This window comes from Peromyscus californicus, unplaced genomic scaffold (assembly GCF_007827085.1).
Source record: "Peromyscus californicus insignis strain IS unplaced genomic scaffold, ASM782708v3 Scaffold_2__1_contigs__length_46816999, whole genome shotgun sequence".
Taxonomy (NCBI): domain Eukaryota; kingdom Metazoa; phylum Chordata; class Mammalia; order Rodentia; family Cricetidae; genus Peromyscus; species Peromyscus californicus.
This window is the reverse complement of record NW_026294540.1, coordinates 3866781-4008440: the sequence shown is the minus strand read 5'-3', so window position 1 is coordinate 4008440 and position 141660 is coordinate 3866781. Positions and strand designations below refer to the sequence as shown.

At 50.2% G+C, this 141660-nt stretch overlaps 3 protein-coding genes across 5 annotated transcripts in view; all 3 read left to right on the top strand.

Annotated features, from left to right (window-relative positions):
• The first annotated feature begins 22165 nt into the window (after window positions 1-22165).
• Window positions 22166-96681, top strand: Coro1c (coronin 1C). Of its 3 annotated transcripts, none has more exons than XM_052755054.1 (11): window positions 22166-22300; window positions 50059-50258; window positions 72977-73099; window positions 87030-87159; window positions 87458-87639; window positions 88699-88818; window positions 89712-89816; window positions 90705-90850; window positions 92688-92745; window positions 93564-93809; window positions 94571-96681. In XM_052755054.1, the coding sequence occupies exons 2-11, from the start codon at window positions 50064-50066 to the stop codon at window positions 94688-94690; spliced, it is 1425 nt and encodes a 474-aa protein (XP_052611014.1). In that variant the 5' UTR covers window positions 22166-22300; window positions 50059-50063; the 3' UTR covers window positions 94691-96681. The 3 variants fall into 3 exon arrangements, with proteins under 3 accessions (XP_052611014.1, XP_052611010.1, XP_052611011.1); XM_052755050.1 differs by lacking the exon at window positions 22166-22300 and adding an exon at window positions 48268-49868; XM_052755051.1 differs by lacking the exons at window positions 22166-22300; window positions 93564-93809.
• A 13000-nt stretch (window positions 96682-109681) lies between these two features.
• On the top strand, window positions 109682-121071 carry Selplg (selectin P ligand). The gene is made up of 2 exons (XM_052755049.1): window positions 109682-109791; window positions 118706-121071. The coding sequence occupies exon 2, from the start codon at window positions 118711-118713 to the stop codon at window positions 119929-119931; it is 1221 nt and encodes a 406-aa protein (XP_052611009.1). The 5' UTR covers window positions 109682-109791; window positions 118706-118710; the 3' UTR covers window positions 119932-121071.
• Window positions 121072-138645: 17574 nt separating this feature from the next.
• Window positions 138646-141660, top strand: part of Tmem119 (transmembrane protein 119) — a 6937-nt gene continuing 3922 nt past the window's right edge. The window contains exon 1 of the mRNA XM_052755048.1: window positions 138646-138813. The gene's annotated coding sequence lies outside the window, so the exon portion shown is untranslated. The remainder of the gene's footprint in view (window positions 138814-141660) is intronic.

The window sequence follows — 141660 nt, the reverse complement described above, 5'->3', positions numbered from 1 at the left end:
TTTTTTTCTTTAATGCTTCCTCTGGGTTTGGTTTGGTTTTGTGTTTTGAGAGGTCTCCTGTAGCTAGGCTGGCCTAGAATTGCTCTGAAGCTGAGGTGACCTTGAACTCCTCATCCTCCTGCCTCTACCTCCCCAGGGCTGGAATTGCTGGCCTGTGCCACCATGCCTGGCCACCCTTCTTTCTGTTTATTACTATTATTAATTATTATTTTATGTGTTTGGGTGTTTTGCCTGTGTGTGTGTCTTTGTGTACCTAGATCCCTTAGAGGCTGGAAGCCAGCCCCACATCCCCTGGAACTAGAGTTACAGTCATGAGCCTCCATGTGGATGCTGGGAATCCAACTCAGGGCCTCTGGAAGAGCAGCTTATATCTTAACAGCTGAGCCATCTCTCCGGCCCCCTGGCTACCTTTTTTGATTATTTTGGTTTTGTTATTGTTTGGGACACAGTCTCACCCCGTTAAAATTCAGGCCGGCTTTAAGCCTGTAGTAATTATCCTGCCTCAGCCTTCCTCCTGTTGGCATTACAGATGCCACCACACCCAGTCCTGATTCTCTGTTTTCTTCTTGGAAACCCTGAGAGGAGATCCTGAGTACCCAGCCTGCCCGATGATGACTTCCTGCCTGGTCCAGCTCCCAGCCAGGCCCACAGAATTTCCCTAGCCCCATCCTTCTTCCCAGATGGAACTCACCGCCCTTGTTGTCAAAGTAGCTGCTGATGTTTTTCCCGAATCGCCTTTAAAATACAGGCTTGGTGACAGGCAATCACAGGGTGTAGAGGAGGCGTGAGCCTGAGCCAGGAGGACCACAGGTCTCCGATGAGCTTTACGCACCTGCAAAGTAAACGGGACATCCCCGGATGGAAGGGGCTCTGTGCAACCCTGTCAGACTAGGTGGTGGGCTAAGTGACTTGATCCCTTGTGATGAGCTGGGGTCTCAAGTATTAGTGACACACTTTCGAAGAGAGAAACTGAGGGTCAGGGTAACTGGCTATGGTTATATGGACTCTGCCAAATGGATTTTATTTGGAGGTGGGGAGGAGGCAGTTTTGTGCATTGAACCTAGGGCTTCCCTCAGGCTAGGTGACCTCTCACTTTTTCTAAGACCTGGTCTTACTGAAACTGCAACCACCCAGCCTTAGCCTCTCCATTAGGTTGGGATACAGGCCTGTGCCACTGAGCTGGGGTCCAGAATGCCCCTGCCCCATCCCTTTGTGGTTTTCCTAGGTGCCAGAAGTCCTTCGTGGCTCCCTCAAGCCACACACCATCCTGGACCTCACCAGAGAAGCCATAGGTGACCTGGGGTGGTGGCTACCCTCTGCTCACCGAGTCCACACGCTGTCTCTTGGGCTCTGTTTCTGGGCTCAGAGGATCTCATGCCCCATGTACTTCTCCTCTTGATAAGCCTGTGAAGTGTGTGCTGGCCGGTTTTAGGTCAACTTGACACAAGCTAGAGTCATCTGAAAGGAGGGAACCTCCACTGAGAAAAATGTCTCCATCAGATCCAGATACAGGGCATTTTCTTAATTAGTGATTGATAGGGGAGGGCCCAGCCCACGGTGGGTGGTGCCATCCCTGGGCTGGTGGTCCTGGGTCCAATAAGAAAGCAAGCTGAGGTTGGGCCATAGTGGTGCATGCCTTTAATCCCAGCGGAGTTCTCTAGCAGGGTTCCTTTGGTTGGAGGGTGGCAGAGACGTGGGGAGGACCTGAGGGAGAGTAGAGACCCTCCGAGGTTGGCTCGAGGGGTCTTAGTTACTTAGGAGAGTGGGAATTGGGCCTCTCAGCATGAGCTCAGTCATGTGACTGTGGCCAAGTCTCTCTACCATTCCTAGCGCTGCTTCCTGTGCGGTCAGGGATGTTGGCAACACTAACGACGGTATGGAGAGTGAGTGACGTGTGAGGCATACAGTAGGTGCTCCATAAGTGCACGGGTCTCTGCTGCACCTCCTGTCATTATAGTGTAGCATCTGTCTTGCACCCGTGGGAGACAGAACCAGAGAGATCCTGTCTCTCTAGGCATCCAGCCGGACCTTAGCCATTCTTCCAGCCCAACTGCAGCCTGACTAAGCTTAGGGTGGACCGATCAGCGGTCTCCCTGGGCTGAGGGTGGGCTGCACACAGGTGGCTACAAGTGCTTTGCTGGTTCACACCACCCATCCTGAAATCGAATCCAGAGCAGTAGCCCTGTCGTCCCCCTCCACGGTATACCTAAGGAAACTGAGCCCTCCCACCCCCCACCCCCGCCCCCAGGGGTGAAGTCAGTCACCCAAGTGCAAGGGAGGGGGCCAGCTCTGCCCCCACCCAGGATCTGTGTCCAGAAAAGGATACACAGTGCACCCTGGTGTAGCTAGAGTTGTCCTGCCTGGCCCACAGTCAGGACAAATCTCTCTCACCTGCCAGTCCCACAGCCGCTCAGACCCGACCAAGTAAACACAGAGACTTATATTGCTTACAAACTGTATGGCCGTGGCAGGCTTCTTGCTAACTGTTCTTACAGCTTAAATTAATCCATTTCTATAAATCTATACCTTGCCACGTGGCTCGTGGCTTACCGGCATCTTCACATGCTGTTTGTCATCGTGGCGGCTGGCAGTGTCTCTCTGACTCAGCCTTCCACTTCCCAGCTTTATTCTCCTCCTTGTCCCGCCTACACTTCCTGCCTAGCCACTGGCCAATCAGTGTTTTATTTATTGACCAATCAGCAACACATTTACCATACAGAACATCCCACAGCACCCTGGGGTTGAAAAGACCAGTTGTCCTCTGGGACCCCCAAACGGAAGGGAAGAAGGGAGACAGTGCCAGCAGCATCAGGACTTGTGATGCCATTAGCAGCTGACACACAGGACAGGATGGAGAGAGTCCTGGTGCCCTCAAACCCACTGCACACCCTTCTAGGCCACGCCTACTGACCTCCTGGCCTTGTCCGAGGGATTCCAGGTGAACCTCCCTGTCCCACCCATGGAGCTCAGCTCAGTGCCCCTCAGACCCCGCCTTACTTTGATCCACAGAGGATTCGGGCACTGAGGTCCTCAGGACCATCTCTAGCGCCCCCCCCAGCTCAGCTTCCTCCCCTCCTAGGAGGACCCCCCAACACTGGAATCACAGGAGGGCTCCACCTGCGGGCCTGGGATGACTGTGTCGGGTCCACACAGACACACAGACAGATACACACACACACCCGCCACGTGACAGCCACAGCTCCTTCTGCTGCCACAGTGTCTCCTTCTCTTTCAGTGTGTGTTTTGAGACAGGGTCCCACTCTGCATCCCAGGCTGACATGAAACTCGAAGAGATTCTCCTGCCTCTGCCTCCCCAGTGCTAGGGGATTAAAGTTGGGGCCCAATGTCCAGTTCTTCTTACAAGAGCCCTCCTGCGGGGTGCCACACTGTATTCACAGAAGATCTGAGTGGATGAGAGCTGGGGATGTGCAGCCTGCCCCGACCAGCTGCCTCTATGTCCCTGCCAGGCCTGTGGGACTTCCAAGCCCCATGCCATCTCCTCAAAGTCTAGTCACCATTTCCCTAACCTTTCGTGCAATGGCTGAGTCTTAAAGGAAATGGGCACATGCCCCGCCCTTCCTGCTGGCCACCATCCCTCTTCCCTGTAAAGTCCCTTCCTGTATTACCGTGGGGGGAATCTCTGGGGAACATCTCTGGTGGACTGGCAGCCAGTAAGGGCAGCCTGGCGCTGGTGCAGCCCCCGAACAATGACACGGAGTTTCCACACCGTGACGTGTAAGTTCCACTCACAGAAGCCAGAAGGGAACCCTGGTTTGGGAATCAAAGAGTGAGATTAAAAAAGAAAAGTGGGGGTTATGTGGGGAAGAATGTTCTAGGTGGAGGGGAAGCTGGTGTCCTGGTTTCCAGAGATGCTAAGCAAACGGGTGTGACAGGCAGAGGCCAGGGCGGGTGATGGGAGGGAGGGGCCACGGCCGTGCTGAGTGCTGGGGGTCGTCATCAGGAAGCACTTGGACTTGAGCTTCAGGGCGCTGGAGTATGGAGGGGCTGGAAACTGCACGGGGTGAGGTCAGCAGGTTCCCCCAGACCTAAAACATCACAACATTGCATGTAAGCGCTATAGTTCAGTTCCTCAGTCATCCAAGCCTCGTTTCAAATGTTTATTAGCTACACGTGCGTCTGCCGTAGAGGACAGTAGACACAGGCCACTGGCACACGCGGGCCACTGGCACCGATGCAGAATGTGTCGCAGACACACTGTGCTACAGACAGCACTCAAGGTTTGGGCGGAAAGCGTTCTGGAGAGAGAGGAGGAAGCCAGTGGGGATGGGCTGTAGTGACTCGGGGAGCTTGCTGGTGGCCGGTGCCAGCATGGCACTTGGTACTCAGCCAGTGCCCAGTGAAAGACCACTGAGTGGATACCTGACCACCTGTGTGTGAGGGGGATGAGAAGATGGGGACAAGAGGTGGTTGTGAGCTCACTTGAGGCACACTGGAGAAGTCACAAGGGCCTGTAGAGGAAGCAGAAGTGTGTCATAGTTTGGGCCTAGGCAGCTGGGTGGGAGGCTTGTTCCCTGAGGTGACTTGGTCTGTCTGTTTTCTGTCGCTATCATAGAACACCCAAGACTAGATCGTTTATTAAGCCAAGTTCATTTACTCACGGATGGGAGTCTAAGATGTCTGGCAACCACCTCACGTTGCATCAGAACTTGGCAGAAAGTGGAACAGCAGGCAAGCGTGTGTGGATGTGAGAGTCCACTCAGGGGACTGTGGTGGTTTGAAAGGAAATGGCCCCGGAAGGGACTGGCACTATTAGGAGGTGTGGCCTTGTTGGAGTGGGTGTGGCCTTGTTGGAGTGGGTGTGGCCTTGTTGGAGGAAGTGTGTCACTGTGGGGGCGGGCTTTGAGGTCTCTTTTCTCAAGCTTCACTCAGTGTCGGTCAGTGGACTTCCTGCTGCCTTCTGGTCAAGACGTAGCCAGCACCATGCCTGCCTGTGTGCCGCCATGCTTCCCGTCATGATGATAACGGACGGAACCTCTGAAACTGTAAGCTGTTGCCTCAATTAAATGTTTTCTTCCTAAGAGTTGCCGAGGTCATGGTGTCTCTTCACAGCAATAAAACAAACAAACAAACAAACAAAGACAGTGACCTTACTTTAAACAGCTGCTCTGAGGTCTTGAGACTGCTGCTCTCAGATCGGTGAACACAGCATTCTTCCCTCAACAAGCCAGTTGTCGCCTCTTACGATTCCAGCAACTTGCAGTATTGTCATTAAGGCACATGTTTCAGTGTCGTTTCAGGGTGAGGCAAAACCATCTTTAAACCCTGATAGGAGCTGGGTGGTGGTGGTGCACGCCTTTAATCCCAGCACTCGGGAGGCAGAGGCAGGTGGATCTCTGTGAGTTCGAGGCCAGCCTGGGCTACAGATCAAAATCCAGGGAAGGCGCAAAGCTACACAGAGAAACCCCGTCTCAAAAAAACCCAAAACCAAAACCAAAAAGCCTGATAGGTAGGATCCCTGGGAGGGAGGAGGCGGGGAGGGAGGAGGGAGGTGGGAGGAGGGGGAGGAGGGATGGGAGGGAGATCGGAGGAGAACTGGTTGAACTCACAGCTAGAGCTGTAAGCCTAGAGCTGTGGGCCTTTCAAGGTAGCCATGGCGGGCTGGCTCACCCAGGCAAGGTTAGAAGAAAGGGAGCAGGGACAGAGAGAAAGGGCTAGAAGGGAAGAGGTGGAGCCAGGACAGGGCAGTACATAAGTGTCAGAGTTCAGGGCAGTGCACAGGTAGGACCCTGCATCCAGACCTGGAACCCCATGACACTGGAAAGGGAGATTCGGATGAAAAAAAGAAGTCTACACTTTTTTCTTCTTTGAGATGAAAAAGATTTGTTCACAGGTTAGCAGGCAATATTTTGTGTGTGTGTGTGTGTGTGTGTGTGTGTGTGTGTGTGTGTGTGTGTGTGTGTGTGTACGTGTACCACTGCTGAGTAAAACAGTGTTTGTTTGTTTGGTTGGTTGGTTTTGGTTTTCCGAAACAGGGTTTCTATGTATAACAGTCCTGGCTGTCCTGGAATTCGCTTTGTAGACCAGGCTGGTCTCTAACTCACAGAGATCCTCCTGCCTCTGTCTCCCAAGTGCTGGGATTAAAGGCGTGCGCCACCACTGCCCTTTGTTATGTGTTTAAAACATGTCCCAGTCTCATAGCTGACCCTCTGAACATCACCTGTGAGATGCAGCTCATTATTGCAGAGATGAAGACACTTATATTTGGAGTGCCTCAGTTTCCCCACAGACATGCAACCCTTTCTCTCAGAAAAAAGGGCCAGCTCCCCGAGTCTGCCCCAGACTGTCTCTTGCACTTCTCCTTTCTGGATAAAGAAGCCACAACACTATTTTTAAAAAGCACCCCAAATTACCGAGTGGGACTAGCTTATCGAGAAGTGCAAGGGCTTATGGGATGGTGGGTACGCACAAATTTACAGCAGGTACGTTTTCCTGTTCCCTTCCCCTTCGACAGCACAATAAAATAATTGTGGCAGTCATTTTTTTTTAATGCTCTTAATGTGTCCTACGCTTGGCTTAGAATTTAAATGCTTTCTCATTAAATGAGAGGCAGGCCCTGTTTTTCTCAAGGACAGGAAATGGACCCACAGAGGTGAAGTCCCAAGACACATCACTCCCAGAGATGTGCATTCTGGCATCAGAGCTGGTCTCGTCCACCAGCTGCTTCCATGGGTGCTACAACCATAACAGAAAAGCATAGCCTTTGTCTCTGCCACATCTAGCTTGCTGACTGACTGGGGTTGGCCCGGGTAGGTCACAGCTGACCCTCTCACTTGAGCAGCCTTGGCTCCAGTCAGACATTGGTTAAGGTTGCAGCATTTTTCCTGGAAGAAACCTGTGTTTGTAGCCACAAAAAGCTTTCTGAGGCCTGGGAGCCTGAGGGGATATGGAACCAGATGGGGCTGCAGATTTCTCCCAGAAAGGGCTCATTTTCTTTGCGCTCCCTGGATAATTAACGTGTTAGGGGTCAAGGACATGGCTGGTATCTCCCACTGGCCTGTCGGGAGGATGGGGATAGAAGATGACCGTCTGCTAATAACCCAGGGACAAGGGGGACCCCTGGCCTTTCCCAGCCCTGGGTGCTCAGGGTCCTCATGGGTGTGGGTGACAGAGAGAATTAGAGAGGTGAATGAAAGATCATCCCTGGAACCAGATGGCCAGTCTACCGCGTGGGGGCAAACCCGGCAGGTGGCTGCCGAGCCTCCAGTTAGAAAAGAGAGCCTGAGCTGGGTGGTGGTGGCGCATGCCTTTAATCCCAGCACTCAGGAGGCAGGGCCGGGCGGATCTCTGTGAGTTCGAGGCCAGCCTGGGCTACGGAGTGAGTTCCAGGACAGGCACCAAAACTACACAGAGAAACCTTGTCTCCAAAAAAAAAAAAAAAGAAGAGGGCCTCAACAAGCTCTGCCCACTAACGTTCACTTCTACAATATACTGAATGCTGTGTCTCCTGAAAATCCACCAGGTTAAAGTTCCAACCTCAGTGTGGTGGATTTGGAGACGGGACTTTTGCAAAATGGTTTGGACAGGGTTCTGATGGTTAACACCCTGTGATGGGATTATTGCCCCTGTAAGAAAATGAAGAGACCAGAGCACTCTCTGGTCTGAATCCTCTGTGTGAGGATTCAGAGGGAAGGCAAATGTGTAAGCCAGGGGGTGTGCCCTCAGCAGAACCTGACTCTGGCGGCATCTGGCAGAATCTGGTCTCGCGGTGTTCAAGCCACCCTCCTATGGTATTCCCTTCAGCAGTTCCAGCTGACTGAGACACGTCCCTTGTGACGCCTTCCATGTTGATCAAGGCTGGTCTGAGCACACCGCAGAGCTGACAGGACACTGCTGATGTTAGGTCATAAAAGGTAGTGCAGCCTCCAGGTGCCACCATTACAGGCATTCCCAGTTCCGCCCATCTCCCTTGGTCTCCTGAACCTCTCAACCAGCCTGGATGAGTGAGCCACTTGGGAGAAGCCATGGGACCCCATCAAGCCTTCAGCTGTCTACAGCCCCAGATCTTAGCGGATTACAACCTCAGGAAAGACGTTACCAGAGCCAAACCCATGAAGTAGAAACCTCCCGATTCCCAACCACAGAAGTAGATAATCGGCGTGCTGGTTTTCTGCCTACATGGTTCTGGTGGCGTCTTTTACAGCAATAGATAATGGATCAAAGACTGGAGGGCCTTTAAGATTTACGACCCAGCATTTCCATAGTCACCAGATTGCTGCTTCCTGTTTTGTCCCGGTACTGGCCTATTTGTGACCTCGCATGACCTTCTGATAGGAGTTCCTGTGTCACGGGGTGTGTTTGGACGCCACATCTGCAGGCACTTGCCCTTTCTCCCTCTGCTCCCTCTCGGAGACTGGGTTTTGATTTGCGGCCGTGAGCGTGTCCACAATAAGATGTTCGCAGCTTGTTCCTCATGCCCAGCTAAACCATCTAATAGACCATGCTGGGCAGCGAGCGAGCGAGCCCAGCCTGTTGTAAGTTAATGCTGCTTTTCTCTGCATCCTCTAGAGCAGAGTAAGCAAAAACATCTGGCTTCAGCAGCGGCCGCATCGCTGGAATAAGCGTTACAGAAAGGAAATAGATTTCCATTTCTCATGTTTGAGAGCTGCCCCTGTACGATGCACAGACCCAGGGCATTCGAAGACGTCCGGGGCCTCGATTTGTCTTATCAGTGTGTTCCATGAATACTTATTCGGCATCCCAGGCACTGGAGGATTTGGAATATTTTAAAGGATTGGAACTCATGTTGGTGTCTGACTTAAACTTGCTTACAGAAGCAAGATGGACTAAAACGCCCACAGACACTGCACTGGGAACCGGGTTCAAATTCTAGCCACACTACCTACAAGCTGTGTGACCTTGGGTCGGTTTTTGGACCTCTCTGACCCTTAAGTTTCTTTGTCTAAAAGGAGACACTAATTGTAATTTTGTTTAAGATTTTTTTGTTGTTGTTGTTGTTTTTTCAAGACAGGATTTCTCTGTTTAGCTTTGTGTGTCCTGGAACTCACTCTGTAGATCAGGCTGGCCTTCAACTCACAGAGATCCGCCTGCCTCTGCCTCCTGAGTGCTGGGATTAAAGGCATGCACCACCACCATCCGGCTTTGTTTAAGATATCTTAGGTGGGATGCGCATGTTAGTTCCCAGCCTACATACAGTGTGTTAACACCTGCCCAGTTACTAGACAATTATTTGCTACTAGACAATCCCGTGGTAACTTGATGAGGCTATGTCACAAAATAAGACAGGCTCAATCTTTGAATCCATCTGTGTGGTGTGAGTTAAAGGCCCTTCACCCCTCAGAGCCTCAGTTTCTTGATCTGTAGAATAGGCCCGCTGTAAGGTACTCTGTTGAATCATGACACAGATTAATGAAGCAATGGATACAGGTAGGTGCTGAGCACTCAGGAGGTCCACAGTGCACACGATTTCTCTTTGTAGGGGAGGGCATCCAGGGATCATTTGCAGCCTAGTGTGATGCTTCCGCCCTGGCGAAGGCTTTGTGAGCTCTGAGTATTGATTCCGAACAGGGCAGGCAGCCATCCCCGGGGGCACATGGGACCTTCAACAGCACATCCTCAACTTGACTTCAGAGCAGGAACCCCCATTGGTCTGCAAGAAGTGTCCCTGGGTGGGAGGAAGATCATCCTGGAACTTCCAGAAGGGATGAAGCTGTGGTTGTCTGTTAGAGAAGCTTCCAGAGTTCCACCTCAGCACTGACTAAGGAAACCAGTGGCTGAAGAAGTCACCTCCCGCATGCTCAGACCCCTGGTGCGCATGACAGTGTTCACGGTGGGGACCAGCTGGCCCTTTTCTCAATTTCTTTCTCTTTTTAAAGGGTTTTATTTATTTATGGTCTCACGATGTAGCCTTGGATGGCCTGGAACTTGCTGTGTAGATCAGGCTGCCTTGGACTCATAGAGATTCACCTGCAGGGGCTTAAAGAGGCCAGAGGCTTTGGATCTCCCCGGACTGGGGTCACAGTTGTGAGCCACCTGACATGGGGTTTGGTAACTGATTTCACCCCTTCTGGAAGAGCAGACTACTCTCTTTCATTGTTGTTTTTTCGAGACAGGGTTTCTCTGTGTAGTTTTGGGGCCTGTCCTGGATCTCGCTCTGTAGACCAGGCTGGCCTTGAACTCACAGAGATCCACCTGCCTCTGCTCTCGAGTGCTGGGACTAAAGGCGTGCGTGCGCCATCACCGCCCGGCATAGAATATTATTTTAAGGTGTGTTATTTTGTTTATGTTGTGTTTGTTTGACTCTGTGAAGCTGTGTTACTGTGCCTGTGTAAAACACCTGATGGTCTAATAGAGAACTGAATGACCAATAGCGAGGCAGGAGGAAGGAGAGGTGGGGCTGGCAGGCAGAGAGACAATATAGAAGGAGAAATCTGGGAGGAAGGGAAGAAAGAACAAGAAGAGAAAGAGGGGAACTCCAGGGACCAGCTACCCAGCTACACAGCCGGGACCGCACAGGGAAACCCTGTCTGGAATAACAAAATAAAGAACAATAGCCAGAATTGGGGGTGTTGTTCAGCGGCAGAGCATTGCCTAACTAACATGAGACCCTGGGGTCGATCCTCTACAACACAAACTACACACACACACACACACACACACACACACACACACACACACACACACACACCATAGTATAAAAGCAGTAAACATATCGGTTCCTAATAAAGTCTGAAACTTGCTACATGATCAAACAGTGTGCCCAGGATCTCGCAGATCATTTGTGGGAGAGCTGGGACTTGGCAGCCAGAGCAGCCTGATGGATTCCAGCAAGCCACACCCACGGCTAGCCCTTCTATGGCTTCCCAGTCCTTGTTGAAGTTCATGAGTAGGGGGCAGGAGAACCTCTGTCTGGGTCGCAAGCCCGGGGTGGGGGTCTCCTCATCCACCAGGAAAGCGTGGCATTGTATGAAAGGAGCCAGCCCACTGGTTTTAGTTGTTTGTTTTGTCGTTTATAATGTGGGCTTGGGCTCAGTGGGGCTTGGCATAGGTGCAGAGGAGAGACCATTTGTGTGAATGAAAGATAGCATTACTTCCTCGAAAGGGGATTTGTGCCCTGGTAGACAGGGTGAGACAGCAAGTCGCCTCTTCCTACAAACACTGTTGGTGACAAGGCAATCTGTGATTCCAAGCGTGTGTGCTCCCCCAGCGGCTTCCCTTGGGAAAACCCTTTGCTCACCTCTCACAAAGGGAAGCGACACTTCACTTGAGTAGGAAACAGATAATCTCACATCTCAGTCTTTTGGGGGGCTAGAAGCCAGCCCTGACCAAAGAGGGAGCCATTTTAAACCACCTGTCTGGAGAGCCCAGAACCGTTAGGATCATCTTTTTGCTCCGGGACCCTCAGCTGCTGTTCTCACTCTCACCCAGCAGCCAAGAGCAGCCAAGAGCAGCCCAGAGCAGCCGTGACCATGGCACCCTTGGTCACTGGTTTCTTTCGTTTTATTTGTGCTGAAAAGTTTTCACAAAAATAACAATGTAGCAACAAATCAGCAACTAGGCACTGGGGGTGGGGGGTTGGGCTCTAATGTCAGAGATATAATTTGTGTGTGTGTGTGTGTGTGTGTGTGTGTGTGTGTGTGTGTGTGTGTGTGTGTGTGTGTTGTGGTGGTGGTGGTGGTGGTGTTTTTCTTTTGAGACAGGGTTTCTCTGTGTAGCCCTAGCTATCCTGGAACTCATTCTGTAGACCAGGCTGGCCTTTAATTCAGAAATCAGCCTGCCTGTGCCTCCCAAGTGCTGGGATTAAGGGTGTGAGACACCACGGTCCTGCTTCCATACTCACATTTTAAGATAGTCTCACTACATAGCCCTACTTGACCTGGTACTCTTTATGTAGTTCAGGCTAGCCCTGAACTCAGAGTTCTACCTGTGTTAAAGGATATTTGATCATACTGAACCCTGAGATTGTGTTATTTACTGGAAAAAAAACCTGTTTCTAGTTGTGGTGTGGTTTAGCCCTGGCACACACTTTTAATCCAAGAGCTTTCTGCTTGAATATTGTAAGCAGGATTAAATAAAGTCAGCCATAGGTCAAGAGACCAGTTGACAGGAAAAACCATAGAGAGTAAGAGGGAGTCAGGAGGATGGAGAGAGACACACAGGAAGCAGAAGAGAGGGACATTGAGTTTGAGGAGTTTTATTTGAGGTGGCATAGGAGAAGAGAGAGGCTTCTGGGAGGTCGGCTGAGGAGGAAGGTCAGCAGGGTGCTTTCTCTGCCTCTCTGAGCTAGCAGGCTTTCCCCCCAGCATCTGGTTCCCAAGTCTTTATTGGTAACATCGAATGATTGAGATTTTGTTAAAAACAACATCCTGCTTCCCAGGTGCTAGTGTTAAAGTCATGTACCACCATGCCTGGCAACACTTTCTTTTTTTAATTAATTATTTACTTTTGCTTGTATGTAAGTACAGGCTCATCCATGCCACAGAGCATCGGTGGAATTCGGTTCTCTCTTGCTACCTTGGAGATCCGGGGATCAAACTCAGGTCTTCAGGCCTGTGTGCAAGCACCTCTGTGTGCTAAGCCATCTTGCCGGCTCTGCCATGTGATCCTTGATTGCACAAGAAATACCAACTATATATTCTCAAGTCCTTTCCACGCTGGAAGCCTCTGTTTTCTTTTTCTTTTTTCCCCTGGAGCTGAGGACCGAACCCAGGGCCTTGCGCTTGCTAGGCAAGCGCTCTACCACTGAGCTAAATCCCCAACCCCTATTCTGTTTTCTATACTGTAGGGTAGACATAACAGACCCCATCCTTAAGCATGGCTGGTGGGGGGAGGGGGCTAAAAATCTTTTCCTCAAAGTCTCTTACCCTATAAGACTCAGTAAGGTTCCATACGTCTGAATGGACAGGGTTCCTCGATGTTTGGGGCCCAACACTTCTTTGTGGGGCAGTCCTTCACACTGTAGATTGTTGAAGAGCATTCCCGACTCTGCCCTCCAGAATCCAGGTCCACTTTTCTGCCTGCTGCAACCCAAAATGTCTCTAAATATCACGGGCTGTCCCTTGGGGGAAGCCGGGAGCAAGGCACCTGCAGTTGAGAGCCATGGGTGCAGGCTGGATTTGCTGGATTCATTAGCATTAATTCCCGGGTTCGAGGTGCCAGAGGCTTCCTATTGGAGTGGCGCTAGCCTGGCTGGGCTTTGGATGTGCCGCCGGCGGGCACTTTGACACAAATCATGGCCGTCTCAAGCTTTATTGTTGCCATAATGAGACTCTTGTGGTAAGCAAGCAATTTGGGTGACAAGACTCACATTGAAGTTCTTGGAAAATCTGGGGTACTGCCTTATCTGGAAATCCTTCCATCTGGCGCTCTGCTGGGGACTGACAAATGGCGACACTGGGCTTAGGGACCATGAATTTATGGAATTCTTTTCCTGTAGGATGGCCAGCCACTCACTGAACACGCTTGCAGGAAAATGAGAAAATACAGACCAGGAAGTAGGGACAGGAAGTTTACCCACCATCATGGCTGATTGTGCGTGTCTATTTGAAGACACAGTAGATGTCCAGGTAGCTGATTAAATATGATTTCTGGGTGTGTCTGGGAGTATGAGAGGGGGTTTCCAGAGGCAATGGGTGGGTTCAGGCTGCCCTGAAACTTATGAGCCAGCTGCCTCCAGCTTCCTCCCTAGTGTTGGGTGAAGAGTGTGAGCCACCAGCAAAAGATTAGCATTAGAAGGTTAAATTTCTTCTCCATCTGCTTGTTTTTTGTTTGTTTGTGAGATAGGGTCTTACATAGGCCAGGTTGACCTTATTATGTAGTAAAGACACCCTCGGGTCTTTACCTCCCTTGTACTGGGATTATAGATCTGGGCCACCATGCTTGACTTCCTTCTGCTTCTTTGAGCTAGGATGCCTGTGCCTTTGACACTTCTGATTCTCAGGACTTATCACTTGAACTTGAATCTGCTCCATTGACTGTCTGGTTCTCAGGGGTTTGAGCTACATCTCTTGCTTCCCTGAGTCTCCAAGGAGGGTGGCAGAGTGTAGGGCTTCTCAAGTTCCAAGATCAGGTGAGACAAACTTCATAAAAATATCTGTCCTGTCTGTCATCTGTCTATCTATCTATCTATCTATATCTATCTATCTATCTATCTATCTATCTATCTATCTATCTATCTATCGTCTACCTGTCTGTCTAGCTCATTGTTTCGCCCCTAAGTGGAATACTGGCTAATATGCCCAAAATTCTATCACTCAGAAATAATTCCCATTTTTTTTTTCCAAGACAGGGTTTGTCTGTGTAGCTTTTGGAGCCTGTTCTGGAACTTGCTCCGTAGACCAGGCTGGCCTCGAACTCAAGAGATCCATATGTGCTGGGATTAAAGGTGTGCCCCACCAACACCCGTCTTATTTTGTGTTTTATAAAACAAGACTCACTCTTTCCTGACCCCCCTTTTTACCTAGCACATCTGGAAGGTCTTTGTACATCATTAAGTAACAAATATTCCTCTACAAAATTATTTTGTTTCCTGCTTAAGAAACTTCCATAGCTTCTGGTAGCCCGGGACTATTCTCCCTCACAAAGAGAGTAGCCTGAGACCACACTCCATGTTCCTACTGAGCCACAAGCCTTTCCAGGAGTTATGGACACTGGAAGGCCAGAGATAATGACTTCAAGAGGGGCTGAGCAGAGATTGGGTCCTGGGTGTTGTCTTTTGCCTCCAGGGTGAGGTGCAGGTTGCCTGCAGCACCCAGCCACACCCTGTTCCTCTGATGACATCTCTAGTTGAGAGCACTGAGATATATTTACCTGTTTCCTCCTGTTGCACAGGAAAGGTGGTTCCATGGCAAAAAGGAGTTTAATATATGTCCTCACACACATATGATTGATCCTCACTGTTCATGGACTCCACATCTGTGAATTCACATGCTAAGGTTCATGGAACAGTTGTGTAGGGGCTCAGTATAACTTTAAAAGGCAGGAGAGGTCTTAAGCCAGGTAATTAGGTCACGGAGGCATTGCCTATGGAGGAGTTAACACTGGTCTCTCTGAGTGAATTAGTTCACGTGAGTGTGAGAGGGGCCGGTCTTAGCTACATGGTGAGGCTAGCCCAGGCTGTGTGAGATCTTGTCTCAAAAATGCAACAAAACAGGGCTTCAGAGATTGCTCAGTGGTTTAGGGCAAAGGACTTGAGTTCAGTTCCCAGGACCTACATCAGGTGGCTCAGAGGACCGCTGCACATATGTGCACATACTCACACACACACACATGCACACATACACATAATTTAAAAAAATGAATATATTTCTTAAAAAACAGGCCAGAGAGATGACTTAGAGGTTAAGAGTATTGGCTGTTCTTCCAAAGGACCCAGGTGGCTCAAAACCATCTTTAACTCCGAGTTCCAGGAGATCTGATACCCTCTGATTCCTACAAATACCAGGCATACAAGTGGTACACAGACATATATGTTTTCTTGAGACAGGGTTTTATGTAGCCCAGGTTGGCCTCAAAATTATTATGTAGTAAAGGCTGACCTTGAACCCCAAGTACTGGGATTACAGGCTTGAGCCACCATGCATAGTTTATTTATTTCTGGGACAGGATTTTTTTTTTTTTTCTTTCCGGAGCTGAAGACTGAACCCAAGGCCTTGTGCTTGCTAGGAAAGTGCTCTACCACTGAGCTAAATCCCCAACCCCCTGAGACAGGATCTTGACAGGATGTAGCCCTAGTGGTCTGGAACTCCTAGGTAGACCAGGGTAGCCTCAAACTCACAGGGATCCTCCAGCCTCTGCCTCTCATGTGTTGATATTATGTATGTGTCATCAACAGGCCGGCTCCAATCTGTGGTGATCAGAAGCCGACCTTGGATGTCTTCCTCATTCTCCATTTTTTTTTTTATTGTTGTTGGTTATTTATTTATTTATTTACTTACTTACTTACATACAAGATCTCTCTATATAACACTGGATGTTCTGGAACTTTCTCTGTAGACCAGGCTAACCTCAAACTCACAGAGATCCACCTGCCTCTGCCCCCCAAGTGCTGGGATTAAAGGCACGTGCCACCATGCCCAGCTTTTTTTTTTTTTTTTTTTTTTCTGAGACAAGGTCTCTCACTGTGAACTGTTTTATTCCTGACTTCATAAATGGCAAGAACGAACCTCAGAGAGTTTAGGTAACTGGAATTAGAGATGGTTGTGAGCCACCCTGTGTGTGTTGGGAGTCAAACCTGGGTCCTCTGGAAGAGCAGCCAGTGTTCTCAATAGCTGAGTCAGCTCTCCAGCCCCAGACTTAAATATATGTTTTTAACGTGCATGAGTGTTTTGCCTGTGTGTATGTGTGTGCACCATTCGTGTGCTTAATGCCCGTGGAGGGCATCAGATCTCCCGGAATTAGAGTTACAGGTGGTTGTGAGCTGCCATGTGGGTGCTGGGAACTGAACCCTGGTCCTCTGCAAGAGCAGTCAGTGCTCTTAACCACTGAGTCACTTCTCCAGCCCTCAAAACTAGAATGTTTTTAATATTTACACATTGAAATACATATTATATACAGCAGAACACTACTCAACACTAAGAAGGGACACACTATTCATACGTGCAAAGACTCATGTGTGCCTACGGAGATCTGTCCTGGGTGTAAAGGACCGGTACCTAGGGGTTATGGATTATATGATTCCATTTCTATGATAGTGTTGGAAAGCCAAAATTCTAGAAATGTAGACCCAATGAGTGGTGGCCAGTGGTGAAGGGGGTGGGATGTAGGATGGATATGGTTAAATGTGACAAAGGAGACCCCTTTGGGGATGAGAGTATTTTCTATCTTAATTATGCGGATATCAATGACAGATTCCTAATACTGTATTACAGTTTTGCCAGAAAACATCTGAAGGCTCCATGTGATTTGTTCATTTCATATTGGTTCTTACATCTACAAGTGACTCTATAATGCTCTAAAAACTAATGAAAGAAAAGGATCTAGGGCTGAGTGTATAGCTTACTGGTAGAATACAGAAGAATGAATATTTAACATGGGGTTCAATCCCCAGCATTGGGGGTGGGGGAAGAAAGAAAAAGCATCCTATGTTACTCATTCAGTGCTTTTTTTTTTTTTTTTTTTTTTTTTTTGGTTTTTGGTTTTTGCAGACAGGGTTTCTCTATGTAGTTTTGGTGCCTGTCCTGGATCTGGCTCTGTAGACCAGGCTGGCCTCCAACTCACAGAGATCTGCCTGGCTCTGCCTCCTGAGTGCTAGGATAAAAGGTGTGCACCACTGCCCCCCAGCTTCTTTTCTTGTTTTGCAGAGCAAAATACCCAAAGCAGAGATTTGCTCAATGTAGGGTGAATTTTAATAGACTGTAAGATCTTCTACTGATCAATTAGAAAACATGAGCTCTGGGATTACTCAAACCTCTTGTCTTTCTGTTTGTCTGTCTATCTGTCTGTCTATCATTATCATTATCATTATTATTATTTGGAAATGCTACCTGGGGCTAACTCATTAGCTTCCAGTTGCCCTGGCAACTTAAGACTCATGTCCCTATTTGGTAGAGAAAAATTATTTGCTAAGTCTCTGTATGCAGGCCCTGTGATTCTCCTTGGCCCATGGGCTGGGACCTGTCTATTCGTGGTTTGGGACTCACTCCTATCTTTTGTCATTTAAATATCTCTCAATTCGAGGTACCACCAGCTTTCAAGGGCAGCATCCTTCCCTGGACCCAAGTCCCTTCGCACAGGGCCAGTAGGCACAGACTGAAGGTTTCTTCCAGGTCCACGCAGGGCTTTCCTTTCAACTGAACCTCAGCGAGGTGGAAGAGGTTCTCTCACAGCAAAGGGTTACACAGTTTTCTTTCTGTTCCTGATGGAGCAGCTAGTTGGCCACATGTGGGGCAGATGTGGAGGACGGTGAGGTGGCACTGCATCTGGATTTCCATGTTTCCATATGACAGCCTCCTCCCCACCAATCCAGGGATAAAACCAGGGACAGAAAATGGGCAGCGGAAGTGAAGTCCTCAAGACTGGTGCTGTGGTGGTATCACCCGCAGGGATTTGCTGTTATCACATATCTTACTTCTAATTTCATCATTCAAAGAATAGTGGGGAGTGGGGAACAGATGGATCGATAGCTCAGCAGGTAAGGTGCTTAAGCGCGAGGACCTGAGTTTGGATCCCCAACACCCACGCAAAACCCTAGGTTTGTGGTGTGCACCCAGAACCCCAGTGCTGGGGGTATGAAGACAGGTAGACCCCCAGGACTGGATGACCAGCTAGTCTAGCTGTTGTGTGACAGAACTTTTCCTGGGGAGGCACAGCACACATGTCTATGCACCCCAGATAGGGAACCCATGACATACCAAAGTACAGATACTGCCAAAGTCCAACTAGGTGAACCAATGAGTTTTATTGGGGTCACTTACAGGTGTATGGGTGAGGTATTGCTTACAGAAAAGGAAATGACTTAAACAGGTGTGTCATCGAAGCCTGCCCCAGCACGAGTGACAGCTAATAAAGCTGGGAACTGGACCACACTGCACAGCCTGCAGGCTGCTCAGCAGGTTGGAGAGTGTCCTTTCCAGGTGCCCCAGTTGGGCTAAAGTTCTTCCGGGCAGTTAGCTCGGTTTCTGTTTCTCCCAGGCAACTAGTCTACTTTCAGTCTCTCCTTTACAGCTCGGCTCCTCTGAGAAGAACTCAAAGCTTTTATTGCCTACTCTGGCAGGGCGGGGCCAAGTGAATCTGGTCAGTTTCAGGGACTTCCTGAAGCTATTTTGAGCCGTTTATCTTCTTTCTTGAGGAGCGTCCCGAAGAATGGAATGTTTCAATCTTGGGGGAAACTGTTATACAACAGAAGCCAATAGTTGCTAAATTCCAAGTCCATTCAGAGACCTTGTCTCAAAAAATAAGACCAGCCGGGTGGAGATGGTGCACACCTCTAATTCCAACACTCAGGAGGCAGAGCCAGGTGGATCTCTGTGAGTTCGAGACCAGCCTGGTCTACAGAGCGAGATCCAGGATAGGAACCAAAACTACAAAGAGAAACCCTGTCTCAAAAAACCCCCCACCAAAAAAAATCAAAAAATAAAACAAAACACCAAAAAAACAAAATAAGACCGGGTGTGATCAAGACTCTCAGTGTTGTCCCCTGGCACATACATATGAGCTCAACCCTCCCCCAACATGGGTGGGATGGGTAATTAAATTGGGAGGGCTGGGGTGAGCTCACTGTTAGAGGCCCTAGGTTAGATCCTTTGTGTCACAAACAAAACCCCAAACTCTTTTTGTTTGTTTTATTCCTGAGACAGGGTTTCTCTGTGTAGCTTTGGAGCCTGTCCTGGAACTCAGTCAATCTGTAGACCAGCCTGCCCTCAAATTCACAGAGATCCACCTGCCTCTGCCTACCAAGTGCTGGGATTAAAGGTGTGCACCACGACCCCTTGTCATTTTTTTTCTCTCAAGAAAACCCCAGACTCTTCCTTCCTCCAAATCACTTCCTGAAGTAAGCATTTGCATTTCCATATATAGTGTAGAAAAAGAAGGAAATGGGACCGTGGAAATGGCTCATCAGGTAAGAGCACTTGCTGTATAAGCGCAGGACTTGAATTCAAATCCCTAGTACCCATGTTAAATGCTGGTGACAGCTGTGGTTGCCGGTAACCCCAGCACTGTTAGAGCTGGAGGGAGAACAGCTGGGGCTTGCTCAAGGTTGCCAGCCCAGTTTCAGGTTCAGTGAGATGCCTGTCTCAAGAGGATAAGGTGGAAATCGGTACTAGAGCGGTATACATGGTGTGTTCTTTTGACTTCCCCATGCACACACACCCTGCACACATAGGTGTGTATATACCACACACACTCACAGCAATAAATAAGATGAGGGTAAGTGATCTAATATCTGTCAGTGACTAAGTTCAGTCTGAATTCAACCTGTCTGTCAAAATCCAAAGTCCATATTTTTTTTCTCCAGTTTTGTCCGCTGCCCCTGAGGCAGTTTGGGGTAATGACTAACCAGCTCCTAAGAGTGCAGAGGGTGTAGTTAGATTCATGTGGGTTTCACCTGGTCTGGGCTGGGTAACCTTAGGCAAGTTCATGTCTCTGATTCTCTGTTTCTTCACCTTTATAGCTGGATTTTGAGAATTCTTCCTATGGCCACAGGGTTGTTGGAAGAATTTCTAACAATTCTGCACTGTCAGGCACCCAGTGCCTGCTGTTGGAAGGGATGGGTAAGTGTTGGCTAAACGTCCGTTTCCAAAGGCGTGGTCAGTGTCCTGGGTACTTCTCAGTTCTGTTTCAAGAAGTCTGCTGCTCTTCATTCTCCCCGACCCACTCAGCCCCCAGAATCTATGCCCTCGTTTAACTAAATAAAGGATCATAACAAGAGCAACTGGTTTTTCCACATCACCATACATACTCCAGCGACTATGACAGGAGTTTTACCACCTCTATCTCACTTAAGCAGGGTGGCAAAGCTTGCTGGGTGTGGAATACTGAGTCCCTCCTGTTAGCACCGGCTGCTTAGAGCCAAAACCCATTCTCCATACTATCAATGTCACCGCACAGGTACCACCTGTGTGTCCCAAGTCAGAAACTAAGCACTGACCTGGAGGGGCCGCCATCATTTCCATGTCACAGATAAAGAAATCAAGCTTTGGGGCTGGAGAAGTGTTCAAGAGTGTTTCTCAGAGGACTCCAATTTGGTTTCCAGCACCCACCATGGTTCTCCCACGACCCCCTGTAACTCCAGTTCCGGGCTACTTGTCAGCCTCCTCTGACCTACTAGGTAATTACACACACGCACACAGGTGCACACGTCTAAAATAAATGAACGTCTTTAAAAGTAGAGCGTTGAAGGGAGTAAAAAACTTGCTGAGAAAGCTGTTTGGTTCTGGTAGACCTTGATTTACACAAGACACACACACACAGAGCTTTTTTTTTTTTTTTAAATTTTGATATTTTGGTTTTCTGAGACAGGGTTTTTCTACATAGCCCTGGCTGTCCTGGAACTCACTATGTAGACCAGGCTGGCCTCAAACTCAGAGAGATCCACCTGCCTCTGCCTCCCGAGTGCTGACTCTCAAGGCGTGCTCCACCACACCGGGTCCCATTGCTTACTGTTTTGAGCTGGCAGTTTAACGCAGGTCCTGCAACATGGAATTCAGGGTCTCTACCACTGAGCACCGACCCTAGCTAGATTCCTGGACATTTCTGAGGCTGAAACAAAGTGAAAATTCGTCCCCCTGTGAATTGTAAAGATGCCTCGCTTTGGGAAAGAAACAACCCAGCCCCTCGGCTGGCCCAGTTCCCTAGCCCCAGTTTCCTTAGACCTTGATATTTCTAAAAGGCGTTGGCTAGGAATGGGATAACCTCACACTCAAGATTAGAAAATTGAGACCCAAGGAAGTGAGGAAACTGTCCCCTGGGCCGCTCCGTCCGATAGTAACAGGGCTGGGACTGGAATCCGCGTACTCTTGACTTACGGAGGGACTTTAGCAGGGAGTCTCCACTGCCTCACCTGAGGAAAGGAGTCATTAGCTCTCTCGGGTAAGGTGTGGCCGAGCCCAAGGGCGGCCACCGGGTCCTGGGCTGTGATTCAGGGCAGTAGTGGGTGGAGTGGGGCGTGGGTGAGAAGCGGGAGCCGGCCCTGACGGGGGCGGGGCTTCTAAGAATTTGGGGGCGGGGCTTGCAGTTTAAGTACCAGCAGGGCTGTGGGCGGGGCCTGGGGGTGCAGCAAATAGGATGATGACGGGTTCCGGGACGGGGCTTTTGGATCTCCGAGCGGGGGATTTGTGGTGCTGAGCCTGGGGAAGTTAGGTTTGCGGGGACCGGGCCTGGGTCGCGGGCTCGATGGGCAGTTAGCGGCGCCCAAAGACCAAGTCCATAGGGAGGCGCCCCAGGGCCGGTGGGCGGGGCTTAGGTACGCCCACTCAGGTTCTAAAGAACTGGGTGGGGCTCGAAGGAGCCCATGGGCGTGGCCGCCCGGCCATTCAAATACCCAGGAAAGCGGGCGTGTGCTCGGAGCCTCCCTGCGCTGCCCCACGCTACCAGAGGGGGCGCGCTAACGAGCGCGGGGCCTCTTAACCCGGACCTTCCGGAAGTGGGCGTGGCGAGGCGCGTCTCGGCGGCGCTGATTGGGCGTGGCGCGGGGCTGGGGGGCGGGGCCTGCGCGAGGAGGCCTGGGCAGCGGCGGGCGGCCGCGCCCCTCCCCCGCGCGGCGCTCAGTGCCAGGCGGGAGGCGGCAGCGGTTGGAGGCTTCGCGGGGCTTTGCAGCTGGGACTTCGGCGGCGGCGGCGGCGGCAGCGGCGGCGGCGGCGGCGCCTCAGGCACCCGGGCTCTGGTAAGCGGCGCGCGCTCAGGCGAGGCGGCTCGGGAGCGAGCCGGGGCGGGCGGGCGGGCCTTCGGGGCCCCGCGTGTGAAGCTCCAGGGCTGACAGGAGCCGGCGGCGCTGCGTGTGCGGGGCGCACGCGCGTGCCCGGGTGCTGCGGCCGGGGAATGGCCGTCTGCGGGCGGGCGGGCAGCGGGCAGCGGGCAGCGGGCGGGCGGCGGGCAGGCGGGCAGGCGGGCAGGCGGGCAGCGGGCGCTCGGCCTCGGGGCCCGGCAACCGTGAGGGCGGTAGCTGAGGGCTGCGGGGAGGCCCGGGGCTGGGCGCTCACGTGGGGCCGGGTGCGCGGGGCGAGGGCGCTCGCTGGCTCTCTCGCTCGCCCGGCCGGGGCTCCGCCTGGCTCGGGGTGCATGGCCTTCCTGGACCCTGACGACCTGGGGCGGGGGCAGGCTGCAGCGGCGCGGCCCGGAGGACTAACCCCGGAGGGAGGCCGGGTCCGGAACCTAGTGACCCGCGGGGCAGGTGGGGCTCATCCGCGCCGCCGAGATGGCTAGGATGACATCAGATGGCGAGGGTGGGGACGCCCAGCCCAGCTCCGCCGCCGGTCCCCCCGCGGGTGTACGCACAGCAGCCCTGTCGTCTTCAGTGATGTGAATGCGCTGGGGGGGCGAGGGGGGGGGGAAGTGGCCGGCTGTGCAGGGCTTGCCGAGAAGAAAGGGGCTTCCTCCCGGAGGGAGGTGCCGGCCCCGACGTCCTTTTTTGGGAGTGTTCAAAGGGTTTTTGTAGGCTGGAAAAGGAAATGCAGGCTTCGCTCCATCGTGGTTTAGAATCACATCCTATATTTGGCCTTCATGTGGGCTGCCCTTGTTTTGTGGTGTCGGAACGGCTTGCTCTACACATTTCGGCCGTGGGATTCGGAGTGAGAAGCAAATTGCAAGTTGTTCATCCCTCCCAGGATTGCAAGATCCTAAGGCCTTCCCTTCCTGTAAGCGTTTAAAAAGAATTGACCGCAGAGTGTGTTTATACACAGTGCCACATATGTTTAGTTTTGGAAATGGTTGGCACAAAATATTGTACCCCCCTACCATGGCCCTCCTTGCCAGGATTATATTCTAAAACAGTACTTGGGAGGCTCTTAGTCACCCTATATAATAAAGCGTCTCATTGTCCTTGTCTGGCAGAACCCTGACACTAGGGCCTGCTAGTAGAGGCAGGAACACGATTAAGTACAAGCAGTTGCTTCCTGCCGCCTGTTCAGTTGTGAAGACAGATCGGTAGTTCATATTCCCTTCTGCAGCCTCAGAGGAGCTCAGAGGGTAAAGGCTGTTGAGTGTTTGGTTCTACATATGTCAGAAGACTGACCTAGGGAGACTTGGAGGTGTGTTTCACACCCGGTAATGTTTGGGTAGACAGCCTGATATTAAACATCGGATCTAAGAGGTTGCATATTGTACTGGAATCGTTTTCTGTCAACTTGACACAAGCTAGAGTCACCAGAGAGGAGGGAGCCTCAACTGAGAAAATGTCTCTATAAGATCAAGTTGTAGGCAAGCCTCTGGGGCATTTTTGTGGTGATTCATGTGAGGAGGGCCCAGTCTATTATGGGTGAGGCCACTCCTGGGCTCCTAGCCCTGGGTTCTATAAGAAAACAGGCTGAGCAAGCCATGAGGAGCAAGCCAGTAAGCAGCACCCCTCCATGGCCTTTGCATCAGCTCCTGCCTCCAGGTTCCTGCCTTGTTTGAGTTCCTGTCCTGACTTCCTTTGATAATAGACTGTGATGTGGAAGTAAGTGTAAGCTGGATTAATCCTTTCCTCCCCAAGTTACTTTGGTCATGGTGTTTCATCACAGTAATAACCCTAAGACACATACATGAATAGAAGAAAAAAAAAAAGATAAAGCAGACTTGCCTTGTACTATAGGTCTAGAAGTGCCCTGTCTTTTGGTAGTTGACAGACAGACTAATATAAAGGTCAGATGCACACTGCTTTAAGAAATCAGAACATGGGGCTGAAGAGATGGCTCAGAGGTTAAGAGCACTGACTGCTCTTCCAAAGGACCAGGGTTCAATTCCCAGCACCCACATGGCAGCTCACAACTGTCTGTAACTCCATTTCCAGGAGATCTGAAACCCTCACACAGACATACATGCAGGCAAAACAACAATGCACATAAAATAAAAATAAATAAATAGATGAATAAATGAATAAAAGAAGCCAGAACGTGGTTTCTCTGTATGTATGTGTTACCTATGTTTTAATTGTGGACAGTATATTAAAGCCTGATGAATTTAAGAGATCTTTATTATCACTTTAAGTTATGTGTGTGTGTGTGTGTGGTGGTGTGTGCATAGGAGTGCACCCTCAGAGGCCAGGGACATGTCATCCCCTGATGCTGGGGTTACAGACGGTAGTGAGCCACCGGAGTGGGTGCTGAGAACCGAACCTAGGTCCTCTGGAAGAGCAGCAAGTGCTCTTAACATCTTAGCCATATCTCCAGTCTCCCAGGGTCATGAGTTTTAACATAAATAATTATCCTGCAGAAATGTCACTGCGGGCAGCATTAAAGTTTTCATGGTTATTTGTTACTTTGACTAGATTATGTTAATCAGTATTTGTGTCTATATGTAACTTAAGATTAGATTCAGGATTGTTAAAAAGCATCTATTTATTTATTTATTTATTTATTTAATGTATATGAGTGATCTGTCTTCAGGGACACCAGAAGAGGGTGTCAGATCTCATTACAGATGGTTGTGAGCATGTAGTTGCTGGGAATTGAACTCAGGACCTCTGGAGGAGCAGCCAGTGCTCTTAACTGCTGAGCCGTCTCTGCAGCCTGTTAAATAGCATTTTTAAACATTACTTCTGGGATCCACTCCAGCTGTGTGGGGAGTCGCTCTACTGCTTATGTGATAGAATGTTTGAAGTGGTAAGGTATTAGTTTCTTAGCTAAATAAGTGGGGATGTGGAAAGCTCAGTTCTTTAGGAGAGCCACGATGTTCATTTAACATTTCGATGTCACAAACGGGTGCTTTAGAAACAGTGATTGACGTGCCTGACCTCTCCTGGGCGGTGCAGTGAGAGCCACTTTGACACTCTGCCTCCTCCTGACCCATGTGGCGAAGGCTCTGGGGCTCGTGTTCCATTGGGCGACTTCCCTGCGTCAGTGTCTCCGAGTTACCAGAACTCTTCTGGTACTTGCCTGTGTCTTTTAAACTAGAGACAGCCTTCTGTATTAAAACATGGAATTCTTCATGAATATTTCAGCATGGCCTAGTACCTAGATGTTGAGTAATGGAATCTCTTGGGTTTTCGTTGCCCTAGTTGAGGTTCTGAAGTTTACGGACAAGATTCTCTACTCTTTTAGCACCTGCCTGGTACTCTGAGAGTGCACGGTGGGTTCTTTGTGTCTCACAGTCGCTATATTGAACTGTAATTCACATGCCATGCAGTTCACCAGGGTGTTGGATTGTCACAGAGTAGTGCCACCATTTAATCACTACACTCAGTTAAAAGTATTTCGTCACCCCAGGAGAGAAACCCCGTGTGCATTCTCTCTTCCCAGTCCTAGCAACCACTGATCTACCTCCGTGTGGATTTGCCCTCCTTGGACATACTGTGTCTAGAACATTCAGTATGTGGATTTTGTTTCTCACTTTAAACATAGCTTAAGATTTATGCCCGGGCAGTGGTGGCGTACACCTTTAGTCCCAGTACTTGGGAGGCAGAGGCAGGAGGATCTCTGTGAGTTTGAGGCCAGCCTGGTCTACAGAGTGAGATCCAGGACAGCCAGGGCTACACAACACAGTAAAAGCCCGTCTCAAACAAAACAAAACACCAACCAAACAAAAATATTTATGTATTCTGTAGTATATATGGGATATTTTTTTATGCTTGAATACTATTTCATTGTATGGACATACCATATTTTGTTTATTCATTTGTAGTTGGTGGATATTTGGGTGTTTGCCTTTTGGGCTAGTTACTACAAGTAAGTCTGCTATGAGCATTCATTCATGTGTAAGTTTCTATGTGAAAATGTATTTTCTTTTCTCTTGAATATTGACCCGAGAATGGAATTGCTGGTTATCTGGTAAGCCTGTATTTAACTATTTGGAGGAATTGTCATGGTGTTTTCCAAAGCAGCTACAGTGTTTGCCACTTTTAACCCACAGTGAGTGAAGGCTACAGTTTTCTGCATCTTTACCAACACTTGTTATTCTCTGCCTTTTGAGTCTAGCCATCTTCTGAGTGTGAGTGGTACCGTGTGGGCCTGGTTTCTGTTGTAGGGCCATAGCGAGCATTGTTCCACAAGGGCCACCAGCACTTGCTTGTCTTCTTGGGAGACCTGTCTATTTATATTCTTTGTATATTTTTAAAACTGATACTATGTTTTAATTTAATTAAATTTTTTTTTTTTTTTGAGACAGGGTTTCTCTGTGTAGCCCTGGCTGTCCTGGAACTCACTCTGTAGACCAGGCTGGCCTCGAACTCATTAAGATCCACCTGTCTCTGCCTCCTGAGTGCTGGGATTAAAGGCATGTGCCACCTCTGTCCGGCATGTTTTTATTTTATTTATTTATTTATTTATTTATTTATTTTTTGGTTTTTCGAGACAGGGTTTCTCTATAGTTTTGCGCCTTTCCTGGAACTCACTCTGTAGACCAGGCTGGCCTCGAACTCACAGAGATCCTCCTGCCTCTGCCTCCCGAGTGCTGGGATTAAAGGCGTGCGCCCAGCTATGTTTTTATTTTTAAGGTTATTTTTATACACACCTTTTCAGTTACATTTGTGAGTTAGTTTTTTTTTAATGGTGCCCATTGAAGCACCAGGACTAAATTTTTAGAAGTAGTCAATTCTTACAAACTAAAAATTACTTACTTAGACCTTAAATCACATTTTTATCTGTCTGTCTGTCTGTCTGGTTTGTTGTTTTCTTTTCCTTTTTATTTTGTTTTGCAGCAGGGTTTCACTATAGCCCAGGCTAGCCTCAACCTCACACCACTTCTCCTGCCTCAGCCTCCCAAGTGCTCTGGCATTTTAGTTATGTAAGTTAAAAGCCACATGTGAGAGAGTTGAGGAAAGAATTGAATTAATTCACTTTGAAGGGGCTGTAGAGCAAAAAGTAATACTGTAGCTGTCCACCCTCCAAAGTTCAGATTTATTTCTTTTAATTTCATTTATTGTGTACTAATGATGTTTGTGTGTCTGAATGATGTGTCTGTATGAGTGGTGTACATGTATGATGTGTATGTATGAGTGAAATATGTGTGTATGAAGGGTGTGCACATGTGTCTACATGCATGTATATGTAATGGTGGGCACATCTGCCACAGAGTACCTGTGGAGGTCAGAAGACAACTTCCAGCTTTGTGGGTTCTGATGCTCCAGCTCTGATTTGCAGGCTTATTTTGTGAATGTCTTCAACCACTGAGCTGTGTTGCCAGCTTCAGACTTCTTAATGGGGCTGTGGATGGAAATCGTTCCTGATGGCATCCTGCCTTGTCCTCTCCAGGCTCCTCATTGAGTTGTCAGTTCTCAAGTCTCCTGAGGAGCTTATTACTCCACTCCCCCCGCTCTCTGGACTCTTCTTGTCTTGGGAGCGGGGGCGGGGTGGGGGTGGGGGAGTTTGACTCCCTGACGGCTTTCACACCAGCTGACATTGCTCCTGCCCTTAACTATCACAACAGATCACTGCTGTCTGTTAGCAGGGTCTGGACGTGGATTTGAGCAGGCAGTATGAAGCTGTCTTCCCGGTGGATGCAGAGGACGAGGAAGAGCCCCGTGGAAGGCAGACTGAGGCTCTGCTCTTCACAGTTTAGTCACTAATGCCCGCTGGGTATTTACTGGGTGAAGGACAATTTACAAGTTAGCTGGGATTATCCTGAAGACAGTAGGGTTCCTGATTGCTGACATCTTTATTGCCTTTATAGAAAGAGCATGAGGGACAGGTAATTCCTCTCTGCCTTTCTGGTATCAAATGCTCAGATGTCAAACTGAAGCTGGAGACCTTTCCCCGAGGCCAGGCCACACTTGTTTGTGCTCCTTCTGTCTGATGAACGTACAGGCTGGCCTTGATGGCACTGGTCAGTGCCAGAGTGTAGTGCACTTAGAGGAGTGGGTAGACCTCAAGTCCTAAGGTGACATACTTGTTTGTTTTGAGATGGGGTCTTTCTATGAAGCCCTGGCGTCCTGGAACTCACTATGTAGATAGGTTGGCCTGGAACTCACAGAGTGCTGGGATTAAAGGTGTCTGCTCATCCTCTGTTTAATGCTCTAGCGTATCTTGCAGTGGCCGGAGTGAGTATTCTCAGCTATGTTAGTTCCTGATATTCTAATTAAAAACATTTCCCTTACTATCTTTCTGCAAAAGGATAAACCATTTGGGGATACATCTTCTCTCACTCACCGAAGTGGCAGAGTGGTGAAGAAGAGGAGGGCAGTTCCGAATCTCTGCCGACGACTCAGGCTTGGTGAGCTCCAGGTCCTGTGGTAGAGCCTTGCTCTAAGACTGGGTGTAGTGGCTCCGAGGCCAGGGATAGTGCAGGGTAGGCTTTCACAGCCAGACCGCCCAGGGTTTCACTCAGCACCATAGCTGACTAGCTGTGGCTTGGCCACGTCCCTTGTCTCTCTGAGCAGTTTCCTCCACTGCAGTATTTTCACCCAGCCTTGCAGGGTTGTTATCAGCCGAAGAGGAAAGGCACATGAAGTGTATAGGACAGTGTAGACATCAACCGCTTTCCTGTTCTCTCACTGGTAAATGTCTCTCAGAGAGTGCAGCTGTGGAGGAGAGAATCTGTGAGCTAATATACTTCTGCTAAACTGTTAAGTGATGGGTCCTCAGTCCTACCTTAGCCCGTGAGCACACAGGCTTGTGTGTGTGTGTGTGTGTGTGTGTGTGTGTGTGTGTGTGTGTGTGTGTGTATGTGTGCATAATGCATGTACATGAGTGCAGGTGTTCACAGAAGCCTGAGGCATTCCATCCTGTCATGTTGTGAGCAGCCTGTCATGGGTTCTAGGAACTGAGCCATAAGAGTACATATTGGGCCGGGCGGTGGTGGCACACGCCTTTAATCCCAGCACTCGGGAGGCAGAGGCAGGAGGATCTCTGTGAGTTCCAGGCCAGCCTGGGCTAAAGAGTGAGTTCCAGGAAAGACACCAAAGCTACACAGAGAAACCCTGTCTCGACAAACAAAACAAGCAAACAAAAAGATTTGTTAAAAACTGTGAATGACATTTCTTGCATTATCAGGCAAAACAATACAAAACAAACACACAAAAAATGAGTACATATTGGGCTCATATACTGGTGTCATCTCTCCAGCCCTTGGCCTGAGCATTTTAGACATTGAGTTCAGGTTCAGTCTCTGAAGAGGGAAGAATGCTTAATTTTAGGAGGGGGAGGTGATGGATCTGAGGCTGGGGTTTGCACCTGTCTGGAGATGCCTTATGCTTGTGTTTATTTGGTCTGTTTGTCTGTCCTTCCGTCTGTTTCAAGGACACACAGACTTAGTTCCAGGTACAAGACTGGTCTCTTCAGAGTTTGGAAGGGGTTGCATTGTAACGTGGCTGACAGTGCTGTGGGAAGTGGAGTGCTCTCTGGGAGAAGAGCCTCTGTAGCCTCAAACTTTGGATTCTCCTGCTTCACCGTCCCGAGTGCTGGGATTATAGGTGTGCAATGACCGCCATGCCTGCCTTTGAACCTTTGAATTCACAGCTACAGCTGAGGCTGAATGGAGCTCCAGGGCAGTGTGCTTGAGGCCCAAGGTTTATTGTCAGTACTGGGGGAAGGAAAGGCAAGTTCTTCCTGTTTGCTGCAAAATAACACATGCAATTATCTCTTTTATAAAACCATGAATCAGAGGCTAAAGAAATGGTTCAGTGGTTAAGAGTGTGCACTGCTTTAGCCGAGATCCTGAGTTCAGTTCCCACTACCCACAGTCACAGCTCATAGCTCTGTAACTCCACCTCCAGGGGATCAGAGACCGCTGGACAGTTATACACAAACACTTCCTTTTAAGATTAAAAAAAAGGGGGGCTGGAGAGATGGCTCAGTGGTTAGGAGCACTGGCTGCTCTTCCAGAGGTCCTGAGTTCAATTCCCAGCACCCACGTGGTGGCTCACAACCATCTGTCATGAGATCTGGTGCCCTCTTCTGGCCTGCAGGTGTACATGCAGGCAGAACACTGTATACATAATAAATAAATAAATCTAAAAAAAAAAAGATTAAAAAAAAAGCTAGGCATGGTAGCACTTGCCTTTAATCCCAGCACTCAGGAGGCAGAGGCGGGCTGATCTCCTGGTTTGAGGCCAGCCTGGTCTACAGAGTGAGTTCCAGGACAGCCAGGGCTACACAGAGAAACCCTATCGCAAAATACAAAACAAGCAAACAAAAAGATTTGTTGAAAACTGTGAATGACATTCCTTGCAGTATCAGGCCGTGTTTTAAGGAGTATGTCCTTTTAGTAGAGAGAGTCCTCACTCTGGCTGCCTGGGAGGCACCACTGTTGACCTCCATGAATCCAGCTGCCTGTCTGGAGCTTCCTAGTAGCTCTATTCTTGGTCAGCGCTGGAGACGCCGGCTGCTGTGCCTCTGGCTTTTTAGATTTTGTCAGATCTGTGCTCCAGGAGCCTTCGAGACTCACCTTTCCCCCGAATTTCATGTACAGTTTGAAGGTAAGGTGGGTGTAGTACAGTGTGGGTCCTTAACTTAGAAACAGCATTTCCTTTCTGTAGTGCGACCCTGCCAGTGTCAGGGTCTGGGCCGGTGTAATGCATCCCTTCTCCTTTTTTTTTTTTTTTTTTTGTTTTTTTTTTGTTTTTTCAAGACAGGGTTTCTCTGTAGCTTTGCGCCTTTCCTGGAATTCGCTTTGTAGACTAGGCTGGCCTCGAACTCACAGAGATCCGCCTGCCTCTGCCTCCCGAGTGCTGGGATTAAAGGCGTGCGTCACTACCGCCCAGCGCATCCCTTCTCCTAACTTCTGTGGGCTTCTTTCTACCAGACCTACTGACTGAGACCAGGTACTGGGGGGCTGGTCACTGCAGTGTACTGCCACATGCTGGTCTCAGAGTCTGGTTGTGCCTGGATTAACACTGGTGAATTGGTCCATGTTTTCAGGACTATGGATGTTTGCTAGGGAAATGTGACAGTATGGCAGGCCTTGGATAAGCTTTGGTAGACTTCACTTCCTAGGTTTTTTTTGTAACAGGGTCTTAACTATGTTGCCTAGGCCGGCCAGGAACTTGTTCTGTAGTCCAGGATGGCCTTGAGCTAGAGGTCATCTCCTTTAACCTCTGGAGTGCTGGGGTGACAGGTGTGTATCACCACATCTGGCAGATGTCCTGCTTTTAATTAATGAATTTATGGCACTGGGGATAGTGGACAGTATTACTCAGTTTTGTTTTTTCAATACGATAAGCAGTGATCACAGTTTCGTTAACTGTTCTAAAGGCTAGTTAAAAGCGACTTTATCTTGCTGGAAAAGGCACCACTCTTCCTCAGCACATGAAAACCCTGAGTTATCATCGAGGGAAACAGCACTTGCAGCTATTGCTGGAGCCACAAGGATTCTGATAGGCCAAGTGAAGACCACTGCTTCCCACTGGGGTTGTCCCTGCCTCTGGGGAGCCAGGACAGCCTGTCACGTGACTAGACAGTCTAGTCACATGGTGGCTTGGCGGAGGAGCAACAGCCACATTGTGGAATTGAGTCCCCAGGTGCTAACAGCTGCTGAGGCCCCCCATCCCGGGTGAACAGAGCTGTAGCTGTTTCTGGACCAGCATGATGAGAGTGTTGAGGGAGGGGGCATTTCGGGCGCTTCCCTGCTCTTGGCATTGGGGAGTGCTTGACAGTGTTCGTAAGCAGCTCTTCTGAGGAAGAAAGTTTAATCATTATTTGCTTACTTCACACAAGACACACTGAAATGAAATTCCTTTTCATAACCGTCAGCATTCTTTCCCAGTTAAAGATTCTAATTCCTGTCATTCTTAGAGACTTAAAGAATGGAGACCGATTTATTCATAGGAAAGTGTGCATGCTGCCCAAGTGGTGCCTGCGGACCATGTGAACTTGAGCTGTCATCCCCACCAAGCAGAGAGATTTATTTTTAATTATTTGTATTTTTAAATTTTACATTGTTTCTATTTCAACATACATTTTATTGTAACGTATAGTAAGAAAAAATTAAGGCTTTATTAACATTTATAATGCTTACAAAGAAAAGGGATACTAAAAGCAGCGTAGCTCCAATTTAAGAACAAGCTGCAATTAAACACTTGTAATAAGTCTATGGCCAAATATTTATTTTAGACCAAACTTGTAATCATTTGGTAAATATTTGTGCCTGCTGTTTATGTGCGGTATTTTTATATAATCTCTAATTCTTGGACTATCAGCCCATTTTCCTAACCCAGAAGGGAAGGCATGATCAGTTAAAGGAATCGATGGAATTAGAAGTGCCCAGGGAGCAGCTGTAGATCCAGGCATTTACCTGTCCAGAGTTAAGCATTTCTTCCATAACATAGTGAATAGCTATGGTTGGAGAGAGGACTTGGTGGCTAAAAGCACTGGCTGTTCTTTAGAGAACCAGCTTTGATTCCCAGCTCCCACACGGTGGCTCACAACCATATGTAACTCTAGTTCCTGAAGCCTGGGACCTGAAGGGACCTGAAGCCTTTTTCTGACCTCCAAGGGCACGAGGCAAGCATGTAGGACACAGATAAACATGTAGACAAATACTCATACACATAAAATAAAAGTAAGTAAATCTAAAAATATTTCTAGGAATTTATTAAATAGCCAAGCTTCATAGAACTAAGACCAAGGCTACTTGAAATGAAATTTCTATATTTAAAAAATAAAGGGCATAAACACGCAGTGGTGGCAGATGCCTTTAATCTCAGCACTCGGGAGGCAGAGGCAGGCAGATCTGTGAGTTCGAGGCCAGCCTGGGCTACAGAGTGAGTTCCAGGAGAGCCAAGGCTACACAGAGAAACCCTGTCTCCAAAAAAACTAAAATAAATAAATAAAGGGCATAAAGCATTTTGGGTGATATTTGTGCATTTTCACATAACATTTTGTCTACATTAAGCAGAAGGATTTCAAATTTTATTTTCAAAATTGATATATGTATATGTGTATATATATATTGTGTGTGTTTATGTGTATATGTCTGTGTGTGACACAGGTGAGGGTGTGCATATGATGTATGTATGTATGTATGTATGTATGTCTCTTGGTGTGTGGGGGTGTACATATGATGTATGTATGTATGTATGTCTCTCGGTGTGTGGGGGTGTGCATATGATGTATGTATGTCTGTCTCTCTGTGTGGGGGGTGTGCATATGATGTATGTATGTATGTATGTCTCTTGGTGTGTGGGGGTGTGCATATGATGTATGTATGTCTGTCTCTCGGTGTGTGGGTGTGCATATGATGTATGTATGTCTGTCTCTCGGTGTGTGGGGTGTGCATATGATGTATGTATGTATGTTTCTTGGTGTGTAGGGGTGTGCATATAAATGCAGGTGCCTGAGCTGAGATCCAAACTTGGGATTTATGAGAACAGTTGCTTTAAAGTGAGCTGGTGAGCTCATTCTGTGGTTAGTAGTATCTTTAGCTTAACATTGTCATCTTAGTTTTTCTTGGCAAGCAAGAGAATGGCTGGAGCCAGCAAGGGCAGGCCGCTGCTCTTTGGATGATACTTTGTAAGATGTGTTGTCTGTTTTAAAATTTACTGTGTGTGTGAGTGCGTGTTTTGTGTGTCACGGGGTGCCCATGCCGTGGTGTGGGTGTAGAGTCAGAGGACAGTTGGTGGAATTGGTTCTCTCCTTCCTTCCACCTTTCCTTGATTCTAGAGATCGAACTCAGGACAGCAGGCTCTCGTGGCAAGTGGCTTTCCTCTCTGGGCTGTCTTGCTGGCCCGTGGTCTCTGAGGAATGGGGTAGCTGCCCTGGGTTCTCTCGTGCTGGCCACTGCTACTCTACAGCAGAGCTTTGCTGGGAAAGCTGGAAGGCTTGATTTTTTTTTTTTTTTCCTCAAGACTGCCACTTTGGGTTCATGCAGTGTGAGGGTGTCTTGAATGCCCTGGACTGAGCTACATTGTCAGGGGAACGAGCTGTGACCATGGAGTCCTGAATGACCCCGAGCCCAGATGCCATTTCTGTCTGGAGGTAGTATTTGCAGTCCCTCGTCAACTCAGGACTAGCTGTAGTCCAGAGACTGACTTGTGTATTTGGGGTGCAGATGGTTTTTGAAATATAAATTCAGCATCATAAACTGTGAGCAAGTTCCCAGCCTACATGGAGAGAATCTGTTCAATGCTCAGTAGTATTACACTGTTAAAGGCGGTGGTGGAATTCTGGATCTTGCTTGCCAAGATTCATGTGGAAGAGAAGTAGGAGCTATGCTCCAGTCCTTAACTTTTCTCTGCAGGGCATGCATCCTAAGGCCCCCTGCCTCAGTGACCAGTCCTCCATGTCTGCTCTGGTCTTCTGAGAGCTTCATCTGCCGTCATCTCCATCTTCCTCTGAAGCTCCTCTTCCCCCGGTTCAGCTGACCTCTGAATGGTGGGAGCCAAGCAGATGGCTTGAGTTAGGTCTCTTTTGTTCATTGTTATCACAGACTAACCAGTGATTGACTGCTGTGACAGCTACAGGCTGTATCATTCCACTCACAGGTGCCCTGTGATTTTGAGATCAGTCTGGCTATAGAGGGAAACCCTGTCTCAAAAAAACAAACAAACAAACAAACAACAAAAAACAAAAAAAAACACACGACAACAAACAAAACCAAAAAGTAAAGTTTAGACATGGTGCTACAAAAGTAGATGCTAGTTTGTGATGCTTGTCAGTAGCTTTTCTGCTAGCACTAATTACTTTTTAGATTAAAGTAATAGAAGTTAAATACTAAGTGAAGTTTGAGTTGGTTTCTAGTTGGAGAATGGGAACATCGGTACCATTATATTCTGTATTTCTTGAAGGTTAAGGTTGTTTAATATTTTTGTGTCTTTGTTTCTCAGCATAACTTAGCTTGCATGCAGCTGGTGCTCAATAAATATTAGTTGAGTAATTGAATAATTGTATGACACACTTGTGGGTAGAGACTTACTTGTATTTTCTTTTCTTCAAAAACTAGAAAAAAAGAAAGCTGGGTGGTGGTGGCGCACGCCTTTAATCCCAGCACTCGGAAGGCAGAGGCAGGCAGATCTCTGAGTTCGAGGCCAGCCTGGGCTACAGAGTGAGTTCCAGGACAGCAGGGCTACACAGAGAAACCCTGTCTCAAAAAAACCAAACAACAACAACAACAAAACCCCCAACAACCCATATTAATTTATTTAGCACATGGACCACTGAGTACATATGGAGGTCAGAAGACAATTTATAGAAGTTGGTTCTCTCCTACCACGTGGGTCTGGGGGATGGAATTCAGAGCTCAGGTTATCAGGCTTATCCACAAGCACCTTTACTCTTACTAAGCCATCTCGCCAGCTCACAGTTTGGTTATTGCAAATTTACTTGGTTGAGTTCTTGAATAAATTCAGAATATTTGCAGTATGTGATGGACATGAGTGTGCCAGAGTCAGAGTATTAGGAATCTTCCTCATTAGTCTCTGCATTACTGCCCTGAGACGGGGTCCTCCCTGAACCAGATGCTGCCATTTCAGCTAGGCTTGCTGGCTAGAAGTCTCTCAGAACTTGCCCGTTGCAGCTCCACAGTGCTGGGGTTCCAGGCAGGTGTAGCTACCCCTGGGTTTTTTGTTTGAGACAGGGTTTCTCTGGGTAGCCCTGGCTGTCCTGGAACTCACTCTGTAACCAGGCTGACCTTGAACTCACAGAGGTCCGCTTGTCTACCTCTTGAGTGCTGGGATTAAAGGTGTGTGCCACCACCGCCTGGCCACCCCTGGATTTTTATGTGGGTGCTGGAGATCCGGAACTCATACCCACATTCTTGCAGAGCGGGTTGCTGCATCTCCCCAGCCCCTTGTTTTGTTTTGCTCTGAGCCCAGGCTTGCCTCACACTCACTGTGTAGCCTCAGCTGGTCTTGCAGTTGATACCCTCCTGCCTCAGCCTCTGGAGTCTGAGACCAAAGGCTACTGCACCTTGCCCAGCTAGGGATTCTTTTGTAGTGAGTTTAGCTTTAAACAAGAACTAATCTCACTTCCGGGTGGAAGTTTGCGACCATCTGAAGTCATTGTCAAAGTGGATTCGGGAAAAGCCATGTGTGTATCCAGGTAAGCATTAGCGTTCCCTTCAGTGCCCCTTCCTTCAACATGCTGGCCACCTTGCAAATGTCCTCACTACCCTGGCGGAGTTGGTGCAGAGGAAGCCTTGGGGACTCCTAGTCCAGCCCCAGAGGAATTGGAGTGCAGGTTAGTGAGGTGGGGCGGAGTGTCACTGCTTCATCTGTTCCGCCCCAGTCACTAAGAACTCATTTGTACACACTGTAGTTTGAAAAATGGTGGGCCTCAGTGTTATAAATGGCAACAAAAATGAATTGTTTTGTAGTTGCATTTGTGTGTTCGTGGGTGTTTGTATGTCACTGTGGCAGTTTTTAGAGTTTACTACATTTGTGTATCTGTAGGTGTTTGTTATTTCTGGTACTTTTTAGAGATTCCTACAAACTGTAAATGCAGCTGCTTATGAGAGTGTTGCTGTCACTTGTCACTGTGCTTCATGCTCTCCTCTGTGACTAGAGAACTCTCTCTGTCTCTCTGTCTCTCGTGTGTGTGTGTTTGTATGTGTGAGATGGTTGACTGATGAACCTGGGGCTTCCCACATGCTAGGCAGATGTTTCACCTCTGAGCGATCCCTCAGCCCCCAGTCCTCTAATTTTAAAGCAGCAGGCCCTGCTGTCGTGTGAAAGGTCATTGTTTTTGTCCTGGTTTTGAGCACCTGGCTGTGATGAGAAGGGTCTTTGGAGCAGCTGCTGAGGTGGGAGGTCATTCGTCCTCGGCTCTTGCTTTGGGAGGGGTGTGCTCTCAGCCATCTGTCTGTGTGGATCAAAAGTGAGATGGTTCACTGGGTGAAAGGGCCTGCCATGCAGCCTGGCCGCTGAGTTCAGTCCTCAGAACCCACAAGGTGGGAGGAGATGTGGTTCCCACAGTTGTTCTTTGTCCTCTACACACATGCAGTAGCGTGTGTGCCTCTGCACTCATAGTGAATGACTTCCTTTTAATGCCAGGATCAATTTTGATGCCCTTCTTATCAGTTAGGTGTTTGGAACCCAGTTGGCTTTGTCCTGGTTCCACTGGAATTGCCACTTCCGGCCTGGACAGCGCTCCCACCTGCATCCATTCTCCATCTGTGTTCAGAAGGAGCTATTAAAATGCCACACTGATTACCCCATACACTGGACTTCTTAACAGTGGGGTGTGAGTGTGTCAGGGGGCAGTGCATGTGCCTCCCAATGCTTTGCAGGGAAAGATGAAATCCATAACATGGTCTAAAGCCTGGTGTGATCCAGGCATGCTGGTGTCTCACCCTCTGTTTGCTTCATCCGTTCTGCACTGCCACATCTCAGGCTTTCTGAAGCCAGCCGTGTTCAGACTGCTTGGCTCTCGTTGCAGACTCCCATGCCATTGTCTGCCTCTTGTCCAGTTCACCTCTGCCCTTGCCTAGAGTTCAGCTCAAGGGCCACTTTTGTGACAGCGGAGGCTTGTCAGTCTCCCACAGTGTCCAACATGGTCCAGGCACATGGCTAGGGCTTAAAAGTCGTTGTTGAAGAAATGAATGAAAGCTCTAAGGACCTACTCAGCATTCACATTTAAGTGTGTCGTGTGGGACCTCGTGGATGCTAGAGATGAGTTTGTTCTCGGAGGCCTACGTGTGTTTCCTAGGGAGGTGTGTATGAGTCTCAGTGATGGACAGTCTGTAGACTTGGACTTTGTATGATGATGAAGAAACAGTTCACCTCCGTTTCCTAATTTGTAGCTGAAGAAACAATAACCAGGCGACCAGAAGGACTTAGGCAGGTAGGTGGCAGTCAGGATAAACTCGTCTGTCACCAGAACCATAGTTTTTTGTGTTCACATGCAGCTTCCTATGATATACCCTCCGGAGTGTGTATTCATGTATCCCTGCTGGCATAGGGTATCAAAAAGACGACCAGAAGTCTTCAGCTGAAGCTAAGTTTCTGAAAAGCTGAGATAGTGTCTGACTGCTTCTCCAGGCCAGCCTACCACTCTGGCCTTCCCACCTCAGCATCCCTGGGCTAGGGTTATGCCTGGCTAGGTTTTGTTTTGAGACGCTGCTAGTTTTATCTATGACTAGTCTTTAGAGGTTCTTTATAAACGTGCCTTCTTATTTATCTTATTATTCAGATCAGAGAATTTAGTAATTTCATTTCTTGAAACAATGAAATTTCCAAAGAATTATTAAAACTTTATTGCAAGAGGAAAAACTCCATTGACTAAGTAGTGAAAAACAGACTTAGCAAGTTTGGACAGTCTATTCAGCCAGCCCCCCACCCCCCACCCCCACCCCATTGTTGATAAGAAAAGTAGGTCATCAGTATAGCAGGAGTGTTTTGAAGCAGTCTGGGCTGTTCATGTGCACTCAGCCCAAGCACTTATGGGTTAATTTGGCTCTTTACAGAGGCCTCTGGGAGACGCCTGCAGCCATGGATGGTTTCTGGGCTGCCACTGCGTGTTCTCTGGGGTGGAGAGTGCCTGAGCTGTCTTCAGATGTGGCCCAGGGATGGGGGAGGCAGTTGTTATCCTAAGATGCTGGTGGTAAGCAGAAGAGGGAAGGATTCTGAACACGCATCTGTGCATGCTAGCTCTGTAATAGGAGTATGTACTTCTGACATTGGAGAGCTGGGGCTGTCTCCTAACGCCCTGCTTTAAAAATCACAGAATCTATTTGTCATTCTTACACATTCCACCTTAGGTGATTTACACTGCCTGTGATGGCGCTTTTCAGAGGGTCTCTGGATGTAAGTGTGAGCATGAATTCTTGGTCTTCACAGTTGCATCATGCTCCTATCACCCACAGTTCATTTCTTGTCGGATGTGATGTGGAGCAGACGCTTGCATTTTCAGTGAGTTGCTTATGTTTCACGTCAGGTTGTCTCTAAGTTTTTCCCCAAAAATGAGTACGAGTTGTAAAATGTGAAGGTTCTAGAAAGCTTTGAAACATGTAGAGAAATGTCAGCACACATTAGCCTTTAGGGACTGCAGTTTTGGTGCATGCATGTGCCAGCACGAGTGTCAGTGTGCATGTGTGTGCACAGGTGTGTGCATGTTCATGTTTCTCGTGCTTTATGATCATCCCATGTTCTCACACAGTTGAACACAGTACAGTGTTTAAAATCAGAAGTGAAGATTCACTTGGGTGTGGCAAATGCTTTCTTCGCTTCATCCCATTATAGTTCATCCATAACCATTTCTGTATTCTGGCTTTTCCATTTTTACTTATGCTTATAAAGTGTAGGTGCACCGAAGTTCCATATTTAAAAACCGCACCACCAGCAGCACCCAATGGAAGGGCTCTGAGGATGGTAGTGTTCTGATTCTGAGAAGCAGAAGGGGTGCGGGTGTGGAATTTAGTGCTGAGAAAGCAGGAAAGCTGACTGCCCATCCTTGGTGACTCTAGGTTACTGCGACTCTCGGTAACTCTCTCTCTCTCTGGACCAGTTGCATGATGTCTCTGAGAGAGGGTTGGAAAGTGCAGAGCCTGGGATCAAGAGCTTTGTAATTCCACTTGAGTGTCCTGTGGCCCGGGCCAGGCCCCTCAACCACAGTTTAATTCTATTTTCTTGTCTTTTTGTTTCCAGAAACATTTTAGAACCAAATTGTTTTGGGTTGTGGAATTGAAACATGCATCTGCACTGGGCATGCCAGTCTGTCCCCTGGGTAAGGGGCAGGTCCTGGGAGACTTTCATGAGTGTGATCTGTTCTTACCATTCTGTTATGAGAGGGTGATACACACCAAGCTTATCCTGGACCAACGAGCAGCAGCATGCAGAGCCGCCCCCCCCCCCCCCCAAGCTGTGTCTCCGAAGATCTGCTGTGTGTGTGTGGTCTTCTTTCTAAAATAGTTTTTACCAGAGGCTCCGGGGTTAAGAGCACTTGTTGCTCTTGCAGAGGACCTGGGTTCGGTTCCCAGCACCCACATGGTGGCTCTCTAGCATCTGTAACTCCCACTCCAGGGGATCCTATATCCTCTTCTGACCTCGGGCACAAGGTGTGCATGTGGTACACAGACAGATATGCAGACAGAACACCCATACACATAAAATAATGCATATTAAATTAGATAAGTCCTGTTTTCTTTAAACTAGGTCTCATTGTGTGGCCCCGACTGTCTTGGAATTTGCTTTGTAGACCAGGTTGGACCATGAGCTCACAAAAAACCACCTCACCTGTCTCTGTCTCCAGAGTGCCAAGATTAACATGGCCTGTTTTTTCCTTTAAATGTGTCACGTGAATCTGTTAGTGTTGAATGTAGTAAAAATGCGTGGTTTGTTAGGATTCTTAGAATGTCACTGATGGGCTTTAAGAGGAGTTGAAGAAGGTCGGCCTCCTCCTCCTCAGTCCGTGTTTTAGTCAGGAACCATTCCATGTCTGCTTTCTTTATCTGCTTTGTGAGTGTGTGCTTTGTAGTGGACAAGTTACTACATCTTACTTCTTAAAAGCAAACTCAGGGTTTAAGACGTTTGCTTCAGTTGCTGTCCTTCCTTTCTTTTTAGTTTATTTTAAAGAATTATGTGTTTGGCCTACATATATATCATTGTACCACATGTGTGCCGATGGCATGGGATCCCCAGGACTAGAGTTACAGACAACTGTGAGCAATCATGTGGGCCCTGGTAGTTGAACCCAGGCCCTCTGGGACAGCAGTCAGTGCTGGGTGGTGGTAGCATGCACCTTTAATCCCAGCACTCAGGAGGCAGAGACAGGAGGATCTCTTGATTTCGAGGACAGCTTGGGCTATAGAGCTAGTTCTCTCTACACAGAGAGACCCCGTCTTGAAAAATCAAAAAGTAAAATAAAATACACATCTGGTCTCCACTGAAACATGCCTGTTATAAAAACAACAGCTTCTTGGGTGTGGCCTTTCCCTCATGGAGGCTTCTGTGGTTGCTTCTGGCTGAGGGAATCCAAGAGGTCTGCTCTGATGCACTGGAATGGTGTCTGTAAACCTGCTGGCAGGTTTTCCCTAATGGGGCTTTCCTGGATGTGTCTGGCAGGATGTGTTTCCTTTCATATGCACCACAGAAATACACCTACACCAGTCTTTAAACAGACACTTTCTCAGTAAACAGGAAAATGTCGAGATGGCCGTCCTTTGTTTATGAGATTGGTGAAGGTAGACCAAGAAAATAGAGAAACATTTGCTTGGGTGTTTGAGTGCACTTTATTTCATGCCTTGGCAGTTTAACAACTCTATCCTATCTGTATTTTTCTCAAGTACCTTATTGTACTCCCTGTGAAGTAACTGCAGGCCCCTGCAATGCCCATCAGCAGCCTCGGGAGTGGAGATTGTAAGAGCTGTTGCAGCGGAGTCAGCCCTTAGCCATGGGGGGTGCTGGCTGTCACTTCTGGTTACGATGCTTACCCAAAATACAAGGAAATTTAAGAGTTTTTGTTTATTTGGGTGTTAGGAATAATGAATAGTACTTTTCAGGGTTTAGGTTTTCTTTATTTGGAGTCAAAAGCAGTGGTATATACTGTCTGCTACTAACACCTTAGGAGGATGGTGGCACAGGCTGGAGTCCCAGCACTTGGGAAGTCGAAGCAGGAGACTGCAAGTTTGAGTCTAGCCTGGGCTACATAGAGAGGCCCTGTCTAAGAAACAAAACAAAAGCCTGGATTGCTGGATAAATCAGTGTTACCTACAAACCAGGGCAAAGAGACAGATGGCTGTTTCTGAGATCAAGCCAGCCCTACCTAGAGAGGACATCATGTGGGCCTCAGGCTCACTCTCTCCTGGGCTGGTCAGGTGTCCTAGTTAAGGTTGCTATTGCTGTGTAGAAACACCATGATCGAAGCAACTCAGGAAGAAAGGGTTTATTTGTGTACACTTCCACATCACTGTCCATCACCAAAGGAAGTCAGGACAGGAACTCACACAGGGCAGGAACCTGGAGGCAGGAGCTGATGCAGAGGCCATGGAGGGTACTGCTTACTGGCTTGCTTCCCATGGCTTGCTCAGCCTGCTTTCTTATAGAACCCAGGACCACCAGCCCAGGGACGGCCCAACCAACCATTGGCTGGGCCTTCCCTCATCAATCACTGATTAAGAAAATACCTTACACTGGATCTTATGGAGGCATTTTCTCAGTTAAGGTTCTTTCCTCTCAAATGTCTATAGTTGATAGAAAACTAGTTGGTACATTAGATAACCCAGGCTGAGTTCAAACTCGTTATGTATATGTAGCCAAGGATAGTGTAATCTTGCCTCTGCCTTCCAGGTGCTAGGTTACAGGTGAGTGACATCACTTCTGGCTCTGGTGGTTTTTTATTGTTCTTCTTCCTCCTTCTCCACCACAGCCACGGTGCCATCTGTGCTGTGTAGCCCAGGTTGGCCTCAGCACAAGTGCCTCCTCCCTCAGCCTGTTGAGTAGCTGATGACGGCATTCTGTTTTTTACTTTTTAAACCCATTCGAGCCTTGGGTGGCCTGGAAGTCACTGTGTATCCCAGGCTAGCCTTGAACTCAGAGATCCACCTGCCTCTCCCTCTCAAGTGCTGGGAATTAAGGCGTGTGCCACCACATCCAGCTACATTTTGTGGAAATTAAAAGACATTTTCATTGCCTCCTACTGATTGGAATTTGTTGTGCAATCTGTTGAACATTTCCTTGATTTGCTCAATGACTTAACTACACCATCATTTTAAACTGTTTTGGTTTGTGTGTTCCTGCGCACATGCACGTCAGTAGACAGATGCATGTGTGTTTTCAGGGAGGCCAGAGGTCAACCTTGGTGTTGTTCCTTGCCGTGATTTTGAGACAGTCTCCCTGGGACCTGGGGCTGACCAGCCATTAATCCCTAGCACTGGGGTTACAAGTGTGCCACTATGCACAGCCCTCATGCATCAATTTTGGGGACAAATTCAGGTCCTATTCCTTATATGCCAAGTGCTATACGGACCAAGCTGTTCCTTGCCGCCCTGTTGTTTTGTTGATTTTTGGATCTGCTCCTGATCCCATGGTTGACTTTAAACTCTGATCCTCCTGCCTCAGTTCCCATCACGCCTGGCTCACTGCCCTCTCATTGCTGAAATGTTCTCAGCATTTGCAAAGGAAAGGTCTTGTGTAGGTAGGCGAGCTTATACCCGACAGACCTCATGAGCGGATTCCTCTCTGGCAGGGCATTTAGAATTGTACCTGTATCTCCTTGTTCAGGATTGTTTCATTAATTTTTTTTTCATACAATTGAGAGTTGGGGTCTCTTAGAAAACATTTCTGTTTTTTGACTTATTGTTTGATCACTTTGAGACAATATAATTTAAATAATACCCAAATCTGATAAGACATTTTACTTTTTTTTTTTTTTTTAGTTTAGTTTTTGATATCTTAGTTTTCCAGCTGATCTTTTGAATACCATTCGTCAATACTGGCAGCCCTTAGGAGTTCTAGTCTTTGGAATAGTTTCCAAATTTTTCTCTGTTTGAAAAAGATGCTAATGTTTCTGAGGTGGGAGAACACAGAATTTTGTAGAGTTCTTGGTTACCAATGTTCTTTTGTATGAAAATTATGCTCGTGTGCCCTCCCACTAGGGAATTGATTGAGATTTTCTCTTTGGGTAGGGAAACTTGTTAGTGGAGTCAAGTAACAGTTGCTAATGTTTACAAAATAGTGTGGAATACAGAGTCTATGCTGGGTGCTGTACAGATTAAAAACAAATACACCTTTATAGAGATACTCACATGCCATGCATTTCATCTGCTTAAATCATAAGGTACGAAAAGTCAAAACAAAACCAGAGCCATGTGCAACCATTACCACAGTGGCTTGGGAACATTTTCATGACCCCTAAAAGAAGCCTGTGGTGCTGGAGAGATGGTTCAGCAGTTAAGCACACCAGGTGCTCTTGCAGAGGGTCGGGCATCCAGCGGAGGTTCACAACCCGCCTGTAACCCCAGTTCCAGCGGGTCCGGTGCCCTCTTTTGGCCTCTGCAGGCATTGCACACACGTGCACATAAACATACACAAATAAGTCGTGCCCTCCTCCTCCCTTTTTGAGATAGGGTTTCTTTATGTAGCCCTGGCTGTCCTGGAACTCACTCTGTAGACCAGGCTGACCTTGAACTCAGATCCATCTGCCTCTGCCTTCAGACTGCTGGGATTAAAGGCATGGGCCACGACACCCGGCCAAATATATCTTAAGAAACAGCTTCCCAGCTAGGTGGTGGTGGTGCAAACCTTTAATCCCAGCACTAGGGAGGCAGAGGGAGGTGGATCTCTGTGAGTTCAAGGCCAGCCTGGGCTACAGAGTGAGTTCCAGGAAAGGCTCCAAAGCTATACAGAGAAACCCTGTCTCGAAAAACCAAAAAAAAAAAAAAAAAAAGAAAGAAAGAAAGAAAGAAAAAGAAAAAGAGCTTCCTGTCTCTTTTCTTCAGTTCTTACCCCACACAGCCCCCAAACTTCTGTCTACATTTGCCTAGTTCAGGCTTCCTACAAATGAGTTAGGCAACGTGGGTCTCTGTGCCGTCCTTTTGTTACTATAACATTGCAAAGGTCTCTCCATGCTATAGACTGTGCCAGTGCGTTCACTGCTAAGCAGCACTCCTCTGTGGGTAATAGCACTGTATCCATTTGTCCAGTGAATAACAGGCGCTTGGGGTGTGCGTGTCCTTTGGATGCTGGGATTCTGACTTGTTTTCAGTTCTCTGAAGTGCCGTGTCAGTTGCTAATTCTGCTAAGGTGTGAGGAACTAGAAGGCTCTTCCAGAGCCCAGAGCACCCGACACATTTGAGGTCTCAAGCAGCCCACATTTCTATCAGCTCTTCTGACTTTTGGATTTTCACCACTCTGGGTGGAGAAGGGGCCTTTTGTTGAGGGTTTGGTTTTCATTTACCAAGTGACTCTTAATGCTTAGTACCTTTTCCTGTGCATACTGGACAGTGATGTGTTTTCTTTGGGCTTTTAATCCATTTGCGGAATGGTTATATGCCCAGGGTCTTGTCTTACATATGCTAGGCAAAAGCAAGATCTCCTGTAGCTGAGGCTGGCTTTGAATGCCTCATCTTCCCGTCTCTATCTCCTGATGGCGTGTACCCCATCACGCCTGGTGAGTCCATTTTTAAGTAGGATTAGTTGGTCATGTTTCGTTACCCCCCTCCTCCCCTCTCCTTTTTAATAAGTTCTTTGTATATTTAAGGTATGAGTGAGTGCCTTATCAGATTTAAGGTTTGTAACAATTGTCTGTGTATGTTTTTATTCATATAGTTAGTGTGTGTCTGCTATGATGGATGTACCATGGTACGTGTGTGGAGGTCAGAGGCTAACGTGGAAAAGTCAGTTCTCCTTCATCTCTGAGCCATTGTGCAGGCCTTGAGGGGGTCTGTGTGTCCCGTTCTCTTTTGTTGCTTGTGGAGTTACTTAAGCTTCTTTTGCCATCCAGGGCCAGGGAGGTTTGCTTCTGGAAGCTTTGTAGTTTCAGTTCTTGTGTCTGTGCCCTGGACCCACTTCATCATCATCATCGGTTGGTTGGTTGGTTGGTTGGTTGGTTGGTTGGTTTTCCAAGACAGGGTTTCTCTGTGTAGCCCTGGCTGTCCTGGAACTTGCTCTGTAGACTGGGCTGGTCTCGAACTCACTGAGATCCACCTGCCTCTGCCTCCCGAGTGCTGGGATTAAAGGTGTGCGCCACCACCGCCCGGCACATAGTCCTTTTTTAACGTTGTGATTGGAATTGTTTAATTTCATTTTCGGATTGCCTGTTGTGAGTGTATAGAAGCATGACTGGTTTTTGTGGATTGCTCTTGGTTCTTGCACTTGGCTGCATTTGTTTGTCCTGTAGTACGGACTGAGTAGAAGTGGCCAGAGCACAGCTTTGTTTCGTGTATGAGCCTAGAGAGAGTGCCTTTCAGCACTCAACATTGTGTTAGCTGTGGGCTTTCCTTCTTGTCTTCATTGTGAGGAAATACCCTTTCATTCCTCATCTGCTGAGTGTTTTGTCGTGTTTTGTCAAACACTTTGTGTCTGTGGTGCTCATGTGAGTTGTATCTTTCTTCTGTTGGTGTGGTCGGTCCCATAATCACTTTTCATATGTTGAACCAACTTTCCTTGCATCCCTGAGGGAGCCCCACTTGTTTGGTGTGTAATTCCTTCTCGGGTGTTGCTGGATTTGCTTTCTAACATTTTGCTGAGGATTTTTGTCTCCATAGTCATGAGAAGTGCTGGCTTGTATGTCGTGTGTGTGAGATGTCTGTTTGGTATCAGCGTGTAGGTCGCCTAAGAGTGCTTCCTGACCACGTAGTCTTTGGAGGTGCTTGTGAAATTGGTATTAACCCGCTTTATAGACTTTGGAGCCACTGAGCCTGGGCGTTGCGGCTTGCATTCTCAGGTACTACTCTTCATTCTATAGGTGAGGAAGTTGGGGTTCAGAGGGGCGAAGTAATTTGCTGACAAGTGGCGGAGTTGGGGTTGAGTCTGGGTTGTTTTAGGCCACTTACTAGGATGATGGCATTTATACCGGATGTCGTAGCAGAGCGATCTCTTAGGACTGTCCCTTCATGGGTGCTCAGGTAACCATCACGTCAGCTTTGTGTGTGTGTGTGTGTGTGTGTGTGTGTGTGTGTGTGTGTGTGTGTGTGTGTTCCTGCTGTCAGGTGGAGACTCTGACACAGGGTCTGTGGCTTGCCCTCGGGAACTGTGGTCAGGCTCTGCCGTTCACACAGATGCTCGCAGGTTCTGGAGCTTGCTCCTGGAACTGCTGTTCTCTGTCGTGTTTGAAGAGCCAGAGACTTTCTCTGCAGCTAGAGCAGCAGGTGTCACGTGTGGACAGCGGGGCTTAGATTTGGCCCTGGGCATGAATTGGCTCGCACTGCCCGTCAAGCCCCACTTCAACATGGCTGAGTCAGCTCAGCCCGGGAAAGCTGGCTGCATCTTCTCCCTGCCCTCTCAGCTAACGTTGTGTTTCACTATTGAATGTAAGAACCCGTGTATCCTTTTGCCCGGACATAATTAGAATGAATGTGAGCTTGACTCTGTGTAAGGTGGAGAGGACTGCTTGGTTTGTTAAGGTTCAGTGGCCCAGGCTGGTCCCTTGACTTGCTCAACTGAGGATGACCTTGAGATCCTGTCCCCCTGCCTCTGCCTTCCCAGTGCTGGGATTATAGATAGGCACCGCTATGCCTGGCTTGAGACATGCGCTCTTTCCTGCGGTGCTAGGGATTTACGGTACGCTTCAATCCTGTGAGCGCCTCCCAAGATGCTCAGCTGAGTGTAGAGGATGCCCAGGGCAGCCGCTCAGTGACAGGCTTTTCTGAGATGTCTGGTCAGGTGTGCTCTCTGGTGGGCTCCGTTCCTGTCCCAATCCCATGTGTTTATACCCGTTTATTCCCTTGTGTCAGGTTTAGGGCTTGGGGAGGGAGTGGTGGTAAGTTCTCTCTCTCCTCTCTCTTCTCTCTCAGTGGTACATTCTCTCTTTCTCTCTGTTACTTGTTTGTGTTGTTTGCTTTTTTTTGTTTTTTTTTTTTCTTTTGAGACAGGGTTTCTCTCTGTAGTTTTGGAGCCTGTCCTGGATCTCGATCTGTAGACCAGACTGGCCTCAAACTCACAGAGATCCACTTGACTCTGCCGCCCTAGTGCTGGGATTAAAGGTGTGAGCCACAGGCTTTTTCTATTGGGTTTTAATTTTATCAATTTGTAAAATATTTTAATACATGAAGAATATTGACTGACCTAGTACAGTCTTTTTCTCTTCTGTGTTAACTTTTTAAAAGATTTATTTTTATATATGTGTATATGTGAACATGTGTTTGGGTGTCCATGGAGGCCAGAAGTGGGAGTTGGATTCTCTGGAGCAAGAGCCACAGGCAGCTGGACGTGTGGGAACCAAATGTGAGGTCTCTGGAGAGTAGACACTCTAACTGCTGAGCCATCTCTCCGCCCCTTAACTGACTTTTGAAACACTCACTGGGAGATGCTGATGGGGACTCCAGCCTTAGTGACTTGTACCGATGGCTGTGCGGGCGGGCGGTGGCTTCTAAGCGTGGCCAGTGTGGAGGTGTGTGCCCTTAGTTTGTGCCACCGTGGAAGCTGTCTGACTCGTGCCTAAAGAACTCGTACAGTTTCACACTGAAGGCAGGCTGCTGGCTGAGTGTGCATCCTTAGCGTCTCTAGCAAGCGCTCAGAGCGGACATCCCAGGAGTCAGCAGGGAAGGTCTGGCAGCAGCTGGGCTGCAGGACACAGGGCTCTGTGGCCTGCCACCGGGCTTTGCCCCGGCATTGCAGAGAGGACACTTGTACACAAGCCTTGCAAAGGTCGGAGGCTCCGGCATAAGCAAACTCTTCTGCTTCTAGTAGTGGGTTCAGGGCCACAGGAAGGCTGCTGGAGGACAAGAAAGAGCACTGCCCACCACATGTCCCACTGGGCACAAATGGACAGGTGCTGGCCTCTTCTGTTCACAGTGATCTGGTTTTCAACAAATTTGTCAGGGTTTGGCCACATGCCAGTTCCACTTAGCTTTATGCACGTTGCGTTTGTCTTTTGAGCAGAATGTCATACAGAAGCAGACAGGAAAATTACATCAAGTGCCGGCTAGAAAACCTGAGGTGGGTGGGGCCTTGGCCTGAAGCACAAAGCTTCCTGTGTTCATGTCCATCTGGCAACCCAGTGGGATTTGTCTGAAATGACCCACGAGGAGTCCAGGACCTGTCACCCACATTCCCCGTGCCCAGCTTTCTCTGCCAGAGGTTGAATGATCTGACACAAGACCCTCATTCTGTCTCCTGTTCTTCACACTGGCCTGTTCCCTTCCTTCTGTCCAGCCGCCGCCAACATGTCATCAAGCTGTCTTTGACTGCCCTGGCTTCTAGCCCAGCACCTGGCTCTTAACTTTTTCCTGCAGGATGGCACTGCCAGTCCCACTGTCTTGGGAAGGTGGCCCCCATCAGCCACTTCCCATTTAATTGCTTCTCCATTTTCTAAGACCTGGCTCTTGACTTCACGGCAGCCTCAGGTCAGATTTCCCCTTCCTCACTGGGACACTTAGCAGCCAGTGGTTGGTTTGGGTTGCTCTGAAGGGCAAGCCTGCTTCAGGAGGATAGTAGCAGGCCCTTGGAGGCAGGGCAGCTGCTTCTGTCTCCTTAGTCTGCATAGTTGGTAATGTAGACTTGCTCTGGGGAAGCCAGCACAGTGCTCAGACAGAGGAATGCTGATGTCAGGAGGAGGAGGGTTTGTGGAGACTGGGAAATGACCCTGCAGGCTGAGGAGAGAGCCACCAGATCAGAACTTGTTTGGGGCCTTGGCTTCACACCTACAAGGTAACTTCACTTTGGCATTTTCCTGTCTCCAGAATAGGAAGAGTGGAGTGATTCCTTCCCCTCCCCTCCCCCGACAGACGCATTTTCCTTCATGATCTGTCTCAGTCTTTCTCCTGAAATTAAAACCCATGGACCGCTTCTGGACCTTGTAAGTTTTTCCGACACGTTTCGCAGTGGTTGCTCTCTGCTCTGTGTGTCTGCCCTGCAGAGGGAGCTGGGTTTGCAGTCTGGCTGCTCTTTAGCACAGTGGACAGAACGCCGGGGGGCTCTGTTTTTCCAGCTTGCCTATTGCAGCTTTGGTGGCCCATGGTTCTCATGTGGTTCTCTGCTTTTCCCAGACACGATGCGGCGAGTGGTGCGGCAGAGCAAGTTCCGGCACGTCTTCGGACAGGCGGTGAAAAACGACCAGTGCTATGATGACATCCGAGTCTCCCGAGTGACCTGGGACAGTTCCTTCTGTGCCGTCAACCCCAGATTTGTCGCCATCATCATAGAAGCGAGTGGGGGAGGAGCCTTCCTGGTGCTCCCTCTGCACAAGGTGAGTGGCGCCCCATTCTGGAGCTGGAGGTACAGGCGGTTGGTCTCTAAGTTGCCTCGTGTGGGTGCTGAGAACTGAGCTCAGGTCCTCTGCCAGGGCCAGCAAGTACTCTAACCCACCGAGCCATCTCTTCAGCCCCTGGGTTTTGGTTTTTGAGTCGTAAATGGAACATGAGCTCAAGGAAACGTTCTGAGGGAAGGTTGTAGCTCAGTGGTAGATGGTTGTATCTCGTTGTTTAGTGTGCACATGACCCTGGTTCCATCCCCGTTGTCAGGGCAAGGGTGTTGGAGGTGTCCACACAGACACACAGGATTCAAATTTATCCCAGTTCTGGTAACACGTCACAGCATAGGATTTAAACTGTTTAACAAGGGGCACAGTGACAGGCCCTGACTGAGTGGCTCTGTGTGCACTTCACCTCAGCGTGTCCCCACTGCTCCTCTCCTAACTGTCTCTCATTGAGCCCTGGCCCAGTTGGGCATGAGGTGGAGCCTCTGTGCTCCTGTTCTCCTTAGCAGTAGGAGGAAGGGGTTTGTTGAGTCCCGAGCTCTAGAGGTAAGGTTTAGTGTCCAAACACTGCCATATAGATGTAGGCAGATTTGTCTGTCCTCCCTGCCAGCTCCCAAATAACCACTTGGAGACGTCTTATTAATTATGAAAGCCTGGCCCAAAGCTTAGGCTTGTTCTTAACTAGCTCTTATAACTTAACCCATATTTTTATTAATCTACATTCTACCACGTGGCTTTTACCTCTATCCCATTTTGTGTGTCCAGCTGGTTCTCCAACTGTCTGACTTTCCCCCCTTCTTCTTCCCAGCATTCTCTCTGTCCTGAAAATCCTGCCTAGCTACTGGCCATTTAGCTTTTTAGTAAACCAGTCATAGTGACATATCTTCACACAGTGTAAAGGAATATTCCACAACATATAGGTTGTTTTGTGTGTCTTTGTATGCATGTGTCTGTAAGCATTTGTATGCTCATGACACGTGTATGCAGAAGCTAGAGGCATTGGATCCCCTGGAGCTGAGGTCACAGATAGTTGTGAGCCACCTGGTAGACAGAGACTAGAACTCAGGTCATCTGGAAGAGCAGCCAATCCTCTTAACCACTAGGCCATCTCTCCAGCTTTGTATTCCTTAATTAGTACCGAGGGACAATCAGGAAGTTGGCTTTTTATTACTAGGGCTCAGGGCGGCCATCTGAGAGGACAGCCACAGCCTGTCAGCCAGGTCAGGGACTCATGGTCTGTTTGGAGTTAAGGCATTTTTCTTTTTATAAACTGAGCGACAAATTCAAGACATTCTTTTCTTCAAAGAAATGGAACAAGCCAATTAAGAAGCCCAAAATAAACTCTGAATGGCTAATCTTCCGCTGAATTCAGACAGATCCTTCAGCTTCCACATCCACAGAAGGTTCTGTGAGTCCATCTTTGCTTTTGCAAATCACGGGAGACTTTGGACCTCACAGCACTGACCGGAGATCTGTTCGGTGTGGTTCTTACCTACATTAAGTGGCCTGCATTAGTCACTGGCCTGTTACTCTGTAATCATCCTCACGGGAATGAGAATCGAGTGAGCCCTTTGAACCAAGTTGTTACGCTTCAGCTGGGAGATAGCTTAGTGGATAGTGTTAGCATGAGAACCCGAGTTCCGGTCTCTAGCATCATGTGATAAGCTAGGCTCAGTGATGCATGTCTGTAACCCTGTCATTAGAGGGGCAGAGGAGGAGGAGCCCAGGGGCTCACTGGCTGGCAGTCTATCCAAAATGGTGAGCTCCAGATTCACTGAGAGACATTGTCTCCAAAAATAAGATAGAAAACAATATAAGACACCTCCCATGTGCACACACACAGGTGAGTGCAGCCATACATGTGTGCATGCACACATGCACATATATCCCTCAGGCATTTCTTCCACAGCTGGAACACTGTCTGTAAGGCTCTGCCCTGACCGTCGTTTGGAGGAGGAGCTGACAGTGACGTAAACTTGGTGACAACATTGGAAGGTAGACCAGGGCTTGATGTTCCTGCCCTCTCTCATCGGAGGCTCCCAGTACCCGGTGCTTTCCATTAACATTGACAGTAGAGCAGCATTAAGTGCCCTGTAAATTCTCTGTGTCAGAATGGCTCTGAGGAAAGAGTGAGGCTGGGAATGGAAAAGCTGTGAAATGATCTTGGCAGGGTCACCTTGTAGTGGGACATGGATCTGTCATTGTGTCCTTCCGTTTCTTTCCGTAACTTTATAAAAGTGACTTTCTCAGCCCTGGTAATTCTATCTGCTCTTGGTGCATCTCCTTTCCTGTGGCCGTCAGCTCAGAGGCAGGTTCTGATGGGTTCAGGATTCAGAATCCATAAAGCAGATGTTGGTGTTGCGTGGTTTCCCCTTCCTGGTCTGACATATAACTGCAAGGAGCAGATGCCAGGGCCCTGCCCAGCAAGAGAGGGTGGTGGTCAGTCCCGGGGCCCTCAAGAGGCGCCCCTGTGGCCCTGTGCTGTGGGAGCAAGGCCTGGCCATGAGACGGCATGTCAGCTGACACTGATGTTTCTGTTCTTGCTAGGGTGCTGCCTGGCTCCTGGGCATCAATAGCTGTAGAAAACAGGACTGTCCTCCATGTTGGCAGGAGGTGCCGACCCTGTAATTTATGTCCAGGTGTCTGGGTCAGGATGTGGACTTGACACTGTTGCTGATACTTGACTGTCACTCTCCATTGTTGTCTGACTATTACAGGTGATGGGTGGTCGATTGGTTGTAAACTCAGCGCCTGCCCAGTGACAGCATTTCTGCCCTTCAAAAAAAACTTGCATCTAGTTTTTGTAGTGGTCAACCCCAACTCCTTGGTGGGGGGAGGATTGAACCTCAGGCCTGATTCATGCTAGTTAAGACCACTGTCACCAAGCTGCACCCTGACACCCCCGCCCCCAGCATTGTGGTCTGTTTTCTAACCTGTACCAGAAAGTATCAGATTTCTGCTACTGGCCCTGTGTGGTGGTACACACCTTTAATCTCGGCACTTGGGAGACAGTCTAATAGTGAGTTCCAGGCCAGCTGCTGTCTTGGCACCCTGTCCTACCCAAAGAGAGAGAGAAGACAAGAAGAGAGCAAGGACTTGAGCTCTTGGTGAGCACTGACTTATTGTACCTGTTACAGCCTGGAGTTACTCTAAAAGAAATGAGAGCTTGATACGGCTTTGATTTCATTTTTAAAAAATTACTTATTTTTATGTGTGTGCGTGTCTTGCCTGCATGCATGTTTGTACAATGCCTGCAGAGGCCAGAAGAGGTCGTTGGAGCCCCTGGAACTGGAGTGAGCCTCCATGTGCATGCTGGTAATTGAACATGGGTCTTCTGGAAAGAGCAGCCAGTGCAGCCAGTGCTCTGACCCACTGAACCACTGAGCCATCTCTCCAGCCCTTAGTTATGTTCTTAGTCCCAGTGGAGGCTTCTGGTGATGCTTCGGGGCTTTGTACACAGCAATATTGAGTGTGCACAAACTGATCAAAGGGATCGTGACCTTTCAGAGAGTCTCACGTTTAAAAGCTAGTATCTGCCCACAATAAATCACATTATTGTAATCTCAGAGTTTTGTGATTAGATCCTCAGAGAATATAAATGAGTTAGACAGTCTCTGTCTTCCAGGACTTAGGATCCAAAATGTTAATAGTAATGGGACAAATATACTGAAGAGAGTGTGTGTGTGTGTGTGTGTGTGTGTGTGTGTGTGTGTGTGTGTGTGTATGTAAGCTCACGCACAAGAGCCAGCACACACATGAGCAGTCAACACGTTGGATCATGTTTAAGTATGTGATTTATGAGTTTTTTTATGTGGATGATTTTATTAGAGGAAGTAATTGTTAGAAGTCCCTGCTTGAGGAATAAGGAGCGTTCCCAGCTAAGGTGTGGTGGCTTGGATTAGCCCATGTGAGCCCCGGCTCTGCTGTAATGTTGCTCAGGCCGTGGCATGCCACTCTGCCATGACTTCTGCGGGTGTGGCTTGGTGTATCTCCTTGCTCTTCAGTCCTTCAGTGGATGAGTAAGACATGGCGGTCGTACTGAACACAAACAGGCTTTGTGGTCTTGGCCAGCACGAGGAATAGTTTTTCCCTTGTCACAGTGTCTAAGCTGCTTCATCTCCAGCACGCAGGTTTTCAGTCCCCTGAGCAGTCTGCCAGGTTGGCAGGAACAATTTTTCTTCTGTGGAATAGCCATCCTCGTGACACACGGCTGAAGCAAGCTTCCCCTCCCTGCTGTGAATCATGGAGACTCAAGCAGTCACGGCAAGCAGCAGCTCCTGTCAGGCACACACGCGAACTTCGGACTTCAGAGAGCCGGGTGGAGGGCGCCCTCAGAGCCGTGTGTGCTTGCTCTCTGAGTACTCCCTAGGATGGGGATACACACCGCTGGCTCCTGTCTCCCTGGTGCCTCCCCTCCCCCTTGACTGCTCTATTGTAAAGGACCTTTGTGTCTTGGAGTGGCTGCTGATTTCCTTGGTGCAGTGACTGTCTAGAGAGGTATGGGCCATGATGGGATAGGTGTGGCTGGGGCTCTGTTAACCTTTGTGCCACTGTCTCTGTGTCCCTTCAGCGTTGCTGGACAGTACCTTTTATTTATTTAAAATATATATAGAGTTATGGAGTGTGTGTGTGTGTGTGTGTGTGTGTGTGTGTGTGTGTGTGTGTGTGTGTGTGTTTCATGGTGATCGTTCTTATGGGGGTCAGAGGACAACTTGTGGGAGTCAGCTCTCTCCTTGTACCATGTAGGTTTTGGGCAGTAGTCTCCAGTTGTCAGACTTGGCCACAGAGCCCGGATCTGCTGAGCAGTCTCATTGGCCCCTGCACAGTACTTTGAACCCACAGTTAGATCTCCCATTACCTTGGGAACGTGTAGGACTGTAGGGATTTTGCTTTGTGGCTATAAACTCCAGTCTTAACTCATTTTGTAGTCTGTCTCAACTATTGATTTGTGAAAAAAATTCAGCAAATGCTCCCAGGATGTACAGAAAACGATAACTGATCGTTTTCTTGGTTCTCGCAGGAATGGCACAGAGCACCTGCTAGATGCCTGAGAGAACCTAATTCCCTCCTCACAGTGGCTGCGTTATGACATTAAAAATGGCTGTGTTAGACCCTTAAGACCCAAGTCTCAGATAGGACCAGGTTTGGCCAGGGCCTACTCTAGAGTTCTGTTGTGTTTTGGAGAAGAAAACTTGATTGATTCCAGTCAGTATTCTGAGTGTCTAATAATTGGTCTCTTCTTACTGGTCAGTACTCAGGTCAAAATTACCTATGACTTGTTGAGCAGAGAAAATTCCACTTTGGATTTTCTTAGTTGCTCACCATGCCGCGGTACCACAGGCTGCACCATCACACCGCCTTGTGATTACTTTCTTGCCCACTATAGACATTTGATCAGATTCTCTTGACTGGCTTGGGTAGAGGGTACAAACCAAATGACTATTTGTACAGGCCTCTCAAAGTCTCTCCAAACTGTGTTGTGGGATCAGTCTCTGAGATGGCGTCTGGTGATTCTCACTCCTGGTATTTATTTGTGCCATTGTGTGGGTCTCTGGATGTGGTGGAAATGTTGGAGTGTGGCTTCTGAGAGTAGATCATAAAGCTTTAATAGCTTCTTTGGAGCGGCCATATTGTAAGGACACTCAAAACAGCTCTGAGGAGAGGCTGGCTCATGGACCCTGCAGCAGCCACATCAGTAGGTCATGTGGTGCTGTAGCTCATTAGCTTATTCAGGACAGACCTTGACCTAGGAGACCCTGACACAAAATACCACATAACCAGTTTTGAATTCCTGATATAGAAACTTTGAGGTGATAAGTGTTCATTTTTAGGCAATTGAGTTTTGGAGTAACTTGAGAGGCAGGCAGCAGCCATAATACAGATATTGTCAGACTATAGTCTTTGACATATAATGGTTGTTTACGCTCCATATGTGAGTAATAAGAGTTGTACTGACTAGTTTTATGTCAACTTGACACAAGCTAGAGTCATCTGAAAGGAGAGAACCTCACTTGAGAAGATGCCTCCATAAGATCCAGCTGTAGACTCGAGAGGCAGAGCCAGGCAGATCTCTGTGAGATCGAGGCCAGCCTGATCCACAGAGCTAGTTCCAGGAAAGGCGCAAAGCTACACAGAGAAACCCTGTCTCAAAAACAACAACAACAACAAAAACAACAAAACTAAAAAAACAAAAAAAAAAAAGATCCAGCTGTAGGTCATTTTCTCAATTAGTGATTGATGGGGGAGAGCCCACCCCATTGTGGGTGGGGCCATCCCTGGGCTGGTGGACCTGGGTTCTATAAGAAAGCAGGCTGAGCAAGCCATGGGGAACAAGCCAGTAAGCAGCACCCCTCCATGGCCTCTGCATCAGCTCCTGCCCTGTTGGAGTTCCTGTCCTGACTTCCTCTGTGAACAGCAGTGGAGGTGTAAGCCAGATGAACCCTTTCCTCCCAGTTACTCTAAGTCATGGTGCTTTGTCATAGCACTAGTAACCCCAGCAGGACGGGCTGTCGTCAACTACCATGCCTGCTCTGGGAGTTCTGAGCATTCTTACCTTAAAAGAACTATGGATGGAGAATATAAATGCATATGTGTGTGTGTGTGTGTGTGTGTGTGTGCGTGCACGTTAATATAAACAGTTTTTTGTTTGAGATAGGATCTTACAGTAGTGTAGCCCAGGCCCTTGAAACTTGTGCTGGGTTATTACAACTATTTGTTTATTTATTTTTAAACATCAAAACTGATCTTGTTGTTTACTCTATAGATTGGTAGGAAGCAAGTCTGCTTCCCTTGTAGGAGTGTTTTGTTTTGTTTTTTTCAAGACAGGGTTTCTCTGTGTAGTTTTGGTGCCTGTCCTGGAACTCACTCTGTAGACCAGGCTGGCCTTGAACTCACAGAGATCCACCTCGCTCTGCTTCCCGAGTACTGGGATTAAAGGCGTGTGCCACCACTGCCCGGCCTGCAGTGTACTTAATGTGCACACAAACAACAGAACAGAAAGAACAAGATGTCTGGTGTCAGAGGTCAGGTCCCAGCAGAGGGTCATGACAATGACTAGTCAGAACCCATCTTGACTGAACTAGACACAGACAAATAACAAAACAAAAAAGATCAAGAAAAACAAACAAACAAATAAGTAAGTAATGGGAAAATAGCCCTGTGCTAACCCAGCTGTGTGCTGCTGTGGTATGGCTTTGGGTTGCAGTCTGCTGGCCTCTGTATGTCAGATCCCAGCACCACAGAGCTTAGTGTTCCCAAGACGGAAACCCTCCTGCACAGGAAGATGTTGTAAAATTCATTCAGAGCTGGACGTGCTGGCACACTCCTTTAATCCCAGCTCTTGGGAGGTAGAGGCAGGCAGTCTCTGTAAGTTGGAGGCCAGCCTGGTCTAGAGTGAGTTCCAGGACAGATGGGGCCGTGTAGAGAGACTCTCAAAAAGGAAAAAAAAAATCATTATTCATATCCAGAAAATGTTTTTCTCCCCCAAGGCTTAGGTCACAGACTTGAGGCATTCAAAACACAGCTACCTCACTCTCAAGTAGACTAGTTTGTGCCCAAGAATTCTCCCGGTTCTTCATTCTGCTTCTCCTGAGGAGAAACTGTGAGACCCCAGCCCTGGGTGGTGCTGAGCATCACCTGTCCTCATGGACGCCAGCTGCCAAGCACCAGGGATGATCAGACAGACAGCCCCTTGCCGGCCTGCTCTGGAGAACTCCTGTTTGTAGAGTGCAGTACAGAAGGAGGTGGTCTAGAGCATCCTGAGGTCCCGTGGTGACACGTGACACTGTGCTGCACTTTTGTAGTCAGAGGCACACCCCCTTCACGATCCTGCCATACTCCGGATTTAATACTCAGCACACCCGCCCTATCAGCCAGCTGCAACTCATCATCTCCATGAGCCTATATCTGTTCCAACAGCCCAGCCAGGTGTGCAGCCGCCCCGGGTCTGTGGTCAGGTGTGCAGCCGCCCCGGGTCTGAGGTCAGGTGTGCGGCCGCCCCGGGTCTGTGGTCAGGTGTGCAGCCACCCTGTGTCTAAATGTACTTCTTCATATTCATGGTTCTGACCTTGGACCACAGCTCAGGATGTGCGCACCAGCCAGTCAGTTACACTTAGCATGATATCGGCCAGCTTATCGTATATGTCGTCATCAAAATACAGCACTAGGGCTCCTTTCCATCCAGTGAGCTTCAGAAATTCATGCAGGCTGTTCTGTTTGTACATCTGGCCTCTCTATAACTTAAGGTTCATCCCAAAGTCAGAGCTGTTCTCACTGACCTTTCAGAAGGGCCCCACATATCATAAGGAGCTGGGCTTCTTAGTCCGGACTGTGACCTCTGGACCAGGTCCTGCTGACCTCTCCAGTGATGTGCCTCACCTTTGTTCTTGAAGATGCTGGGGCTGGTGGCAAGGAGTATCTTCTTGAGTCTGCTCAGCAGAGTGAACGGACTCTTCACTGTCTGCTTCGACTGATGTGGCCGCCTCTTACTGACTCCTCCACATCTTTATATGGGTACACAGGCTCCTCATCAGCTCTTCAGGAGTTCACAGGACAGCAGGGTCATCTCAGGCAGAAAGATGTCCCTGAACTGCTTTGGTGCTCCCTGAGAACTCTTCCCATAGAAGTCATTCATTCACTTCAAAGGGTATGTGGGATCTCTTAGGGTGCCAGTCACTTCTTTATCAGGCACAACACTGAGGCCTCTGTGGACACTACCCAGATGGCTGTATTGTACGGTGTCAATCTTGATACTGTCCAGGAATCACAAAACTTGGGTCAGACTCATACTTCCTGGTTTCCACAAGACAGTGGTGATCGATCTGAGCAACGTTGAAGATGAATGTGTGCAGGCCCTTCGAGAACAGCACCAGGGTGTGATTTTATCCAAAGCCATGGTTCTTGGTGTCCAACAGGCTTATCTCATTGTCTGAGGAAATGTCATCTGGATTGAACACATTGCTCGTGGTGGGAAGAATTAATGGATTGGCACTTCACTTTGTCTGCTGGTAGTGCCCAGAGTAGGCTTCCCATCGCACACAAACTCAGAGCATGGGCAACGTGCTGCCACTTCCACACCCCGACTGCTGCTCCCAAGGCCATGTCTGCTGCCATTTGGGCTGACAGTGGGGTTTGTCTAGGGAGTTATTGTTAGAGTTCCTATAACAACTGCCCTGCATCTGCCCTAAAGCTGGAAGATGAGGAAGACAAGGACGGTTGTTTGTAAAGCCCATCACTGTACAGTCTGAGAATGGGCAAGTGTTCTGCCCCAGGAAGGCAATGATGGTCACATCTCTCTTCAGACTGAACTCGAAAGTGTAGGTTGGATTTCTTGGCTTGGGGGAAATGGCATGCTAGAGGAAATGGATCTGGTCATTTGTGTGTCACATAACCCAACATTGTAAGTCAGAAGTAGTTGAAAGCAGCTTTACAGTAGAAAATCACACACTGGTTGGCTTTTTCCCCTTCATTTCTAGTATGAATTGTTCAGAATCGTCATTTTCCTTGAGAGCATGTGAAGAACCAGAGCAAACGCTCAGGTCCTGTAACAGCTGCAGCAGCCAGGTGTCTTCCTTAACCACCTCAGGAGGAGGCAGGGACTCCACAGTCCACCCAGCCGTGTTGGGAGGGTGTCCTCCAGGACCGGCTGTCCAGCTTTGTGCTTTGTTTGGCTGCTGTCTTTCCCCTGCCCTGCAGAACCTGAGTCTGGGATGGAGTGTCCCATGCTGCAGTCTTCCTTTTTGTTGTTATTTTTTTCCTATTATGTGTGAAGCACTGGGGAGTCTTAGGGGCTTGTTGTCTAGTTGACTCTGCACTATCCCTCCCTGGATGGAAAGCTGAACAAGACAGTAGCTTGGTCTTCGTGCCATCGGCCCACGAGAGCGTCAGGTGTTGGGTCTTGGTGTGTGCCATGCCTTGTGGTGGTGATGAGATCCCAGCAGCTCTGTTCTGAGGGCTTCCCTGAAGTGCTAGGCGCTGAGCTAATAAGTTCCTCTTTCACAGGCGGACTCAAAAGGGGCGCAGACTCCCATGATGCCTTTCTGTGTGACCCACTGTGCCAGCACCTGCCAGATTTGCATTGGCTGCATGTGTCAGCTGAACATGCTGACAGGCGATTTTTATTTCTACAAAGAGTGATGCTGATTGTCCACTGTGTAGAGGTGGCTGTTTGGCACTTCATAGCTTTTGGTGTTAATGGTAGAGGACTTTATGACACGCCATTTCTTGGTGTACTGTCCACTGCCTCCTAAAATAGTCTGTCTGATTCCCCCAGCACCTACTCTGAAGTGTGTGGGCTTTGAAAGGCTGGGGGATGGGCTAGGGATGGGGGGGCACCAGGTGCAGAACAATGACTTCTAAATTGTGTCCTGAGCTGCCAGCCACATGAGTGCTGCGTGGCCTCATTACCACATGAAGTGCCACAGAAGGGCCCTTTCATTTCCTCCCAGTTCTGTGTTTTCCAGGCTCACTGGAGGGAGCAAGGAGGAGGGGAGCTCTGCTCCCCCCAGTTAACAATGAGGCACAAAGTCCTGGCAGAAGGAACCTCACAGTGTGCCCCGGGGCTATTTTTGATGACTGCAAGTGGCTGTGACTCACTAGAGTATGCCCAGCAGATGATGGTTTCCACCCTCCCCCACTCCTCCCGAGATGAGCAGGCAGCCTGTCCTTTGTGCATCCCCTTGCCTCCTCTGCTGCTGCTGCCGCTGCTGCAGTTCACTGATATGTCCCCAGCAGCCGGCCTGCAGGCCTGACAAGCTCTGACAGTGCTTTTTACCATATATGGCCATCAGTGCTCTGTGGCTGACAGCTGGCCAGGATAATTTCCTCCCTTTGCTTTGATTGGCTGCACAGCTGCTTGGAGAATGGTGGGATGTGGAAGTGTGTGGTGAGAAGCTACCTAGTCCGGTGCAGGGAATGTTTAACTCTTTCCTGGCTTTCTGGAGGTCCTAAGTCCATGCTGAGCACACCGGCCACTGCTCCCAGTTGATGTCCTCAGTGTGGGAAATGAGTTGATTCCACACTGGACCAGGCCAAGAGAGGGTTGCTCTCAAAGTTCACCCAGTGTGGAATGAACACATTTTTGCAATGTCATCTTCACATGCAGCAAACTGCTCTTGCTAAGTTAAAGGTCCATGCCGCTTGGGTGTAGTAGAGCCCAGTAGAGTTCAGGAAAGACTGAGCTAGGAGGCAAGGGATGGGACATGTTTGCTGGTGGTGAGTGGGTTTCATCTGGCCGACCTCTGAGTCCTGTGTAAGTGACACAGGCCACTGAGTTGGGTCTGCACCCTGCTGCTCTAGCTTGTTCCCAAGACACACACTGTCCTGCTGTGCTCATTCACTCCCTGCCCACCAAAGCAGTATTGTTCTGTTTTAAAACCCACTTCAGAGTCCCGGTGTGCATCTCCATTTGCTCACTAGGGCGGGTTAGACAGCCACTCACTCTCCTCAACGATAGCACGTTCCCTCTCTATTGCACTTAGAGCCGTGCTTGTGCCTTTAGTTTTGAGCGGAAGAGCTGGTTTTGACTGTACTCTACCCTGTCGTGGGTTCTTGAGTTTTGTTTGTTCTCAGCTCAGAAGTGTCACGGGGAATCATGATGATCAGAAATACTGAGTTTTCACTTTGTAAATTCTTTCTCAAGTCATTTAAGAAATACTGGGTTGGCCGTTATGGTTAGGGTTGGCCCACATCTTTAATCCTAGCACTCAGAGACAAAGGTAGGCAGATCTCTGAGTTTGAGGCCAGCCTGGTCTAAATACTGAGTTCCAGCCAACCAAGGTTACATAGTGATACCCTGTCTCAATAAACTAAACCCCTACCCCCCCAAAAAAGGAAATATGTTTTTTGGGTTGCTATTTTGTATTTTTTTGAAAGCAGGGGATGCTGATTGTTAGGGAAGCAAAGGAAAGAACTCCTGAGGACTGGAGCTGATGGGGCCCCAGCAAATTCACGGTGTGGGGCTTTTATTGTTCTGTTGCTACAGGGACTGAATTGAGGACTGTGTCGGTCCAGTACTCCACCACTGAACTATGTCCCAGTGTGGCAGATTTGAATAAGAACATGTTAACTTTTTCACTTTTTTTCTCGCCTTTTGATGAAATAGTCATAGTTTTATAGTGACTTCTCTCAAGTTCTCAGTGGGCTTTATTGTAGGTCTGGGCCATATTAAACCCAGTACTTGGGCCAGCAGGACGGCTCAGTGGGCAGAGGTGATTGATTGCTGCACCAGCCTGGTGATCTAAGTTTAATCCTGGAATAATGTGTAAAGTAGAAAGAGCAAGGCTGCTCCACAGACTCGCCCTCTGACCCCCACCATAGCACACACAGTAATAAATTTAGAATTCATGTTGAAGGATGTGCGTGGTGGCAGTGCACACCTTTAATCCCAGCACTTGGGAGGTAGAGGCAGGCGGGTCTCTGAGTTCCAGGCCAGCCTGGGCTACATAGAAGAGACCCTGCCTCACAGAAATAGAAAGCAAAAGGGAGTTGGTGAGCCCAGCTCTTGAGGACACCTGTGATGCAAAGATTGCCAGTGTGCCATAGACCGTTCTCAGGGCCACACCTCCCCGGGCAGCCTTAGCTGCTGGTTTACCTTACCTCACAGAGTAACGCAGTCTGATGGTTTACTCCAGAACACACCCACACCCGAAGGCTGGTGTTTCTGTTCCCTTAAAGCCAAACTTCTCCATGTGTTTCATCAGCACGTCGCACATGGTGTGCATCTCCACGGCTACATCCACCCCGTCAACCGAGGTCATCATGGCTCCTCCCTGTGGAGCAACTGAGGCTCACAGATCCCAGCAGAGCATGTACTCACATAAATAGTTCTCTCATAGAAAAGGGAGCTGGAGAAAGAAGCAGCCTCAGTAGACGCCCTTTCCTGACTCCTTTGAACCCTGCTCATGTGAATGGAGCCCTTCAGCTTGGCTGAAGCTTTGCTCCGCTTCCGAGCCTGCCTGTGCTTCCATTCTCCCTGCTGGAGTCCACCAGTTCCCAGTCTATCGCCCCAGAGCCAGAAATGAACTGCTCTGAAACATGGGCTCATCAAATGGGTTTGTCCTGTTTTTCCCTTGAAAAGCAAACATTTGGAAAAACTGAGCTGCGCTTCCCTCTTCCTAGAGTTACAGGACCTGAGGCCTTCGGCTTGCCTTCTCCAGTCCGGAGTGGAGGCTCTCTGGCCCTCACATTTGCCTGGCGGCACCCAGTGTGGACAGAGGCGTAGCTGGGAAGTTGGAAAGGACAGAAAGTGAGGCAGCTGCCCAGCTTGATAAGAGACAGACGGTTGGGGTTACGTGGGGAATTTCAGGATAGACGCTAGGAAGAAATGGGCGACTGTTTCGAGCATCTCCAGGGAGTGTTGGAGACTGATGACCAGTGTGCCGCTGCCACTTTGTCATTGGAGTCGTTACTAACTTTGCAAAGGTATATGCTCCTTAGGAAAAGGTGACATGTTACACCTTTCTACTCTGGGAGGGGGGGGGGTGACTGCTCGCTGGGCCTTTCTAGCACCGGTTTCACTGTGCTAATTGACTGACTGTGGGAACACACAGTGTGAGGATCTGCTCCATGCTGCATGGCCTTGTAGAAGCCACACAGGGCACGTTAGCCTTGGAGTTTGGGAGTCCGTGAGGGTGAAAACACTCCAGGTCCATCTCTCCCCAGAGTGGCATCCTGTGTAATAGAGTCTGTGGAAAATTCACAGTGTGTTGTGTCCATTTATAGTTTGATCACTCAGTGTGGGCTCAGCACACGTAGCACAAACTGCCTAAGATGGAGTGTGAGACAGATGCAACACATGCTTAGACCTAGACGAAAGCCACTGTGGTTTTCACTCAGAAACCAGAGACTTACTCGCTCTGTAGACCAGGCTGGCCTTGAATTCATAGAGATCCACCTGCCTCTGCCTCCCAAGTGCTGGGATTAAAGGTGTGCGCCACCACTGCCCGGCAAAGCATTCCTTTTTAAAAGGGCTATTAGATAGAGTTCTATGTTTACTGATGCTTCCATTTTTCCCCATTTCTTCCACCCTCCCCATGCCTGTGGCAGGACACGCTGCCTAATTGACTGGGTTTTGTTGAGAGAGGCGAGCTCTCTCCAGAGGCTTATACTGGTTTGAAAGTTTCAGGTCTTCCCCAAACCCAAAGCATGTGACAGTGCTGGCGCCGGCCTTTCTGCTAGGCTGGGGTTTGCTGGCTGGGATGTGCTCAAAGTTGTCACCCTCAGCTCGGGCCAGCCACGTGGAAACTGTGCCCTTACACCTCTGCCTTGTGCCAGCTCTCTGCATGCCTCAGAGGCTGAATTTTCCCTTGGGTTCATGTTGCTTGGCTCGGAACAGGCCACTGGATCTGTCAGGTACTAAGGAAAGTATGCCAGGGTCCTGACCCATTTCACCACTGTCCCGTGAGTTTACGAGGCAGGGCCTGCAGCAGGGCCTCTAGGAACCTGGGTGCTGGTTTTGACAGTTACTGAGTTTACTCCGGGTAATCTCAACCACTTGGGGTTGTGGCTGGAGAGGCACAATGAAGCCACTCCGTGACATGTGACCAGACAACTAAGTAGGAAGTGAGTGAATTAAAACCTTATTGAAGGCTCAGAACACAAATGGCTGCAGTTTCTGTACTAGAAAAGGAGTGATGCTGGGTGGTATGGTACCCATGCCTCGGATACAGTGAGCTCCAGGCCAGCCAGCCACATGGTGAGACACTATCTCAAAGAAACAAGCAAATAAAACACATAACATTAGTGATATTTGATATTTGGGTCGATGAAATGGCCGGGGGAAGGCGCTTACTGTGCAAGCCAGGCTCCCAGAGGTAAGTCCCCGGAACCCATAGTGCTGTTCTCTGACTCCGGCATGCACACCCGCTCATGCACAAACACACCGATAATAAATAATACAATTGTAGAAAGAAAAATAGGGATACTCAGCGGCATTAGGAAAAGGAAGTCATTCTGTATAGAACATTGGAAAACTGGAGAGAGGTCTTTAAAGTGTCATTTTTTTTAGTCAGAAAAAGACATTGAAAAACTGGCATTAAATTTGTAAGCTTTCCAGTTTTGCTGTTAGTTACATGTAATGCTGAGGGGCAGGCAAGCTGTGGCGTCCTGGGGCATGTAACAGACCCCCCGAGTAGACACAGTTGTTCACTGGATGACGAATGGTGTGCACTGAGCCCCTCCCTCGGTGTCTCTCCCTGGGGTGCCTGCTCATCCTTACAAGTTAGTCCATTGCTAGAATACCCCGAGTGCCCCACTCTACAGTATTTTGTTTGTTTGGGGGACAACAAATGTACTAAGTGCACATGTGGAGGTCTGGAGGGGGGTGTCCCTGAACCTAAGTCCCTGTTCACCTTTTAAAGGGTTCTCATGAGGAGAAGAGGTATAAGAAACTTTTAGAAAGAAAGATAGCGGAGAGGAGACAGACACACAGGATAGCTTCGAGAGGACCTGGATCAAAATCCACCGGCCCCTTCTCTCGTCAAAAGGACTTTTTATAACAATGCCAAGGGGCAGGGCAAAAGACCTTCCCCCTTGCTAGATATGACCAAGTGCAGACCCTTCCAAACACCTGGTACCCAGGCCCGTGGTCAGATCATCCCCTGTGCAGCCCTGCTGGGTAAAGCAAGCTCAGATCTCACTAGGACACCTCTGTGGAGGCAGTTGGAAGATAGCTTGCTGGAGGGAGTCAGTTCCATTTGGGTTCTGGGGGTTGAACTCAGGTCCTCAGGTAAAAAGTGTGGTTGTGCTTCAGTTTTACTTTGATTTTGTTACGGGTAGGAAGGTATTTGGAGGTTATAAATCATGAGAACAATCTAGCTTCCATTTTGTAAGCATTCAGTGTGTCAGATTGTCAGCGAGCACCCAGAATGCCATTCCCTGGTTCTAGTCATGCCTGTGCTGGGCTCACTGTGTGTAATCAGTTTCCTCTGTGTGGTGCTACAGTGTGACGCTCCTTTGTTTGTTGGAAGGATTGATGGTGACATCATAGCCAGAGGAAGCAGCTGCTTACAGAGTATCCATTTTTATTAACTCCCGTGTTTCTGGTGGCCGGCTGCCAGGGAGTGCAGGGCTACTGTTGCACCCTTTGCACAGCCCATGTCCTGGTGGGAATTTTCTTTCCCTATCCAAGCCTAGTATGGATGGCCAGTGACGTTTTAGATAACTGCCTCTTGGGTACTCTGCCTCCATTTATTTAGAGAGTGGGAATAATTAATGTACCATCAATGGTCCTGTTTGCACCACGAAAGCATTCACTGTCACCATTACCTGTTGTTGTTTGTCTTAGTTGGTGTTTCTGTTGGCTAGCCAGAACTCACTCTGTAGCCCAGGCTGGCCTTGAACTCACAGAGATCCACTCAACTCTACCTTCAGAGTGCTGGGATTAAAGGTGTGCACCACCGTGTTCTGCTTATGGTTGTTACTGGTTTCAATAGAAAGGAAGTTGCCCTTTTAGCAGTAGACAGGTTCCCGGGAAAATATAACATGATGTTCTGATACTGTGGGCTTGTTGTGACTCAGAGGGAATGGCGGAAATGCTGCTTGTTCTCCAAGATCTTACTTAGATAAAGAATACACATAGTACCTACCTGCAAACTTGTAGCTGGTACTTTTAGCTGGGGTAGTTAGACAGGCTTCTTGTGTGTAGTTAAGCTAGTTAACTAGGGCTAGTGCTCCAGGTTCAGCTCCGACTCCTCACTCTCGTCAGTGGCCCTACTTATCCCAGACCAAACACCACCCGTTGTTCTGGAGAGTACCTGTGCTCATTGTTACGGTGCCAGGTGGGGCTTGAGGTCCAGAAGCCCTGGGAGAAGACAATTCAGCAGAAAAACTTTTGCTAGGGAAAAAAATACTAATGGTTGGTGACCAGTGAAATGGCTTAGTGGCTGGAGGCTTCTGCCACCAAGCCCGACAACCTGAGTTTCTGTCCTTGAGACCCACATGCTGGAAGGAGAGACCTTTCTCCCAAAAGTTGTCCTGTGACCTCCTCACCTGTGTGCTGCCATGACTCACTTGGTGTGTGCATACACAAATAAAGAATGGGATTTAAAATCTTAATGTAAAATTCATAGCAGAATATTGATATGCTTGAGGGGTTTTTTTATTTTTTATAGGAAGCATCCAATAAAATGGGATATGTGCTCACCCACGAGGCTGAGCAGATGTTAGTATTTTGCCATATTGGTTTCATCTCTCTCTTGAAAGAAAAGTGCAGCAGCTGTGGCTGGAAAGCCACCCTTGGTCCTTCCCTTCACCGAGGAGGATCGTCTCAAATCTGCTCATTCGTCTCCATTTTAAGTTGTTTTCTTTTTAGTCCATGAGCGACCTCAGCAGTGTTAACGTTACAGACCGACTGAACGTGAACACACATGCTTCTGTTTCTATATGTGTGTTTGTGGGCATGGAATGTTCACCTACGTGTTGTTCCCGTGGTTGAGGACAGTGAAATGGTCTTACTTCTGCCCTGTTGGCAATGCTGTCGCAGGGAATCTTTCTCATAAAAACATAGGAACGTTTCCCTCACCAAGACCTTTTAGAGAGTGACACTTCTGGGGAGTGGCATCACTGTGGCTGTCACTGTTACAGAAGGAAGTGTGACGAGACGTCCCTCCTGTCAGCACTTCTCTTTAGACCCCTTCGTCTATGCTGTTTGTAATAGATGCCAAGTGGCACCTCATCCTTTTTAATTGATTGTGTGTGTGTTGGTGTGCAGGTGCAGGTGCCCGTGGAGGCCAGAAGAGTGTGTGGGATTCTCTGTAGCTGGGGTAACAGGTGGTTGTGAGCTGTCCAACATGGGCACTGGGGACTGAGCACAAGTCTTGTGGAAGAGCAGCAAGGGTCCTTAGCCACTGTGCAGTCCTCAGCCCTTGTCGTTTTAACTGGCAGTTCTCTAGTTACCAGAGAGACGCACTGTCTTCTCACACATCTGTGGTCCAGGTTCCCCACGTGAACCCTCTGCTCACACCATCTGCTGTTCTGTCTGCCTGCTCAGACTCCCTGACTGCGCTGCTGTGTTTCCTCTGCTTTCAAACTTGTTTTCCTTGGTGTGTGTGTGTGTGTGTGTGTGTGTGTGTGTGTGTTGTTTGGTTTTGAGACAGGGTCTCTTTGTAACTCAGGCTAGTTTCAAACTCACATGCCTCTTGCTCATTTCCCCCAGTGCTGGGATTACAGGCATGCACCACCTTATTTTAGAACAACTCACACTGGTTCGTCTATCCGTCCGTCTGCCCTTGCTTCCTTCCTTCAGTCCATCCTTCCTTCCTTAAAATGTTAGGTATTTATTTATTTATTTTTGGTTTTTCGAGACAGGGTTTCTCTGTGTAGCTTTGCGCCTTTCCTGGAACTCACTTGGTAGCCCAGGCTGGCCTCGAACTCACATTATTTTTATGTGTATGAGGATTTTGCCTGCATACATGCCTGCCTGGTGCCCTCAGAGGCCAGAAGACGGTACTAGATCCTCTGGATTTGGAGTCACAGATGGTTGTGAGCTGCCATGTCAGTGGTGGGAACCCAGGTCCTCTGGAGGAGCCAGCTGGTGTGAATGGATGTTTGAACCTCATGTTTCCTGCTGTCCTCTGTCGTACTGCCCTCTCCTCATGTCCTGAGGCGATCTCGGTGGCCTTCCCCTCTCTGTTCTTTGGAAAACTGTTTCAGGCAATCTTTTGATGGGATCTTACTGTGTAGTCCCTGCTGGCCCAGAACTCCCTTTCCAGTGGTATTTCAAGTTGTCTTGTTTTGTTTTAATCGAGTAAGTTTTGACCAGTTACATTTTTTGTGTATAAGATTGTTTCATAGGGGCAGGTGGATCTCTGTGAGTTCGAGGCCAGGCTGGTCTACAAAGTGAGTTCCAGGACAGCCAGGGCTACACAGAGAAACCCTGTCTTGAAAAAACAAAAAAACAAACAAGATTGTTTCCTGTGGAGCTGTCAGATGGTTTCTCTGATGTTGCTCCTGGGTTCCCACCCTGTGCACGTCCAGCTTGTTGTCAGCCCTCTTCCTCCTGACGTTGTGGTGTTTGCTGTGCCTTCTTTGATTTCCTGACCTGTTTGACTTTGCTTTCTTGTTTCTGTTGTTATTGTTGCGTAATATTTCATTTCTGCCCTGTTTTGATCTGTTTCTACTAGCCATCCTCACTGCCTTTTTTGCACAGTTAATTCATACCAAACTTACCATATTGACCACTTTTTTTGGTCTTTTTTTTTTTAATTCTTCTGAACAAAGATCCATTTGTGGTATTATTTTTGTTGAATGTCTTTTTTGTTGTTTGCTTTTTAAAAGGATCACTCTTGAATGGTGGTTTATTTGGACATAGGATACAAGGGTGACCTTTTCAAAGCCCGGGTTTAATACAGCCCATCTCACTGCTCTGTCCATGGATAAATAAATATGCCCTTCTTGCTTCTGTGCTTCTGAGGGGTGTGTGTGTGTGTGTGTGTGTGTGTGTGTGTGTGTGTGTGTGTGTGTGAGAGAGAGAGAGAGAGAGAGAGAGAGAGAGAGAGAGAGCCCATGCACGTACTATATTACATTTGACTTGTGCCTGTTGAGTCTAAAGACTCTTAGGCCTGTGCTGAAACCTGGAAAGTTCTTCCTTTGTTTGTTTTGGTTTTTGGTTTTGTTTCTTTTTGTTTAGACAGGGTTTCTCTGTGTAGCCCTGGCTGTCCTGGAACTCACTCTGTAGACCAGGCCAGGCTCGAACCCACAGAGATCCACCCGCCTCTGCCTCCCAAGTGCTGGGATTAAAGGCGTGCGCCACCACCACCTGGCTGAAACCTGGAAAATTCTTAGCCATTATCTACACACCTGTTTAGTTTTTGTCTGTCTTCTGTTCTGCAGGACTGTCTGTTGACATGGGAACCAGACGTCGTTCTGGTCTTCCTGTCTTAGGAGGTTTTAGATGATGGACTATCTATCACACATTCAAAAGGACAACTTTAAAACCATGGTGAGATGGAAGTTAGAAACGTTTATAGTGTCACACAGAGCAAACACCGTTGAGCCCACCTGCACTAAACAATAGCGTATTCCCAGGGGACAAGTCAGCGAGGCGTCCGTCTCCTGTGGCTTTTGTAGGACTGCAGTGAGAAATGGGTGAACCCATCTCCTCCTCCTTTAGGGAGAGACGTGCTGGAGATGTGCTGCGGAGTCTCTGATGCAAGAGGCAAGAAGGCAGTCCGGTTCAGCATGACGAATGGCTAATGTTGGCTCAAACTTCGGGAGTCTGACCCCAAATAGTTTATTATAGGCATATTAGGCACAGCACAATTTGGTGAAAACTTTGCTGGTGATAATTAACTCAATCCCATGTGCACAGTAAAGACATGACTACATCGAAACTCTTTGTAAAGTACATGTGACCTCTTCCATAAAGATGGGTTTGACAGATTGACTACATGTGACACCTTCCATGAAGATGGGTTTTGTAGATTGGCAAGCTCATGCTAAGGGTCTAGTGGAGGGTAGTGCAAAGGTCACCAGGCTGTTAACCATGTCTGCTCCCAGCCTTCTGGGTGGGTCACAGGTTATGCATCTCTTCCTTTGAAGGAACAACCCTGTGTGTTTAACATTCCTGGTTCCCCTTGTGCTTATCCATGAGCACAAGAGCCTCCGTGCCTCCCACATTATGATAGATAGGGTGGATCCCAGTGTTTGCTGAATTCTGCAGTGTGTCACGTCCTGGGACACTAACAAACCCTGGACCTTGTTTGACTTGCTTAGTGTCACATCTGCTGGTAGAGACCAAACTGTCAGTATTCCGTTACCGGTGAAGAACTGGGAAGGGCCCAACAGCTAGGAGCCCACACTTGGGAAATGGACGTCACTCTGGCCTGGCGGTCTTGGTCCTGAATGCTGTGCTTTGCCAGATTCTTTTATGATGTGGTGTCCACTGGCATTTCCTGTTTTCCTTTTTCTTTTTGTTGCAATGCTGGGGACTGAACCCGAGGTCTTGTGTATGCTAGGTAAGCATTCTGCCACTGAGCCAGATCCCCAGCCGCTGTGTTTAATGACTTCTGCATGCAGAGCTGCAGGTCTGGACATCTTTAAGCCTCATCATAGATCACGTCTTCTTAGCAACCCTTGTCCATGCTGTGACAATGCACACTGTCACTGGAGCCTTCGTGGATGCCCTCTTGGACTCCACTCCTTGGTGAGCACAGGGTTGCCCCTTCCACATCGAGCCTCCAGCACTCAGTGTAATGTCTGTCAATAATGATGTACAGGTAACATGTATTGGTTAATTCTTAGTGGTGGGGTAATGTAGATACTGTGCCCGAAGAACCACCGATAGTAACCGTTTTGTGAAGTGCCTGTTATGTCCCAGGTGTTGTAAGTCACCTTTACATATTTTACACCACAACGCAGTTGTCTTGAGTGGCCCCAAGTTGTTAGATTGGCTTGTTAGATTCTAACACATAACACGGGCACTTTGTGGTAACTTTGAACAACATCTTCTTCTTAGTGGAATATGGAACTGGGTGAGAAGGTCCAGCCCAGTGTGAGAACCAACTGGAAAGGTCCAGCATGGTGTGAACTGGACTGTGAAACCAGGTGGAAAGGTCCAATGTGGTGTGAACTATACTGTGGAACTGAGTGGGAAGGTCCTGCCTGGTGTGAACTGGACTTGTAACCGGATGGAAAGATCCAGCATGGTGTGAGCTGGACTGTGAAACCAGGTGGAAAGGTCCAATGTGGTGTGAACTATACTGTGGAACTGAGTGGGAAGGTCCTGCCTGGTGTGAACTGGACTTTGTAACCGGATGGAAAGATCCAGCATGGTGTGAGCTGGACTGTGAAACCAGGTGGAAAGGTCCAACGTGGTGTGAACTATACTGTGGAACTGAGTGGGAAGGTCCAGCCCAGTGTGAGCTGGACTGACTGGTGTTTCTGTTGATGGAGGTGTTACAGCCTCACCTTTTAGCCCCTGTGCAGTAGCTCCAGCTTTCCTTTAGACTAAACAGTCAGTCATTTCTTAAGCAGTCACCACATATACTCCGCCAGCTTGTTCTCTTAAGCTTAGGTGGGCTGGAGAAGTGGATCAGCAGTTTGAGAGTTTATACTGCTCTCACAGAGGACCCAAGTTCACTTTCCAGCTCAGAGCTGCCTATAACTCCAGCTCCAAGTGGATCAGCATCCCTGGTCTCCACAGGCACGGCATTCCTGTACACACAGATCACATAATTTAGAATAAAATAAACTTTTAAAAAGGGAATTATATTTTATATTTTATGTAATACCAAAGCCCCCCTTAACCCAGTAAAACTTGTCTACAACAATATGACTGCTATAGGACTATATTTTAGGAAAAAGACATGAATTCTCTTTGCTATTTTGTCTTTCTTTTTTTGTTTGTTGTTTTTCAAGACAGGGTTTCTCTGTGTGGCCCTGCCTGTCCTGGAACTCACTTTGTAGACCAGGCTGGTCTCAAATTCAGAAATCCACCTGCCTCTGCCTCCCAAGTGCTGAGATTAAATGTGCGCACCACCACCACCTGGCTGTCTTTGCTGTTTTTAATGCAGACAAAATATTTTGGTTCTAGAATTTTGGGTCCTTGTAATGGGATGGAGTGCCGTTAGTAACTGTTCTAGAGTGAAAATGGATGGTTCCTCCTGTTGGCCCCGAAGAAGAGGAGCATGATCAAACACAGACTGCAGCACCTGGGGTGGGGATGAGGAGGAAGTGCTGATGGTGTTACATGATTGGTTTGTCTCTTCTTTCAGACGGGGCGAATTGACAAATCCTACCCCACAGTATGTGGCCACACAGGACCAGTGCTGGACATAGACTGGTGTCCACACAACGATCAGGTTATTGCCAGCGGCTCAGAGGACTGCACTGTTATGGTAAGTGCCTGGGGTGTGGCATGACGCATCCTAGCTGTGTTGAGCCCATTGGCTTCTACATTAAGGCTGAATGACAAGCCTTGTGTCAATGAGTTGTATGTTCTCTGTTCTTTTCTGTCTGGGGATGACGACCTGCCCATTGAGAGTTGATATCCATAGGGAAGATCTGAGTGCAAGTAAGATGAGCACCCTACCAAAAAATGGAGTGAAGAAGACTGTTGTCCTAAACTGTGCTCCAGGGCAGCACACTGCCCAAAGTTGTGCAGATAAAGTAGACTAATAGTAATATTGGGGTCAATTGGAGCAGGGCAAGGGCTGCCTTCCACGCTGATGTTGGAAGGTATTTCCACCTGCTGCTGAAGAGGTATGTTAGGTTTTGTTTTAACCTGTATTATATGTGTATGGGTGTTTTGCTTATGTGCATCCCTATCTGTGCACCCTGTAAATGTAGCATCCACATTGGCCAGAAGAGGGCATTGGGACTGGAGTTAACAAATCATGAGCTGCCTGCCACATGGGAGCTTGAACCCAGGTCCTTTGTAAGAGCAGTGAGTGTTCTTAACCACTGAGCCATCTCTCTGGCCTCAAAAAGTTTGTTTTGAAGAAGTGCTGTTGAAACTCCTCTGATGATCCTCCTGCCTCAGCTTCCCAGTTATTTCCTCAAGGCACCTTTCAGGAGACAGCCTCCTGCTCCTGAGTGTACACTTTCAACAGGACTACTGACTTGGACCCATTTTCAGTGTGTGCTGGTAGTTTGCGTCAACTAAACACAAGCTAGAATCATCTAGGAAGAAAGAATATCTATCAGTTGAGAAAATGCTCCCACTAGATTAGCTTCTGGGCAAGCCTTTGGGACGTTTTCTTTTTTTTTTTTTTTTTTTTTTCTTCAAGACAGGGTTTCTCTGTGTAGCTTTGCGCCTTTCCTGGAACTCGCTTTGGAGACCAGGCTGGCCTCGAACTCACAGAGATCTGCCTGGCTCTGCCTCCAGAGTTCCATTTTCTTTCTGTTGTCTGTGGACCAAAACATTGTTTAGGGTGCTTTATTACTAAAATAATGTGCATAGGCAAATTAGTTCCTGAACTGCGTTATTTAAACCTTTCCCCACCTTCCTCCCTCGTGGGCTTTTGGCAGCTGAAAGCAAAGCGTATTGAACGTGCTGCCGGTAAAGGAGTCCTTCTGTGTGTGTGCTTGCTGGACTGATGGCCAATGACCGTGGATATGTTTGCTGTGGAAGGGAACACAGGTTAGACCTGATGCCAGAACCTACAGCTGAGAGTCCTGACTGCTGTGGAGAAGCCGGTCTGATCTGTTTGCTCATTGCCAGCCTTACTGATCATGTTACCCCTTAAAACAACTTCCATAAAACACCAGTATTTAAAGAATGTCGAGGTGAAGTGAATGGAGTGGGCGGGTGATTTCTTACTCTGCCACCCTCCATGCCCTCCCCACACCCTCTACCCTGTGAGTGTCTCTTTCTTTAGGATGCTGCTCGCTCACCTGTGCCTCTCTAAACACCAGGTCGGCATTGCAGTTTAAAAACTGCACAGCAGCGTACAAGTCTTTCCCCCGTCTGTCAGTTTCTTACCGGACGCCTGTTGTAGAATGCTGATGTTGTGATCTGTACTTTGCAACTGTCTGGATTTTGCTGGCTGTCCTTCTGGAGCAGGTCAGGGGCTCCGGCCTGAATTTCCTGCAAATGTGAAGCTAGATCCCACAGTTGATGTAGGTCCAGCCCCTGAGGCAAGGCTCCTGTGGTTTTGTCCTGTTGGGTTTGCACAGCTGTTAGAGCTTCGTTCGTTCGTTCCTACAGCTCGTGACTCTTTAAGGAGCCCAGGGTGGCTCTGTAGCTGCTTCTGCTCTGTTCTCCAGTTTGAACCAGTTCACCCAGTGCTGCTCTCTTGTTTTCTCGTCAGTTACCTGGTATTCGGATTGCCTAGGAAGGGGATGGGGGTAAGCACCTGATTCTTCGGTTTACCCTGTTTCCAAGGTGACAAGTTAGCACTCCATCATCCCTTCACTCTATTTGAACATATTTGATCAGTTTCAAAACTGTCGTGTCTCCAAGCTCAGCCTGCCCTATCTTCTCCCCTGAGACCCAAAGTGGCTGTGCAATCTTTAATCACTTTCCTGTGATTCATACAAGGGTCTCAGGCTCACCTTGGGCATCTTTGCCAGACTTGGATTGGCCTTTTCTGTTACACCCTGGTTTCTTTGAGTGGAAAGTGATGTTTCTGTGTCATGGTCTGGGTGCCAGGGGTAATTGTGACCACTGTGTCATTGTTGCTCATTCTTAGTAACCTCAGAGCAGTGCTTCTCAGCCTTCCTAATGCTGCAACCCTTTGATACAGTTCCTCGTGCTGTGGTGATCTCAACCATGACATCATTTTCGTTGCTACTTCATAACTTTAATTCTGCTGTGTTACGATTGTAATGTAAATAGTGTGGTTTTTAAAATAAAAATTTTATGTGTATGAGTGTTTTACCTACATGTATGTATGTGTACCTTGTGTATAAATGGAGCCTATAGAGCCCAGAAGTGGGTGTTGGATCCTTCGGAACTGGATTTATAGATAGTTGTGGGCTGCCTTGTGAATGCAGGGAATTGAACCCTGCTCCTCTGGAAAAGGAGCCAGTGCTCTTAACTGAGGAGCCATCTCTTCAGCCCTGACCATAGTTTATAAGGAGGACAATGGCTTTTAAACTCATGCTGTTGCTTTTCTCCATCCATTACTAAAGTTGTTCAAGCTTGGTATGGATCCAGTTCGACACCTGTTACCACAGCACTCTGGAGACTGAGACAGGAAGATCACAAGTTTGAGAGCATTCTGGGCGGCCCTGTCAATAAAAAGAAGTAGTCATCCCTCAGGACCACTGACCCAGAATCTAGAATGCACGCATGTTCCAATGTTCCCGTCATCTGTATTAAATGTCTGGTGTTGCGTATAACCTATGTGTCCATTATACACAGATCGTCTGTACAGATATGTGTTACACAGATCTGTAGATTACTTACAATCCCCAGCACGATGTAAGTGCCATATAACTGGTTCTTAAGTTGTATTGGTTAGGAAATAACAAGTCTATACATGTTCAGTACATCTTTATCTCCCCCAGCCACAAACACACACCAGTCTGCCGTTGACAAACTCATGACCCACAGATGAAGATCTGACTGGGTATTGTTAGATTTTCTTTTGGCAAATGGCGTTGCTGTGAAAGTCAGAAAATTAGTTTTCTTTTCCTTATCAGGCATTCCTTTTGCTTAGTTACAGGTTTTTTTTTTTTTTCAAACTGTTATATTGTTGGTAATTCAGAAATCAGTGCTCCGCCAGGTGGTAGTGGTGCATGCCTTTAATCCCAGCACTTGGGAGACAGAGCCAGGCAGATCTCTGTGAGTTCAAGACCAGTCTGGTCTACAGATTGAGTTCCAGGACAGGCAGGGCTACACAGAGAAACCTTGTCTCAAAAAACAAAACAAAACAAAAACAAACAAACAAAAAAAAGAATCAGTGTTCCTAAATACAGGGTGGTATATTAATATAGTCTTTAAAAAATTTTTAGATTTGTGTGTTTTATTTTATGTGTATGAATGTTTGGTCTACATGCATATATGTTCACTACATGTATGCCTGGTGCCCAAAGAAGCCAGAAGAGGGCATAGGATCCCTTGGAACTGGAGCTACAGATGTTTATGTTATGAGCTGCCACATGGGTGCTGGGAGCAGAACCCAGGTCCTCTATAAGAGCAGCCAGTGGTCTCAACCACTGAGCCATCTCTCCGGCCCCCTAGTTTCAAGTCATTCCCCCACCCCGGAAAATTATCCCAAATCATCAGGGGATTTTTTTGGTTGTTGTTGTCTTGTGAAATAGGGTCTTGTATTATAACCCAGACTGACCTCAAGCCCACAATGTCCTTGCCTCGGTGTACGGAGTGCTGAGACTGTAGGTGTGCCCTACCATGCACAGTTTGGGGGCTCCTGGGACCTGTTCCTGTCTTCAGTATTTGTCAGTTTGTTCCAGACCTTGTTGTACTTTGAGACACTCACCGTGTAGCCCCGTGGCCCGGAACTTCTGTGTAGGCCAGGCTGGCCTGGTATTCCCAGTTCCACTTGCTCTGTCTCCTGGGTGAGATTTGCACACGTGGGTTTGCTCCAGGCCTGTCTTCTTTCTGTAGACGGTAGGTCTTGTTGATGCGTCTTCCGTCTCTTTACCTTGGAGAACTTCTCCATTCGTGTACAGTGCCCGTTTGATTTGGCTCAGTGCCAAGTCCTACAGCCTTTGCCTTTTTCAGCCTGGCATTTGAGCTCCAGACTTTGGACGAGGAACGTGGCCCTCCAATGCCAGTGACTTCATCGAGGCTTGTCTGCCCAGTGGCCCGAGTGAAGGCAGGGGTGGTACAAGTCTCCTGGTGGACCAGATGTCCGACAGCTCTTCCCCTTGACACCGCACTTAGAGAGCGTCCATCTGTGGGGGTCAGCAGGAAGACAGCACGTGTGCTGTGGGCACCGAGCCTGTTCCTCAGCATGAGCTGCTCAGGTAGCCGGGTGGTCTCCTGTGGAGACATCCACTTTACAAGCAGCTCTCTCTCCTCATCCGGGCCCCGCAGTCTCAGCTGCTTCCCTTGCTAGTCTCTGGTCCGTCCTTGGGGACCAGCTTCAGCACTTGGGTGAACTGGTGACCACCTGACCACCGGCAGGAGGTGTTTCCAGCTGATTATAGAGACTAGCTGGCTGGACGCTGCAGCCCGCACAGCAGGGGTGGGGGAGGGCTTGGGCTGACAGCTCTCCAGTGCCAGCGCGCTTGGGCCCCCCTCGTCCTCCCTGGGCCTTTGCTTCTCTTAGCCACTTGGGCGGCTACTTTTTATTTGGAGTACATTAATGTTTTGTTGTTTATTTTATTTTATGTGTCTGTGTGCTCACATGAGTTTATGTGCACCGTGAGCATGCTAGAGCCGCAGAGACCAGAGGATAGCATTGGATTCTTTGGGACTGGAGTTAAAAAAGGTTGTGAGCCGCCTTGTGGGTGCTAGGAATTGAACCCAGCTTTTCTGCAAGGGTAGCCAGTACTCTGTTGAGCCATCTCTCCAGTGTGCCCATGCCTTCATTTTTAAAGCGATTTTTTTTTATTTCTAATTTTTTTATTTGTCTTAAAATTTCAGTTCTGGTTTATATTTCTTTTTTTCTTAATGTCTTTTAAATCTCATTTTGAAATAGCATGCTAGCTTTTTATTAACCTTTGAAGCATGTCTTTTTAGCATACTTTAAATTCTTTTTAGGTTTATGTATTTTATGTGTGGGTGTTTTATCTGTGTCTGTCTGTGCACACATGTGTGCTTGTTGCCCATGTAGGTCAGAAGAGGGTGCTAGATTCCCAGAACTGGAGTTGTAGAAGTTTGTGAGCCACCATGTGGGTGCTGGGAATAGAACCTGGATCCTCCAGCAACAAGAGCTCTTACCTGCTGGCCATCTCTCTCACTCCACCCTGTCATGTGGGAGTGCATGTGCGTGCATGCGTGCTCCCACCGAAGTTTTGTGTGAGTTTAGTTTGAAGTTTCCGGAAGGTAGCTTGCTTTGGCTTACTGCTCTCATAGAGCGTGTTTATGTAGTGTTTAGAAACGTGGAGGCTTGCTCTCCTGGCCTGCCTTTTGTTTGGCCTTTCTCATTCCTCTGCTGTGTCCATGTCCTTGTCCCATCCCCCTACCCCCACCCCCCCATTTCCTGCCTGCTCCAGCGGGATCAACCCTTCCCTCGGGGCTCTCTTCCACTGGCCTTTCTTGTCAAGGGAAAGAAGCCCTTGCTGGGGTCTGAGACCACTAGGCCCAGGGTGTATCTGCCTCTGCAGTCCTTGGGGTGGGGTAGGAAAGGTGGCCAGAGTGTCAGTCACCCGCTCTGCCGGGTCAGGGAAGTTTGGGTTCTCATCTGTCCCTGAGTGCTTTGGTCTGATATCTGCTCTGTTGTATTTGAGGTTTGGGCAAATCCCAAAACCAGCTGTCATTCAGACCTCTCTCTTCCAGAATCCTCTGCCACTGCCCCTGTCTTGGCAGAGCAAACACTTTGTTAGTTAAGTAGTGCTCTGGGCTCAATCTTCCTAATTTCCCTAAACTCTTAAGTATGGGCCTGGCACTTCGATCACTCCTCAATCACTCAATGGCTCTAAATTGTGTGTTCTGACAGACGTGTTGAAGCGTTCCGAGCTGAGCAGCTGAAGGGAACTTCACAGGCACGCCTGCTCATCTCCCTGTCTGTCCCGACTCCTCCCTCCACCACCGTGCTAAGGGCAGTAGATTGTAGACTTTCACACACACACACACACACACACACACACACACACACACACACACACCCCTCTTTTCATTTTAAACGGAAGAGCTCTGCATGGGCTACTGGCGGGGACAGTGGCCCCGGAGCCTCAGGTGATAGACAATGTGCTGGGGTCTCAGGCCAGCTGAGAAGTTCCCAGACTCTCTGCCTCCGCCTCACGTAGACAGTGGGGTGCGGACAGAAAGCCAGGCCTGTGGAGAGGGTCGGGCGGAACTGGAAGTTCATAAGGACTGCAAGACCACCTTCAGTTGACATTCTGTAGGAGAGTTCAGCGGAGCCGGTTCATCACAGGGCTGTGAGAGGATGCGCTTCAGTTTAAAAACTGCTTTTGAATTATTTAAGCCCATTGGGTTGTAAACGTGAATTTGTTCATTTTATCGGCTGACTCGGTTGAAGTGGCATCTCCGGTGTTAGGACAGAAAAGGCCAATCCCCATTATTTATCTGCAGCTTTGAATTTAGGACTCCCTTGCTTCCTCTTCCAAATGCTAGATTATCGGTGTGGCCACCACGCTAGCATCTCCATCTTTTATTGTTTTTACATTTTACTTGGTGTGGTGGGGGAGGTTCGTGGAGGTCAGAGGGCGTCTTTTGGGGAATTGGTTCTCCTTCTGCCTTGCTGAGGCTGGGTCCCCTGTCTGTGCCACGCTGTGGAGTCGGGTTTAGGTGGCCTGTGAGCTCCAGGCAGCCCTCCTGTCTGCCTCTTCCTGGTAGGAGTGCAGGTGTTGCAACTGGCACCATGGTCTCCATCTTTTCACATGACTTCGGGGATTGAACCCTGCTGTCAGCAGTCACCTCTACCCACTGAGCCGTCTTGCCAGTCCCGCCTCCCCGTCTTTTAAGGGTTTTTCTATCTGTGTATATATTGGTTTTTCGAGACACAGTTTCTCTGTGTAGCCTTGGCTGTCACTCAATAGGCCAGGCTACCTTGAACTCACAGAGATCTGCGTGCCTCCGCCTCCCAAGTGCTGGTTTAAAGGCGTGTGCACTAAGCACACCTAGCAAAACTGCATTTTTAAAATGTGCCTTGGTGTTTTGTCTGCACGTGTGTGGGTGTCAGATCCCCTGGAACTGGAGTTACAGACAGTTGTGAGCTGCCATGTAGGTGCTGGGAATCAAACATGGGTCCTCAGGAAGAGCATCCAGTGCTCTTAACTGCTGAGCCATATCTCCAGCCCTTAAAGGCCTATTCTTTAAGCAGCCTAAAAGTGGAGTCTAGTGGACAGCTTGCATTTTAGGTCCTGCTGTTTGGAGCAGTGTTTGACACTAACGAGCAGCAGGTACGTTCTCCTCCCAGAAGCTGCCCATTGCCTTTGGCCAGTCCAGGGTTCTGTAGTGTGCCGTCTGTTCTTTGGCGATGGCTTCATATGGAGAGTTTTTGAGATTGTGGTTTCTAAATATTTTACTTGGAGAAATTTTAGCCCCAGTAAATGGCAGGGACTGAAATACTTCCAAGAAGAGTCAAGTTAGGTCCAAGACTGCTGTTGGCCACCCTTGTTGTCTGGAGAGCAGTGATCAGACATAAATGCAGAAGCTGTAGTTCAGGCAGGGGAGGAGGGGAGGTGCAAAGCGATGTCTCCAGAGTCTGCGAGATGGAAAGATAGCCCTTAACTGTCTCCAGCTGTCACATTCTAAGCAGTAGCAAATTATTTATTTTTGGTGAATGCTTTCACTCACCCCTCTTCTCAAATTAGACTTTAGCCTATAGAAGTAAACAAAAATAAACACTGGACCATGTTTATTTGTGCTTTTATCACGGGTTTTTCCAGCAAACTTTATTTCTTACAGTAGAAGTGGAAGCTGTGCTGTAGTGTGTCCCGGGGTGTGTCTGGTGTACAGATTGCCTCTGGGATGTTGATCGTTTGCCTTTGGCGGATCCACACTTAGTTCCAGGCTCAGCTTGCTCTCCAGAAAATTCTCAGGCACCACACTCTGCCTCATGGGGCCTCCAGGCTGCTCTACAGCAAATCCTTCACCTGGTGTCTTGAGAGACTTCCTTCGTGTTCCCTCTGAAATCAGTGCCTTTGGCTTTTTAAAAACAGGACCTTTTGCAAAGAAAGCACTCCGAGCCTGTAATTCTAGTGCCTCACCCAGTAGCGAGTTCCCAGAGGGTGATCAAGATAGGAGAGTGGGGTCTGGAAACAGTTTGTGTGCTTTAAATTTGTGCTGTGTTTGAAAAATAAAACCATTAAACCAACTGCATTTATACTTAAGAGGAGCCCAGTTTCTCCCTGCCCTGTCCCCATTGGACTGGCTCCCTGTCCTCTTCCCTGTGCAGGCTTTCACACGCACAAAGGACACTGATTCAGTTGTCCCAAACACATGCTTGAGAAGGTTTTTCAGAACCTTGCTGGGTTTTCAATATTGATACCCTCTTTCATCTGGAAGCCCTTTGGGGCTCATTGTTTTCCTTTCTTTCAGAACAAAACATGCTGTAGTAATGTGTTGTCCAATAGAATGTTTAAGGGACTTGAAGGCTTTTGTTTCTGTTTTCCTTTTAATAGTTGGGTAGTGACTTGTCCATGATGTGCTGCGGCACCCTCTGTGGAAGATACTTCTGCTGTTTGCCTCCCTGCTCACTCAGTGTTTGTGAGAAAGCAGGTTGGTGTTGGGGTTCCAGTCTGTAGACACAGAGCAGAGAAAAGCTCACCAGCCTGCCAGACAGCGCGAGCACTAAGTGTCCCAGGCATAAATAAACAAGGGCTTTCACACGTAGGGCATGTTGGGTGTAAGTGGGTACTAATTAGTTCAGTATAAGACAAGATTCCTTTCAGAAGTCACAGTGTTCAAACCTAAAAGTGTGTGTGGTCACAGGAGGGAAGAGGTGCAGTCAGGAACCGCAGCAAGCGCCTTGTGCCTGGCGGGTAGATGTACATGCTTGTATTCGATCACTGAAGTAGCGTAGGGGAGGCAGGGACAGGGAGGCAGGGACAGCACCCGTCGTGTGACATGGAAACTCGGGCTCACACGAGCGCGGTTTGTCAGAGGTGTCAGAGGCTGAGGAGGGCAGTGTTGGGGACACAGGCTTTCCAGCTCCAGGGCCATTGTCCCTCCCCATGAGCAGTTTCCTATTAGGGTAATACTGTGCAGAGCCTCAGCTCAGTTGACCTTTCCAGAACCCTCTGTAAGCACAGCCCATGCTCCCTCAGGATAAACAAGGAGTTTGGCTCCCAGCAGCGAAGAGTTTAGTGCTAACATGGCTAATTAGCATCCTAGCCCCAGAGGCCCAGGCCAGAGTGCCAGCTTGTGCATAAGACTCAGGCATAGAGTGGCACTTATGCTCTTTGTCCCCGGGAAGCAAGACCTTCACTCCACATTGACAGGCCATTACCAGAAGTAGCAGGCACCCTCTGGGCAGAGAGCCAGATAATGACAGCCCGTGAGCAGGGCCTGCAGCGCCAGCCAGAGGGTGTGCTGAGTGTGGGAAGACACACAGCTCTTTCCCACAGTTCACGGCGAGAGCACTGTTTATTCTCATCAACGCACTGGTCCTGGTGTAGTTGCATTTTGTTTCACAGACTTTCCCAGACACTCCTTCAGCTGACAGAGTCTGTGCCGTTATAGTCTTGACTGGTTCCTTTCTCTGCTGGCCCCTCAGCCAGCCTCTCCAAGGCATTGTTTAGATGCTTTTTAGAAAATTGCTGTGTGCATTTGTGGTGTTTCTTTTGAAACTGGCCACTTGATCTCCTTTGTTCTTCTGTTCGCCTGCTCCTTTTCATTCTTAGAGGTCATCTCTTCAGCAGCTCCTGGATGGACCAGCTTGTGTGGTGTGGTGCTGGTGACGCTTGCCTTTTCAGTCAACACCTACTTATGGCAGCACAGCACTGGTCACACTGGGCTCTGTGAATAATATGAGGGATGAACCTAACTGATGTTACAGCGTTTCTGCATCATCCTAAATGTGTTGGTTTATGTCACCATGAACCAACCCACCCTCCACCATCACCCTAGGTCAGTGCAAACCTCAAGGTCACGTTAGTGGACACCCTCAGTCCAGCTGGAGCCCACTGCGGTGGGCAGTCTACATTTGTAGCACGTTTATGTGATTTGAACTCATCTAGCTCCAGCGCCTTCCATATCCTACCACTTCCGTTTGCTGTCTCTGGTTGTCTGTCTATTGGAAAGCGCAGTTTCTTGTTCAGCCGTTGAATCCTAGAGTGGGGCCCATGAAATCACCAGTTGAGACCTGCTCTGTGGTGGCTCCTCAGTAAATGCTGCATGTGTGTGGACCAGGAGTAAAAGGAAAGGTGCCTGCCTGGTCTAGTGCATCTCCTGCCTGATGGAGAGCCATGAGTCTGCCCAAAGTCCAGTGTGGACAGGTTTAAACTCTGTCATATAATTGACGTTTTGTTTTCATTGTTGACATTTCCTCTCCACTCAAGCAAGAGATGGTGAAGGAGAAGTAGAGAGAGCGAAGGCCCTGCTGACCCCGGCTGCTCCTGTATTCCAGGGTGGAAATGCTGGTGATACCCAGAGCCTGCCATGCATCAGGATTTATGAAGCTCACTGCTGCAGACCCTGGGGATCCCAGCAGGCTGAGGCGAGGGTGCCATCTGGAGCTAGTACATGGTGCTACCACACCTGCAGTTAGTTAGAAGCTTGGGTCAGATGCGTCTTGAAAAAATGAGTACCCTTTGAGTAACCAGTTTTCATGTCTGTCTCTGCCAACTTCACGCTTTCATCCAAGTAACAACCATTGTTTCCTGTGTGTTCTCTTGACGGTTCCAATCCTGATTATACTCAGACAACCAGGTTCAACCCAGAGCTGTTTGGCTAATCATAAACCTTTTAGTTTTATTAAAAATAAAAATTGTGTATTAGAATGAAAGCACACTGTCCTACTGGAGAGTAAGCAGTTGCCCCCGCACCCCAAGGGAGCAGACCTGTCTGGCCAGGGAGGAGTGAGGCAAGGCATGCTGTTACCCTGTCTTCTCTGCTGGCCTCAGCTGCCTGCGTAAGCTTGGCTAAGTGGTGGGAGCCGGGGTGGAACGTTAGGTGACCTCTAGGCTTGAGCCTCAAGGGCTTGCTTTATTTTCCTGTGATCTCCAGGAGAGGTTATGTTTACGAGTGGAACCAGCTATGACAGTGAGTGAATCACCCACTACATTTGCTCGTCTTCCAGGGTGGCAAACTGTTGTTGGCACTTTTGTAAGGCAGCAGCTGAGCTGAACCTCATACACTCACCTACCCCAGCTCTCCCCTGGTGCCACACAACTGAAACCAGACAGTTGTCTGCCCCTAAGGCCACCCTTCCTCACACTTGCTCCACTGCAAATGTAAAGTGTCCCTAAAAGCTCCAGCTTTGCTGAACTGTGCCCTTCCAGTCTTTTCAGGATGGTAAGCTTGCTCCTTTCAGTCTTCACTCTAAATGGGAGGTGGCCGGAGAGATGGCTGGCCGGGAGAGTGCAGGCCGCTCTCTAAGAGCATCTGGGTTTTGACAGGATCGCTGCTCTGAACTTCACTTTTCTGGAGTAGATGCCATCTGACAGTGCTCTCTAGGGCTCTAAACCTCCTTCTTCACCTGCTGTCCTGTGGCTCAGGCTTGTGATCTTGGCACTCGGAGGGAGGCTCAGGTGGGGAGGGTTGTTTGGAATTTGATGCCAGGCTGGGCTACGTAGCAAGACTCTAAAACAGGACAGAGCTCCCTCCCTTCCTGTTTTACATTGAGTCTTCTTTCTCTCTCTGCTGCGTTCCTCCTTCTCCTCCTGCCTGTGACCGTCAGCCAGCGGGTGTGGGCATGTGTGCCCGTGTATAGTGGGTGCACATTTCCCAATAATGTTGACCAGGGCAAGAACGCAGGTGCCCTCCTCTGTTGCTGTCCATGTCACCACCTTCTGACTCAGTGTCCTCACTGAGTCCAGAGCTCACAGGTGTGGCAGGGCCAAGTGACTGGCCCATGAGCTCTCAGAGTCCTCTTCTCTATGCCCCACCCCAACCAATACTGGAATTCTAGGCATGCCCAGTCATGCCTGGCCCAAACTCAAGATTCTCCTGCATGGCTAGCACTCTCACTCACAGGGCGGTCTCCAGCACCCAGAGGGTTGTTGTTTTTTTTTAAACATACACCTTGTTACAATATAATTAATGGGGCCAACAGGATAGCTCAGCAGGTAACGAACGGCACTTGCCCTGTGAGCCTAATGATGTGAGTTCAGTCCCTGGAACCCACACAAGGTGGAAGAAAAGAAGCAACTCTAGAAAGGTGTCCTCTGACCTCTACATGCACCATTCTGGTATGCGTGCATGCATGTGTGTACACATACACACAATGGCAGCAGCAGCAAGTAAGGTTTCTTTTAAAGATATAATTTATAGAGAATTTGCTCATTTAAAATGTGCAATGCAAGCCAGGCAGTGATATCATGCACCTTTAATCCCAGCACATTGGAGGCAGAGGCAGGTGGATCTCTGTGAGTTCGAGGCCAGCCTGGTCTACAGAGCAAGTTCCAGAAACCCTGTCTCAGATGGGGGAGCAGGGGTGGGGTGGGGAGTCCAATTCAGTGATTTTTCTTTTTTCTTTTTTGGTTTTTCGAGACAGGGTTTCTCTGTGTAGCCCTGGCTGTCCTGGAACTCTCTCTGTAGACCAGGCTGGCCTCGAACTCACAGAGATCCGCTTTCCTCTGACTCCTGAGTGCTGGGATTAAAGGTAGTGCCACCAGGCCTGGCTCAGTGATTTTTAATATGTTCATGAATCCATACAGCCACCAACACAAATTTTAGAATAGTTTCACCATTTCAGAAAGGAATGTGAGACTGGACGTGGTGACCCCCATGACCTTTAGTATATGATAGTTAAACTACACAGTGGGTAGCAGGTGAACTATGGAGAGAAAAGGACAAAGTGACTGATCCCCCAAAGAAGCACCGAGGAAGCCCTCTGCTGGATGAATGGTGTAAACACAGGCTCTGCTTTACACTGGAGTGGTGGAAATACCTCTACCACACTACAGAAAGAAAATCTCACTTGAAGAGAAAAGAGAACAGGATTCAGTCAGAATGAACAACCTGTGCTTCTGAGGACCCCATTGGCTGGCAGGTCCCAAATGAAGAAACACAAAGTTATCAAGTCCTTAGTATAGCCACACCTTAAAAACTATCTATCTGGGCTGGAGAGATGGCTCAGAGGTTAAGAGCACTGACTGCTCTTCCAGAGGTCCTGAGTTCAATTCCCAGCAACCACATGGTGGCTCACAACCACCTAATGAGATCTGGCTCCCTCTTCTGGTCATACATGCTGTATACATAATAAATAAATAAATCTTAAAAAAAAAAACTATCTATCTATCTATCTATCTATCTATCTATCTATCTATCTGATGTGGATGAGTGTTCTATCTTCATGTAAGTCTCCATGCCAGAAGAGGGCACCAGACCCCACTATAGATGGCTGTGAGCCACCATGTGGGTGCTGGGAATGGAACCCAGGTCCTTTGGAAGAGCAGCCAGTGCTCTTGACCACTGAGCCGTCTCTCCAGACCCATATATGTCCATTTTTAAGACTGTCACTTCCTTGTGCCTTTTACCCCAGTGCCACTGGGTGGCCACGGTGACCCGGAAGTGAAGTGTGACAGGTGGCTTTCAGACCGATAATCTCCTTCCTTTTCCAACAGGTTTGGCAGATCCCAGAAAATGGACTGACCCTTTCCCTGACCGAACCTGTGGTGATTTTAGAAGGTCACTCGAAAAGAGTTGGCATCGTCGCCTGGCATCCGACAGCCCGCAACGTGCTTCTTAGCGCAGGTAGGCGCCAGCGGGCTGGCTCGCCTGTGTGTGTGTGGGGGGGGTGACAGGTGTGCGTCCAGCCGACTCTAAACAGCGAGGCTTTGGCTTTGGTGTGGTTCTCGTTTGGGTTGACTGGTGGTTTTGTGTTGCTTTAAAAATGTTTCTTTACACAAATCCTGTCACTCCTGCCTCCTGCCAGGGAGGCCCTTGTCATCTGCACCTCCCTTCCCTGCCTTTGTGTCCCCGTGGGGCTTGCAGCTTTCTCTGATAAGCTGTGCGGGCCCTTCTCACCTTGTGGTCGATCTGCTTGGTGCAGGATGCGATAACGCCATTATCATCTGGAACGTGGGCACGGGGGAGGCCCTCATCAACTTGGACGATATGCATTCAGATATGATTTACAACGTGAGCTGGAACCGCAACGGTAGCCTCATTTGCACCGCGTCCAAAGACAAGAAAGTGAGAGTCATCGACCCCAGGAAACAGGAGATCGTGGCGGTGAGTGGCCTTAGCACAGCCCTGGTAGCCGATCAATAAACCTGGACTCTGCTTCGAGGGCTGGTGCTCTCAAACCACAGTGTCTCTCTTCTCTCCAGTCATTTCAGCCTTGGCTCAGCTCTGTCCCTTCATGGCGGTATATCCCACTGTATAACCCTGGCTAGCCTGGAACTCACAGAGATGTGCCAGGCTCTGCCTCCTGAGTGCTGGTACCACAGGGGTATGGAACGGCTCATGACGCCCTTAGGAGTTTTCAGGTCTGGGTGAGCTCAGACGAACTGTGACCTGTCTGGGAATCTCACTGGTGCTCTCTAGTTGATGCCCACCCCATCTCAGAACAGTATCCAGCTGCCCTGCAGACCTGCAGCAGGTCCTGCCGTCAGCTTAGTGCCCGGCGTCTGCCACCCAGCAGGGCTTCCACAAAGTCACATATCCTGCCTGAAGGTGTACATGTCAAGGCTGCAGCTGCAGGTGAGAAGTCCAAGAGCAGCTCACCTTAGCTGTGTTCTGAGGCTGTCTGAGATGTGGTGATGTTTATCGGCACCGTCTAGGGCTGGGTAGCAATCATGTCAAGTGCTTATGCACCACAGGGGCTTTCCAGCCCCTGTTTGTCCACCCAGTATCTTCAGGGGTGGCTCCTCAACCACCCTCATCCACCAGACAATGCTAGGACAGTTTCCTTGTCTCCTGTGATGTTGGAGACACTGTTGGCTGCCCCAGCCTGCAGGTCACCCTCTTGAGAACCATGTATGGCAGAGCCTTGCATGAGCTTTGTGGCTGCGGCGTGTGGGCTGGGGCAGCAGCAGACTGTGGTAGGAGTGGGGCTCCTCAGTCTGTCTGGGGCTCTGCTTGCTGCTGTGACCAGGTCACTGAGTGTCACTTCTTCCTCATATGGGGGCGGTTGTTAACCATGGCCTTGAGTCCTGCTCAGGGAACATGGAATGGCCTGCTGGGCTTTGGGGGGCAGGGCAGGAATGCTGGCTCCCAGTGTGGGCTTCCCACTCAGCCTTCCCACGTTGCTGTCTGATGGTATCACATCTGCATCTGCCCCCTCCCCAGGAGAAGGAAAAAGCACACGAGGGAGCCCGGCCCATGCGCGCCATCTTCCTGGCCGACGGCAATGTCTTCACGACTGGCTTTAGCCGCATGAGTGAGCGGCAGTTGGCACTCTGGAACCCGGTAGGCCCTTCCTAGCTTTCCCTTGTTCTGAGCGGGGCTTTGGGCTGGCAGGGCCTTAGGTTCTCAGTGTGGTCTTTAAGCTACTGCTGCCCTGAGTTAGCGGGAGGTTCTCATCCTCAGTGGAGCACGTCTAAGGTGCACTCATGAAGCTCCCGAGGATTCCACCACCTGCTGGATCGGGAAATGAGCTCTGTGTTGTTGAGTTCACGAAGACTGAGCACAGTCCTGCTTAGGGGAGTGTTTAGAGCTGGATAAGCGGTTTATACACCCTAGCTGCATGGGTGGAACACTGAATGTGCGAAGGAGGTCGGCCACGGTGGCAGCAGGGCTGTAGGATGCAGGGTGGCTTCTCTGGTCTTCGCTTTTCTAGATCTGTGCACCCTTCAGGAAGTAGTGGCTGGACAGATGGCTCGGGGCAGCAGGAGCATTTGCTGACTGCAGCACCTGCGCCTGTGCTCACACCTCCAGTTCCGGGGGCTCTGGTGCCCTCTTCTGGCCCCAGTAGGCAACTGCACTCATGCACAGGGGCTCACCACATGGCCCTGGCTGGCCTGGAACTCGCTGTGTAGACCAGGTTGGCCTTTAAAAACAAGAATCTTCTTAGAGAACAGCCGCAAAGGAGCCGTGCTGAGTGCGTTGACTGTGCGTGGTCAGTCAACACGCTTGTCGGGGGTTTGGTCCCTGGTGTCACGTGTGTGAGGGGTGGTCAGTCAACACGCTTGTCGGGAGTTTGGTCCCTGGTGTCACGTGTGTGAGGGTATGCCTGTGTTGGTCAGACTCGAGATTCTGCTGGGAAAATGGATTATGTCAAAGAATGTATAATAAGGTTATGAGAATTTGTCTTTTAAACACGTGCCTACGCATGTCTATATTGCTTTTGGACTTATTTTCAGAAAAACATGCAGGAGCCAATCGCTCTTCATGAGATGGACACTAGCAATGGGGTGCTGCTGCCTTTCTACGACCCAGACACCAGTATCATTTACTTGTGCGGGAAGGTAAGTGGGAGCGGGTGCCTGACGTGACATCAACCCTAGAAGAGGCAGGGCTCATCCTCCAGAGACCTGGAAGCCAGACAGTGTGACTAATGTATTATTTAAATGTTTTTAACGTGTGTGTGTGTGTGTGTGTGTGTGTGTGTGTGTGTGTGACTAATGTATTATTTAAATGTTTTTAACTGGTTTGTGCATGTGTGTGTGTGTGTGTGTGTGTGTGACTAATGTATTATTTAAATGTTTTTAACTGGTGTGTGTGTGTGTGTGTGTGTGTGTGCGCGCGTGTGTGTGTGTACGTGTGTGTGTGCGTGCGTGCATGCACGTGTGTGTGTGTGCACGTGCGCACGTTCCCTTTCAGACCAGGTTGTAGTCATTGGTCACACTGGCATAACTCACTTATTCTTAGCCTAGCTAGCACCTGCCTTGGGTAGCTTGCCAAAAAATAGCTGACCTCTCTAAACGAGATGACCGTGGGGTTTCACACACTACGAGGAGAGCCTTTGGTGCTGTCCAGGTCTCTTCTAGAGAGACCCCCTTTGATCATCCTCGGGTTGTCAGTTGTTGCCCTGGCCAGGGAGTGAACACACAGACAGGCAGTTGTGTTCTCAGCCACGTCCTCTGCTCGCTTGACTTTGAAGCTTATACTCAGGGCAGTTGTGTGGGCCAGTGACATTTTTGACCTGACATGCCTTAAAGGCCCAGAAGAGGAGCCTCCTAAAGGACATGCTAGAGGATTCTAAGTAGGAAGGACTTATCTTGGTGGGGAGACACCTGTTTTCTATTTTAGGCAAATGTCTTTGGAGAGAGCAGTGGTCAGCTACTGAAATTAGACTCCCATGAATTCTGGGGTGGTGTGGGGTACCACCCTCTTAAACAAAATGTTTCTTGTAGGGTGACAGCAGTATCCGCTATTTTGAAATCACGGACGAATCCCCATATGTCCACTACCTCAACACATTCAGCAGCAAGGAGCCTCAGCGAGGGATGGGCTACATGTCGAAGCGGGGACTTGATGTCAACAAATGTGAGATCGCTAGGTAAAGAATTGAACCCTAAGTGTCCGGTTGTTCATGACAGAGCAGGCCGACTCCAAGACTACCTTGGGGTGTTTGGAGTTGATTATAGCTTGTAACCTGTCCTTGCTGTGGGCCATGTTTCCTGGTGGCAGGTGGGTAAGAGCCTTGTGCCTTCATCTCCCAAGTGCTAGGGTTACAGACCTGCACCATTGTGTCTGGCTTCTTTTTTAAAAGTTACAGTATGCTGGGCAGTGGTGGTGCATGCCTTTAATCCCAGCACTTGGGAGACAGAGTCAAGTAGATCTCTGAGTCTGAGGCCAGCCTGGTCTACAGAGCAAGTTCAGGATAGCCAGGGCTACACAGAGAAACCCTGTCTCAAAAACAAAAACAAAACAGACCAAAAAAGTAGATGGTTGTAATCTGATCTGAATCCTGTCTTGACCACCTGGGCTGAATAACCAACTTGGGCTGAATATGAATTATAAATGCTCAGCCAATAGCTCAGGCTTGTTACTAACTAGTTCTTACAACTTAAACCCATTTCTATTCATCTATGTGTTACCACGTGGCTTGTGGCTTCATCTGTCCTCTAGCACATCTTGCTTCCTGGGCGGCTGGCTGGTGTCTCCTCTCACTCTGCCTCCGTCTCCCCACCATTCTTAGTTTTTTCTTTCCTGCCCAGCTTCCGGCCTGCCAGCTTCTCACTTATTTATTTACTTATTTTCTTAATTCTGTTTGTTTGTTTGGTTGGTTTGGTTTTTAAAACAGAGTTTTTCTGTGTAACAGTCCTGACTGTCCTGAAACTCACTTTGTAGACCAGGCTGGACTTGAACTCACTGAGATCTGCCTGCCTCTGCCTCCCAAGTGCTGGGGTTAAAGGTGTGCGCCACCACCGCCCAGCCTGTCACCTTTTTACTAACCAATGGGAGTAATACATATTTATAGTGTGGAAAAGGATTGTTCCACAGCACGTGCAGTTGCTAAAGCTCTGGTCTCTTGAGCATAAGTTGAGCTCATGTCTCCAGAATCCATGTTTATGCCTGCGGTGCACACCTGTAATCCCAGCAATAATGAAACGGAGTGGGAGGACACAGACCCTGGAAGGAAGCTCCAGAGTCAGCTAAGCTGGCCTGTGGCAGTGTCCGGGCCAGTGTGAGAAGGCAGGGCCAGCAGCAAGCTCAGTGGGTGAAGACACTCGCCACATGGCCTGCCAGCCCGAGAGTGATCCTAAGAACTGTGAAGTGGAAGAGGGAGCCGGCTCCATAGTTGTCCTCTGACCTGCACATGTGTGCCGTGCACGCGCACCCACATACTAACACACGCAGAAGTAACAGTGAACTGTGAAAGTGACAAGGGGAAGGTGCCTGCAGACTAGCACCAGCAGTTGTCCCCAGTGTGCAGTTCTACACACCAGCACGTGTGCCATGTGTGTAGAAACACAAGACACACACATGAGAACCCAAAGAAAAAAGTTCTGGTCGTGTGTCACGTGTCCAGTACCTCGTACTGGCAGAAGACTCAACACCCAGGGCACAGGTGCTGCCTCCTGTGAGTCTGTGCTCTCGTGTCTGAGGACGTGGTGAGTCACCGTGGCGTGGCCGTGCGGTCCACCAGCACCTGACACTTGGCACTGCTGCGGCCACATCTCCCAGGCCTCCCACACCTGCCATCTCCAGCTGCACGGGTGCGCTCAGTCTGTTTCCTCCTGTGCAGCAGCACACAGCCATGCTTGGGCCTGGGCAGCAGATGCGGTGGTCAGTGACGTGGGGCTCAGATGCCGTGGAGCACCGCAGAGGGTAGTCTGTGAGTGTCACTCACATGTCACCCACTGCAGCTTTGCCTTGTTTCTCCTCTGAAGGTTCTTCAAGCTTCACGAGAGGAAGTGTGAGCCTATCATCATGACTGTCCCCAGGAAGGTAAGTGTCCGGGCTGGGGTTGGTTGTGGGTGTTTTACCTGCGTGTGTGTCTGCACCGTCTGTGTGCTTGCCTGATCCTGAGATCAGAAGACGCTGTCAGAGCCCCTGGAACTCCAGTGCCGGGTGGGTACTGGCAATCAGGCCTAGGTCCCCCGCAACCACTGAGCCACCCATCACAGTTGCGGATAAAACATCGTGACTGTAAACAGCTTGAGGAAGAAGAAAGCTTTTATTTACATTTATAACTCTCGAGTGTGTATGGGGTAAGAGCCTGGAGCAGGAATTGATGCAGTATCCATGGAGAAGCACTGCTCGCTGGTCTGCTCTGTGACTTGCTCAGTCCGCTTTCTTACAGCACTCAGGGCCACCTGCCCAGGGTGGCTCCACTCACAGTGGGTGTGCCCTCCCACATGAACTGTCGACTGAGAAAACGCACTGTATGTAGGCTTGCCCACAGGGTGGTCTGGTGGGGGTGTTTCACAGTTGGGGTTCCCTCTTCCAAAACGACATAAAACTAGTCAGCACACCATCAGTCTCTCCAGCTCCGGGTACCCAGTTTTTAAGTAACTCGTGTTTCAAAAGAAAACTCAGATCAGTGTGATGGCACATGCCTGTGATCCCTGCTCTCCACACGGCAGGAGAGTAAGTCAAGGGTGAGACACACAGCTCGTGGTGGAGCACTTGCCCCGCACACATGCACACGTGCACACATGCACACATGCACACGGGACTTAGTCCTCAGCACTGCACAAAGACGAGCAGCTCCGGAGAACCCCAGCCTCTCCCGCTTACCGATGCTGCCCAAATGCCTGTCGCAGTCCGACCTCTTCCAAGATGACCTGTACCCTGACACGGCGGGGCCGGAGGCCGCACTGGAAGCAGAGGAGTGGTTCGAGGGCAAGAACGCCGACCCGATCCTCATCTCCTTGAAGCATGGGTACATTCCAGGCAAGAACAGGGACCTCAAGGTGGTCAAGAAGAACATTCTGGACAGCAAGCCGGCCGCAAACAAGAAGGGCGACCTCATCAGTGCTCCCAAGAAGATCACAGACACGGCCAGTGTGGTAAGGAGCGTGTGCTTGGGGCCGGGCTTGGCCTGTGTCCTCCGGAAAGCTCCCTGGTCCAGGGCAGTGCCGGGGATTGGTGACTCTCTGGTCTGCTCACCTAGCCAGCACTGGCTTTGAAATGGCTTACTGTGCTGTCTTGAGAGTGGACAGGATCCCTGCTGGGTTTTCCTGTCTTTCCCTGGTGAAGCATCATGGGAGTTGAGGGTCACAGGAACCAGGAAGTGAGTTTCCCTGCAGGTGGGGGAAATAGTGCCTGTGGGTGTTGTATAGTGTTGTAGTGCCTGTGGGGCTAGAGCCACGGGGTTGGGGGCAGCCCAGCCTACCACCAGAGGGCACTGGCACCACAGGAAAGGACAGGGGAGGAGCGTGGGGAGCCACGGGGACCAGAGTGCCTGCAGCACTGGTGGGGTTAGTGTTCTGGGCCCTGACAGGAAGCCAGCACCAGGATTGGAGCCATACGGTTCCCACTGAGTAAGCTCACTGTGTGTGTGTGGGGGGGGGGGGGGGGGGGGGGGGGGGGGGGGGGGGGGGGGCGTAGGGCTGTAGGTGCTCTGTGGTTTGGAGGCTTTGTCCACCCAGATGAGCCACGCTGAGGCTGCGCTTTCCTTGTGATCTCTCATCTGTCTCAGGAAGCCCTGCTGTCCTGGTTGGGTTGGGGTTTGCTGGTCCCAGAGGAGGAATGCCGGGCTAAGTGTCCTCTTCTGCACGGTTAGACTTCATTAATGCTCTCAGTCACCTTTTTCTGTTTGTTTTCTTAGCAAAATGAAGCCAAGTTGGATGAGATTTTAAAAGAGATCAAATCCATAAAAGACACAATCTGCAGTCAAGACGAGCGCATTTCCAAGTTAGAGCAGCAGCTGGCGAAGATGGTGGCCTGAGGCCCGCCCACCTCCACAGAGGGCAGCTGCTCATTGGCGTGCTCCGCGGGAGGGCAGACAGGGAGGCACTGCCATTGGAGACATCCCACTTCAGATCCGTCAGCCAGCAGCAGGCGGCACTCCAGCAGGGACGCAGTCCCTCTCCCAAATTGGCGAAAAATGAAAGCGGAGCTTTTATCAGGAAGCTGGTTGGTGTTTGACAGGCCCAGGGACTTGTTGAATTTACTACATTAAAATGCCAGGTATTCTGAATTTTAGAAACAAACCCACCCCAACCCAGTGTCCTGCCCACACACCTTTTGATGAGTGGGGCCAATGCCACCTTCACTCTGTGTATTTCTTCCTTTTGAATGTTGCCAAAACCAAAAGTAGCTTTTTTTTCTTTGTATTTTGCTACTTTGCAGTATTTGTGTGGTTGGTTCTTTTGGGTTCTCTTCCTCCTTAATTTGAAAGGGACAGCACTGTGTATGTTTATAAACTCAAGGAAGATGAGATGATTATTTTGTATAAAGTCTCACAGGAACAATTGGTGTAGCTACACGGTGCTGGCTCATTCGCAGCACAGATCTGGTCATCTAATGACTGTCCATCAGGACAACTTGAGGACCCACGCGCCACCCTCCATCCCCTTGAGTCTGCGATCAAACAGCTCTCATCCCCCTCTCTCCCCCACTAGGAGTGGGTGGTTGTTTGGATGGATTTAGCTCCTTGATGCGTCACGTGATTATAATCTAACCCAAACTAGCATGCATTTCTGCAGTTTTGTTCCACGCAGACTCTGTCGCGTCCATCCCCTCCAGCATTTTGGTTCGGTTCCGGTCCATATTGGACAAGAGCACCCAAGACCAGAGGATGCAGAGGTGTTGAGTGTTCTTGTCCCTCCAAGCAGCTTTCTTGGCCTCTGGGTGTGGTGTGGGGCTTGAACCCAGGAGCTGTGAGCAGAGCCTCTGCCTGGCCGTCCTCTGCGTCCTCTGCTCCTCTTTCTGCTGCCTCCTCTTCCCAGGCGCCTAGCCAGTCCTGTCTGTCTACTGCCTGTCAGGCCCAGTCAGTCCACAGGGTGTGATCTAAGGGCTCTGGAACATTGAGGTGAGGGAAAAGTCCAGAAGAAAGTAGAAAGGGGGTATAGAGACAGGCTGGAGCTCGCCATGCACAGGCACGGTCCACTGTGCCACACAAATCAGCTACTGTTCCCCAGCATTGACCATGGCTGTGTGTGGCACAGCAGTTCCCTGGACCTACAGAAGACAGGCTGAACCGTACCTGCCTCCCAGGGCAGCTGGAGCTCAGCTCCAGTTTCACATCCTTGTGCTGCATGTTTGTGAAGGCAGACGACCAGATAGTGTCCTAGGGATCGTGGAAGGCAGGCCTTGGCATGTGTTCGTGCTGGTGTGGGCACAGTGCTGGCTGCAGGCAGATCCACAGGGTATCAGGACAGGCAGAGCGTGGTGGCAGCTGCTTAGAGTATGGACTGACTGGGCACTGTGGTAAGAAAAGGCTCTCAGCCACCCACACAGGGTTGCTCTCTCCACAGCTCCAGGGCATCTGAACCTTTGTGGTTTGTGTGTGTGTCCTGTGTTTTTAATGTCGAAGTGGATAATGAGATGTAAAGAAGACATTAGTGACTTACAGACACACCGGCACTGTGTACCAGTGTGTTCTGCTGGGGACCTTTGTTTCGAGATTCAGAAATGCTCTGGAGTCTGGTCGAATTAATTACGTAGCAGTTGTTGGCGCTGGTGATGAAGCGCCAGAGGGAAGGTGGTTCAGAGAGAGGAAGGAGCAAGGAGAAGCCAGGGACCACAGTGTGTGCCAGGCTCGGAGTCAGCGCTGGGCACCTCGTGGTGGATTCCTTTCCCCTGTTTCGTCGCCGTCTTCTTAAAGCTGTGACACCAGAGGGCAGTAAACTGCTCCCGGGTCCGCTCTTATAGAGTGGCCGTAGTGCTCTGTCAAACACTCGCTTCCATTTTCAAAGATAAAAGACATTGATTACACCCGTGTGCTGTGTTTCTTTCCGCGCTGTCTCTGAGGCAGCCGCACCTCTGCTGGACACAGGTGTGCCGTGCAGCCGGGTGGCAGTGCTCTGAGAGTGAGGACTGGGGGTGGGGGTGGGGGTGGGCCCTGCGCTCCAAGGAAGGGCGATGCGGAGGGCCTCAGAGCCTGGAGCTGTGTCCAGATCCTCCAGACCCGCCTGGCAGATCTGCCTCCAGCCTCGGCGACCAGTGGGACCTGAAGCCAAGCTCATCTCCCAATTTCTTCTTTGGTTTGGGGAAAGGATGGTAATCCCATGTGCTTTGGAGTAGAGAAACACCCAAGCTGACTACTGGGCCTCTTGCAGGGACACCACAGCCAGAATTGGGGGGCAGGGGAGCTGCTCCCTAGATTTTTGAGATGGAGTGTCGTGTAACCCAGGCTGACCTCAGCTCTCTCTCCGCCTCCACCTTCCAATGCCTGGGATCACAGGTGTGCTGTCCCATGCATGCCTGGTTCATGTGGTGCGAGGACCCAGCAAGGGGCTTGGTGTGTGTTCAATAAGCGCTTTACCCACGGAGCCACATCCACATCCTGGTTTCTGTCTGTTTAATTGTTGGTTAAGACAACATCTCAGCACCGGGAGGAGTGGGGCATGCCTATAATCACAGCACTCAGAGCCGAAGCAGGGCCAGCCTGGTCTACATAGCGAGTTCCAGGACAGCTAGGGCTACATAGAGAGACCTTGTCTCAAAAAGAAGAAAGACAAGGCTCAGGTACCCCGGGCTATCTTTGAACTTGAGTGCTAGATAGCACTGAGCCTCTTGCCTCTGTAGCATGAGTAACTGGGTTGCACACCCAGCCCCCCCACCTCCCCACCCCCAGGGCGGTGGGGGGGGGAGCTTTCAAAGCAGGGTTTTCAGTAGAAGGGAACTATGCCTGCATGCTGTGTTCCAGCAGGTTCTCGGTGTCTTCACCGCACCTTCCGACTTCTCCTTTTCTCTTACTCCATCCCCGATGACATTTCAGTATTTGTAGGGAAGAAACCCCCTGTTTACCTTTTCTTGGTGCTTATGATGTGATGGGCAAGGGACAGGAAGCTGTCCTCCCCCCAGTCCTTCCTCCTGAGCAGAGGGATCTGCAGCTGGCTCTCCTCGCACCCGCGGGGGAGAGGGGGGAGTTGGCAGACCTCTCTCCGAGGACCCCAGCTGCAGGGAGAGGCCTAGTGGTCTGTTTCCGACTGGCCTGTTGTCTGGTTTTGGCCACCTTGAGCCTTTGCCAGGAGACCTGGCAGTTCTGTGTCCCTCGCTCACAGACGGCCAGCCAGACATCGTCTGGAGAGAACTTACTTTTTAGGGTTACTTCCCCACCGTAGTTAGTACTCTGTGTCCAGAAAAACTTGCTGCTGGGTCTTAAGCTGTTAACTCTAAGCGGTCCTTCTTCCTTCCAGCATAGTCAGGAATCCTGAAGTTGTCGCTGGCTCGTGGACATGAGTTGTGGTCAATGGCACAGGTTTCATTGGGGGGGGGGGGTGTTGCGTATTTGTTGCTCGGGGTAGACTGTGCCCTCTGAAGAACACTGGAAAGGTGAGTCCTTTACTCCACGGCTAGAGATCATGTGTGCACAAGGACAGCACCTTTCTTGAAGGTAGGCCCACAGGCGGGGCCAGACTTAACATCCATAGCTTCTCACTCACACTTTTCACCTGCGAGCTTTGCCCCTAAACGCCAGTGGGACATAAATCGAAGAATTGGGGGGTGAGAATTAGCCCCACAGTTACTGGTCACATTCCCGTAGTCATTTAAGAAGGATATTGAGCCGGGCGGTGGTGACGCACGCCTTTAATCCCAGCACTCGGGAGGCAGAGCCAGGCGGATCTCTGTGAGTTCGAGGCCAGCCTGGTCTCCAAAGCGAGTTCCAGGAAAGGCGCAAAGCTACACAGAGAAACCCTGTCTCGAAAAACCAAAAAAAAAAAAAAAAAAAAAAAGGATATTGAGTAAGCAACATTTAAAAAAATAGGCTGTAGCTGGGGCTGGAGAGAGGGCACAGCAGTTAGGAGTGTGTGTTTAGTCACATTGGGTGGCTCCATTCCAGGCAATCTGATGTCCTTGTCTGGCCTTCGAGGGCACCTACATACGTGTACATACTGGTACACAGACACACAAGTATACACAAAAGTAAACCGTAGAAAGAAGTAGAATACAGTTGCTTCTGACTTTTGCCTTTGATATACAATATTTATTGTATATGTACATAACTGGCTGGATATAGTGACGCACACCTAAATCCCAGCACTCTGGAGGATTAGGAGTTCAAAGCTAGCCTGGTCTATAAAGCAGTTTCCCCCAACAGCCAGGACTACACAGGTTTTTCAAACCCTGTCTTTAAAAAAAAAAAATTGAAGAAAAAACAATAATAATAATAAAAGAATGGTGTTTTGGTTTGGTTTGGCTTGGTTGAGAAAAGGTCTCACTCCATAGCCTTAGGTGGACTTCCCAGCACCCACATCAGGTAGCTCACAACCAGGGATCCAACACTTGCTTTCTGACCTCTGAGTGCCTGTATTTTGCTACACACACACACACACACACACACACACACACACACAATTAAAAATAGAATGTATGTTATTTTAATTTGAACATGCCATACACTGTGGCTGTTTTCCCTGAGTACTTGGAGATCTGCGTGACTGTTTTGCTACAAAACCTAAAATACTGCTGTCTGAGTGTTTATACAACACCATAGCCAAAACCAGCTTGGAGAGGAAAGGGTTATTTCATCTTACAGCTTGTAGCCCATCTTCCAGGAGTCAGGGTAGGAACTTCAGGCAGGAACCTTCTATAGTCAGTGTTCTCTGGAAGAACAGTGGCTTTTACAGGCTAAGCTCCAGCCCAGTCCGGCAATGGCTGCCTCCGGAGGGCAAGTCCAAGGACCCAATAGTTGTTCAGTCCCCGAGGCTGGATGTCTCAGCTGCAAGATAGCTGAGTATGTCAGGGAGAATGAGGGCAAGCAGGCAAAAAACGAAGGCTTCCTTCTGTGTCCCTTAGACAGGCTGCCACAAGGAAGTGTAGCCCAGATTGAGAATGGGTCTTCCAACCTCAGATGATGAATCAAGAAAAATCCTGCCTGGCAGTAGTGCCCTACACCTTTAATCCCAGCACTCAGGAGGCAGAGGCAGGCAGATCTCTGAGTTTGGGGCCAGCCTGGTCTACACAGAGTTCCAGGATGGCCAGGGCCACACAGAAACCTTGTCTTGAAAAAACAAAAGGAAAAAGAAAGAAAAAAGGAAACATCTCTCACAGGCGTGCCAGGCTGCAGGGCACTTACCTAGGGCAGGAACTGATGCAGAGGCCATTGAGGAGTGTTGCTTACTGCCTTGCTCATTTTGTTTTCTTATACACCCTAGGACCAACTGCCCAGCCATGGCAACACCCACAGTGGGCTGGGCCCTTCCACATCAATCATCAATTAAGAAAATGCCCCCAAACTTGCCTACAGGCCAGTCTTACAGAGTCATTTTTCTCAGCTGAGTGTTTCCCTTCCCAAATAACACTTGTGTCAAGTTGACAAAACTAGCTAGCATAACTGACCCCTTATCACCCTGACACACAAGCATATCACTATTCAACTAGAACCTTTCCTTTCTCATTTGTCCCCAAGATGGCATGTTAATACCGTAATATAAAACATTTCAACTTTTAAGAAGTCCCACATCCTTTAAAGGTTCAAAGGTTACGTCTCTAAAACATACAAAGTTGAGCTGAGATTTAGCTCAGGAGTTAAGGGCACTTATTTTTACAGAGGAGCTGGAGTCAATTCCCAGCATCCATGTGTTGGTTCACAACCATCTCTTAACTCCAGTCCCAGGGGATCCAATGCCCTCTTCTGACCTCAGGACACCAGACATGCATGTGGCACACAACCATACTTGCAGGCAAAACACTTGTACACACAAAACAATAAAAGCCTTTAAAAATTAGAAAAACAAGACAAAAAAGCATTCAAAGTCTCCTTCAAAGTTCAAAGCCTCTCTAAAATACCCCAAACCTCTAAAATTTCCAAAGTGTCTGTAAAATTCCAAAGTCTCTAAAACACTGTGGGCCCCTAGAAAATCAAAACAAGTTAAATACTTTCTTACTCCCCAGAGAGTAGAGCCAGAGCACAATTGTGACGAAATCAAAGCAAAGCCAAAGCGTGAGGAGTTCAGTGCTCGACCCCTGGGGACCCACTCACGAGCCTCTGGGCTCCAAAGGACCCAGGGCGCTCGTCAGCTCTGCCCTCTGCGACAGGCAACAGCTTGTCTCCTAGGCTCTGGCCAGCTCCGCGCCTCAGCTGCTGCTGTCCGTGGTGGTGGTTCCACGGTGCTGGCATCTCCAAGATGTCAGGTCTTTGCTGCAGGGTTGCACCTCCAATAGCCTCTCCCAGGCTCTATGCTGGGAGCCCGACCCTGCTACATGGTGCCAAGCCTCAGCTGCTCTCCATGACCCTTTCATGCTTCAGAAACGCTTACACGTTACCAAATTTGGCCGCCAGCATGAGATGCAGCCTTAGCTGCCTGTAGATAGCTTCTGTGTGCTGACTTGAGGAAATAATCCAAATTTACAATCCTCAGTGGGGCTGATTTCTCGTTAATCATGGCTGAGTCCTCTGCCCCAGCTCACCAGAAGCACACATTCTTAAATCACACATTCAATATATTGAGTGGCCCCAATAAGAGTGTTTAAGGGACTCTCATACTTCCCTCTGAAACTTCACAAGCCAGGGGAGCAAGCATTCAAGACACAAACCTGGAGGGGACTTTCAGAGCCAGACCTCCTACACCCATGATGATGGGTGTGCATCCAAGACCCTGGTGGATCTTCAGAGAAGGGCTGTCTCCATCAGCTGGTCTGGAAGGGGGCCCTTTTGAGATCTGCAGTCTGCAGGGTGCCCCGCCAGGCACAGACTCTGGCCGGTGCCTCAGGGAGGTTATGGGAGGTGTGGATTGCTCAGGCTTTTTGTTTGGTTTTGTTTAAAGACAACCTTTGTAGTCCACCATGTCCTCATCCTCTTGCTGGGTTTATAGTACGTATCAGCATGCTTGGCTTTGGCATATCAGCACACCACAGCTTCAGGTGTGGGGAGAGACACTGTTGGCCACTTTCTGCTGCCTAAGGCACCCAGTGAGCCGGAGAAGGGATAGCTGCCTCTGAGGGAATGCCCTACACTTCGGTCTCCAAAGTGGAAACAGCTTCAGGTGCTGCCCATGCAGGCATCCAGAATCTGGGCTTGAAAATGAACACACAGCGGGGAGGTGGTGGTACATGCCTTTAATCCCAGCACTCCGGAGGCAAAAGAAGGCAGATCTCTGAGTTTGAGGCCAGCCTGGTCTACAGAGTTCCAGGACAGGGCTATGCAGAGAAATCCTGTCTCGAAATACCACTCCCCCTCAAAAGAAAGTGAACATCCCATACCCTGTTCCTGTTTGAGGAGGGGAATTGAATCTGGCGGGGAGGAGGGGGGCAGTAGCCATTTCCCCTTCAAAGGACTCAGAGAAGCAAATCTACAAGCCCCCTGGAGTGGAAGACCCAGCCGGGCCTTTCAGAGCGAAGCAGTCCTTTTCTTACTTTCTGACATCTTTGCCTCCAGTAGATGGAGAATCTTGGAAATGCGTAGATGGCGAAGACTGTATCTGACAAGGCCAGGTTCCAATTTTTTGAGATTTATTTTTATTTTTTAATTTTTATTGTTTGTGTACGAATGCTTTGCCTGCATGTCTGTCTGTCTGTGTACCATGGTCCTGCCTAGTGTCCACAGAGGCCAGAAGAGTTCACTGGATCCCCTGAAACTGGAGACAGTTGTGAGCTGCCATATGAGAACTGGGAACTGAACTCAGGTCCTTATAACCTGTATTCAGCAAAGCCAATGGGTGCTGAAGCTCGGCAGTGGTCTAGCCTGGGAACCAAAGGCTGTTATAGGCCTGCTGAGAGAAATATTATTTATCCCTCTCCAAGGTGCTTGTCTTGTGTGATCCTGAACACAAGGGTAGACAGGATTCTTGGTAGGGAGACGTCCTACCAAGAATCCTGTCTACCCTCCTAAACAGTCATTTTTCCTTTCCGAAAGACAACATCTGGGAACAGTATGGGTGCATTTGAGCCTGAAGCTATCTCCTAGGCTGAGTGGAGTCCAGCCTGTTTCTTTGAGTCAGTGGCTTTTAAAATTTACCCACCCTGGGGCTAGAGAGAGGGGTCAATTTGTGAAGTGCTTGATGGCCAAGCTTGGGGACCTGGTTTGGATCCCCTGCCTCCACAGAAAGGTTGGGCCTAGCAGCGTATGCCTGGGGGGTGGGGGAGACAGGAGGGTCCCTGGGGCTGGCTGGTCAGTTAGCCTAGCAGAATCCTTGGTCTGGGTTCTATGAGACTCCATCTCCCAACAACTAAAGAAGATGGTGAAGAGGTTGAGGAAGAGGCCAGGGGCACCTGTGATGCACAGACACAGGCAGGTGAGACACTTTTGTTTTTTGAATCAGGGTTTCTCTGTGCAACAGCCCTGACTTGTCCCGGGACTCCTGTAGACCAAGCTGATCTCAAACTCATGGAGATCCACCTGCCTCTGCCTCTCGAGTGCTGGGATTAAAGGCGTGCACCGCCACCACCATCCAGCTCTAAAATTTTAAAAATCAAAAGGAAAAATTTTAAAGTTTCAGGTTGTTCTGGGATAGACAGACTCAGCCATTGCCCATCTACACATTTCCACGATTCCCTTAATAACTGGATGTGTACCCGCCCATCATGATCCTGGCCGGTTGAAGCGCGGACCAGCTTTGGTCACCCCATGCTGCCTCCCTGTTTAATGAAGTTACTGGGTTTCAGTTTCCCCTCCCAACCCCCACTCAGAAATAACTGGCACAAAGTGCAATAAAAGGCACCAGGCAGGCACAGCCGTGAGGCCATGGTGGTGCCTGTCCCTGGAACTGTGTGACCAGGAGCCTGGGGAGCCCTTCCCCCAAAATCAGCTGAAACAAGACTGGGTTCAGGGCAGGGATGGCTGTTCAGGAGGCTGGGGGTTGCTCACAGCCTTACTTGTCTGCCAATCGGAAGGCACAGTCTCACTTTTGAGATGGGGCTGTGTCAACAATGACTACTACTTACCACCCAAGAGCACATTCTCCCCCGCAGGCCCAGGGACAGACCTCAGTGCCCAGGCTAGCTGTCCACTGGGTCCCAGCACCCAGCACCACTGGGTCAGCATTGTTGATTGTAATTCCTGCCCCACCCTCTAGGAGCTCTCAACTTGTGAGGGGCATAGGAACACTGCATCCTCCCAGACTGGTCACAGCAGGCTGGGATGCAGAGATGTGACGGGAGCCATAAGCCTAAGTGACCCTTGACACGCACATGCCTCCATATTTGGGCTTTCTCTCCTCTTTTTCTAGATCTAGGCCTTGCTTAAGTCTCCATAGCATCAGAACCTCTTCCCACAGATACCAGAACTTCTTCTTAGAAATCAGGTGACTGCACTGCAGTTAGGCAGTTAGGCAAGGGTAGATAGATAATCCCCATAGCAACATTCCCTGCTGGCTAAACAACCCATGATTAAAGTCCCCTCCCTGCTTGTACCCACCTTTTGCCATTACCTGTATATGCCTTAAGAGGAAAATAAAATTTTGGAGCTTGATCAGACATCCTGTCTTGCTCTCATTCTTTGTGTCTCTTGTTCCTCTCATTCGACGGCCCTCCCTTCAGGTCCCCGTTGAAGACCTTGCTGGCCGGGGCAGAGATGAGCTGAGGCACAGGCTCTAACAGGCGCCTTTTGTATTCACTCTAGCTTTGCCACCTACCAGCAGATCACCCTGGGCAGGATACTTCACTCCTCTGGACCTGGTATTTCTCATCAATAAAATGGGGGCAGCAAAAGTACCTACCTTGTGGGACAATTATAACGGTTAAAGAGCCCAGGACAGCACCTGGGAAACCCAAGCAGCAACTATTTCTTAATGCTAAGGTACTGTTCTAGGATAAGGAGATGCCACACTGAGCAAAACAGACATGACTTTCCTCCTGAAGCTTCCAGGGAGATAGGCATACATCACGCAGGCTGAGTGATCTGAAATGACAGATGAGGCTGCAGTGACTGACTGGAAAGGCTTGAGGAGGCACAGGAACTAGAGTCCGGTGAGTGAGAGGCAGTTGTTGATTAAAAGAAAATAAAGAAGTACTCCAGGCAGAAGGAACACAACCTACAGGCCGAAGAGACAAATCTGGCCCTCTACCTGTTCTTGTAAATAAAGTTTTATTGAAACATAGTCCATCCATTTGTTTACATACCATAGGTGTCCTTACAACTTAACAGATCCACAAGACAGGAAAGATTTACTATCTGGTCCTCTCCAGAAAAAGCTCTCTTGTGGGTAATGAGTTGCCCTCTGGGAGTTCATTCTGTAATACCTGAAGAGGCTGCCAGACCCTTCCAGAGAATCCTCCACAGAGATCTGGAAACCAATAGGATTGGTACCACTTATGGCCTTGGGAAGGAACTGTGTTTGGAAAGGAGCTTTGGCTCTAAGCAACAGACAGACATGAAGGAAACTCACCCCCATGGACCCCAGAAAAAAAAGAAGGCAAGAACTGTGTCAGTATACAGAATGTCCATAAAGTCCTTGTCCCCTTCAAGAGCTCTGTTTCCTAATTATAAAGTAAACACAGGGCTGAGGATACAGCTCTGGGCAGAGGGCTAGCACCTGGGAGAGCCCTGGGTTAATTCAGTAGTACCTAAAACATACAGGAAAACAAATGAACATCACATCATTATGAGCATTTAAAAATCTCTATAAAGGGGCCGGGCGGTGGTGGCGCACGCCTTTAATCCCAGCACTCGGGAGGCAGAGCCAGGCGGATCTCTGTGAGTTCGAGGCCAGCCTGGACTACCAAGTGAGTTCCAGGAAAGGCGCAAAGCTACACAGAGAAACCCTGCCTCGAAAAACAAAAAAAATCTCTATAAAGACACAGAGGAGATGGTGCCCATGCTGCTGCTGAGGGCAGCCGTGTGAGCTCCGATCGGGTCATGGGGTGATATTTTGTGTGTACTCTAACAAATGAAATTTTCCTGAAGATCAGAGGACAGAGCCAGCCACTAGATCAAACACAGAGGCCAGGCAGTGGTGGCACACACCTGTAATCTTAGCACTCAGGAGGCAGAGATCTGTCTGGATCTCTGTGAGTTCAAAGCCGCCCTGGACTACATGAGATTGACTCAGTCTAGGAGAGAAACAGAGCCAGACAGTGGTGGCACACACCTTTAATCTCAGTTCTTGGGAATCACAAGCCTGTAATCCCAGCACTAGGAAGGTTGAGACAGGAAGTGGTATGGCTGGGCGGAGAAAGGAATTTCAGGCAGGAAGAGACAAGAGTTTGGCCCCCTTTCAGCTGAGGACTCAGGGCATTCAGTCTGAGGATCCATGGAGACAGGATCTTCTCCTTTTGGCTGAGGAGTTGGCGAGGTAAGAGGTGGTGACTGTGGCTTGCTCTGCTTCTCTAATCTTTCAGCATTTACCCCAATATCTGGCTTCGGGCTTTTATTATAAGACGGTTTAGGATTCGTGCTACAGGGTCAAGCCCTCTCGGTACCCACACGACTGAGCTTTGCTGTTCACTGTGTCCTGCTTTTCCCTTGACGTGTAGGGCATGCTTTATAGGCACCACATGACCCTGGCGTCAACGCCTGCATTGCGCATGACCTTCAATTTCCCCACAAATCAATCTCCTCCATCCCTCCCTCCCTCTCTTGTGTTTTGAAGCAGGGGCTCACTCTGTAGACCAGGCTGTCCTCAAATTCACAGGCATCCACCTGCCTCTCCCTTTAGAATGCTGGGGTTAAAGGTGTGTGTCACCACGCCTGGCCCTGTTTGTTTATTTGTTGACATAGAGCCTTGATTCCTAGCCCTGGCTGGTCTGGATCTCCATTTGAGGTTCAAGTTGAACTTGAACTTACTGTAACCCTCCTGCCTCAGCCTGCAGAATGCTAGAATTACATGTGTGTGCCACCACACCCAGCTCCTTGAATCTCTTTTATGCAAATCATCATTGCTGTGGTCTAGGAGGGATTTTGAGTCTTTGCAGCCTCCATTTCTAAAAAGCAGAGCAGGGACTGGTGGCGGGGGCCTGCAGTCTCAGCAACGTGGGTAGTAGAATCATGAGTTCAAGGATTGCCTGGGCCACAAAGTGAGTTCAAAGCCAACCTTGGGAATTAAGCAAGCTCCTGCCTCAACAAAAGGCCTGGGAGGTGGAGTGTTTGTTCAGCATGCATGTTTGATAACCAATGCCTGTGCACTTTGAATGCCCATGAGTGTGCTAAAAGGTAAACTGAGACATAAGAAAAAAAAATTTTGGAAAATTTACTTAACAATGATACATAAATTATGAAGCTCAGGGCTTGACAAGATGGCTAAAGGTGCTAGCCAACAGGCCTCACAGCCTGAGTTCAATCCCCAGAACCCACATAGTAGGAGAAAACTGACTCTTACAGTTGCCCTTTGTCTTGTACACACACAGACACACAGACACACACACACACACACACACACACACACACACACACGATGTAAAAAAAATGAGTAAATCTAGAAGCTTCAAGCCGGCAAGGTTCAGGAGTCATGCCAAGGGTACTCAGGAGACCCAAAAGGAGAACAGAGATCCTAGTGATCAATTATAACTGTACTGTCTACTTCTGATTGGTTGATTATAACTGTACTGACTACTTCTGATTGGTTGACTATAACTGTATAGTCTGTGTCTGTTTGCAAATCAAGCCAGGTCTGTCTTTCTGTAACTGCCTGTCTGTCTGCTCAGGGTCCCTCCATCTGCTTCTTTTTAAATCTGCTTTAACAAGCACGGACATGATGTTTAGCTCCTGCGTTGTATTCCAGCAAGGGACAGATTTCCCTGGTGTGGGAGTTGTGGGTTTCCCCAAATGTTCTCTCATGTTGAGTCCCATTGCTTTGGTCCCGGAGGGTGGTGGGGAGTCTTCTGGGCTCCATTCCTAGAGGCACAAGGCTGCTCACTGTGACCGCTTGTCTTGCAGGTGTCAGGTGCAGGGGGATGTGGCTTCATGGTCCCCACACAGAAAGCACGAACTGGAATCCACTCGGCAGTGTGCACCTCTAGAAAGCAAGTGTCCCTGCTCAGTGGACCTTGATAGGGCTGAACGGCTGCTGTCTCCCGCCACATAAGCTGGCTGGGGTGGATCTGGGTGGCAGGGCACTTGCCGGGACAAAGAACAGCCACTGCTCCTTTCCATGTTGCCCACATCACAGCCCAGATTTGAGTCCCGCCGAGGCAGCTTATCTGTCTATGAGGTGGGGTCAGCTTTGGGCCTCAGTGTTGGCTTCTGAAGGCGGCCGAAAGATCCTGTCACCTGACCACGGAGCCTTGGGTCTGTCTGTCTGTCTGCCTGTCTTCCTTTTTTGTTTTGTGTTTGCTTGCTTTATTTTAAACACTTTTATTTCATTTATTTAATTTGTGTGTGAATATATGCATGCACATTCATGCCATGGTGTGTGTGTGTGTGTGTGTGTGTGTGTGTGTGTGTGTGTGTGTGTGTGTATTTGAGAGAGAGACAGACAGACAGAGAACAACTTTCAGGAGTCAGTTCTACTAGGTAGATTCCAGGACTTGAACTCAGGTTATCAGGGTTTGGTGGGAGGCACCTTTGTACACAGCCCTGTTTTGTTTTTTGAGATATGCTGTGGGACCCTAGTCGACCTGACATTTGTTATATAACCCAGGCTGGCCTCAGCCTCTCAAGTGCTGGGATGACAGGCACGAACTACCATACCTGGCTCTTCTCTTATTTTATTGGGATGGGCCTCATTTTGTACCTCAGGCTGACCTCAAACCCTTGTTCTTCTTGTCGACGTTTGAATGCTGGAGTTCCAAGCGTGTACCACCTCGCCCTGCTGGCTTTTGTTTTTAAACAATCTATGTGCTAGGCATCGTATTCCTTCTCTTTAGAGGGGTCCTGAGCCTGGTCTTGCAAAACCGCCGGGCAGACCTTGGAGGCTAATCTCTCTCTCCTGTTCCAGATCTGGGCTGTGCCGTCAGCCTGGCTGCTCACCCCGGTTGTCACCCCCTCCTGCCTGACTCTACAGCCCACCCTGGAGCGACACATTTACTGGAGGTGGTGGGGTGTGGGGAATGGTCTACTGACCTGTTGACCAGCTGGCCTCACCATCCCATGAAGAACCACCAGAGGAACAGCGTGAGACCAGGGCTGGGGTCCAACCTGAGATGTAGGGCTGGCCCAAGGAACCAATTAGGGAGGAGAAATCCAGTGGGGATTTGGGGACGTCGATGCCCGGGGAGTTCTTGAGTGCTGCTAAAGGGACTCGCTGAATTATTTGTGGAGTGATGAAGACAGCATCTTACTCTTTAGCCTGGGTTGGCCTCAAACCCATGGCACTCTTCCTGCCTTGGCCTCCCCGGTGCCGGGATGGTAAGTGGGAGCCACTGTACCTGGTTATGTAGAACCACGTGAGAAGAAAAGCATCCTATTGCCCCGGAGAAAGGAGGATCCTGAGGCCAAGCTGAACTATAGGGATGGGGGGAGGTACGTACATGCACACACATGGCATGAAAGCTGTTCTATGCACAAGCCCCAAAGAGGTGTGTACTTTGTGGTTCCTACCCCTCTGCCTCCATTTTCCATCTTGAATGGAACTGAGACTTGACCTCCTTTTCACCTGGCCTCAGCCTCCCACGGAGGGGTTCTTTCTGGTCACCCCTCTCCATTGCCCGGGGATAAATGCGGTGACTCTTCTCTGATGTCTCACCCAGAGGTCCCCTCACCTGTAAGGTCCCGTACCTGTACCTTCCTCGTATTTTCAAGAGTGGTATCGGGCCAAGCATGTCACTGTCCCACTGCCCACCCGATTTTAATCAGACTTGTCAACCAAAGCTGTCACAAACAAGGGGGTGTGGGGCGTCACGTGACCAGCCTGAGTAACCGCGTTCTCACTTCCTTCTTCCACACCCTGCCGTTGGGGGTTGGCAGATTGGGACCACAAGTGTCTGGCAGTGTGGGCTGGGGCCTTGTCACTGAGGCAGAGTCGTTTCAGGGCCCTGAAGCAACTGCCCCATGCTCTGCTGAGCACGGTAAGTACTGATTTGCAAAACTGTGGGGAGTGGCTGGGGGCCCAAGGGACAAGAAGGCTGCCTTTCCATTGTGAGCACACAGGCCAGGACCTTCCCAGTGGCGCCGCGGCCGAGGCTCTGGACCAAGGTCTCCGTGGAGACTGGGTCTTCTGCAGCCTTAGCTGTGGGTCTCTCCTGATCCTGCCTTAGTGCTGTCTGCTTACCAGGCCATGGCTGCTGCTGAGTCTCTGCATGGAAACTCAGAGAAGTATGGGCCCTCTCCCTAGAAACTATCCCATCCCCTCTTTTCATGAATGGGGAACTTAAGGCCAGAGCTGAGGCTGAGTCTGGAAGAGTCCAGAAAGGATGGTGCGAAATTTGTCTTGAGGTTGTTCAGGCATGAAAATATTCTTTCGGATTCTCTCTCTCTCTCTCTCTCTCTCTCTCTCTCTCTCTCTCTCTCTCTCTCTCTTTCAAATTAGATATAGTTTCTATTTGTTCATTAGGCTAGCCTGGAACTCTATGTAGCCCAGGGTAGCCTCTTGCCTTGGTCTAGTGCTGGGGTTCCAGGCGTGCACTAGACCTTCTTTGATCATTTTAAATTTGTATGTTATTAGTGTGTGTATGTGTGTGTGTGTGTGTGTGTGTGTTGTGCATATGAACTTGGGTGCACGAACAGGCACTTGAGTGTCAAGCAGCATGTATGGAGCAAGTCTTAACTTGAGGGAGTCAGTTCTCTCCTTGCACTGTGGGTTCAGCTCAGTGGACATCCTTAGCAAGCACTTTTGCCCTCAGGGCCATCTAGACCACTCAGCTCTTTTTTGCCTCTTTTTTTTTTTTTTTTTAATTAAATTAGATTGAGAAAACAGAACTTGTTCATGGGAAACTGTTTTTAAATTAGTCTTAATTAAAAAAAAAGTTATGTGTACGGGTGTTTTGATTGCATGTATGTCTGTACATCATATGTATACAGTGCCCTCGTAGGCCAGAAGACGGTGTTGGGTCCTTTGAAATTGGAGTTAAAGATGGTTGTGAGTCTCTCCGTGTGGGTGCTGGAGAGCACACCTGGCCCTCTGGACGAACAGCCAATGCTCTTAAACTGCTGAGCCATCTCCCCAGACACCGTGTTTTGAGACAACCTCATCTAGCCAAGGCTGGCCTCAAACTTACTACGTAGCCGAGGAGTACCTTAAATTCTGTGCCTGCGTGTTTCACGTGCTGTGATTACAGGCATGGACCTCTCTCACACCCGGTTCAATGATGCTGGAATCAGACTCAGGGCCTCAGGCGTCCTAGGCTAGTATGCTGCCCGCTGGAGACTGGGAGGGGCTGAAAACCCAGGCAGATCCCATCCCCCACACCTACAGACCTGCGTTGTCTTTGCTGAATGATGTTGGGGTTTGAGCCCAGGCCCTTCGGCAAGCTTGGCAAGTGCTCTGCCACGGAGTCCTCCAGCCCTTCACCCTATAGATAGAAACTGGTTCCTGTTGTCTATTTTTTTTTTTTTTTGCCTCATTTTACCTCCTTTTCCCACAACTAACTTCCACGTACAAGGGCCTGGCTTCTTGGAGGCCAAGGGTTAGGGAGGTGGTTCTTCTGGGTGCCTCTGGTGGTGCCACACCCTGTGGGGATGTTCCTTCCTTGCCGCTTTTGGCCAACAGCCAGAGAGCTGAAACTGGGGGACGGAAGGGACTGGGCCACCCTGCCAAGTTCTCCAGGACACCTGGGTTAGGTCCCTGTTGGGCCACCAGAGGGGCTTTGGTGCTTTGGGGTCACCTGGGTGTTTCCGACGGATGGTGCTGCTGTTTATAGGTGGGAAATCCGGGCTCCGAGGGGAGAGGAGGACATATGACGTCATATGAGGCCAAGCAGGCACTGAGTTAGGATGTCACACAGGCCTTCTGGCCGCAGGACCCTGGACCCGTGTGGTGACCGGGTCTGTCGGTCCCCTTTGCTGCATCGCGCAGGAAGTGGGGTGTGGAGGGTGATGCACTGGGGGAGTCTGGCTGGCTGGGCTATGCGCTGATTAGGCTCTCCAGAAAGCCGGGTGAAGCTCTCCTTGAATCAACTTGTGCTAACCCTCACGGCTAATCTGTAGCTGGCCGGTGCCTTGGGGTTCCAACAAGCCACGCTGGGTTCCTGTGCTTAACGAGCCCCCACATTATCTAACACCATGCTTGTGGCCTTGCAAGGGGCCTTGGGATATTAATCAGACACACAGGATGTTTGCTACTAAAGATTCACAGGGGCCGGGAGTGGAGGTGCACGCTTTTAATCTCAGCATGTGCTGGAAGCAGAGGCAGGCCGACCTCTATGAGTATGAGGCCAGCCTGGGCCACATGGTGAGACTCTGTCTCAAAATGATTGAATGAATGAGTGAATGAATGAATGAATGAATGATAGGGGCTGAGTGTCGAGGCACACAGCTGTAATCTCGGCACTCAGGAGGCAGAGACAGAACACTCAGTAATTCAAGGTCCTTTTTGGCTACAGGGCCGGTTGTCGGCCAGCCTGGGCTACACGAGACTGCCTCAGAACAAACAAAAAGTGTATAGGGTGGGAATGGGAATTAGAAAAAAGGGTCCTTGAGAGGTTGACCAGAAAGGTAGGGTGTGTCAGCCTATGAGACCTGAGTCACGGGGAGGTACGTTTGTGAAGACCCCAGCCGTGTGCCTGCCCGGGGCTGGATCCTGGTCACGTGACACTGCCTCCGGGTGGCTGTCGTGTTGAGCTTCTGGAGTCCATGGGTTGACCTGAATGCTCCAAGAACAGGTGTGTGGGGCCGAGGTGGGCTCTGCGGCGGCGGCGGGACGGCCTGCCTTCGAGCTCCTGCTTCTGGCCGGCGTGACTCTAGGTGCCCAGCGGGCCTCAGACCGATGGTGCCCATCCTTCACTGGGGCACACGCCGAGGATTCTCAGGCAGGTCTTAGAGCAGTGCCCAGCAGGCAGGCCACACTCAGAACATATGACTCATGGGCCTGAGGAGGTTGAGACGGAGGTCCTGCCACAGAGACCGACTTGTGGGCATCTCAGTTCTCTAAGGAAGCAAAGGCCAGTTCCAGCGTGCTCTAAGGTTGGGGATTTCCCAGGACACGGCCGTGGTTAACAGGGATCCCCTTGCCCGAAATGCGAAATTCAAAATTAGGACAATGAGCCCGACGTGGTTTTAGTGCCAGCACTTGGGAGGCAGAGGCAGGTGGATCTCTGTGAGTTCAAGACCAGCCTGGTCCACATAGTGAGTTTCTAGACTATCCAGGGCCACATAGTGAGACCCCATATCAAAATGATGATGATGATGATGATAACAGCTGGCTTTTATTGGGCATTTATTGGGTCCTCTGGGGACTATCCCTCACGCACCCTCAGCAGCCCCATGAGGAGTGGATTCTCTTGCCTCTGCACACACTGTCCTGCTTTGTGACGCTTTGCCCTCACGGTGGTGTGAAAGTAAGCCATTCTGGAGAACCCACACTTTGAGTTTTGAGTTTCATCTACCCTGGGCCATCAGTTCTTAGACACCCCAGGCTGGAGTTAGACAATGTTGCCCAACTGCTAAGGTAAGCATCTCCAACACGTTTTAGGTGGGCCTGGATACTCAGTAATGCTTGCCAAGTCAAGGGGGTTAATGTATTTCTCATATGTTCGTGCTGTCGTGGATTTATAGGGACTAAACCCCACAGTAAACTGAGGCACACCCAGATTGCCGATGGGGTTTCCATGGTTCAGAGAGGTGAAGTGAGTTGCCCAAGCTCACACAGCTTTGTCTGGGACAGAACTATGATGGACTGGCTATCTGACTCCCAGCATATAGAGTCCTCACGGGACCTGGGGTGAGGTGTGGACCTGGGGTAACTGTGCCCCAGTCTCCCCTGGTTGTCTGTGTAGACTCTGCCTCTCTTGGAGTCTGAAACTCTAAGATGATGCTCCGGGACTCAAAAGGAGAGGGTCCAAGCTTCTTGGAGGAATGAGGCCACCAGAGGCTTGTCCTTTCTAAACCTCAGGGGCTAGGGAGGAAGCTACTGGTTTGGGGGTGAAGGACAGGAAACAGGCAGGCAAGCACTGAGACAAACTGGATGTGGCTTCGCCCGCCCTCTCGATGCTCAGCCGGCGGCCCTGTTCTTGCTTTCCTGTCATCTGAGGAGAGGAGGGGTAAGCCGTCTCTCCAAGACTTTGCATTCCTCACCCGTATCACATGGGCCCTGAGGACCAGCGCTTCCCGGGGAGACGACAGGGGAGTTCATCCAGAGAAGAACCCACCCACAGCGGCGGCGTGATGGGGGCTTGGTCAGAGTCGTTATCAGTGTCAAACACACGGACCTCAGGAAATATCACCAGTGACTCATCTGGCACCGGACTCCGGTCCACCTGTTTCAGCCATGGCTCCCATTGGAGCTGTGCACTTCCATCCCCTGCAGAGGACGGATGTTCCAGGCCGTGGTGTTCCAGGACCTGTCCTGTTGAGGTACACAGATAGCAGGGACCGGCCTGGAGTGGCGATGGCCCTGGTTAGTAGAGACTGAGGGATTTCTGTGATGTACGACTTCTGGGTCCAACTGCTCACTCTGGACAGGTCCAGTAAGGAGATTTGGGCTCTCCCAGGGAGCCTCATCTTTTTCTGTGCTAAGCGAATGTTCTACCACTGAGGCACACCCCCAGCCCTTGGCTTATTTATTTACTTTACACCTGGATTCTTGTATTCTTCTGCCTCTACCTCCTAAAGTGCTGGGATTACAGCTATGCATCAGCATGCCCGGCCATAGTTTTTTTAAAGAAAATTATATTAATTAATGTATTCACTTATTTATATGAAACAGAGTCTTGCTATGTTACCCAGGTCGGTGTCAAACTCCTGGGCTCCAGCGATCCTTCTGAGGAGCTGGGATGCCTGGAGCCTCCACCCGGCTCACTCCTGCCCTGAACCTCCCACAGCACGGAAGGGCTCTCTGTTCCCTGGTTGCCCACAGTGGTAGTCCCTGTTCTCATCTCCATGGCCCTCTTGAGCCTGAGGCCTCCCTGTATCCCCACAGAAGGTGTCCCCGATTTCTTCCTTTCAGAAGCCAACCTCTGGGACCTTCCACGGGACATCTTGGAAGCAACGTTACTCGTTGTATGTAAGAGGCAGCCAGGCTGGGCGGTGGTGGCGCACGCCTTTAATCCCAGCACTCGGGAAGGCAGAGGCAGGTGGATCTCTGTGAGTTTGAGGCCAGCCTGGGCTACAGAGTGAGTTCCAGGAAAGGCGCAAAGCTACACAGAGAAACCCTGTCTCGAAAAACCAAAAAAACAAAAACAAAAACAAACAAACAAAAAAAACCACAAAAAACCGAGGCAGCTGAGGATCAGAGAGGGCGCTCAGGGTCACATAGCTGCTGTGGGGTGTGAATGTGGGCCAGCCCTGTCTTCACCCCAGGCCACCTCTGCATGCAGGGGATTGTGGGTAGGGAGCAGCCTGGCTCCTTTCTGATTGGCCCTCGCCTGTAGATGGGACCCCTGACTTTCGGACCCTCTGACCACCCCCCACCCCCCGCGCCCCTCGCAAGCTGCGTTGCCCCCAGAAACTGAAGGGCTAGCCTCGGTCGTGCCCATCCCCCGCTTTCAGGAAGTGGTTCAGTCTCTGCCTTCCAGGAACCGAGGCGAGGTAGTGGGTGCGGGCGGCGCTGTCATGATGATGACATGTACCGCTGCACCGGTGGCTTCTTCTCGCCTTGCTCTCCCCTCAGGGAAGAGGGACCGAGGCAGGGCGTGTCTTTTTTCTCTAAGAAGGAACCCTGCTCAGAGAGGCAAGCGCCTATCTCAAAGTCACACAGCCTCTAAGAGGCAGTGTTTGAACCTTCTCCCGTCCGACGCCACTGTCTGCTGCCCTTTCTAGGACCTTGGGGCTTCCTGAACAACTGGGGCCTGGCCTTTCCCCCGGTCCAGGATTCAAGCTCCACAGGCCTGAGCTGAGCCCTCTGCCTGTACCTCGGCCTCTTTACCAGGGCTGTGTTCTCCATAAAGCCTCCCTTGGTCTGGACTGGGCCAATCCCTTCCTGGGTGTCTTTGGGCCTGTCCCTGTCTCTGTAACTGCCTTTCCAAATACCATAAGGTTTGTTTTCACTTTTATTATTATTTTTTTTTAATAGAAGATGTGATCAAGCTGGGCATAGTGGCGCACACCTTTAATCCCAGCATTTAGGAGGCAGAGGTAGGCGGATCTCTGCGAGTTCGAGGCCAGCCTGGTCTACAGAGCAAGTTCTAGGATAGCCAGGGCTACAGAGTGAGTCCCAGGATATCCAGGGCTATGTAGAGAAACTATCTCAAAACAACAACAAAAACAAAAGACAAAAAAAAAAAAAACCCACAAAGATGTGCTCAGAGTTGCATTTTAAAAACTTAGTGCAAGTCTAACTAACCCGCAAAAGAGGCCAGATTGAGCCGAGCAAAGAGGGACCTACAGGTTTGAGCCACCCTGTCCCTCCCTCCTCCCAATCACATGTATGAAGGACCAGGGAAGGATACAGGAAATGGTGGATGTGGAAGCCGTCTGCTTCAGAGACACTGCTGGAGGGTTGTGTACCACCGAAAGATACTGTGTGCAGGGCACCAACAAGTACCCAGGTCCGGCCACGCACCACAGCATTCTTCAGGGCTGGATTCTGTCTTCTATAAATCCCGGCCAGTGTCAGGAGGACGTAAGGGGTCAGGGGAATGTTGGCCTAAAGGAAAGGGGCTGTTCTTCCTGGCTCCCTTGTTGGGAGGACAGTGGTCCCGTACAGACAAGTCTGAGGGCTGAGCTCCTTGAGAGGTGAGATTCCTCCTGGATCCTGTCTGTGGGCCCTGAGGGACTTACAGGATAGTTGACCAGAGCAGCCAGAGTAGCCAACCTCGGCTGAGACCTTGCTGTGGCATGGCTCCCGTGACATTTTCACAGTGCCTTGGAGGCGGGTCTTGTCATCCCCAAGCAAGGACACCAAGGGAACAGGACCAAGGAGAAACGCTGGCAGTGATCAACCGAGAGGAGAGATGGCTCAGTGGTTAGGAGCACTTGCTGATTCTCCAGAGGACCTGAGTTTGGTTCCCAGCACCCACATGGCAGCTCACAGCTACCTGTAACCTCAGCTCTAGGGCATCTGATACTTCTAGTCCCTGCAGTCAGGTGCACATATCCCCACACAGACACATCATATGAATAATTTAAAATACTTAGAAAAAAACCTGTTTTTTTGAAAAATTTTTGTTTGGTTGGTTGTCTTGGTTTTGGTTTTTCGAGACAGGGTTTCTCTGTGTAGCCTTGACTGTCCTAAAACTCACTCTGTAGACCAGGCTGGCCTCGAACTCACAGAGATCCACCTGCCTCTGCCTCCCAAATGCTGGGATTAAAGGTGTGCGCCACCATCACCCAGGAGGTTTCTTTTTTTTTTTTTTTTTTTGAGACTATAATTACATCATTTCCCCCCTTCCCTTTTTGTGATCCAAACCCTCCCAAATGCCCCTCCGTGTTCTATTTCAAATCCATGGGCTCTTTTTCTATTAATTGTTGCTGCACACATATATGTATGTGTACAGACATATATTCTTAACTATAACCTGCTCGGTCTGTATAAGGTGACTTGAATGTATGTTTTCGGAGACGACCGCTGTTTCGTGGTGGGTAACCTGTTGGTGTGCTCTTCCCTGGGGAAGACTGTTTCTCCCCATTAGAACATTCCTCAGGTGGCTGTCGTTCTTTCTCGTGTAGAGCTGAGGTCTTTCCCCATCCACTTTGGCATGTCTATGTTGTCTTTGTTCGGCTCAAATATATCCTTTTTAAAAAAGAGTCGAAGACCCCAGGACAGGCAAAAATTGTGTGGGGCAGGGAGGAGACAGAGAGCTGGAGGGGGGCGGGGCTAAGGAGAAGCATTAGGGACCAATGAGCTGCCTTTTCCCTCAGCTCTTGAATGCTGAGTCACAATGGACCTTCCTCTTTTTGTGTGTGTGTGTATCTTTTTTTTTTTTTTTTTTTGGTAGGGGGAGGGTTTGAAACAGGGTCTCATGTAGCCCAGGCTGGACTCAAACTCACTATGTGGTTGAAGATGACCTTGAACTCCTGACCCTCCCGCTTCTGCCTCCTGGGTGTTGTGATTACAGGCACGTGTCACCATGTCCAGACCCTTCAGGCTTCTTAATTTTGCTTTTTTGTTTTTTAAACAGACCCTCATTAAGTTATGCAAGGCTGACCTTGATCTCACTATGTAGATAGGCCTACTTCAAATCTCAGGCTCTCAAAGCTGGGATTATAGTCATGAGCCTAAGTAGAAATAAAATATTTTAGGGCTGGAGAGATGGCTCAGTGGTTAAGAACAATGGCTGCTCATTCAGAGGACCAGGGTTTGATTCCCAGCACCCACATGTCAGCCTATAACTGTATCTCCAGCTCCAGAGGATCCAATGCCCTCCTCAGATACTGCATACATGTGGTTCCTAGACATTTAAGGAGGCAAAACACTCATATACACAAAACAAAATTAACTATATATATGTATATATATATAATATATAAATATATAAAATATATTATTCTTTTTTAACCACTGAGCATGGTAGCTCATACCTATAATTTCAGCACTCAGGAGGTTGAGGCAGGGGGATCATTAGTTTGAGGACAGCCTGGGATGAGACTCTCAACTCAAAAAATAAAATAAAATAGAATAAATAAAATTAAAAAGTAAAAAAGTAAATAGAGTGGCGGGGAGAGAGAAAACAAAATGTAACCAAAATCGCTAGGGAGGTTGGTGAACCTTCTCAGATGGCTGGATGGTGTTATTTGTGTAGATAAGCACAAAGCTTCTAACAGCTAAGAATGTTACCTCAAATATGTCTGATGCCACAGTGCCGGCCCCAGACCAGACCAGAGCTCCTTGTTCGGTCCTCAGCAGGCATGGGCTGACACCATCCCACCTGTCCATCCTTGTCTCCTCAGGTACCATGCTTCCACGCTTCCTTCTGTTGCTGAGCGTCTTGGGCCCTGGCAACAGCCTTCAGCTGTGGGACACCTGGGAGCAGGGAACCAAGGAGGCCTCACGCCCTGTGGGTCTCCGGGAACGGAGACAGGCAGATGTGGGTGATGATTTTGAGTACCCTGAATATAACCCGGATGGCACAGATCCCCCAGAATTGCTGACAAATGTCACCAACACTGTGACTGCACACCTTGAGCCTGTGACCACGACGGCCATGCCCGAGCAAAGAGTTTCTGGAACCCCTGAGTCAGCCACTGCCCAGGTTACCGCCACTAGCCCTGCTGGCCGAGATGCAGGAGGGCTGGCTGTTGGAATGCTGAGCACAGAGTCTGCCACACAGCGGAAGCCAACCACAGTGGAGATGACTATCCAACCAGCAGCCACGGAAGCAAAGACCTCACAGCCAGCAGCCACGGAGGCAGAGACCTCACAGCCAGCAGCCACGGAGGCAGGGACCTCACAGCCAGCAGCCACGGAGACAGAGACCTCACAGCCAGCAGCCACGGAGGCAGAGACCTCACAGCCAGCAGCCACGGAGGCAGAGACCTCACAGCCAACATCCACGGAGGCAGAGACCTCACAGCCAGCAGCCACGGAGGCAGAGACCACACAGCCAGCAGCCACGGAGGCAGAGACCACCCAGTTTTCCAGGAGTCAGGTTGTAAAAAGTCGGTTCACAGAGTCCACAGCCACAGAAGCCCCTTCCACAGAGCCCACTGCCACGGAGACCCTGTCCACAGAGCCCACTGACTCTACCATCTTCCTTGGGCCATCTGTGAGTCACAAGGACAAGGATGAGGCAACTGGCCACTTTAATGGCAATGGTTTGAAGAATGAGCTGTTGGTGACCCCTGGGAGCTCCCTGGCCACAACGACCCCAGTGGCCCCCGACCTCATTCCCGTGAAGCAATGCCTGCTGGCCATCCTCATCTTAGCCTCTCTGGCCACCCTCTTCCTCGTGTGCACGGTGGTGCTGGCGGTCCGCCTCTCGCGGAAGAACCACATGTACCCGGTGCGGAACTACTCCCCCACGGAGATGATCTGCATCTCATCCCTCCTACCCGAGGGGGCCGACGGGGCCCCCGTCACGGCCAATGGGGACCTGCCCAAGGTCCAGGACCTGAAGACAGAGCCCAGTGAGGACCGCGATGGGGATGACCTCACCCTGCGCAGCTTCCTCCCTTAGCGCCACCCCGGCTACCTGAGCAAGACCCTTGCCAGCTTCACCCTCCATGCTCATCGACTGGTCACCAAGGCCACAGATCGGGGCAACCTGGGTGAACTTTCTCCATAGGGGTCGTGAGGGAAGAGGCCTTGACCCACCCCAATCACGGCCCAGAGCCTCCACGGTCCTGCAGCTCCTGCTTCATTATGGAGGCTGGTGGCCTCCAGGCCAAAGGACCACAGTAGCAGTTGCTGCTCCTGGACCCTCTCTCCACTTGTCCGCTGTTTTTTCTGGGAACCCCCCTTCACCTCCCCGCCCCCCCCCCCCGCCCCCCGCCTCCGCCAATGCCTCCCAGTGCTGTGTGACTTCCTGCAGGGTCACTGGAGTCCTGACCTCACATCCCCAAGAAAGAAAGAGTTCCCTTACCCCCCCCCCAACTCACAAAGCCTTCCTCTCATGGTTGCCGTGGTTACCTGATAAGAAAGGATCTCTGGGGGGAAGCTGCCGTTTCCCAAGGCCCGTCTGATCCTCTACCCCCAGTGAGGGGCAGCTTGGCTTTCCCAGGCAAGGCTTGGAAAGGCAGTCCTTCATTAGGGTCTGTGTGAACCGTGAGCTTCCGTCCAGTTGACAGAGCGACCTCGCACTGTGGCCTGGCACAGCACAGGCACTCAATAAATGTGTGTGGTAACAAATGGTGGCTGAGTCCTTTGCCTGCCCAGGTTGCCACCTCCAGGCAGTTTCCCTGAAGGGCTCTTAGGCCAATGTCCATGTTGCTCTTAGGCAATAGAGACTTCTGGTACGTTCTTGGGCAACTGCAAGTGGGGAGAGCTCCATGTGATTGCACACGCCTATGATCTCAGCACTAGAGAGCTGGAGGAGCAGGAGTTCAAGGTCATCCTCCGCTACGCACAGCGAGTTTGAGACCAGCCTGGGATCCATGAGACCAGTCTCAAAGAAAACAAAAACTAGGTCTGGCTGGATGGCTCAGTGGGTAAGGGTACTTGCAGCCAGGCCTGAGGTCCTAAGCCTGACTGGGGCCTACATGATGGAAGGAGAAAACTGACTCCCCAAAATTGTGCTTGGAGTTCCATACACATGCTCACGCACAATAAACAAACAAAACTCAGCAAATAAACAAACCAGAGAACTTCATTGAACACACCCTTACCAAGTTGGGCCAAGTGGGGGGGGTCCCTCAGCTCTCAGACCAATATGCCTCTTGGTACCCACGTGATCCTGCCCAGAAACCTCTCTCCTTTCTTTTTTTATTTATTTTTTACAATTTTTATTTATTTTTTTATTAAGAAAAAATTTTCATTCATTTTAAACACCAAAGATCCCCCTCTTTCCTCCTCCCGCCCCTGAGCCTCCCCATCCCAACCCCCCCCCACTTCTACCCACAAGAAGGCAAGGCCTCCCATGGGGAGGCACATCCAGTAGAGGCAAGTCTAAGCCCTTTCTCCTGCCTCAAGGCAGCACAAGGTGTCCCATCTTAGGTAGTGGGCTCCAAAAAGTGCGCTCATGCACCAGGGATGCATTCTGATCAACCTCTCTCCTTCCACAGGGAAGTGCCCAGCTCCACTAACGTCTTCCAGCAGATCCCCACACACTGGCAGAGTCCCTGCCATTCATGACACTTTCCAGGCTGCCACTTACCTCCCAGGAGACGTGGGCAGTTGCTGAGAGTTTGGGGTTGACCAGTTGCTTTTTATTTTATCTTATTTTTCGGTTTTTCGAGACAGGGTTTCTCTGTGTCATTTTGGTGCCTGTCCTGGATCTCACTCTGTAGACCAGGCTGGCCTCAACTCACAGAGATCCGCCTGGCTCTGCCTCCCGAGTGCTGGGATTAAAGGCGTGCGCCACCACCGCCCGGCGGTGATGGTGATTCACACTCTTAACCCCAGCCTTGGGGCAACAGAGACAGGTCATCCTCTGGCCAGTCAGTCTATCCTACCTTGAAAAGTCCAGGCTGATAAGAGACCATCTCAAATGGAAGGTAGATAATTCCCGAAGAACATCAGCTGAGGTTGCCCTCTGGCCTCCCTGGGCACACGCACACATGTACACACACACACACACACACACACACACACACACACACACACACCCCTGCACCTACACACACATGCACATACACACATACACCTACACACACACACACACACCTACACACACATGCACACACACATACTTACACACATGCACACACACATACCTACACACATGCACACACACCTACATATACACACACCTACACCTACACACACACCCACACACCCACATACACCTACACCTACATACACATGCACACACAAAGAGGCAGCAAGCCGGCTTGGGCTCTGTAAATCTTACCCCCAACTGCAGGGCAGGGAGACACAGGGTCACAAACCTGCCGGCTTTCTGATCTTGGCATCAAAGCCTACATTTTGAGAGCACACTCCCAACTCCAGCAAGCCAGGAGGGCTGCCCATGTGTGGGTCACATGTACTGCAGACATGCCCCACCTCATCTCAACCCCACATGGACCCCAAGGCATCCTGAGGACCCTGAACTCTCACTCTCGCCCCACTCCCAAGTCCTTTCTTCCAGTCATTTCCAGACAGGAGTGCCTCTTGAGCACACAGCCCCCATCTTCTGGGAGAAGAACAACAGCATTTCTCTCCCAGAAAACACTCTCTGGGACAAAGAGGCCTTGACCCACCTGCTCAGGGTGTGACCTGCCGTGCAAGGGTTCAAAGAAAAGGCTGAATCTTGGGAGAGAGGGTCAGGGATGAGGACAGGAGGAGCTATGGGAAAGGCAGGAAGGAACATGGCAGGTGATGGGACCCTCGGGGACAGAGCAGGGAGCGGTGGGGAGATGTCCCGGCATCTGGAGGTGGCCCTGTCTGCTGCTTCCCCCCAGACCTTTAGAGGAGGCCTGCTGGTGGGCTGGGCGGATCGGGGTTCATCTCCTCTGTATCAGAGACAATAGAGTCACAGACCCGGCAGCTGCAGGACTTGAGGGCATCGGAACAGTTAGTTCCCTAGGGCCCTGGTTCCCTTCCCGAGGATGCTGCCTGAGAACACAGGTGTGGTTTTCTGGCTTGGAAAGGGACTCACCCTGGATGAGAGGAACAGCCACCAGGGGGCGCTGGCCACCTGCTCCTGGAGGATGAGGGCGCGATGAGGAACCAGGCAGCCTGGGGTTTTGAGTGTGGATGCTCTTGGCTTTTTCTGGTAATGTATTTGCTAAACAACTCATTCTCAAAGCTTGACACCTGGTCCTCGGTCAGATTCCAGATGCCTCTTGCGCACAGCTGCCTTCCCCCATCTCTGTACGCCCCTGACCGTGAGAGCCTGAGTCAGCCAAGGCATCCACTCAGCAAACCCACACATGTCTGCAGTATCCCCCTGAACCCCTCCAACAGCCTTCAAAGGCGGCCCTCAAATGTTCTCCATTTCATAGAGGAGGGAATGGAGGCTCAGAGAAGTGAACTCCCAGCCCCCTTAATACAGAGGACCTGGGACTGGAACCCAGGCCCTGGAGCCATGCATGCTCTTTACCATGATGTTACTCTCTCCTCCAGATCAATGCGGGGTTCTGGGGGAATCCTGTGCCCCAAGGTCTCTCTGCTGATCTTCCTGTCATCTGGAAGTCCCCCTTGCCACCCTTGGAACGGAGGAAAGGCATGGTTCCTCGGAAGGGTGACAGAGAAGAACCAGCCCCTCTCTGTAGAGACCAAGAGGATGCAGAGCTAGGCCCAGCACAAAGAGGGCTGGCATGTGCTGAGCACTCCCTGCATGCCTAACCCTTGTCTGTATTATCTCATTTAGGTCTTAGGGGGACTGCACAGTCGGGGTGCAAAATCACTGTGCTGCCGCCCGCCCAGGGAAATTGGAGCTCAGGAGTCCAGGAGCAAACAGGTTGCATTGCCAAAAAGCCAGAAGAGGCGGGGAGAGGGTCAGGCAGGAGGTGGGGGGCAGGCAGGAGGTGAGGGCAGGCAGGAGGTGGGGGGCAGGCAGGAGGTGGGGGGCAGGCAGGAGGTGAGGGCAGGCAGGAGGTGGGGGTCAGGCCGTTGGTAGGCTAAGTTTACGCCCAGTCTTTGCCTCCCCCCCACCCCCCCACCGCCCCCCCACCCCGTGTCAAGGGCTGCCCCCTCCCACCCATCACATGGGTGTTCCACTTGACAACCGATCTGAGCAAGAGCTCAGATTCTTCTCCCTGTCTTCCACTCTCACAAGTCACAGGGTGTTAAGAGTGTGTACTAGTGTAAGCACAGGAGTGTGCCTGAGGGACATGAAGTAGGCCATGGAGGGGTATCTGGAGGAGGAGGAAGAGTCGCTGCGGGGGTGGGGTGGGGTGGGGGAGACTGAGGATGTGGGTGAAGGGGTGATAAAGACAACCCGGGGGATGCTGGAGTTAGAGAGGATGGGGGAAGAGCAAGCTAAGACCTCGGGGTTCTGCTGAGGGCAGCCATCCTGAAGGGGGCCTGAGGGAAAGGCAGTAGAGGGCTGGGATGAGGAAGGGAGGGACCCCTCCTGGGATTTCAGCCTTGTGGAGTGTGAAGGCCCTCCAGGTGTTTCCCTAAGGCAAACGCTGACGCCGTCAGCCGTCAGGGGAATGCTCAGGGAAACCCCACTGAGGGTCACAGCATACTGAGACTGAAACCAAAAAGGACAGCAGCACCCTGCTGGATGGGGAGGGGCTGGGGTGCCCTGCAGGGCTGGTGGAGTTATTCATGGCAGCACTCGGTTTGCTGGTGAGGATGGGGAGCGGCTGGGACACTCACCATGGCTGACGGGGTCCCAGATGGTACATCTGCTTTGGAAACCAGTTGGGCAGATCCCCAAAACGTTCAACACAGACTCTGTGTTGTGCAGCGTGGGAATCCCACTCTCAGGTGTTTGCCCAAGAGAATGCAAATACATGCTGATCGGAATCCATTCGCGGGCTGGTAGCAGCCTCAGTCCTAACAGCCAAATCCAGCCGGTGAAGGGGTAACGACACTGTGGTACGTCCATACGGTGGAATAGTCCTCAGAATGAACAAGAGCAGATCCCAGCACAGCTGCTGACGGGTTGAGCTCACTCGCTGGATGGCAGAAGCCAGGCACGGAGGCTGCATGTAGAATGTGGATTCTAACGACACAGCGTCCAGGAAGGGGCTGTAGAGATGGCTCAGTGGCTAAGAGCACCAGCTGCTCTTCCAGAGGACCTGGGTTTCATCCCCAGCACACGGGAGCTCATAACCACCTGCAGTTCCAGCTCCAGGGTATTTGTTGCCCTCACTTCCGCAGGCACCAGGCATATGTGTGATGCACATACACACTTGCGAGCAAAACACTCGAAAATAAAAGTTCAGGAAGGGGCTGAAGAGCTGGATCAGAGCTTAAGAGCATTTACTGCTCTTGCCGAGGATCTACTTTAATTCCTAGCAGGTCTTGTGGCTCATAACCACCTGTAATTCCAGATTCATGGGATCTAGCGCCCTCTTCTGGCCTCCCTGAGCACTGCACTCATGCACATATGCCCATGGTTTTTTTTTTTTAAGATTTTATTTATTTATGTATTATGTATACAGTGCTCTGCCTACATGCATGCTTGCAGGCCAGAAGAGGGAACCAGATCTCATTACAGATGGTTGTGAGCCACCATGTGGTTGCTGGGAATTGAACTCAGGACCTCTGGAAGAATACCCAGTGCGCTTAACCTCTGAGCCATCTCTCCAGCCCTGCACATATGCCCATGTTGAAACATATCCACATGCATAATTTTTTAAAAATTTAAATACTCTTTGGGCAGTGGTGGTGCATGTCTTTAATCCCAGCACTCAGGAGGCAGAGGCAGGCGGATCTCTGTGAGTTCGAGGCCAGCCTGGTCTACAGAGCGAGATCCAGGACAGGCACCAAAACTACACAGAGAAACTCTGTCTTGAAAAACTCAAAAAATATTTTTAAAAGTTCAGAAGGGCTAGAGAAAGGGTTCTGTAAGTAAAAGTGTTTGTCAGCCAAGCTCAAGGATCTGAGTTTGTAGCCCCAGAACCCTCTATGGTGAAGTGGGGTGTAGAGACAGAAAAATGTTGCGGGATAATCTTTTTGTACATTGTAGAGATGTGTCTTTGCCAAGGCGCCTTCTGATTGGTTTAACAAAGGTCAATAGCTAGACAGGAAGAAGTTAGGCAGGACTTCCGGGAGAGAGAGGAATTCAGGGGGATGAATCTAGGCCTGTGAGAGATGCCAGGGAGACACGGAGGGAGCGGGACATACAGAATGAATGAAAGGTAACTAGCCATGTGGCAGAACACAAGTTAACAGAAACAGATTAATTTGAGTTATAAGAGCTAGTTAGGAACAAGCCTAAGCTAAAGGCCAAGCTTTCATAATTAATAATAATTTTCCATGTCATTATTTGGGGGCTTGTGGTCCTGATGAGAAAGTCCTACTCCAGAAGAATCTCCCAAACTCACGGGCTCAGCTCCCTGATCAGAGCTGCTTCTGAGCTCTGGACGGATCTGGCCACCACACCAACCTCTGTGCTTGTCCATGGCATCCTGGTGCTGGATGTGGAGATGAGCCTGGTTGCTCAACTGCACCCTCCACACTGCAGGGTGGGTGCCTCTGTGTCTGCTCATGTCACCCAAAGACCACTGTTCAGGTGGATGTCACCCTCGGGTGGATGTCACCCAAAGATTCACAAGTTCTTCTTTCTCTGGTTTAGGAAGGAAACCGACATCAGTCCGAGACCCCGCGGGGTGTTTTCTGAGAGCCCCTCTGTGCCTCGTGGTGCTTATTTGCAGCCTGGTTGGTCTGGGGGTTCTGGAGACATTGTGCATAACACACACACACACACACACACACACACACACACACACACACACACACAAGCAGCTGAGTAATCACGCTCCCTCGCTGCTGGCTGAGTTTGCTGTTACACTCTTCCACTGGTTCCTCACCCAAGGTGAATCCTTCTGGGGAGGCTATTTTATCTCACAGGTTCATCACTACAGGGGAGTCAAGTGGCCGGGACACAGAGTAGCTGGTCACATCCAGTCAAGAGCATGCACTCGTGTGACCTGGCTCGGCTCACTCCACCAGTCTTGTGTAATTCAGAATCCCCTGCCCAAGAAATGGTGCTTCCCATGGTGGAGGAGTCTCCCTGCTCGAGGCAATGCCCTGCAGACCTGCCTACAGGTCAACCAACCAAATCTAGGCACTTCCTCATTGAGACTCCCTTCCCAGGCTGATAGTTAAAACTAAACATCATAGCCACCTAACTAATGCCACACAGCCAGAAAATCAGAGATTTGGATTTAATCTCTCTCTGTCTCTCTCTCTGTCTCTGTCTCTGTCTCTCTCTCTCTGTCTCTCTCAAAGCATATTTTTTTTTCTTTTAGCCAGGCATGGTGGCACATACCTTTGGTCTCAACATCAGGAAGCAGAGACATGTGGAACTCTGTGAGTTCAAGGCCAGCCTGGTCTACATAGCAAGTTCCAGGACAACCTGAGCTACATAATAGACTCTGTCTCAAAAACCCAATACATAGCTAGGCAGTGGTGGTGAACGCCTTTAATCCCAGCACTTAGGAGGCAGACAGAGGTGGATCTCTGTAAGTTTGAGGTCAGCCTAGGCTACAGAGTGAGATCCAGGACAGCCAGGGCTATTACACAGAGAAACTCTGTCTTGAAAAACAAAACAAAACAAAATACATAAATAAAAGTATAAAAAGTAAAAAAAGAAAAACAACAATAACAAAAACAAAAAACCATAACATTTTATAAAAAACCTTTCCAGAGTTTAATTAGCTCGGGATTAAAGTCTTTTTTTATTTTGAAAGAATTTAAAATGTGGATATGAGTTTATGTGTACCTCATGTGTGTGTATAAATGTCTGCAGAGGCCGGAGGATGTCAGATCCCCTGGAACTGGAATGATAAGCACTTGTGAGCTGCTTGACGGAGGCGCTGGAAACCAAACTCTGTCCTTTGCAAAAGCAGTAAGCACCCTTACCCTCTGGCTCATCTCTCCAGCTCCTAAAGAGCTGAGATCAGCCACGACCACAGCCTAGCTCCCCGAGCAATGGCTGGGAACCCCCCAAATTTCAAAATCGCTAAGTCAGGTCCTAGCCTGACTTAGCGGCAGCGAGGTTCCTCTCCCAGAGAACTTTGAGTCTGCGTGGGAAAAAGCCACTGCTGTGTGCTGTCCACCTGTGGTGTCCGTCTGGCCAGAGCAAAAGCAGAGAGGCCACTAAGTCCACCAGCTCTGGCCTAAACTCTAGAAGCCTGGGGGCAGGCCGCCACACTCGCAGCCCCCCATTTCCTCATCTGTGAGTTAGGAGTGTTTGTGTTAGTCCCCTCTGTCGAGGTAGCTCCAAGGGGCAGGATCAGGTCTGAGGGACTGATGTACGGCATGGCAGGCAGAGACTCCCGAGACGGTCCCCACCTGGCGGCAGGAGACTGCAGCTTGGTGAGGAGGGGGAAGCCAGGAGGTAGGGTGTGGAGCCTCTGCCTGGAGGAAAGCGGGTTGAAAAGGACCCTGAAACCCACGTGTTAATAGTGTTAGGAAGTGGGACTTTTGAGAGGTAATTGGAGGTCAATGAGGTCACGAGGGCAGGGTGCCATGGCAACCTCGGTGGCACTGTAAGAAGAGGAAGACAAGCTCTTCTGCATGGCCCTGGCTGTCCTGGAACTCACTACATAGACCAGGCTAGTCTCAAAATCAGAGATCTGCCAGCCTCTGCTCCCCCCGCCCCGCCCCCACCAGTGCTGGGCTTAAAGGCGCGCACCACTATGCCTGGCTTTCCCTTTGAGCTTTTAAGGCCACCATCTTCTCATATCACCTGCAGTCCCTTGTTGTAGAATATTAAAGATGTGGCCGGGCGGTGGTGGTGGCGCACGCCTTTAATCCCAGCACTCGGGAGGCAGAGCCAGGCGGATCTCTGTGAGTTCGAGCCCGGCCTGGTCTACAGAGTGAGATCCAGGACAGACACCAAAACTACACGGAAAAACCCTGTTTTGAAAAACCAAAAAACCATTTTGTTTTGTTTTGTTTTTTGACAGGGTTTCTGTCAAAGACAGACGGGATAATTTAAGAAAAGCTGGCTAGAAACAAGCCAAGCTAAGGCCAGGCATTAAGTAAGACTGTGTGTGTGTGTGTGTGTGTGTGTGTGTGTGTGTGTGTGTGTGTGTGTGTGTGTATTTGTGAGCTGGGTGGCGGGCCCCTGAAGAGTAAAGAGCAAAAACAACCAACTCTGGTCTCCAGGCACAGATGGGGCATATATGTGGGCAGGAAGAGACTCACTTTTTCTGCCATTGTCCCCGGCAACGAACAGGTGACTGGGGAACATTTGGAGAATGTTCTAACAGCTGGAAGCTTGTCAAATGAGGCAACTCCAACCTATCCCAACGGAATATTGTGGTGGTATTGTGTCCCCCAAAATATTGTGCACCCTAATAAACTTATCTGGGGTCAGAGAACAGAACAGCCACTAGACAGACATAGAGGCTAGAAAATGGTGGCACACACGCCTTTAATCCTAGCCTTCTGGAGGCAGAGATCCATTCGGATCTCTGTGAGTTTAAAGCCACACTGGAAACAGCCAGGCATGGTGACTCATGCCTTTAATCCCAGGAAGTGATGGCAGGAAGTAGAAGGTGTGAGGACCAGGAACTAGGCGGGTTAATCTTCAGGCTTTCGAGCAGCAGTTCAGCTGAGATCCATTTGGATGAGGACTCAGAGGCTTCCAGTCTGAGGAAACAGGATCAGCTGAGGAATTGGCAAGGTGAGGTGGCTGTGGCTGGTTCTGCTTTTCTGATCTTTCAGCATTCACCCCAATACCTGGCTCTGGGTTTGTTTTTACTAATGACTTGTTAAGATTTGTGCTACAGAATATTCTTCAAGCAACCGAAAATGACGTTTTGAAGAATAACATGGAACCCAGTTGTGGTGGCTCATGCCTGTCATTCCAGCACTCAGGAAGCTGAGGCTGGAGGATTGCTTCGAGTTGAAGGGTAACCTGGGCTGTGGGTGACTTGGGCCGTATAGCAAACACCACGCCAGCCTGAGCTACAGAATAACACTTGCTCTCAAGAAAACGGAACCACTGACGAGGGGCCAGTGAGGTGATTCCTGGGCAGAGGCACTCGTCACACAAGCCTGACAAATGAGTTTGATCCCCCCAAAGCCCACATGAAGGTGCAAGGCAAGAAGTCACACACACACACACACACACAATTAAAAAGACAAATGGGGAAAATATCGATGATGTCTATGTTAAATGAAATCTGAATCTGTTTTCTTAAGATTTCTCATGGTCAGGAAAAACCATTAGTGTGACATCAGGGACCCAGCCTCCCCAGGCAGTGACACCAGTGTCCCTGGTACCCCCACCCACACAGGAAAGCTGTGGCGGCCTCACCTCCCGGGGGATGTTTTTGGTTGTCACAACTTGGGAGGTACAACAGTCGTATCGGGGTACATCTCAACAGGGCATAGTGTCCCCCTTCAGGGTGTCCCCCCAGTGTCTGTGGTACCTAAGTGAGGACTCGGCTCTGAGGTTCCTCACATAGCAGGAGAGACCCCAGAACTTCCTTCCCAGTGATTTTTGGAAGCCCCGATTGGCTTCTGGGTCCCCATGAGCTTGGTTGGGGAGTGTCCTCTTGGTGGTGTGAGGAGGCTACAGCCACCTCTGTTTGTGGCTCTGGGCTGTGAAGCCCCCCACCGTGGCCAAGGTTAGTGGGAAGTGAGGGCTACTGTGGGCACAGAAGACCAAGCAACTGTTGCTGACTTGGTCACGCTTTCACTCTTCCAGGGTGGCTCTGGCCTCTGTGTCCCACAGAGGCATGAGTTCAGGTGATGTCCCCCAAGTGTGGAAGGCCAGCTCCCACCTTTTAGAAGAGTTCCTATAAGGAGGAGAGAGGAAAACTTTTAGATAGAAAGATAGGATAGCTTCAGGAGGACCTGGATCAAAACCCACCGGCCCCTTCTGCCTCTTCAAAAGGACTTTTTATAACAATGCCAAGGGTCGGGCAAAAGACCTCCCCCTTGCTAGATCAAAGCATGCCACACAGCCAAGTGCAGACCCTTCCAAACACCTGGTAACCACACCCGTGGTCCAATCATCCCCTTATGCAGCCCTGCTGGGTTAGCTCAGATCCTCAGACCCTGAGTAAGTTCTCACTAGGAAACCTCTGTGGCTCTCTACACCCAAGAGTTCAGCAGTCCCTGTGGAGACACTGAATACAAAGAAAGGGTCATGAGTGTGGTCCAATCGGCTTATCCATGGAAATTTCTGGGCCCCGCTTTGCCCTTGTTAATTTTCTGACACACGTCTGCATCAGACGGTTAAAGGGGGCGCTGGGTACCTCTCATTGAGGTGCCTTTCTCAAACCTTTCTGCTCCTCAGTGCACATTTTTCTACCTCGGGACCTTTGCATGTGCCGTTCCTGATGCCTGGTGCCCTCTTCCCAGATCTCTGCAAGGCTGGGGCACACAGATCTCTGTATGGCTGGCACCTTTGAATGCCTTAGGTCTCAGCTTGAAGTCCACCTGCTTGGATAAGACCATCAGAGTCCCCAGCCGCAGCTCCTTACCCTCATCCAGGCACAGCGGATGGGTGCTATGGAAGGGCTTAGTTCATACTACTCCCTGTCACTATATATGGCACACAGTAGGGATTCAGAAAACATCTTATGGTTCAAGGAAATAAAAAGGGAAGCTTTGTAAAAGGCTAAAGGCACAGATGAAAATGGAAAGCCTACAAAGGTCTGGAAGTCAGGGTAGCTGGGTTAAATCCTGGTTCTGCTGCTTACTTGGTGGGGGGGTGGTGTTCCAGGACAACTCCCTCACCTCTGGGCCTCACTTCCTCTCCTTGAAATGTAGAGGAGAGGCCGGGTGGTGGTGGCACATGCCTTTAATCCCAGCACTCGGGAGGCAGAGCCAGGCGGATCTCTGTGAGTTCAAGGCCAGCCTGGTCTACAGAGCGAGTTCCAGGAAAGGCGCAAAGCTACACAGAGAAACCCTGTCTCGAAAAACCAAAAAAAAGAAAAAGAAAAAGAAAAAAAGAAATGTAGAGGAGAGCCCTCCTTGGTGTCAATCTGTGCCCATCGGCGAGGGAGTCCCCAGCTGCGAGGCAGGCAGGACCATCCCAGGGGCACCATGGGGGCCTCGCAACCCTCTCAGCCTGTCTGCCTCTGTGGTTTTAGGGACCCAGACCCCGCCCTGCTGAGTGCTCTGTCTTTTGGCCTAAAATTAACTCACAAATTCCTTGGCTGCCTGGCCCGAGCTTCTAAGTGACAATTCAAACCAGATGTTTCCAGCTGTCGGTCCCCATCCCCCCAACCCCGGCTGACCCATGCTGCTAGTCTATGCCCAGGCTCAAGAGGTTAGACCCAGGCTTGAGTGTCCGTCTGTCGCTCCACCTGCCTAGACCCTGGGGCTGGGTGGCCAGTGTGTGTGTGTGTGGGGGGGGGGGTGGTGGTTGTGCACAGCTGTCCAAGAATAGGCCATTTTTCTAAAGATATGGTGGGGTGGGGGAGCTCACTGAGCATTTAAGGAGGGGGTGGGGTGGCTGAGGCTTCCTCTGCCTTGTGGAGTCCCGCTGGGTGCCGCTACCCAGCTTCTGTGACCATCACCCTTAATTCCCTGTGCGGCGGCCACTGTTGCCTTGATGGTTCTCATCTGGGTGCCAAGGGCTCGCAGCCTTCCCACAGGAACCCTTGTTCCACAGCAGAGGGAAAAGGCCCTGGCTGGTTGGCCACTCCATGCCTGGTGTTCCTGCCAAGCCACAGACCCTCAGGGCAAGTAGTGTGCTATTGGTGACACCATTTGCTTCTTTGGTCCCACCCTAAGGGCCTGGTTCCCCTTGGTAGGTGGTCTGGATGTCCTGGAAGACCCCACCCGACCCCCGGGGGCAGCTGTCCCGGGGTGATCCCTGGCCCTGGGGCAGAAGGCTGACTGGAGTAGCTAGCTACCTGCAGGAGGAAGATGAGGCAGAGCTTCTGGACCCAGCTGAGCAGGAACTATGTGGTCAGATGGAAGGAACTGAGGAGGGGACCAGAGGCCTGCATGGCCATCAGGGGGTTGGCACAGAGCCCTTGCTCTGCCTGGAGATGGGGCCTGAATATCTCTTTCTCTGGGTCCTTGAGAAAAAAGGATTGTGGATGCACAGAGGCTTGATGGATGAGGGATGTGGCCAAGTTTTACATACATGCACCACACAGCCTGGCCAACATGGAGACCACACCCCTTCAAATGTCCCCAGAGCTCCAGGTCCGGCCCACTGCCTTCTGACTTCACGCCTTCCCATGCCCACTTTGTCCACTCTGTTTGGAGACACATCTCCCTCCTTCTCACGTCTGGATGGTGCCAGGTGACCCTATCCCAGGATCTTTGCATCACTCTTTCTGCCTGGATCATTCCTCAGAACATCTCCTGGATCCACTGTCACCTTCCTTCAGGTCTTTTCGGGAATGTCACCCTCCCCCTACTCTGTGGCCAGCCCTGTACTACCAAGACGTCGTCTAGGCATCTTAAAAATGGTCCATGACCTCTGACCAGGATGTAGGTTCCGCAAGGACAGGCCTATGTGGCACCTGGAAAACGTCCAGAACATACCACGAGGGGGGTGGGGATGGGAGGGGAGGGGCAATGTGAAGAGACTAGAGGGCTACAGGGAGCAGGAGAAACGGAGGTGACATCCTGCAACTGGGAACTTCAGGCCTCTCCCTGCTCTTAGACATACAGGGTCTACACACACACACACACACACACACACACACACACACACACACACACCGCCCCTGCACTGCCTGGGGTTTCTGGAGCAGGGAGGGAGATGACCAGCCTGGAAGCCCCCAACAGGGAGCTGGTGAAGCAGAAGGCTGAGGCCGAGGCCGCAGCCTGGTAACTACCAGCTGCAACGCCGCCACCACCATGGCCCCCGGTGAGTCTCATAAAGTGGCTCCTTCCACAGAGAGAATGTAAATGTTTACAAGGCAGCCACAGCTGGCTGGCCACCCGGCCACAGGAAGTTCTGGGACCCCAGTCCTTGGCCTGTAGTGTGCACCCCCGCTGCGGAGGGATGTGGGTTCTGAAGAACACTTTGAACTGAGTCATAACCTGGACAGGGCAGGTCTCCTGTGTCCAGCTGTGCCTTCCCACACTGTGTGTCCCTTGAATGGGGGTCTGAAGGCCACCGTATCCAGGACCACACTGTTCCTTGAGCCCCTTGCCAGCCAGAACTCCCCCCACCCCAAGACTACTCTGCTGATGCCTCAACCTGCAGCTGAGTCTGGCCTTGTTGTTTTGTGGGTTTGTGTGTGTGTGTGTGTATTTATCTATTTGTTTGTTTATGAGACAGGGTCTCATGTAGCCCGGGCTGGTCTTGAACTCATTATGTGCCCAAAGATGTCTTCGAACTCCTGATCCTCTTGCTTCCATCTTGCATGATTACAGACATGTGCCTCAACCGACTCAGCCACTGTTCTATTTAGCTCTGTCAACTGGGCATAGCCTAGAGTCACCTGAGATTGTGGGGGGGGGGGGGGGTTGTCTTGTTGGCTGATGTAGAAGAGCCCAGGCCACTGCGGGCAGCACCATCCCCTGGGTGGGTAGTCCTAGGCAGTACGAGAAAGCCGGTTGAGCGCAGACCTGAAAACAAGCCGGTCAGCAGTGTTCCCGCTTGACTTCCTGCCCTGACTTCCCCTCGTGATGGACAGCGACCTGTAAGGGTTCCCTTTCCTCCCCGAGTTACTCCTGCCCTCGGCGTCCGTCACAGCGACGGAAAGCAAACGAGGATAGCTACCTGCGTCTCCAGCTTGTCCTAGCCCAGCTTGGTGGTCACCTTGGTTAGACTGACAAATGCCTAGGACACCGATGAAACTCCACGGGTACTCCTCCACCGGCCAGGCTTGGGCTGTACTGGGGCTGCAGCCCAGGCCTCTCGCTGGCCACATGAAAGACCCAGCTATTTTTGCTCGGAAGGCAGGCCCCAGTGCTCAAGGGTTGTGTAATTAGATGTGGCCCTGGACCCATGAAAGGCTGGAGCTGGGGACTGTGGTGGACTGGCACTGCCCAGAGCCCAGAAGGAGGAATCTCAGTAGAGACCCAAGCTCGGGGCGTTTCCCAGCCCTCCCAAGCTCCGCTGGCCAGGGCCGCTGAGCAGGGCAGTGTGGCTGCTAATTGCAAGGAGTTCAGGGCAGGGTCTCTGAAGTGTTTCCAGGCGGAGCAGAAACCCTGGCACTGCTCTGGGCCTCTGAAATTATGGGTTGCAAGGGAACAGCCCAGCCTGTGCTCCACACCACAGGCCTGCCCACGCCCCGTAGATGCCACCGCAGGGCCCCACACGTGTCCCAGAAACCGCGGGACGTGGTGTGAGACACCGGGGAGGGATGGAGCTTCTCGTATAGTGTTGGCTGACTGGTGCCTGAAGGTACAGGATCAGATGGCAGGGGCATCGTTCAGTCATCTATTGAGCCCCATTGTGTTTCAGGTGTTGGCTGAGATCAGAACCCACAGGTTCTCAACCTGTGGGTCGTGCCCACCTCAGGGTCACATATCAGATATGTACATGACGATTCATAACAGCAGCAAAACTACAGTTCTGAAGTAGCAATGAAATGATTTTATGGTTGGGGGGTTACCACAACACGAGGAAGGTTGAGAACCACTGTTCTAACTAGACGCTAGAGTCAGGATTGGGCCCCAAACAAGCAAAGTTCTTTGTCCCCGCAGACCTGGCTCAGCCACGCTGGCCTGATAATATTTAGGAGCTGCCTCGGTGGTACTGTGCTTTTGACCACCTCAGGGCCTTTGCACATGCTGTCCAGCCGCTGGGAACCCTCCTGCATCCGTGCCTTCCTAAATCTCTTCTCCCCGTCTTCTTTTTTGGGGGGGTGGGGGTTTCAAGACAGGGTTTCTCTGTGTAGTTTTGGTGCCTGTCCTGGATTTCACTCTGTAGACCAGGCTGGCCTCGAACTCACAGAGATCTGCCTGGCTCTGCTGGGATTAAAGGCGTGTGCCACCGCTGCCTGGCCCTTCTCTCCGTCTTTGAGGGCAGCACTATGGTCACTTCCTACAGCAGAAACCTGGGCCTGGACTAGACACACACACACACACACACACACACACACACACACACACACACACACACCCGTGCAGTCAAAGGTCCCTTTGTGCTTTACTTACTTATTACAGCTCTCCCACCTCTTTTGTGAGCTCGGGCCTGTTTGCTGATCACTGCCTCCGAGGACCTGACTGTGAGCCGGATGCCACAGTCTTGGGACACATCTGCAGACTGAGTGAAACTTGGAATGTCTCTAGGTGGGAGCCTGAGGGCTGGCGGTCAGTGACCAGCGTCGTGGCCCGGGGAAAGCGCTGTGACTTGTAGCGGCTCGGTGCTGGGCTCTTCTGTCTCTGCTGGTGAGTGTCACTTATGAGCATCTACAGGTTATGGGTGGGGGTGCACGGTGAGGTACCTGTGTGTGCGTTTGAATATGCTGTGTGAACGCATGCACGTGCGAATAGGTGTGTGGTGTGTGTGTGTGTGTGTGTGTGTGTGTGTGTGTGTGGGCCCACGGTCCCTTCCCCCAAGGCATGTGGAGGTAGGAGAGGGGCTGTGCTGTGCTGTGCTGTGCTGTGGGCATGGCCCAGTCAGAGGTGGGCCACTGGCCTGGTGGTGGCACTTGGGGAGATTTGGAAATAGAAACTGGTGTATCAGAAGGCGCCTACCCCCAGCCTTCCTTTATCCCAGAGCATGTCACTCCACTAAGAGCCCCATTTTCCTGTTCTGGTATGGAGCTTCACTCTGTCACATCTCCACAAACATCAACAGAAACCTTGTTTGGGAACCGTGGCTCCGGGCTCTGCAGGGCAGGTCTCTCCCGGGTGGGCAGGCTGCGGCTGCTCAGGGCCTTTGGGCTCTGTGTCCTCAGGCTCAGCAGAAAAGACCGCATTTGCTCTGAGCAGGTTCAAACGTTCCCTTAACGCTGGGCCCTTGATAGCAGAGCAGAGTGACCAGGCCCCAGCAGGCATGCAGTCCATACACGAGGTAGAGGCAGGAGGATCGGAAGCACAAGAATGTACTTGGTTACATGTCGAATTGGAGCCAGCCTGGGGTACAGGAGACTCTTGTCTCAAAAGAAAAGAAAAAGAAAGGACCGTGGTCAAGGCACACTGAGATGAGCTTAAGGACAGCAGGGTGGGGGTGGGGGTGGGGGTGGGGCGGCAGGTCTGGTTCCACACAGGCCCTATGTAGAGTTGCTTGAGGGACTTGAGCATGCGTGGACTCTGGCATCTGAGTCTGGAGCCAGCCCCAGTCAGCACCAAGGTAGACCTTGTATCCCTGAGGCCGAAGACAGGAGACCCCTGATCTGGGGCCCAGGCTGTGTATACCCTGGCCCTTGGTTTACCCTGTGTCACGAAGGCTTCCATGGTCAAGAGTATTACTTCTGTGGGTTGGGGACCTTAGGTGGGGACATGGTAGCCCTGGGTCACCCCAATGTGACCTTCATCCAGGGAAGGAAAGAGGGCAGAGAACACTGAGCTAACTGCTTGAGGATTCTGTGTGGCTGCTGGACATGGAGGAGGATGAGGCCTGAAGCCAAGTCATGCAGGAAGCTTCCAGAACCCGATGAGGCTGAGGATCTGGCCCTCCCTGAAAGACCAGAGTCCTGACACAAGTCCTCGGTCCACTGGGAACAGGGCTTGCTCCCTGGGAAGTGGCCCTGGGGAGGTCTGGCTGCTCCTGAAACTGATGACTAGCCTAAGACAGGTTAGGCAGGGCCAGGGCTATCCTCATTCCTCCCTGCCTGGAGGGCCTTGTCGGGCCCCCTTTGCTCAGCTTGCTTGGGGTTCCAGGGCACATCAGCCTTCCTGCCTGACTTCCCTGAGGGCCCTTCCCTGATGTGGAACTCCTTCTGGTCTGCAGAAGGGCAATGCACACCCCATGATGAATCTCGGTGCACATAGCTCTAGAAGCCCGTGAGCTCCTGGAGAGGGTGCTGTGGCTGAGTTCCCTCTGGGGCCTGCTCAGCGCTGACCTTGTATGTGGGAATGCATCAGGTGTTTATGGAAATAAACAAGTGTGTGTGTGCATGAGTGAGTGAGTGAATTTAGGGGCCCACAGACCACTGGGTTCCCCAGGGAAGGTACCCATGGTGCTTCAGGGTCAGTTAGCTACGGTCCACAGGACCCAACTGCACCATATGAATTCCCCCATCCTCTTTCCGCTTCTGTGGAATGGGTCCATAGTTTCTGCTCAAGCTGCCCTGCTGGGGGCTTTGTGAGGTAAAGGGCAGGATGCCAGATGCCAGTACCTCGGGGAGCTCCTTCTCATCCCTTAGAATGGGGAAACAGAGACCTGGGGAGAAAGGGCCAGGACAGTGCCTGAACTCAGCGCCATTGAACTTCCCTGAAACACCCCTATTCCCACTCAGCACCCCAAGCCTGGAAATCCTGAGTCACAGCTGGAACGGGCCATGGAGAGTTTTCCTTCCCACTTTCGGGGGCCTCAGAGCCTCCTGACCTCGTCCCCCAGGGAGTGTGGGGGGGGATGGGAAGGACTTCAGCTCGAAGTTCTGGGGAAGCGCTCCTGGAAGCCCCTCTGTCTGTCAGTCTATCTGAGTCTGCCCAGGGGACCTGAGGTCAGAAGGAAGCAAGCTTGGAGTGTGAGGAGGGTGGGACTGCGTGTGGCCCAGCATAGTCCCGCCCTACACTATCCCCACCCCAAGCTCTCTTAATGAAATCAAGCTGGCCCTCCAGTCCAGCGGGGAGGAGGAAGGAGGAGGGCCTGGAGGCCGAGGTGGGCAGGCACCAGCCAGAGCAGCTGGCGGCAGACTGCGGGCCGACTGTCTGTCGACTGTCGGACTGTCTAGCAGGCCAGGCTCGTCTACCTGGCAGTGGCAGCCAGGCCTTCCTTCACGGGGAGCTGGTAAGTCCCAGCCTGCGGCTCCGAAAGTCAGGCGATTTGGAGAACTTTGCCAGAATCCCTAAATGTGTGTGCAATCTGAGTATGTGCATGTGGTTAAGATGTGTGTGCATGGATGCTGGGGTCACCAGGAGGGTGCATGTATGTGGCTGGGACGTGGGGAGGATGCTGGCGTGAACTTGTATTGTCCTGTGTACTTTTTCCGCAGGCTGTACTTGGGATGTCCGATGCACCGGTTGGTGTGTGGGTGTACAAGAGCTGGAGGGGCTGTGGGAGCTTGCTGGAGTGTCTTGGAGTTGTGTGTGGGTCTCTGAGTCTGTGTTGTGGGCTCTGGCTGCTGCTGCTGCTGCTATTGCTGCTGGTTGGTGGTGGTGGGGTGTGTGTGTGTGTGTATAGGCTCTGAGACCTCAGTCTCCTTCCAGGCCTCTTCTCGAGGGGTCCAGGTCCCTGTCCTTGGCAGCCCTGAGGGAATAGGCTGTGGATACAACGCTTCAGCCAGAGCCCCCTCCCCCCAAGTCTAATTGAAGCCAGGTTTCCATGGCCCGCCCCTCCATCACTGGCCACCAGTTTCTGGGTGGGGGTGGGACAGAGACTGACTAGGCAGCCTCAGGTCCTGGGGTACCCAGTCCTTGGGGGGGAGATTTGCCTCATCTGCGTATTCATGACCATATCGATTTAAAACAGCAGCTCCTAAGAAAGAGGGTCCTGGAGGGCATCCTGGATGATCCTCTGTGTCCACTTGCTGACCTGTGCCGGGCACTGCACACTGTGACCTGTCCCCACTGCGTAGATGTGGAAGCTAAAGCTCAGGGAGCTGACATGCCCAACCCCAGACACAGTTAGGAGGTGACACGGGACTGTTCTGGGCCACCTCTCCGTCAGGGCTCTGCTGGGCAATGAGTTTCCTCTGGGGGAAAGCAGAGGTTTATCAGCCTGAGACCCTCAGTCCTTGTGCAGGACGGACCCAGGAGGCCAAGTAGGCCCCGCTCTCCCCAGGAGGCAGGTGAGGGGTGCCTGGCAGGTCTAGCAGTCATTTCAGATCTGTTCGGGTCAGTTCTTCTGTGCCACAGAGAGGAAACTGAGGCCCAGAGAATTTAGGGGAACCACTCAGGGTCACATGACCATCTCCTGCAAGGTTTGGTTAGTTTCATGCAGGGCTGAGTCCCCACACTTAGCTGCCTGCTGTCTTTCTTGGGGAGCCAGGAGAGACTGAGGAGGTGGTAGGCTCTGAGAGTTAGGGTCTTTCCCTTTAGAGATAGGAATAGTTTCTTCTGAACCCCTTGACTGATTCCAGGGTGCCAGTAGGAGGCCAGTGTTCTCTTGTCTGGGGAATTGCTGTCTACGTGTGTGTGTGTGTGTGTGTGTGTGTGTGTGTGTGTGTGTGTGTGTGTGTGTGTGCATGCGTGCATGTGTATTCTGTTCTTCTCCTGGGGGTGTTGGGGGCCAGAGCAAGTGAGGACAGTCATGGGTTTGCTGAGGGGGAAATGCTGGCTTATCCCGGAGCATTCCATTCCTGAGTTCCAACTCTCCTGTGGGATCCAGCCTGTGCTGGCACTTCTAGAACGTTCTCTCACACGGTCCCAGCAGCTCTCCGGGTCTCAGCCTGGAGTCACCCCACTGCTGCCCATTTGAAGACGGGGAAAGTAAGGCCCTGAGGAGGCAGCTGGTAGCTTTAGACATTACGTGGCCAGGTTGATCAAGCTGGCCCAGTGGCTTTCCAGCTGATGTGTCTGGGGTCAGCATGCCTGGGAACTTCTACAGTGCTCAGCCACGGTGGTCACCGTGGCCCGGCCCTCTGGAGCAACAGTCCCCACGGGCCGCCACTGTATTTGTAGACAGCGTCTTAATATGTCGCCCAGGATGGTTTTGAATTTGCCTCCTGCCTCTTGTCTCCCAACTGCTGACCCGGTGCTGGGTGTAGCTCAGTGGCAGGGCACTTGCCCAATGTGCGTAAGGCCCCCGGTTCAGTCCCAGGCACACGGGGAGGGTCCGAGAAGGGGGGGCACGAGAGTAAAATACTTGCCAAGAAAAAAGCAAGGCGTTGAAGCCCAGCACCCAGGTAAAAAGCCAGGCGTAGCGAGGTGTGCCCGAGACCTCAGCCTTGGAAAGGCGGGGACAGGGGTCGGCCTAGCCCACTTCGTGATTCTCCGTTCTCAGGGAGAGACCTCCTGGGCGTAATGCCTCAGATTGTCATCTGGCTTCTACAAGCCTGCACACACATGTCCATACATGTGCACCCTCACAGCATGTAGGTGCCCACACCCGAGAGAGGATTCTGATCGTCTGTATGTCCTTGGACACGTCACCATCCACTCTGAATCTGAAGGTATCACTGTTGTAGGCCTGGGCCAAGGGAGAGGGCTGAGATGAATTATTCTCCACGGAGGCCTAGGCCATCACTGTCCATGAGCCCCGGGGGCTCAGCAACGGAGCACTTGCTTAGCACATGTGAGACCCTGGCGCAGCAGAAAGGCGGGGGGTAGGGGGGAGGAACGGGGGGGGGGGGGAACAAGCCCCTTGGTAATTTAATCATTTTACAAAAATTTTTATTACATTTATATATTTATGTAATAGTTGGCTGTGCAGGCCATGGTATATGAGCGGAGGTCAGAGGACAGCCTGTGGGAGATGTTCTCTCCTGCTATCCTGTGGGTCCTGGAGATCCGCTCCAGGCATCAGGCTTGGCAGCAATCTCCCTCACCTGCCGAGCCCTCTCGCTGGCCCGTCGAGCCTCTTTTTCTGTTCTGCCATGAACGTCGGTCTTTTGCTGTTTGAGCCGGTTTGACCAAACTGGCACCAGTTCAGGGGCCTCGGCTGCAGATCCAACCCAGACAGAAAGCATTTTAAAAA

What these genes read in the sequence shown, in the direction of transcription:
- Selplg (XM_052755049.1), top strand. Translation starts at nt 118,711, where the DNA reads ATGCTTCCACGCTTCCTTCTGTTGCTGAGCGTCTTGGGCCCTGGCAAC.
- Coro1c (XM_052755054.1), top strand. Translation starts at nt 50,064, where the DNA reads ATGCGGCGAGTGGTGCGGCAGAGCAAGTTCCGGCACGTCTTCGGACAG. An exon ending in AACAAATGTGAGATCGCTAG is followed by an intron (nt 90,851 to 92,687) that starts GTAAAGAATTGA and finishes TCTCCTCTGAAG; the next exon opens with GTTCTTCAAGCTTCACGAGA. An exon ending in TCATGACTGTCCCCAGGAAG is followed by an intron (nt 92,746 to 93,563) that starts GTAAGTGTCCGG and finishes TGCCTGTCGCAG; the next exon opens with TCCGACCTCTTCCAAGATGA.